General features: G+C 34.9%; 3 protein-coding genes across 5 annotated transcripts; all 3 read left to right on the top strand.

Annotated features, from left to right (window-relative positions):
* The first annotated feature begins 2252 nt into the window (after nucleotides 1-2252).
* LOC131849970 (uncharacterized) lies at nucleotides 2253-5471 on the top strand. Its single transcript, XM_059200108.1, has one exon. It carries the CDS (start codon nucleotides 2253-2255, stop codon nucleotides 5469-5471), a length of 3219 nt encoding a protein of 1072 aa, XP_059056091.1.
* A 437-nt stretch (nucleotides 5472-5908) lies between these two features.
* LOC131849969 (uncharacterized) lies at nucleotides 5909-7294 on the top strand. The gene has a single exon (XM_059200107.1). It carries the CDS (start codon nucleotides 5909-5911, stop codon nucleotides 7292-7294), a length of 1386 nt encoding a protein of 461 aa, XP_059056090.1.
* A 72476-nt stretch (nucleotides 7295-79770) lies between these two features.
* LOC131849944 (insulin gene enhancer protein ISL-1) lies at nucleotides 79771-143767 on the top strand. Of its 3 annotated transcripts, XM_059200075.1 has the most exons (10): nucleotides 79771-79966; nucleotides 80207-80314; nucleotides 126285-126474; nucleotides 132819-132949; nucleotides 134892-134959; nucleotides 135518-135623; nucleotides 140367-140484; nucleotides 140969-141134; nucleotides 141409-141609; nucleotides 143196-143767. In XM_059200075.1, the coding sequence occupies exons 2-10, from the start codon at nucleotides 80209-80211 to the stop codon at nucleotides 143304-143306; spliced, it is 1197 nt and encodes a 398-aa protein (XP_059056058.1). In that variant the 5' UTR covers nucleotides 79771-79966; nucleotides 80207-80208; the 3' UTR covers nucleotides 143307-143767. The 3 variants fall into 3 exon arrangements, with proteins under 3 accessions (XP_059056058.1, XP_059056059.1, XP_059056057.1); XM_059200076.1 differs by having other exon boundaries at nucleotides 79771-80314; nucleotides 140969-141131; XM_059200074.1 differs by having other exon boundaries at nucleotides 79771-80314.
* The last annotated feature ends 412 nt before the right edge of the window (nucleotides 143768-144179 follow it).

Genomic DNA, 144179 nt, shown 5'->3' with positions numbered 1-144179 from the left:
TAGATTTTTGTTTGAGAGCGGGCTCGCGCGCCGTGACGCGCCTTGTTCCATGGAACGGTTTATACAACAATGAACAACATACATATATATCTATGTACCTACATATCTTGTTACATTTTTTAATTTATTAAGGTTTATTTTTAAATTGGTTTGTTATTATCTATACATGTATACATATAAATAAAATTGGAATGTCTCTTTGTTGTATATTGAAATAACCGTTTTTACTACATCCATATGAATATAAATACGGTACATACAACAAAATAAGATTTTTTTAACTTTTGTCTGTCTGTCTGTTTATTTCTTCCGGCTAGTCTCTGAAATAGCTAGACCGATTTTGACCAGACTTTTTTGGCAGGTACCTACCTGATGTAATAATGAGTAACTTAGGCTACTTTTATTTTAGAAAAATAAAATTAAATTAAACGCGGACGAAGTCGCGAGTACAGCTAGTATGTCATAACTATAATGTTCGGTTAGTACCTTAGAACGCCGGCATTTATAAATACATTTTTTAATGGATTATAATGGAATGGTGCACCCACCTGCGCTAACGGTGTCGCGAATCATCGCGATATTTGTCTGTATATGATATCTATTCGTGTAAGATGTGCATTAAATTATGACGGTAGAAAGAAAGTACAATACACTAACGTTTGATGGTTATTAAAAATAGTTGAGGGTAACACATTTTCATTCATTCTGTTAAATGGAGCGAAGAGGTTGGCTGTTCTACGAGTTTGTTCCCGAAAATATTGCGGTAAGTGCTTTGTAACTATTATAATACAACGTAAACTTGTTTATTGTTGAATCTTTAGTGTTATTTATAATAATTATGACGAAATTGTGTGTCTCAGTGTTGTGTCTATACTTCGATCCCAGTAGTTGCCTGTTAAGCAACTTGAACCGTGTCTAAGGTGTTTAAGACCTCAGGATTGTGCTCAGTGTCATGCTTGTTACTCAGTTGTGAGGACAGGGGTCGCTGTAAGGGGTGGTTGGAGGCGACTGCTCAGAATACTCAGATCGAACTCAGCTCCGTATGTTACTCATTGGTGCACGTAGTTTAATAATTTACTATAACAATGTACTGCATCCCGTTGGACATAACCAAGGGACTCAGCCTCCTCAGTATCAAACGTACATATGGTGTGCACTCTCAGTTACTCGTCACACGGCTCAGTGTTATAAACCATTTAGGTTGCATTGGATTCGCATCCAACTCAGTTTCATAAATGAATCTCAGCTCAGATCTCCATTCTGTTATATAAGTTGGTATATGCATATATATATGTGTAATCGTGTGTGTATGCTCACACATATAGTGTTGGTGCATGCATGTGTGTGTGATATATATATATAATTAGTTCATACAGTGTTTCATCGTTATTGCGTAGCGAGTTACGACTTTAACGACATGGTGGAGGTGCTGGGATCGATGTGGACACACGTATATGAAAATATTATACCTACCCTCTTATCTTTTGGAAAGCATAAATTGTAGTTTTGTGTTTAGGGTATTATTTATCGTAGTAATTTGTCGTAGTAATGTACACAGGATCCTCATATTATTTTTTGATTCGATCTAGATACTTACTTGTGTTTATCAAAAATTACACGAGTGAATATCGAACCGTTTCTGACAGCGGCTATTGTAATCACGGACCACAGACAATTTTATTTCGAACAAATACATTACCTACAAAAATTTATAATGAAATAATAGGCACTGTGAACAATTGTATTCTATATTTATTTTATATACAAACTTTTTCGAAAAATTTTTTCATGGAATTTATTATATCATATAAGAATAGTGTTATTTTTGTTGGCGAATAAATTAAGAGAAAGAAAAATGGACCAGTGGTTTTAAAAATTACAATTTATATTAGTAAACAATTAAAATTTGTATATTCGAATTGTTAAGCATGGATAATGTTTACAACAATATGTAAATCGCTATAAACATTATGTTATTTTAATTAATTGTTTTACTACATCTACACATGTTTGAAGTATGGCAGCGATCTCTAAATCAATGATACAAATTGTTTCTTGGCTCATTATCGTTTCACAGTGAATTCAGTTTACATAAGCACATATACCTACTTTAGATGTCTCAGATATCCTAACTCGTTGTTACAGTTGGGACCCACAGTTGTACAATCAGCTACGTTAAAGGGGTGTTCAGTAGCCTGTGCGAATAGTTGGTTTATTTGAGTGAAGCGAGCTGGTCCTTTATTTTTGTAGTGATGGAGGAGTTGATTAAAACTAGAATGAATCTATTCTTAGCGAACGTCGAATCTCTTATAGATACTGGTCAGGACATGTTAATTAAATTAAAATCAGACGGCATTGACTTAGATGAAGCTAAAATTGTTTCAACAAAATTGAAATCTGCCATAGACCGCTTCGTTGCTGAAACGTATAATTATTATAAGTTGGTAGAGGTAACATCGCCTGATGATTTAGCAAAATATACGGATATTCAGATAAAAGGGGAAGAATTGGTAACAGAGCTCAATCATAGGGTGAATAAAAAGGCGAACAGCGAACCATTTTCGACATTTAATACTGTAGAGAAACTCAATGTTGCCAGTAAGTTGCCAAAAATGGAACTAGCCAAGTTCAATGGAGACGTTTTAAAATGGCATCCTTTCTGGGACCAATTCTCATCGAATGTAGACAGTAGAAACATTAGTGAGGTAGACAAACTGTTGTATCTACAATCGGTACTTGAAGGTGAAGCGAAAAGAGCAATTGAAGGTTTAGACATGACAAATAAAAATTATCAGATAGCGGTATCTACCCTTAAAGAAAGGTATGGAAAACCTGGAACAATAATTGATGCTCATTATGCAGCGTTGTATAGAATAAGGACGGCAGATAAATCGGTTGCAGATTGTCGACGGGTCTTAAATGAAATTGAGAGACATCTTAGGGTACTGAGTTCTTTAGGTGAAGACGTTAGCCATAACCATCTCAGAGTGATGATCATGCAAAAATTTTCAGAGGATTTAATTTATGAACTTCGAATGAAAATGGGAACCGAAACAGATTCCATAGAGAATATTAGACGTCATTTGGAACATATTATATCCGCACGAGAAGCGTCAAGTAGGATGAAAGAAGAAACATTTTCGACAGAAGGATCCACTAGTAAAGAGGACGCTGGGAAATTTACACTAGAATCCCTACATGTTCGAACAGAAAATCACCGAAGGGCGCAGTCAACGTTTAAGAAGTTCCCACTAAAAGAAAAAGATAAGGGTAGGAGTTACGGCAGAGGAGGAGTTAGGCGTGACCCTGATAAAAAAGAATATGTAACCGGATACCTTAAGACAAAGTTAAACAATGGTCGAAAGAGAAACCACCTCAGAGATGATAATAATTACCGAGGCTTTGATACCAAACGGAGGAAACCATCGTGTATATTCTGCGGTAATGGTCACTTCAACGATGAATGTGATGTAGTGAAGACTGTTGAAGAGAGAAAACGAAAGTTAGAAGGCCGTTGCTATAATTGTCTATCAAAGGGTCATATCTCAAAGGAATGTAAGTCGCATAAGAAGTGTTGGCATTGTAGTAAATATGGTGAACATAACAGAGCTCTCTGTCCCTCTCGGAATCCTGTCAGAACAGAAAATCTACACGTTGGTGGTTCTAATAACATAAAGGGACTTACCTTCCTGCAAACTGCCGTTGCTCAGGTTCAGAATGTAGAAAAGGAATCCGTCATTGCGCCTTGTAGAGTAATTCTCGATTCTGGTAGTCAGCGCACGTACATAACAAAGGAGCTTGCAAAGAGATTAAACTTACCTGAATTAGAGAAAAATAATCTTTCCGTTTTTACCTTTGGCGCCGACCGTCCAACTGAAATTGATAGTCCAGTAGTAATATTTAGAATTATCACTAGAACAAACGTATACAAAATACTTTATGCCAACGTTGTTCCTCATATAACTAATAGTGTATCCACATTGCCTCGAGAAATGGCTGAGAGTGTTCTTGGGAGCGTTGTCCCATCGAACACTATATTAGCTGATGATAACTCTCTGGGTGACAATATAGATTTATTAATAGGTAACGACTATTATTTCACATTTATTGATGGCGAAAAGAGAAAAGTAACCCAAGATCTTTACTTGATCAATTCAGCTTTCGGATGGATTTTTTCTGGCCGTTATTCTACTTCGGAAAGACACCTCCCAGATAAGCTATCAGTATTAACTTATTTTCAGTCTGGTATTGAATTTAACAGTTTCTACGTCCCTGATCTTCCTTTAAAGAGTGACGATATGAAAAGATTATGGGATTTAGAGTCAATCGGAATTATGGACTCTCCGAAGGTCTCCCGTGAAGATGAAGCTGTTCGGCAATTTAATGAGACGACGCAATATTTAAATAATCGATATTATGTGAAATGGCCGTGGGTCGCATACCCTCCGCTTTTACCATCAAATTATGGGTTGGCTCGTGGTAGATTAACGAGTTTGTTGAAAAGACTTGATGACGATACAATCCAAAGATACAACGATATTATTCAGGATCAATTGGAAAGGGGCATTATAGAGATAGTGCCAGATCCATCTGTACCTGTCGAGCATCCCGTGCATTACTTGCCACATCATTGTGTAGAACAAAATGAAAAGTTACGTTTGGTGTACGACGCATCTTCCAAGACAAAGGGCAATAAAAGTCTGAATGAATGCCTATATCGAGGACCACTCATGCTAGAGGATCTTACAGGTCTTTTGATTCGCTTTAGGGAACATCGAATAGGCATTGTCGCAGATGTCGAAAAGGCATTTTTACAGGTCGGTTTACAGAACGAAGACCGAGATGTAACACGATTTTTATGGACAAAATCTGCAGGAAGGGATCTATCTCCTCAGAATATTCAACATTATAGATTCTGTAGAGTGCCTTTTGGAGTGATATCAAGCCCTTTCCTTTTAAATGCCACCATACGACACCATTTGAAAAGGAGTGACAGTGCAGTCTTCAAGCAAGTCGCGGAAAATATTTACGTTGACAATTTAGTTACTGGCACAGATTCAGTGGAAAATGCTGAGAAGTTGTATAATGGTGTCAAAAGGGCATTTGACGATCTTTCTATGAATATTCGTGAGTGGAATTCCAATTCAGAGCAGTTCAATGAGACTATTCCCTTACAATTTCGATCTAAGACAACAGAACGTATGAAAGTGCTAGGCCTAGAATGGGATCTTCTAAACGACATGCTGAAGCTGAATTTTCGGTTAGATCAAGATAAAGTAAACCAAATTAGGACAAAACGAGAAATCTTGGGACTAGTAGCTTCCATATTTGATCCATGTGGTTTTGTAACACCGATTGTTTTACCTATGAAGTTGTATCTACAAAATCTCTGGAGTCAAAAATATGACTGGGACACTGAGTTAGCTGAAGAAGCTCTCGTAGAATGGCAAACGGCCTGCCGGCAGGCTTGAAACTAATTAGATACATTAGTGTTCCTCGTTTCGCAATCGGAAAGGAAGATTTTAATACCTCCATAAAGCACGAACTTCACGCATTCGCAGACGCATCGCTACAAACTTACGCGGCTGCCGTGTACTTACGTAGCACTCACCAGAATAAAAGCGAAATTTCCTTCATAATAGGGAAATCACGTTTAATAAGCAAAAAGGATCAGACTAACCTTCATATACCGAAGTTGGAATTATTGGGGGCTTTAATCGGAAGCCGGCTCATCAAAACTGTTCTTAAACACTCAAGACTTCCAATCTCTAAAACTTACCTGTGGTCAGATAGTCAGATAGTCGTAAATTGGTGTAACTCAGAAAAACTTTTGCTGCCATTTGTGGCGAAACGCGTTGACGAAATTAAATTAAATTGCAATCCACATATTCGGTACGTACCTTCACATATGAATCCCGCCGATGTAGCAACACGACCCAATATTTCTGCTGAAAGTGCTCAACGTTGGTTGATAGGTCCAGATTTTTTATACAGCGATCCAATGTACTGGCCGAGAAATACACAAAAAGACAACGAGTTAGATACACACATTCAAGTTGTCGCGGGCCGGGAGGATCCTTCGGAAACAGAGCCACAAGAATATACAATAGATAGCTCCGAACAACAAATAGAAACTCACTCTCAAATAAATGAAAACATTCCACAGACAGTTCAGCGTACTGCGGTCATTGAATCAATGGAAGTCGATAAAAACCATTTAACATCAGATTATAGTTTGACAAATATTTCAAATAATCACATTGATCAGATCCGACAAGTTCAGAAGGAATGTTTCTCGAAGGAACTTACGGGTATGAAGACAGATCTTGTGAGAGCTCTTGACGTGTACAAAGACGAGGACGGTATACTCAGATGTCGTGGGAGACTACAGAATACAGATTGGTCGCATAGCCAGAAACACCCGATATTATTACCTAAAGATCACGCTTTCACATCAAAGATAATCGAGGATGCACACCGGAGAAATTATCACGTAGGAGTGTCTCATACTCTTGCTATTATTAGAAAACAGTACTGGATACCCAGAGGTAGAATGCAAGTACAAAAACTTCTCAGACAGTGTCCAGCATGTAAGAAATACTCAGGAGGTCCTTATAGATTGCCACCCATGGCCCCATTACCACCCGAAAGAGTCACTTATAGTGAACCATTCTCTTACGTAGGTCTTGATTATTTTGGGCCCGTGTTGGTGGATAAGAATGGTTGTTTGGAGAAACGTTGGATTTCCTTATACACCTGTTTAGCTGTGAGAGCTATACATATGGAGCTCGTAAAAGATTTGACTGCAGAGGAGTGTTTGTTAGGATTAAGGAGGTTTGTTTCCTCTAGAGGCGTCCCCAAATTAATCATCTCAGATAACGCTCTGCAATTCAAACTTGCAGCCGATGTCCTCACTGGGGATTACTGTGTAACGAATCGAATAAAGTGGAGATTTATTCCGGAACTCGCGCCCTGGTTCGGCGGATTTTACGAAAGATTGATCGGTATTGTCAAGAACTGCTTAAAGAAAACAGTCGACAAACATATGTTAAATCATTCTCAGTTAGGTACGATTATTAAGGAAATTGAGGCGGTTGTAAATTCACGGCCACTTACTGTAGTCGGTGAAGAATTAGAGCACGTTTTAACACCTGCAGATTTCCTACGAACAGGTGGTCCTTCTATACTTGTAACTTCAGATAAGGAGTTCTTAGAATCAGCTACGATCACAAAATCCAATTTGGTCGAGGGCTGGAAAAGAGGTCAACATATTTTGAGGGAATATATTGACTAACGGCATCACTGGCGGGGCACCAGTGAAGTATGATAGTATAAGTTAGATCAGTTAGCACATAGTGACGAATTCACCAGGAATTAACCACGATGGTTTCCAGAGGGGACCGCGTGGAGGTCGACCTAACATAGTACATTTTTAGAAATGGGATTACTATACCCCATTACTAACAATCCCGTCCCCCTTATAAATTTAAAAAGAAAAACGTTTTTAATTTAACACGATAAGGGCCACATCTCCCACCCGTGGAGATGTGGTCACTCCGCAACGAAAGTAAATTTACACGTTGGGACTGAGTGATCACCCGTGGGCACTTTGATTGAAATAAATCTATGGGTTAAATAATATCTACCTCAAATTATTGTACACTAAACACATATTAAAAATACTTAATAATCTTATATATAAAATTCTCGTGTCACAGTTTTCGTTCCCATACTCCTCCGAAACGGCTTGACCGATTCTCATGAAATTTTGTGAGCGTATTGAGAATCGGCCAACATCTATTTTTCATCCTCCTAAATGTTAGGGGTAGTCCACCCCTAATTTTTTTTTTATTTTAGGCAAAACAACGTTTGCCTGGACAGCTAGTTAACAATAAAATGATGCGAGTCCCTTTGCGAGAAATAAGATTTTTCAATGTCCAAGGTGATAAACATAAATATATCATGTGAAATTGGTTTCATAGAAATGCTCCATGTTGCATGACGCCGTCATCACGAGAACGCTAAAAGCTTTCAGTACTGACGTACAGACACGCATATCATATAATATAGTTTATTTTAGTGTGCAACGCCCGAAGCAGACAGACGTAGATCGAAACGAGAAACTCGTAGCTTACCGTTGATGTAACCAATATGGGCTTACAATGCGTTTTGAAATGTTTTTCAATTAGTTTATGAAAATCTTGCTTTTTTTATTAATGGATTGTTTAGGAAATTAATAATAATTTCAGAACAGTTCATACAGCACCATCTGGACCCAACTTAAGCTAGCTTAAGCTTGTGTTATGGGTACTATATAACTGATACAAACGCGTAGATTTTTATTCCTAATACATATATAACATACATAGAAAACACCCAGACCGATATAAACAATGATACTCATGAATACAAATGTTTGTGCCGTGCGAGGAATCGAATCCGCGACCATCGGAAGTAAGACTTACTAATAATATAAATGCGAAACAACCTGTCTATCCGTCTGTCTGACGCGCCCCTTACAACCCTTTTTCGTATTAAAATGTTCCCTATCTTTTCTCAGGTTCTAGATTATCTATAAAAAAATATCATATGTGCTTTATCAGGTTCCTCTTTAACAGTGTGTTTAAATTTCATTTAAATCGCTTCAGTAGTTTTGGCGTGTAAGTCTGACAGACAGACACAGTTACTTCTGCATTTATAATATTAAAGTAAGGATTATATTAAGATCAATAACGTTAGTCTTATTTTATTTATTTATTTACTAGTTAGTTACTAATATGTACGTTATCACTTACCTTCACAGAAAAGAAGAAATAGAAATAACTGTATTAAAATATGATTATTCAAAAATGCTTGTATTGAGTTTATTAGTAAATAAACTCATTACAAGCACTTTTGAATAGTCATATTTTGATTCTACCACTTATTCGGAACGCAGATTCATCACAAGAAGAATGAGCAAGAAACTTGTGATGCTATTTTAAATGAATATTGTTCTAAGTAAATTTACATTAAAAAGGATTAGGCGTGCGACAATCAACATAGAAACCGCTACGGACTTAATCTCCGTTCAATCAGATAACATTGTCAGCGCTATGAATTTTAAGTTAGATATTCTACAAAAACATTATTATTATTTTACAAAGGAAGTATTTTATAAGACATTAGAATCTTTTTTCTGGCAAATTGAGTAAAGACTCTGGCAGTTTGTTGTAAAATCTGACGCAATTTCCATAAAACGAATTACTAACTTTCGTCAAACGGCACTTAGTTAAAACTAGTAGTCTAGAGTGATTCAAGAGAAAGGTTTATATATATAATACATGCGTATTATAATATAGAACAAGCCGAGAAATTTAAAGATTTGTAATTCATCCGCGCAATGTCGGGACGGGACACTAGTATAAAAATAAAGGAATAAAGCATCCACTGACTAAAAAGTCAATACTGGTCGGTGCCCTTTCATCGAGCATGACCACACCTAGTTGGCACCAGAAGTTAATCTCGATATAATTGCGGCGCGCGGCCGCGCCTGGGGTGGGCAGTGACGTCATCGCCAGGTGTCATCCCTCCCGGGTGCAATACGGTCGTGCATTTCATACAACTACATAATAATCCTAACCTCATTTGTTATATCTGGCTAATCAGAAATTTATTTTTTATTCTAAATTTATAGTTCTTTTATAGTAACATTCTTGTATAGTATGCTAGCTACTCGCCCTGGCTTCGCCCGGGTGTACATGTACTATACATATAAACCTTCCTCTTGAATCAATCTATCTATTAAAAAAAAATACTTTAATATCCGTTGCGAAGTTTTAAACATTTAAGCATACATAGGGACAGACAGCGACAGCGACTTTGTTTTGTACTATGTAATGATTAGTATGTGTATTGGTGAAAGGAAAACTATAGAAAAAGACTTAGTGTCCGGAGACTATTAGGAAGATATATTAGGAAACTATTGACAAGACTGAATTGAAGTATCATTATCGTATCATTACATAGTATAAAAGTCGCTGTCGCTGTCTGTCAGTCCCTATGTATGCCTAAATCTTTAAAACTACGCAACGGATTTTGAAGCGGTTTATTTAATAGATAGAGTGATTCAAGAGGTAGGTCACCCGGGCGCAGCCGGGGCGAGTAGCTAGTAATATTATAAATGCGAAAGTTTGTAAGTACGGACCTTTGTTACATCTTCCTCCACAAGCAGCATCTGATCCGTCATACTCGTGAACGGGTGCTGCTTGTAGAGACTGGTCTGTTCGGGTTACGAAAAAGTGTTAATTTCTCTGTGCTTTATTCGCCATCGTACCGGCTCGTGTGTATCGCGCATCGACTATTACGAGCAGATCACACAGGGTGTTCTGTTTGTTGTCGCTGCGTATGACATGCGATATGTCGAGGAATATCGCGTTACCAGCCAGTGTTTGCACAGATGATGTAGTGTTTGGGATTCTGTCGCGGATCTTGAAATGCGTCAATATTTGAACGTTTATACCGACTTTTGCACTTCAGTTACACACATTTTGGGCTGTATACTTGACGTTAACTTCAGACTTGGCTTTAGCCAACGGCGGATCCAGGGGGGTCATGGGGTCATGACCACCCTGAGCTGGTTCCAGGATTTAGGTGGGCCACTAATTGAACATAATGATTTTATTTATATATATTGACACCATAAAGATTTTGTGTAACAAACATACCTTCAATATTTAACTAAGTTAATATAATATAATAACTTTGTACGTTATTCAAATACCTACTTTTTACTTGTATCTATTGTTATCAAAATTAAATTATGAGTTCTTGACTTCACCACGACTATGTGACCCCCTCCTGGCGCCATGACCACGACTATGTGACCCCCTCCTGACGCCAAGACCACGACTATGTGACCCCCTCCTGACGCCATGACCACGACTATGTGACCCCTCCTGGCGCCATGACCACGACTATGTGACCCCCTCCTGACGCCATGACCACGACTATGTGACCCCCTCCTGGCGCCATGACCACGCCTATGTGACCCCCTCCTGACGCCATGACCACGACTATGTGACCCCCTCCTGAAGCCATGACCACGACTATGTGACCCCCTCCTGACGCCTTGACCACGACTATGTGACCCCCTCCTGGCGCCATGAGCACGACTATGTGACCCCCTCCTGACGCCAAAGCTGGATCCGCTATTGCTTTAGCCGCCATGCATTTATTTATTTATTTCAGGCTACTAATATTTATATAGCTCATAATATTATAAATATCTTATAGATTAACATGCTGTCTCTACCTTCATGAAGGAAGTACTGTCATTACCATGGCAGATTGCCGTTGTGAGCGTGGTGACTACAAAGTTTATGTTTTCTAATCCTTCCTATCCTTTCTAATATTATAAATACGAAAGTAACTCTGTCTGTCGGTCTGTCTGTTTGTATCACTTTCACGCCAAAACTACAGAACCGATATAAATGAAATTTGGTACACAGATAGTCTTGATCTTGAGATAGGACATAGGCTACTTCTTGAGGTGAAAAAGGGTAGTAAAGGGTTGAAAGAGGAGATGACTATTTACTATCGGATGGGCCGTATGCTTATTTGACACCTTAGAAATAAAAAATGTGTATTGTAAGGATATTTTTATTATTATATTTGAACTAAGGACATTCGTATCTAAGTTGGAGTAAAACACCACTATGCTGCAGTGCCCTAAATGTGCCAAATGAATGTATTTTTCTTTCTTTCTTTCACTGCTCCCTTTTTGTATCAGCCTGTATATAAAACAATGTGTGTCCATCTAGGTAATTACAGGGGTGTTACAATAAGTGCGTGTGGCGTGTTGTTGCGTTTTGTAATAACCCATTTGACTCCACTGTGTGCATCCCTGTAATTTGGTTTTTGATAAATATATTTCAAATTACTCATTTCTGATCATCTGATGATTATAGATCAATATACTTGTAATCTATACTAATATTATAAAGAAGCTAGTTTTGTGTGTTCGTTTGTCATGTATATATATATATATATATTACATATCCTTTACTAATATTATAAATGTGAAAGTAGGTATGTTTGTTACTTTTTCACGCAAAAACTACTGAACCGATCATCATGAAATTTTGTACACATGTTCTTGGAGGTATTAGGATGCACATAGGATAGGACTTTTTATTAAAAAAAAACAAATATTTTTATAAATCATATAAAACCAAAATGTCAACTTTTTGCTACTTCAGCGCCATCCATCTAGCAGTAATGAATTGAATGCGAGCGAAGCCGCGGATAAAGCTAAAATGTTATTTAAAATAATTAATTATAAAATAATAAGTAAGAGGCATGCGATAATCAATCATATACTCATAGTCATTATTATCCTTTTTGTACATGTATTATACATATAAACCTTCCTCTTGAATCACTCTATCTATTAAAAAAATCCGTTGCGTAGTTTTAAAGATTTAAGCATACATAGGGACGGACAGACAGCGACAGCGACTTTGTTTTATACTATGTAATGATAATGATTATTTCAGGACAATTTACACAGCGCCATTTTGTCACAACCTAATTAAAGCTAGTGTTAGAACTAGTACTAGACAACTGATAAAAACACACAGATACATTTCTTTATAATTACCTAACAGACAAAGAAAACACTCAGACCGATACAAACTATCATACTCATGAATACAAATCCCTGCGAGGAATCGAACCCGCTACCATCCATAGTAAGGCGGTGCGCTAAACCGCTAGACCACCGAGGCCGTCAATGAAACATTAAAAGTAATATTTTTTATTTAAAATCAATATTTGTATAGTATATTTCTATTTTACGACTCATAATAAAATATCCAGTATTCAAGACACCTAATTCGATTACTTGTCTTCACAAACACAGCTCATCCATAATGGTCTTTATATTACCAGTATTACAAGACCTCGTATTTAGAACAAGTAGTTCTATATGAGAGGTAATCTATCATGGTTCTTTTATCTACCCTCAAATCTTGAACCGTGTCATGCCATATGTGTCTGAGATACGAATCTACATTACTCAGTAATTAGATGATACAGTAATAAAATCATTGTGGGCTCGCCAGGGGCTAGTAATCTTTGATCTGGGAATGTATGACTAATTATATTTATTGAGCTACTTTCTGGTTTACAGTTTCTCTACTGCTTGGCAAAATCTGTAAATTGTTGTTAACTATTGTTAGGGTTCACATCGATATTGGAGAAAAAGTCCTGGCGAATTTGTCACGATGGTCTTAACTGACCTGACTTCATGCTCATCTTATCATCCTCCACTGGTGCCCTGCCAGCGTAAACCGCAGGTGCGACATTCCATTATCATCCATAAAAAATGATCTATTGGAGAACTGATTCCAGTAGTCCGTTATTATGCCTTTTGAATGAACTACTAATCCTGACATATTCTGCCAGTGATTCAGTGTTTCCCGTTTGGTTATTTCTCTGAGTTCTTACAGTTTTTTGGGCTGATTTTACCCCTGACTGTTTGTTAGTTGGTCTCCAATGCCCGAGTGCCCCGGGACCCATCTCAATATAAGAGGAGGCTGCTTTTGCAAAAATACTTCACAGTGTTTTTAAGATTTTATATTGGAATTTTAACTACTTTAGAATTTGGGTAGAAAGGGGTTTAGTTATGTGTTGACCTACTTGCGGTTCCCCCTGGAAACCATGACAAATTCCTGGTGAATCTGCCATGATGAGCTAACTGACCTGACTTTATACTCATCATATCATCATCCACTGGTCCTCGACGTGAACTCTCTGAAATGGCTAGAATTGTTTTTGACGGGACTTTCACTTGCAGATAACTAACTTATATTTTAGAAATTTTATTTTATTAAATCCAAGAGAATGAAGTCGCTACTAGTTCATTATAAAATATAATGTACTAGTTGTTACCGCGGTTTCATCCGCAATTTATAGCTAATGTATGAACTATATTATTATAAAGTTTTACTAAAATTTAGTAGTTTTTGAGTGAAAAAGTAACAAAATGGATGGATCATACATCCATCCACGTTGACAAACTTCCGTGTTTATAATATTAGTTATGGTCTACACACATATCTATATATATATATATATCTTCTATACTTCTGTAGAGAGGTCAATTCTGTACATGAAATATATTTCCATACTAACTACCAGGGGGTGATTAGTGATCGATACTGATGTTAAAAATGCAATCAGTAAAATTTTTGTCTGCCTGTCTGTCTGTATGTTCGTTATAGAAACAAAAACTACTCGAAGGATTTTAGCGAAACTTGCTACAATTATTATTCATACTCCTGGGCAGGTTATAGTATACTTTTCATCACGCTACGATCAATAGGAGCAGAGCAGTGAAGGGAAATGTTAGGGAAACACATCAGAACCACTGAACCGTGAGGAAGGACATACGCTACTTTACAAAAAACGACTGAAACGCAGACGAAGTCGCGGGCAACAGCTAGTATTAAATAATCATGTAAATCACACATCCTCTAATCATCACATATAGCAATCTTCCCGCCTCTATAATCCTCACCCTAATCTGTAGAGTCTAAAAATTTCATGCGCCCACATGTCCCGCTGTACTCTACATTTATGTGACTGCACCCCCGACTCTATACATTTGGCTACGGTTGCACCCTCACCCCTGTCACGGGGAGGGGAGAGGTAAAAGCATATTTATGTTAGTTTCTGATTGACGATGGCCCACCCTTAGGTGACTCCGCCGACGGCTTCCTACGCCGAATTTCATATTAATAAAAAAAATTAAGGTTGATATTGAAATGGTGCACCCGTCTGCGTTAACAGTTTACGCTGGCGGGGCACCAGTGGAGGATGATAAGAGCATGAAGTCAGGTCAGTTAGCACATCGCGAATTTATCAAAGATCAGAAAGTTTTCCAGGACCGCGTGGAGGTCGACATAAAAAAATAAAATAAGGGATGAAAATTCATATGGTAATTCATCATTTTTCAAGCTGGAACTGGTCTTGGTGGTTTTCTTAATCAGGGGGTTTGGGCTCTTTTTTAGTGGATGATAATGGAATGGTCTGCCGCCTGTGCTGTCGGTATACGCTGGCGGGGCACCAGTGGAGGATGATAAGATGAACATGAATTCAGATCAGTTAGCCCAACGTGGCAAATTCACCGGGAATTTATCACGATGGTTTCCAGGGGGAACCGCTTGGAGGTCGACCTGATATGGTACATTGATAGCTATGGGATCATTAGTCCACATTACTAACAATCCCCTCCCCCCGGGGGTTTGGGCTATTGACACCTGTAACCTGACATCCATAGAACTTATTGTGCTCACCCTTTTTTTAAGTTGTTACCTAGACCCATCAGGGACAAGAATTGAAGCACATTCTCTGCAGCGATGGTTTTTATAACCTCGGGATAGAGTGTACTTTCCAAAGGAGATATTTCGTTTATGCAAGAGTGGGCTACAACCACATAAGATGTGTAGTATCGTTTCCTCTTTGACTTGGCAATGTATGCAGATTGTTTTTGGTTTAGATTATTAAATATTTATTCTTTATTTGGTCAAGGTGAACGCGGACGAATTCGCGGGCACAGCTAGTAAATAAATAAAAAAAATTACAAGGCTTTAAATATAAAATTCGTCGTTTATGAGCCGTACCGTAGGCACTACGCACTTAGCGTCGTATGCAAGTACAAGTGGAAGATTTTCCGGCGAAGTGCCGCGTTTTACATCTGTACACAACTGTTTATATTCACGGCGCATATGCGTGTAGGGAGCTGGCATGAGAACTAAAATCGTGTAATTATAACTTTTACTGATCGACAATGATGGTTGTCCCATCCGTCATACTCGTGAACGGGTGCTGCTTAGGACTAGTCTGCTTGTATCACGGCCACTGATAAAATGACGATGTATTTATTACTTTTGATGAGTGTGGCATTAAAAATATACGTACAGGCCTAAATTTTCACCCTTCTATCACCAACCCCTATTTTTTAGTGTTACTATAATATTTAACTGTAGGTACTACTTTACAATGAACGGGAAAATAATTGTTTGTACTGAATGATCGTAATGATCATCATATTTCAAATATTGATCGATTGATCTTGATAGTTTTTCAAATATTGATGTTAAACTGACATCAGTGACCATGAAGTGTAAATACTATTATTTAATACTAGCTGAGATCGCGTAATGTCTTCTGCACAAAGACATTCACACATTAGGGGTGGAATTTATCAAAATAATTTCTTAAAGCTACTATGACTTAGGCATCCCGCCTAAGTCATAGTAGCTTTATGCATGCAAAGTCTCAGTCCGATCGGTTTAAAATTGACAAAGTTTCATACAAAATTTCGTCCCCTATTTTAACCCCTTGGGGGTAGAATTAACCAAAATACTTTCTTAGCGGATGTCTACGTTATAACATCAACCTGCATGCCAAATTTCAGCCCGATCCGTCCAGTGGTTTGGGCTGTGCGTTGATAAATCTCTCAGTCACCTTTGAGTTATATATATTTAGATAAATTGTCAAAATAACGGTGCAAAAATATACATACTATATACTACACATATATATATACTACATATTGGAAGTAATAAGAAGATATGAGATACATACAGACAAATTAAGCCTCCAGTTAAATGGTTCATTATTTTAACCCTTTGGCAGAAGACAAAGTACCTACCATATCGTACGGTAAGTTATTGCCCCGAGGCGTAGACTTTTTAATTAATTAATAGATTGCTTTGTCTGTCTCCACTAGGGGTGTGACACTCTGCATAAAAACGATTCTCAATTAATTAATTTTATATACAATCGCAGCCCGGAAGACGTCCACTGCTGGACATAGGCCTCCCCCAAAGATCTCCACGACGATCGGTCCTGCGCTGCTCGCATCCAATGCCTTCCAGCGATCTTGACCAGATCGTCGGTCCACCTTCCTGGAGGCCTTCCCATGCTGCGTCTTCCGGTCCGTGGTCGCCACTCGAGGACTTTACTGCCCCAACGGCCATCTGTCCTACGAGCTATGTGCCCTGCCCATTGCCACTTCAGAGTCGCAATTCTTCGGGCTATGTCGGTCACTCTGGTTCTTCTGCGGATCTCCTCATTTCTGATTCGATCACGCAGAGTAACTCCGAGCATAGCCCTCTCCATTGCCCTCTGAGTGACTCTGAGCTTATTGATGGGGCCCATAGTTAGCGACCACGTCTCTGTTCCGTAAGTCATCACTGGCAACACACATTGGTCGTAAACCTTCGTCTTGAGACACTGCGGAAATTTGAACGAAAAGATATATCGGAGCTTCCCGAACGCTGCCCATCCGAGTTGGATTCGACGATTGACCTCTTTCTCGAAATTGGATCTACCTAGCTGGATAAAATTATAAAAAAAAGCTTATCTAACTAGTTTGTCAAAATAATAACTTCTGTTCTATTCTATTCTATTCTAAGCAATTTCTAGCATTTTGGACTGTGAGTTTTGACGTCACTATTTGGTGAGCGTCATGTTTTAGATCATAACTTGGTAGTGTTTTTTTAAACCGCTAGCGAGTTGTTTTAGGTTAATAGTCGATTTTTATAATCCTGCCCCGTGTTGGAAAAAAATCGACTATTATTTGATTACTTTGAATATCAAAGTCGATATTATTCGACGGATTCAGTGGTCTAGTTGTTTAGTACATCGCCTTAATACAAATGATCGCGGGTTCGATTTCTCGTATGATACAAACATTTGTATTTATGAGTCTGATTGTTTGTATTGATCTGAGCGTTTTCTATGTACATTGTGGATGTAATGTATTTTTTTTAAGTATTTCTACCATTTGTTTAGTAACACAGTAATAATAATTGTCACTTATTATTATTTATTGAATAGTATTTTTTTTTTTTAATTTGATTATTATTTTTAAACAATTGATTATGTTTTCCCATCCCTAGTCTCGACGGATTGTGTAGCAATCAGCTGATTGGTTCAGTATATTTTATTCCCTTTGTAATGAAAGGGTTGTGTGTAGGGTTAGGACTTTTTTGTATTTTATATACTTATGTATGAGTTTTGTATTTTATATACTTATGTATCTATAATAAATATAATAATTATAAATTAACAAATAGTGATAAATATATATTTCTAAGTTACTAACACCATAATTTTGTAATAAGCAACAAATAAAAAAGCTTTTTTATTTATTTATATATGAGTATCTATAATGATTATCAAAATCATTATATAGTATAAAACAAAATCGCTGTTGCCGTCTGTCCGTCCCTATGTATGCTTAAATCTTTAAAACTACGCAACGGATTTTGCAGCGGTTTTTTTTAATAGTATTTCTAGAGGAAGGTTTATATATATATAATACATGTACACCCGAGCGAAGCCGGGGCGAGTAGCTAGTAATATAAATACTCTAAGAACAATTTCACACAGCGCCATCTAGTCCCAAGTTAAGCTAGCTAAAGCTTGTGTTATGAGTACTAGATAACTGATATAAATACATAGATTTTTTTTTCGTAAATACATATTATACGTAGAAAACACCCAGACCGATACCAACAAGTATACTCATGAATACAAATGTTTGCACCGTGCAAGGAATCGAACCCGGGACCATCGGCAGTAAGGCGGTGTGCTAAACCGCTAGACCGCCGAGGTCGTCATGTATACTAGTAACTAAACAGGATTACCAATATTGATCAACGAACCAAATTGGTAACTTTTTTTTTATGAATGATAATGGAATGTTGCACCCGCCTACGCTAACGGTTTACGCTGCCGGGGCACCAGTGGAGGATGATAAGATGAGCATGAGGTCAGGTTAGCCCATCGTGACAAATTCACCAAGAATTTATCAGGATGGTTTCCATCTGTAACCGCGTGGAGGTCAACCTGACATGGTACATTGCTAGCAATAAGATCATCAGTCCACATTACTAACAATCCCCTTTCTCCCTCAATTGGTAACTTTTTTTTATGAATGATAATGGAATGTTGCACCCGCCTACGCTAACGGTTTACGCTGCCGGGGCACCAGTGGAGGATGATAAGATGAGCATGAGGTCAGGTCAGTTAGCCCATCGTGCAAATTCACCAGGAATTTAACACGATGGTTTCCAGGAGGAACCGCGTGGAGGTCAACCTGACATGGTACATTGCTAGCAATAAGATCATCAGTCCCCTTTCCCCCCCAATTGGTAACTATAAAAACCAATTTATCATAACTACTGTCTGTCTGTCAGTAGGTGAGTTATTAATGTGATACGGTAATGCATTATTTGATGGGGTTGAGGGTAGTTTGACCTACAATGTTACAATTCGATTGCTCATCGTAATTATATAGCTTTATTGATAAATTACAAAAAAGGTTGTTTTATTTTTAAGTAGCTGTTACGAAGCGACTTATCTAAAAGTACTTAAATTTAAATAGGTATATTTGAACTAGCTACTCGCCCCGACTTCGTACGGGTAGAGTGATTCAAGAGGAAGGTTTATATGTATAATACATGTACATACATATAAACCTTTCTCTTGAATCATTCTATCTATTAAAAAAGATAGCTTCAAAATCCGTTGCGTAGTTTTAAAGATTTAAGCGTACAGACGGACAGACAGCGACTTTGTTTTATGCTATGTAATGATAAAGAATTTTATATTAAAAAATAATTAAAATAGACAATAATAGAAATATAAATAAAAAAATTAAAAAATCTCTCTACCATCTCAGACTCACTCAGACTCTACCATCATAGATACTAAACGAAAGAACCGATTATGATGAGTTTTTTTTTGTTTCCAAACTGACGCGATCGACATACAAGCGTTTTAATGATCTCGGTTTAATTTTTACTTTTTAGAGTTAGGTTATTCGGTTTAAGTGTGCGTTACGTTACTTTGACTAATGCAAATTCTGGCACAATATGAATTATGATTCGTGTTAGGCGGGAATCGAACTCATAACGATCGCAACGAGAGTCCAACCGCTACACCACCGGGGTTCCAAATCTCCTTCTTGAAGAACCGTGTATAGAGCCCTGTAGTCATCTGGCATATTCCGGGTCACCGGACAGATTGCGCGAGTAATGTCGCCGTGAAAGAGAGATAAGTTTGACTCTAGCATCATAGATACTACACGAAAGAACCGATTATGATGAGTTTTTTTTTGTTTCCAAACTGACGCGATCGACATACAAGCGTTTTAATGATCTCGGTTTAATTTTTACTTTTTAGAGTTAGGTTATTCGGTTTAAGTGTGCGTTACGTTACTTTGACTAATGCAAATTCTGGCACAATATGAATTATGATTCGTATTAGGCGGGAATCGAACCCGTAACGATCGGAACGAGAGTCCAACCGCTACACCACTGGGGTTCCAAATCTCCTTCTTGAAGAACCCTGTATAGAGTCCTGTAGTCATGTGGCATATTCCGGGTCACCGGACAGATTGCGCGAGTAATGTCGCCGTGAGCACGCTCCGCTGCCCACCCCCCGTGCGTTCAGACGTGATGGTGTCAATATATATCTAGTACCGTGGAATTAATATTCCCAATGGGTGCTTATTGCTGGCGTTAATGATTTGAGGGTAGCTGACGATTTTTACCATGCGTTTCGTTGTTTTTTTTTTATTGGTGACTAGCTGCAACCTGCGACTTCGACCGAAAATAAGTTAACTTTTTTATAAATATAGCTTAAATTTGCTGAAATATAAGTAGACAAAGTACTCCTTAGAAAATTAGCATCTGTGTTGAATTATCGTCAAAAACGGACCAGCCTTTTCAGAGATTAGCATGAACAATCCAATAGAAAGACAACATTTTGTGGTCCAGGATTATTATTATTAGTTTTCTTTATTGATGACTAGCTGCAACCCGCGACTTCGTCCGTATAGATTTTACTTTTTTTTATAAAATAAATTTTAAAATAATAGTACAGACAGCTCTATCAGTCTCTAACAGCTATATCTATTGCTACGTTATTCCTTATAACATTAGCTGTCTGCGAATGAATGCCGCCTCAAAATCGGACCAACTGTTTCAGATTAGCAATAGATATACATTCAGAAACCTGTCTCGTCACAAGAAGAACGAGCAAGAAACTTGCGTGTTGCACCTTTGAATAATTGTTACAACTTTATAATTTTAAGTTGAAATGTGTGAGTACAAACAGACAGAGAGTAAATTTTTTTGTTGTCCTGGTAAATTATTATTTTTAAAATACAAAATGTTAATTTACCATCAGGTGGGAATTTTACTTATTTACCATAGCAATACCATGAAAAAAAAATGTCACATTGGATTCACTGAACTGTACCCAGCTTCCGGCATCTTGCACATCGTCAATAAGCGATGCGAGATGACAATCGATATTGTCATGATTACCTCCTATACAGACAAAAGAAAGGAATGATTTGAAGGGCGACGTCCATTTTGAAATTAAAAGGTACAGCGTATTTTAAAACAGTCTATTTTGTCCTTTATTTGTAACTAGCGGCCTAGCGGCCCGTTTCGACGTTTAATAAAGTATCTTCACGCTAGATCCCACATTGGGTAGGCAGCGAGAATTGAGTATCATACTATATCTTATTAATATTATAAATGCGAAAGTTTGTGGGTCTGGATGGATGCTTGTTACTCTATCAGGCAATAAGTACTTTCTGATATTGATGAAACTTTACAGTAATATAGCGTATGCATCAGAATAACACATAAGCCATATTTTATATTGAAATTTAACAAGGGTGAAATCGCGAGCACAGCTAGTAGGTAGTAGTAGTATCTTTTAAAAAGATATTGTGTAAATTGGGTAGAGTAAGGTAAAAGTAAAGTAAGTGTAATGCAGACGAAGAAGCCCACAGTAATAAAACATTACACATACTATCATATATTTGACACAAACACATATACATATATTACTAGCTTTATGCACGCAAAGTCTTAGCCCGATCGGTTCAAAATTGACAAAGTTTCATACAAACTTTGATCCCCTATTTTAACCCCTTGGGGGTAGAATTAATCAATATCCTTTCTTAGCGGATGGCTACGTCATAACGTCTACCTGCATGCCAAATTTCAGCCCGATCCGTCCAGTGGTTTGGGCTATACGTTGATAGATCACTATGTCAGTTAGTCACCTTTGAGTTATATATATTTAGATTTTGTTTAATTCTTATTGCTAGTTAAAAGATATTTTTATTGTTATATTGTCGAATATCACTAGTTAATATTTAAAAAAAAAATAGTGGATAAGCTGCCAGTAAAAAAAATATATCAAAGATCATCATCTGCTTCTTCTTTACCCCATTTATTTGTGGTCGTAATATGTTTTTCTCTTACATTCATCTCTGTTCGCAGTCATCTCGTTATTTACTTCCTTTCTTACCATATCATCTTTCACACAGTCCATCCATACCTTTTTCGGCTTTCCTCTGCCCCTATAACCATCCACATTCATATGTAACACCTTCCTTAAAATATTTTCTTCATTCCTCTTACCTATAATATATCAAAGATATTTTTGTATTTTTTATTGTTGTCGATTTTGCCAGTAATAAATATATTGCTACTAATGTTATTAATTAAGGAAGATAAACCAGGAAAATAACGCTAAGTACCTACACATACGTACAAAAATATAGAAGGGATGCTACCCCGGCAGATGGCTGGTGCGTGAACAAGCTCCATTGCCTCGCAACTGTTGTCTAATTATATGATATTAGTTTATGACTACACCCATGCGTGTTAGAGATTAGTTTTTTATTAAACACTAGCTCTGCCCGTGACTTCGTTCGCGTAACGCACGCAACGGAGCTCTCAAATATTAATTTTTCCCGTTTTTGCAACTTCACTGATGCTTCGCTTCTATTGGTCGTAGCGTAATGTTATATAGCTTAATGCCTTCCACGATAAATGGACTATACAAAACAAAAATAATTTTTCAATTTGAATCAGTAGTTCCTGAGGTTAGCGTGTTCAAACAAAGAAACAAACTCTTCAGCTTTATGATATGTATTAGCAAATATTATAGATTTAGATAGATAGATACATTATTTATCTATAACTACAACGACTCTTCCAGGATTAGCACGGATGCATTATATATTTTTGAATTTCTCGGCTTGTTCTATACTATAACACGCATGTATTATACATATGAACCTTCATCTTGAATTACTCTATCTATTGCTAAAAACTGCATTAAAATCAGTTGCGCAGTTTGAAAGATATAAGCGAACAGACAGAGGCAGTGCAGCGTCAGTCTTGTGGGGACTGATCTATTCGGGTTTTGGTTACTAGCTGTACCCACGACTTTGTCAGCATGTACGTTTCTAAAATAAAAGTAGCCTAAGTTACTCCTTATTACTTACTTAATATGGATACATATCCGAAATAAATGAAATAATAAAAAAAAATTACATCAGCTATCTGCCAAAATAGTCCTGTCAAAATTGGTCCAGCCATTTCAGAGATTTGCCGGAACAAATAGACAGACAGACGAAAATTAAAAAAAAAAAAAATTTTGGTGTATGTACCGCATTTATATTCATATGCTAAATATGTGGTTAAATATTACAAACAGACACTCAAATTTTATTTATATGTATAGATTTAGAACAATTCAATAGCATATGCTAGTGGTCACAACTTTCTCCCTGATTGATTTTAAAAATGAATCTGTTTTTTTTATAATCATGTACAAGCTCATTTTAAAAGAATAAGAGCTGAGTTTCTTAACAGGGTCGTAAGAGACTCGAAAGCACTCCGATCTGATGGTAGTTCAAATTCAATTCAATTCGAAATATCTTTATTCATGTAGGTCTATTACAGACTCTTATGATATATCAAATCTACTGTCAGTTCGGAATGATTTCGAAATGAGAAGAACTGATAAGAAACTCAGCTCGTATTCTTTTCAAATAAATATTGTAAATGTTTACATTAATACAGATTCATTTTTAAATTCAAATTTGGGAGAATAGAGTGACAAGCAGATGTAACATTTTATTCTATTATATAAAAGTCTGTAATAGACCTACATGAATAAAGATATTTTCATTAGATTTTATTATCAAGATTGGTAGGTAAAGGATTGCTATAATGTTGCTGTTGCGTATCTATATATAAATGTAGTTGTAGATATAGTTTGTAGGCGCCTACGGTGCAACTCTCGTGCTTTTAATACTCTTAATGGAATAGGGTCGTCGGACAGCGATGGTACAGAGTTGCCTTATATATATATTTTTCAATCTGTTACTAAATTCAGAATCTTAAGAAAGAATTTTATATGTAAATTATGAATATGGAATATTCATTTATTCATTAATAATTTAAGATCTATGCTCTTGTCGGTAGAGCTCTATATGGAATATAAAAAAACTAATATTCAAATAGATTTGTATATTAACAATTATCCTCACTAAATTTGCTTTAGTAACAGAATTATTAAGTATTATATAAATTATTAATTAGTTATTATATCATTGATATTTTTATATTTTTTTATACGTGTTTATTATATTTATCTTATTGTCTCATGCCCTTTATATTTGATGATGAGTTGCGGGTTTTGATTCCACACACGATATACCTAGACATTTGTGTGTTTTTTATTAATGAGTGTGAATGTGTCTGGGTGTTTTCTCATTATGGTTGTATATAAGAAGTACATAATGTGAAAACACCCAGATATACATATTGTACTGGAGATTGTACATTATGTACATATGTATACGAGGAATACAACCCGCGACCATCGGAAAGTAACTCTGTGTGCTAAACCGCTAGACCACAGAGGTCAATTAGTTATTTACTACCCATAACACAAGCTCTAAGTTTACTAGATGGCGCTGTGTGAATTGTCCAAGGATATTATTATTATTAGTCATTCAGTAAAAAGTAAATATAAAAATAAATTATTACTAGAGTGTCTCCATGGTTTTCCCTGTGATGTTCAAGTGCGTAGCCCTTGTTTTGTTACGGGGCTCAGCCGCAAGACGGGAAGCCTCCGCCTTAGTCTCCTCTCACTCCGAGCTGCAGAGTGACTCTCGATGTTATCTATCTATATCTATCTAATCTAATAGGTATAGGTATAGTTCAAATTTTGTATTGAGATGTGTATACGTAATCATTACATAGTATAAAACAAAGCCGCTGTCGCTGTCTGTCCGTTACAATGTATGCTTAAATCTTCAAAACTACGCAACGGATTTTGAAGCGGTTTTTTAATAGATAGAGTGATTCAAGAGGAACGTTATATGTATGGACACCTTTTTTTTTTTTTCGAGGGGAAATGTTCAAAACAGAACCGTCCGTCTTTATGAGAGGGTACGGACGGATACTGTGGGACTTGACCCACCAAAACCCCCCGGTGTTCCTTCGCACCACGAAAATTCGCCGGACGCACGGGAGCATAATATTCGTCCGCACGCCGGCCGCGTTCTCCATGACAGAGCCGCCTCCGAGTGTGGGTTACGGGGACCACTCCGTACCCACCCTCCACGGACCACTCCTCGCCAATGAGCTTTGGATGATATGTATGGACACCTGAGCGAAGTCGGGGCGAGTAACTAGCTGCTCATGCTGTCTGTACGCTTAGATCTTTGACTACTCAACGGTTTTTATTATAGCTTTCAACAATAGATAGACTGATTCAATAGGAATACTTAAATATATCATAGATGTACACTCGTGCAACGCCGGGGCAAGCATCTAGTAGATTATATAAAAAACTAAAGATTTCGGAGAATATTGTAATTTCCCTGACAGAAATTACAATCTTGTCAATGTCTTTTTTTTGGTTTTTCACGATAAAATAGACGACCTCAGTGGTCTAGCGGTCTAGCACACCGCTTTACGACCGATGGTCGCGGGTTCGATTCCTCGCACAGCACAAACATTTGTATTCATGAGTATGATTGTTTGTATCGGTCTGGGTGTTTTCTATGTATAATATGTATGTATTTACCAAAAAAAAATATCTATGTATATGTACCAGTTATCTAGTATCCATAACTCAAGCTTTAGCTAGCTTAACTTGGGTGTAGATGGCGCTGTGTGAATTGTCTTGAGATTATTATTATTATTATTATTAAATAGATGAATGGATTTTAATGCAATTCAACATGAATCTATCTTCTATCTAAATATATATAACTTAAAGGTGACTGACGTAGTGATCTATCGACACACAGCCCAAACCACTGGACGGATCGGGCTGAAATTTGGCGTGCAGGTAGATGTTATGACATAGGCATCCGCTAAGAAAGGATTTTGATTAATTCTACCCCCAAGGGGATAAAATAGGGGATGATAAGTTTATATAAAACTTTATCAATTTTATACCGATCGGGCTGAGACTTTGCATTCATAAAGCTACTATGACGTAGACATCCCCTAAGGATTTTGATAAATTCCACCTATAAAGGGATAAATTAACGCGAGCGAAGCCGCAGGCCAAAGCTAGTAGAGTATATTTTACTTAAAAATATTTAGATAAAATAGTATCTTAATAGATCTTTTCTTTTCTGCTTGCTAGACTTAATAGGGTCCATAATTGATCTGATGTGAACTTAACTACCTGCCTAACTCACTACCTAAGAATGTCCTTCAATTCTTGTCCCTCACGGGTCTAGGTAGCGAACTTTGAATTAGGGCGAGCACAATAGATCTATACAGGTCGCAGTGCTACAGGTCTGCATCATCTGACAATAGCCCAACAACCCTAATCTAGACATATAAATAAAATTGTAGTGTCTGTTTGTAATATTGAAATAACCGTTTTTTACTACATGCATATGAATATAATACGCCAAAATGACATTTACAATTTCTGTTTGTCTGTCCGTCTGTTTGTTCCGGCTAATCTATGAAAGGGCTGGACCGATTTTAACGGGACTTTTTTTGGCAGGTATCAGATATAAAAGGAGTAACTTAGGATTCTTTTATTTTAGAAAAATAAAGTAAATTCCACGCGGACGAAATCGCGGGCACAGCTAGTAAAAAATAAAAAACCGCTTATTGTAAATTTATGGAATGGAATACTTAAATAAACATATAAAAAACAAATGATTGTGCATACGTTGTCCCTAGTAACAGCTAGTATTATATATGCAAAAGTATGTTTGTCAAATTGCTACTTTTCACTACAATATTATAATAATAGAAATACCTCAGGATAATTCACACAGCGCCATCTAGTTCCAAGCTAAGTTGAGCTTGTGTTTTGGGTACTAGACAACCAACAACTGGATATAAATACCAAAAATTTTTTTTTTAAATACATGCATAATATGCATATGAAACATCCATACTAAAACAACCATACTCATAAATACAATTTTTGTATCGTTCGAGGAATCGAACCCGCGACCATCGGAAGTGAAGCGGCGTGCTAAACCACTGTACCACCAAGGCCATGTAAATACTCGTATATACGGCATTAATCAGAATGAAATAAAATCGTAAGACAAGACATCGTTTGGTAATAAATCAGAGCAGTATACGACATTCATTTATTGCCAGCCGCAAAAAATAGCTAATTAAAAAGTATAAATATCACGAGGTGACCTTCATGCTGATCGCACAAATAATTATATGTTACATACATACACACATGTAAATAAAATTGTAGTGTCTGTTTTGTAATATTGAAATAACCGTTTTTTACTACATGCATATGAATATATACGGTACATATGTACACCTAAATAACATTTTTTACAATTTTGTCTGTTTGTTCCGACTGTTCTATTGTCCGACTAATCTCTGAACTGACTGGACTGATTTTGACGGATTTTTTTGGCAGGTAGTTGATGTAATAAAGAGTAACTTAGGCTTCTTTTAGTTTAGAAAAATCTTTTATTTTAGAAAAATAAAGTTAATACAGTTAAATTCCATGCGGACGAAGTCGTGGGAACAGCTAGTATGCGTATGTGTTTGTATGTCTTATATTTACTAAACCTTGCAAGAATTTATTGTTTTTAGCCCTGACAGACTTGCAGATTGTATTATATACATGATTTTAATATTATAAACGCGAAAGTTTGTGAGTATGCATGGATGTTTGACGATACCGTGTGAGAAATCAAACCTGCGACCATTGGAAGTAAGGCGGTGTACTAAACCGCTAGACCACCGAGGCCGTCAACATTCGATCAATAAATTAAACATTACACACACTATTATTATATTACTGACTAGCTGTACCCGCGACATCTTCCAATTGGAATTTAACTTTATTTTTCTAAAATAAAAGGATCCTTATTACATCAGCTACATGCCAAAAAAGTCCCGTCAAAATCGGTCCACCCATTTCAGAGATTAGCCGGAGCAAACAGACAGACAGACAAAAATTGTAGAAAATGATAATTTGGTGTACATGCGGTACGATTTATATACATATGCATGTAGAAAAAAACAGACACTCCAATTTTATTTATATGTAGGTATAGATGTCTATGTGAATACCTTATTCTTCTGTTAAATTATTTACCGTCCATCAAAAGCCAAAGTTGTATGGAGTTTGGTTATTTCACAGTGTCATTTGTAATTCCTATATTATTCAATAGATACTTTTTGACATTTTTGTTTTTGTAGAACACCCTATATTACTCGTTTTTTTTTTAACTATTACGGCCAACTGATGGTAAACGGTTACCGTAGCCTATGGACGCCTGAAACACCAGGGGTATCACGTGCACGTTGTCGACCCTTAAGAAACCTTAGTATACCCAGTAAATACAGTACAAGACACTTAGACATCTATAAAGATGTCATTATGCAGTTCAAACTGTCACGCCATGGCGATTAAAATATATAATAAATAGCCAAGTGAAATTGTAAATTTATATCGAAATAAATTCAAGAAAGAACTACATAGATGGCTAATCAGCAAATCTTACTACAGTGTTCAGGAGCACTTACTTAATTAAAAACATTGACATGTATAATTTATAAATATTTCATTAATACGAAGTTGACATACTAATATTATAAATAATGTAACGTACTTAATATTGACTAACGAATAATAACCAAAATTGACATCTGTTTTGTCTGTTGCATGTCAGAAATGACAAAATGTGTGAAACTAGTTCTAAAGACCTTAAAAACCACATATGTACCACATTTTAAGCAATAAATATTCATTTCATTTCATAGCATTTCATTTCATTTCATTTCATTTCATACCCTTCTTGAAAAACCTTTAGTTGAGACATCTCCGCCAGTGAACCAGTGAACGCTCTTAACTATAATCACCGCCATTTTAAACTTACGAAATCAATTTTAGGCCGATGCCGTGAAGTGTTTGACACTTGAACGGTACGGTACGGTGGCAGCAATAACATTCAAATGCGGGTTCATATCCGGCGGTGACAGCCGCCCGCGTCACCACTCAATAGCTATTTAGCATTTAAACTCACTCGTTACTATTACCATTCCAGTGGTTTACTTGTTACCTAATTTAGTTTGGTACTATTCTTGTTTTTATTGGGTTGTTTGGGATATTGTCAGATGTTTTTTTTTACGATGATAATACATGTAGAATGGTGCTCTCGCCTGCGCTAACGGTTTACGCTGGCGGGGCACCAGTGGAGGATGATAAGATGAGCATGAGGTCAGGTCAGTTAGCTCATCGTGACAAATGCACCAAGAATTTATCACGATGGTTTCCAGGGGGAACCGCGTGGAGGTCAAACTGACATGGTACATTGCTAGCAATAAGATCATCAGTCCACATTACTAACAATCCACTTTCCCCCCTATTGTCAGATGTTTGTAGCACCTGTAGCACTGCGACCTACATAGATCTATTGTGCTCGCTCTTTTCAAAGTTCGCTGCCTAGACCCGTTAGGGACAAGAATTGAAGGATATTCTTAGGAGCGATGGTTTTTATCTCCTCGGGAAAGAGTGTAAACTTTCCAAAGGAGATATTTCGTTTATGCATAAGTGGGCTACAACCACATAGGATGTGTAGTGGCGTTTCCTCTTCAGTTTGGCAGAATCTGCAGATTCTTGTCGTGCATAGGCCTAGTTTAGCCATATGCTTGTTTAATTTGCAGTGTCCTGTGAGGGCCCTGGTATCATACATATGTTGTTTTTACTCAATAGCAGTAGTCTATTGGAGTATTTGTTCGAGTAGCCCGATATTAGGACTTTTGAATTACCTATTAGTTTGGTACTAGCTGAGCCTGCGATTTTGTTATCCTGTATTTTTTTATGGATGATAATGGAATGGTGCAACTGCCTACGCTAACGGTTGCTGGATGAAAGGATGAGCATGAGGTTAGGTCAGTTAACCCATCGTGGGAAATTCAACAGGAATTTACATGATGGTTTCCAGGAGGAACCGCGTGGAGGTATACCTGACATAGTACATTGGTAGCAATGAGGTTATACACTTGTTATTTATTATTACTATAAATTCACTTCCTCCCTTACTTTTTATGCATAATCTAGCTATGACTGGGCCAACTGGGTCTAGGACTGGGCCCATAACGATTGTTGGGGTTTAATTCACACAATTCACACCGCCTTACTTCCGATGGTCATATTTATGAGTATGATTGTTTATATCGGTCTGGGTGTTTTCTATATATAATATGTATGTATTTATAAAAAAAAATATCTATGTATTTGTATCAGTTATCTAGTACACATAACACAAGTACAATATAGTAATTTTAAATAGCTATGACGTGGTCGAGTGGCATGAGTAGTCATGCTCACTAAAATGTCCAGACATGTGGCGGCGTGGTGGGCCATGTCATTGGGTTCCTTAAAATATGGTCGAGCGCAGTGACGGCTGGCTCATCCGTCATACTCGTGAACGAATGCTGCTTGTAGGGACTACGACTGATTTAATGTTATTATATATTTCTATTTGACTCTAATAAATTAGTGCTCGTTGGTGGGTTGTATTCACACGTTTCGACTTATAAATGTAAACTTACAAAGATTATTTAAAAGAACAACACACAAGTTTCTTGCTCGTTCTTCTTGTGATGAAACAGCTTTCCTAATGAGCGGTAGATTGAAAGAATGATAACTATGACTATTCAAAAGTGCTTAAATTAAGTTTATTTGAATAAATTATTTTCTATTCTGTTCTATACTATTCAAGCTTTAGCTAGCTTAACTTGGGTCTAAATGGGGCTGTGTGAATTGTCCTGAGATGATTATTATTACTTACGGGCCGAAAGCAAGTAAGTGCAGCGTGTGTGTATTCTTATTAATATTATATCTACATATTTTACTTTCGTATTTCACTATATTTATTACCGCTGCGTCTCCAAACCCCTACAGATATACATACATACATCTCAAGATGGAAGATCAAAGAGGCCGGCGGCGCCGCGCATTAACATCGCGGGCACACGTGGGCGGCGCTAGCGGCGGCAGATGAAGATGTTCCGGATAACTTTATCAAGATTAAACATTCATACATACATGTTGTATACCTTGAATTTACACGCGTGAATCGTAAAAGCTTTTTATGTAACTGGCATGGTTAAAAAAACGGACGGCTGTCGTTATGGAAATTGATAAGGAATATAGTTTCATTATTCTTTGATTTATATATTTTTTTATCACTGATAAGGATCATCGTCTTTAATTCTTACAATTAACCAGTATTTTTTCAATTATTACATTTTTCCGGGACTACTCTAATGCTGTTGATCGCCGCTGGCCTTCACAGCTTCACCGGACGAAATTCAATTCAATTATTTGTAAGAATCAGAAACCTGTGTTACAGATTTCCAATCTATTATATTTTCGGTATCTTATAACATTATAATACTTTAAACTAATTCTAGCAAATAAACTGATAGCCTATTCGAAGATAAGTGCTAAACATTGTCTACTAATAACTAGTTGACCAGCGCAACTTCGTCTGCGTTTCATTTCCCCACATGTTGCAATATTTTTCATTGCAGCTCCGCTCCTATTGGTCGTAGCGTAATGTTATGTAGCTTCAAGTTCTTAAAGCTTCCTCGACAAATGGAATATCCAACACAAAATTAATTATTCAATTAGAATCAGTTAGTTCCTGAGATTAACGCGTTCAAACAAACAAACTCTTCAGCTTTATAATATTAGTATAGGTAATAATAACCCTGCATAATACACACTACGCTATCTGGTTCCAAACTAAGCAGCTTGAGGTTAGATGGCGTTGACTGAGCTTGTGTTATGGATACTAGATAACTGATACAAATACATAGATACATTTTTGTAGATACATACATAATATACATAAAAAACAACCAAACCTATACAAAGAATCATACTCATGAATACAAATGTTACCGTGCGAGGAATCGAACCTGCGACCATCGGAAGAAAAACGATGTGTTAATTAATTACTGATTAAAACATCATTTTACTGACTGCCTCGGTGATGTAGCCGTTTAGCACACCGCTTTCCTTCCTATGGTCGCGGGATCGATACTTTGCACGGTGCAAATATTTGTATTAATGAGTATGATTGTTTGTATCGGTCTGGGTGTCTTCTATGCATATTATGTATGTATTTACAAAAAATGAATCTAAGTATTTATGTATATCAATTATCTAGTAGGTACCCATAACACAAGCTCTGCTTACCGTGGGACAAGATGGCGCTGTGTTAATTGTCCAAGGTTATTTATTTATTTATTTATTTTTATTTTAAGGTTAATTTTAATTGCATTATCTTCTAGTTAAAATCATTATAATATATTAAATACCGACTAAACCAGATATCACCCGAGCCAAGATACAGAGTACTACCAACGTATAACTATCTACTAATAAGAGTGCCGTTGTCAATCCGTTCAGTACTCGTATCTCAAGTGCCATACAAATACAAGTGTTTTAGCTTCTGGTTTTAGACGTGGCCTGCGTACTTGTTTGAGAGAGCGGCTTCTTTGTACTGTGACTGGTCTGTATACGATAGGAATAGTAATAAGAGAGCGCGGTTGTGAACTGGTTTGATTTTTACGTAAAACTAGATCTACCTGCGTGAAATAGTGACCTCAGATATAATTTATAAATATTTCGACTAATTATAAGTAGTAAAATAGAAAAGATTCATGTTTCTAGCTTCAAATATGACGAATATCAATGCGTACTTTCATCCCCTATTATTTGAACCCCTTAAGGTTAATTAATTATTTCGACTAATTATAAGTAGTAAATGAGAAAAGATTCAACCTTCTAATTTCAAATATGACGAATATCCATGCGTACTTTCATCCCCTATTATTTGAACACTTTAAGGTAAATTTTTACAAACTTTGAATGTCATATTTGTTTATATTTAATCCGACGACCTCGGTGGTCTAGCGGTCTGGCACACCGCTTTACGTCCGATGGTCGCGAGTTCGATTCGTTTGAATTAGACGGAGAATCGATCGAAGAGAAAGTGAGACTTATTATAAAAATTATATAAAACTCCATATGACACTGAACCGAATTTCAGTCCACCAAGACTTCGACGGCGGTGGCACACTCTAGCAGTAAGCACCATAATGGAGAAGGATTGTAAGTAATGAGTTTCTGTAGGGATGACAATGGAATGGTGCACCCGCCTGCGCTAACGTTGCACGCTGGCGGGGCACCAGTGAAGGATGAGCGAACTCAGATCAGTTTACTCATCGTGGAGAATTTAACATAAATTTACCGCGATGGTTTACAGAGGTACCGCCTGGACGTCGACCTCACATATATTGCTAGCAATGGGGCTACTATGTTCATTATTAACCACCCCCTACCCTCTACAAGTAATGAGTTATGTAGTGGAGTTGTTTACTGCACTCTGTAAGTGATTGCTGACATGCTGATGGTCACTCAATACTAATCTAGACACGCGGTAGCGTGTCAAATCCGAGTTTCAAGTAAGAGAACTGGCGAGCAGCACCGTGTGTACGTTACGTTACGTTACACGAATCTTTTGGAGCCACTTTTGACCCCCTCACAATATGTATTACTGTAAACATGTACAACATATTTGAAAAAATACGAGCTGAGTTTCTTGTCAGTTCTTTTCACCTCGAAATCATTCCGAACTGACGGTAGATTTGACATATTATAAGAGTTTTTCTACCGCATATCACGGGGAGTGTTCTGAGGAATTGTTCGGATTAATACCAGCTGCTGAGTTTCACCACCGTACCACTCGCCAGAAACTGAAATACCATCCTGATCATCTGGATGAATGGCGGTCTTCCACAGTACGATTTTCTAGAAACTTTTTGCCTCGCACAACCACATTGTGGAATCACCTTCCAGCAATGGTATTTCCGAACCGATACGATATTGAAACCTTCAAGAAAAGAGCTTATTCCTTTTTAAAAGGCTGACAACGTACTTTCAATTCCCCTGGTGTTGCGGGTGCTCATGGGCGGCGGTAATCACTTACCATCAGGTGAGGCGCATGCTCGTTTGTCCCCTGTGTTATAAAAAAATAATAAAGTACTACACTAATACATTACACCTACATGAATAAAGATATTTTGAATTTGAATTTGATTCAGGTGAAGGATGAGATACGATAGTGAAATACAGTATACGGACGTATGACTTCCTAGTTTTTTGGCAATGCATGTGTAATAGAAAGAAAGAAAGAAAGAAAGAAAGAAAGAAAGAAAGAAAGAACGAAATAAAGAAAGAAAGAAAAATATTTTATTCAGTGCAAACGAAAAAAAGAGCAAATAAAATGTCCATATAATTAAACTTAATTTACCATGTAGATAATTAAAAATAAACATCAACACAATAACATAATACAATCTAATGACGTGACTAGCTGACCAGCGCAACTTCGTCTGCGTTTCATTTCCACCTTTTGCAATATTTTTCATTACAGCTCCACTCCTATTGGTCTTAACATAATGTTATATAGCTTAAAGCCTTCCTCGACAAATGGACTATCGAACACAAAAAAATTCAATTCAAACCAGTAGTTCCTGATTTGAGCACGTTCAAACAAACAAACATATACTTGAGTTTTATAATATTAGTACAGATATGACGTGATATCCGAGATATATACAGATGACGCTTACAACTTACCATCCGTTTATTTACCATTACAGTTATATTAAAAAAACATATACGGATGCTGTACAAAAACCAATATGCGCCGAATCCGCTTGAGAGGCGCTTAAGAATCGAGTACTAAAAAAAATCATAACTGGGTAATCATTATCGTTGGGTCTACCACAAGTCACACGCTCGTTAGCAGGTCTCAGATAGTATGTAAATAGAGGTATTTATTTGTCATGCCAGAGTGAGACAACACTATTGATACGTTTTCTAAAAGCATAATAATAGTCCCGAGGGTCAATTTACAAAGAAGGCCAATTCCGAATCCATAAAACTAAAAGCCACGTAATAATAGACTGGTAACCGCTAATTTTATCGTATAGAGTAAGATATAACTTTGACAAGTTTGTAATATTAATCCAGAAAATGATAAATGATTAATTTTGAACCTTATTTATGCGGTAATAGAAGTTAATAAGTTATTTGTTAAGTGCATGAGTGTTGATAGAAAAAAAACTAAAAATATTTTGACAAACCATTGTTCTCACAACCGAATGACGTGTATAAAAATGCTACTATCAAATCGCTCATCTTGGTTTCCAAGGGGGCAATTACTTATGAAGGTTCTGTAGCTCGGCTCCGCCTATATTCTTTGATGGAACGCCGTGCCACCTCATTGGCTGACGCGATGCGTCGCGTGCGCACGTTTCCGAGTCAAAAATAAAACCATTTTGGTTCACGGCTATAAATATATCGGCGCGAGTTATTTGATTATCATAATAATTTTTAGAGTAAAATGGATTCTGTCGATGTATACTAAGTAGATCTGTCGTCGGGGTGCCATTAGACTTGTATCGGAATCAAGGTTTTTTCGGACTACTCTAATGCTGTTGGCCGCAGCTGGCCTTTACAGGTTCACCGGACGATAGGGGGCGAATGCAGATGGCACTCCAAACCCGCGGACTTATGGAGCGGCTGAAGGCCAACTCCCGCCTGACGGATACGACTTTAGTCTGAGGGCACACTAGGGGTTCGAACTTCGGCCCAGGCCGTGATTTCGATCCCCGTTTGAATTGGACGGGGATCGATCAAAGGGGGAATGAAGGTATTGGTATTACTATTGAGTAAAAACAATATATGCATGACTAGGGCCCTCACTGGATGCTGCAAACTGAATAAACACATGGCGAAATTAGGTCTTAGCTAAATCAATTTGCAGATTTTGCCAAAAAGAAGAGAAAACGCCACTACGCATCCTATGTGGTTGTAGCCCACTCATGCATAAACGAAATATCTCCTTTAGAAAGTATACACTCTATCCTGAGGAGATAAAAACCATCGCTCTAAAGAATATCTTTCAATTCTTGTCCCTCACGGGTCTACGTAGCGAACTTTGAATAAGGGCGAGCACAATAAGTCGCAGAGTTACAGGTCTTAGCACCAGGTAAAAGTCCAAAGCCCCCAATAAAAAAAAGAAAAGAAAAGACATGGGTTTCTGTGTACGTGAAATTGTATTTTGGATATAATAAAGAAATTAAGAATTAAGAATTAGAAATAATAAAATGAAGCAAATTCGTGAATGGAGATGTACAAAAAATAATATTGAAAGGAAGATAAACAATTGTAAAAGAATAGAACTATAAAAATAGGTTTAAATATAGATTTAGAATAATATTGATTAGTTTCTTATACACTTTTGTGATACGCAACACGTTCGTGAATGTAATTTAAAAAAATTGTGAACTTAAATAAAAACTTAATGTTATTTACATTATTAACCGGGTCTTAACTTAATTAACAACTAATTTTATGGCAAATAAAGGTAATCCAAAAAATTTCAAGCAAAGTTCAGTAGCATCAATAGTCAATAAGTGTGCGGATACCGTGAGTGCTGTGTGTCGCGAACTTTCGTTAAACAATCTAGTGACGGTAGATGAAGAAAAAACTGCTGTCACCTATCTACATTGACATCGCTGTTACTCCAGTCAGCTCGTGACCACGGCTAGTGCGTCCTAGTCGAAACGTCGAAAGAGGTAAATACCTTTATTTGCCATAAAATTATTCGTGTTAGACCCGATTAATAATATAAATAATGTATATCAAACACGAAAGTTTAAATAACTTAATATATCTTTATTCTTAACTAAAATATAATTATTAAAAATAAAATTTTACGTTCATAAGCGACAAAATGATTTTTATATAACTACAAGAATAAATGGTTTTTGATTTGATTAGAAAATTCTAGCACACCGCTTTACTTTGGATGGTCGCGGGTTCGATTCCTCGCACGATTGTTTTTTGTTCTTCTTAGCTCGAAAACACTGCAAACTGACATATCATGAGAGTCTGTAATAGACCTACATATTTTGAATTTTTATTACTAAAAATAAGGAGATTAGTCATCACTCCCAAAAGTAGATCGAGTATTGTATAACACAAAACATCCAATTTTATCTAATAACAATAAAAAGCTTTTAAAACGTTTCTCCACTTATAAATATTTAAACCAATAAATACGCTTACGTTTAATCTAACCTATCTACTTATTGTATGTCATAACAGACGTAATTTATCTATTATTTTAAACGTAATCGAAAAGGAAACCGCCGAAATGCAGCGAAAGTGATTTTTATCAATACATTTGTGTAACCTAAATACATAGGTACGTTTATAGTGCAGTAGTTGTGCCCGCGACTTTGTCTGTTTCAAATAGTAATATAATATAAATATATAAATAGCCTTGATCAAATAAAGATAAAATATTTAATAATGTAACCCACAAAAGCGAAAGAAGTTCCAGCGTTCTAGCTTCGGAAATGACGATTTTCCATAAAAACTTTCATCCCCTATTGTATTTTATCCCCTTTAGGGTCATATTTATTTATATTTAATCAACAGTCTACAAAATATATTTCAAACTTCTGGCTTTAAAAATGACGATACTTTCATACAACCCTTCATCTCCCCTTTCAACCCCTTACAACCCTTTTTCTTTATTTATATTTAATCAATAAAAAATAAGTTTCAACAATATTTCGATACAAATTATCATTTCTCTTTTCAACCTCTTACAACCCTTTCTTGCATTCAAAAATAGCCTATGTCCTTTCTCAGGGTTTAGACTATTTGTGTTCTAAATTTTTTTATCGGTTCAATAGTAAATAGAAATAGAAATAGAAATAATCTTTATTCAAATAAACTCATTACAAGCACTCATTACTAGTCCTATTTTGATTCTACTACTCATTCGGAATGCAGATTCATCACAAAAAAAAATGAGCAAGAAACTTGTGTGTTGCTCTTTTGAATAGATGTTTTTTTTTATATAATAATTACAGTTTTTTTTATAATAATTTACAGTTTTGGAGAAATAGCGCGACACACAGACAGAATTACTTTCGCATTTACAATATTAGTAACAATTAACAAGCTCCACGCGCTCTATACTTCTTAATAATAAAGAATGTATTTTCACGAAATTGGTTTCGTTGAAAGAATTCCTGCTTGTAATCGCTCAAAAAGTATTTTATCAGCTGTCAAATCTGACATGTCTTGGCAGCCATTGTGGTACCCGCCGGCCAATGGCGGCTTCTGCTTTGAATTTCGAATGTTTTATTTTTTCGTGTCGGCCACTATTGTTTTCGGCCAGTATCGTGGTTATCTATTTTTTTTATTATCGAGTTCTTTAATCTGTGCGATATAGCAGAATGTTGCGTCATTGTGTAGAACAATTTGTGAACTTTCGCCATTTTTACGCCATTAAAAGTTATGTAATGATTGTGTGATTTATTTGACTACAACTATTAATTAATTGGCTTTAATTTAAAAGACAAATATAATGAAAATGAACACACCGACAACTTCTAAATATATTCAGGAAGGTAAGGATGTGCATATATTAGTATTTGAGTATGTAACCGTATAGAGTTGCCAACCGTCCAGTTTTCCTAGGACATGTCCTAATTATTGTAGTGTCCTGGGGTGTCCTGGATAGTTTTTAAGCAGCATCCTGGGGTTTTAAAACGACCTGATAAAATCATATATTTTCAAAATTCGCGCGCCATTTTTACAATGCCTGCTCGAATTGTAGAGTTTTTTTAAATACTTTTAAGTATTAAAGACTGATTATTGACATTACATAATAATATAATTATAACAAGTATATCACTGTGTCCTGGTTTTAAACTAAATTGTCCTGGATTTTCAATTTCAAATCCTAGTTTTTTAAATTTGGTGTTGGCAACCCTATAGTAGAATCGGGGAAAGGAATTGTTAGTAATGGGTCTTGTGGCGAAATTGGTAGCAATGTAGGTATTATGTCAGATCGACTTCCACACGGTTATCTCTGAAAATCCAAATTAGTACGTTACGTTCATAAAAATAAGTTTAGGAGGAATACCATGGTAACTAATAGTGAGAATTTTATATAGGTACTAGCTCACCCCGCGAGCTCTGTTCCGCCTCAAAATTAATTATATCAAAGGTTTTTGAAGTTTAGTTACGCAATAAATTTCTGAACGCACCCTGTTTGACAGGTATCAGCAGTTTGTATGAGAAAAAAAATTGTTGTTTTTACTATTTTACATACAATTTCTTAATATTTTATCACCGTTTAAACCTTTCCTGGACTTCCACGAATATTTTAATACTAAAATTAGCCAAATCGGTTCAGCAGTTCTCGAGTTTTAGCGAGAGTAACGATCTGCAATTCATTTTTATATAGATACATAGATAGATAAGATTCATTATAATAATAATAAACTTAAAAAAGGGTTTAGGTAAAATGCCAAAAAAAGTTTGGTAAGATGAAAATCCAAACATTTTGACTAAAATTAGCTATCGAACTAAATTGGTACGATTGTGTTCAGATTGCGTTGTTATTAAAAAGCCGTCGCTCCCCCAAGGAAGTGGTGGCAATTTTGAATTTGAAACATCATCGTTTTTGATATCGCCGACAATATTTTGACGGTTGATGGTCGGGGGCCATTTATGTTAAAAGCTTTTACGGCGACGGCGTGGAATGGGTGGTAATTTATTTTGTGGCGATTAAAAAAGGTTTGCAACTAAAAATTTACTTCACTTAAACCATCTACACATGTACATAAAATCAATAGCTCCCAATCGACTGGGAATTCAATCCCACACCTTGGAATCTTGGCACTTAAGTGGTCTTGGACAGTGCGGTTTCGGAAGATCTTCCTTCCGCGTACACTTAGATTGTAGAAAGAACTGCCTGTTGAAGTTTCCTCATGATATTAAATGTGGGGTTTCTCCATCCTGAAAAACCCCATGCTGTAATCTCTTGAGGTATAATATTGATTCTTAAGTATCGTCAATCTACCTTCAGAGGTTTTGTTTAGAGTCTACAGTATGGGGTTTTCCTCGAGGTAATCTCTTGAGGTATAATATTGATCCTTAAGTATCGGCAATCTACCTTCAGAGGTTTTGTTTAGAGACTACAACATGGGGTTTTTCCTCGAGGTAATCTCTCGAGGTATAATATTGATCCTTAAGTATCGGCAATCTACCTTCAGAGGTTTTGTTTAGAGTCTACAGCATGGGGTTTTTCCTCGAGGTAATCTCTCGAGGTATAATATTGATCCTTAAGTATCGTCAATCTACCTTCAGAGGTTTTGTTTAGAGACTACAGCATGGGGTTTTTCAAGAAGGGAGATGTTACGGTTCCTTAATGACTGGAATTGCGCACGTAACTGTATCTATGTTGTCACAACATAACAACATTCAGGAAATTACGTAAGTCGCAGCCTTAGGACTCAAAAAAACACTAAATTTATTTAAAAATTACAATATATTAAAATTACTTATTTCTAATTATAATAAAAAAGAGGCGACTCTATCGAGGCAAGAATACAAGTGGCGGACGGAAGCCCGTTTCGGTTGCACAATTAGGCAACCGCGAAGTCACGTTGTCGGCGCTGGTGCACGTTCCGCTGCATCAGCGTTGGAGCATTGCGTTTGGTGAACACCAAAGTCCATGTAGAATCTACGTCGCTCTTCATCAGCGATATTAAGGTGTCTATGTATTGTAACATGCATATGTAATAATGTAGTTGTGTACCTAATTTTATAATTTTTTATTTATATATTTAAACCTTCAGCAGTGTACAGTTTGATGTAGTCCTGACTACCAAACAAGCGTGAGCTATATATCAGGAGTCAGTTCCTTCCCAAAACAAGGATAACAGTTTTAATTAATTTACATGTAGACATAAACCTAATTAATATTTTATACAATTTAGCCTGTGTGTGTGTGTGTGTGTGTGTGTGTGTGTGTGTGTGTGTGCGTAGTACAAGTATACACATATACATATATATTATATACTATATATACCCTTACATAAACGTATATTGATTTAGTGTCACTCTACTCTGCATATGAATACTTCAGTCTCACTGTAATTTAAATTCTCAAGCCATATTTTAATTTTTTGTCGACTTTGATAGTTATTAAGCATACTACAATTAAAAATGAATGTTATTAGTTGACAACAAAATTTCTTTCTTTCTTCTTCTACAAAGTCTCGTGTGTGAATCGTGTACGATTATAGATCTACTTTCGATATCGACACCGATTTTAGGAACGTGTGTAGACACTATAGAATATTGGGCATTGGAAGAAATAAATGACATACCTATTAACATTGACTTCGATTCCGTGCGCAAAAGTATACGAAATAAAAGTTTCCGAAAACATAAAAAAATGTCTTTTTATATGAATTATGTATTAGACGGGACGTGTTAATTGTTTAACCAGTTGGTTATATATACGATATTTTTTCTATTTGATAATTGCATAACATTTTACATATAATAAACTGCCAGAATCTGCATTAAATCTGACAGAGGCAATTCAAATCTTATATTAAACAATTTTTATGTAAGAAAGCCTATTACAGGATAGACGAATTCATAGATGACAACATATCAAGTAAATAATTAGTTTATTAGTATACAACGTTATAATTTTATTTTCTCATTGCTTTCTTGATTTAATTGATTGATTTTAGAAATATGAAAGCGTAGCAGTTTTTGTATTGATTGCCGCATGCATTCTTATGTAAAATGTGAATACTATAACTATCAGATGACAATTGTAAGTAGCTTTGACGTGATCTAGTGTTTTAAGTAGTCATGCTCACTAAAATGTCCAGACTTGTGGCGGCGTGTTGGGGCGGGTCATTGGGCTCCCTAAAATATGGTCGAGCGCAGTGATGGCTGGCTCATCCGTCATACTCGTGAACGGGTGATGCTTGTAGGGGCTGGTCTGCTCTAACCACTATGACTGATTTCCTCTTATTAATTGTTTAACCAGTTGGTTATATATTCAATATTTTTTCTATTTGAGTATTTAATTGAATTAGTGCTAATTGGTGGTTTGTATTCACACACTTAGACTTAAAAATGTAAAGTAATAATAAAATTATTTAAAAGAGCAATACGCAAGTTTCTTGCTCGTTCTTCTTGTGGTGAGACAGTTTCCCGAATGAGTAGTAGAGTAAAAAAATGTAATGACTATTCAAAAGTGCTTCAATGTAAGTTTATTTGAATAAATGATTTTCTATTCTGTTCTATATTAATCTTCCGTCATTTGGATAATTTCTTCCCTTTATCTTTGTTTCCGTAAAGTTTCTCATATAAAACATTACTAGCTCTGCCATTTTTAGTGCTGTTTGCAACTAAAAATTTACTTCACTTAAACTTACAGCCTTATAAACAGCAGATTCCAATTGACAGGGAATATAATCCCACACGTTGGAACCTAAGTGGTCTAGTGCAGTGAGGTTTCGGAGCTGTCTGTCGTTTACACTTAGATTGTGGAACTGTTTATCGAAGTTTACTTCAGATATCGCCACTGATTTTAGGAACGTGTGTAGGCGCTTTAAAATTGGTAGATCGTTGTGTATTGGAAGTAATAAATGACATATTAATATTGATATAATTGGAGTTCGATTCCGTGCGCAAAAGTGTACGAAATAAAAGTCTCCGAGAACATAAAAAAGTGGTCTTTTTACATGTATTTTGGGTGACGGGACGCATTAATCTTCTAACATTTGGTTAATTGCTTACTTTAATCTTTGTTTCCGTAAAGTGCCTCATTTAAAACAATAGTAACTGTGCCCGCGGTTTCACTTGCATTAAATTTATGTATCTTTTTACGCCCTGGTCCGGTTCCAGGTTAGGAACGACACTCCAATTCAGGGCCGATCAAATTTTATGTTAATGACATTGTATAAAAAATCATTTCTTACAAGTCGCTAAAAAATACTTAATTTAAAGAATACTTATTTTATATCTACATATAATAGGTAGGATTAAAAAGCTTAAAAAATATAATACAATAACTAAAATATATTATTAAAAGGGATCTCTTTAGGCAAAGTTCCGAAGATACTGGCAGCGTTCCCTCTTTGAATTGCTAGACTAATTCTTTGTCCAAGGTATAAAAAATAAGTTCCCCCTCCTCTCTAGTTCCGGGGCTACCCTTTTTACCCCCTGAACGGGTTCCAGGTTACAAACAATAAGCAGCAGGAAACAATAAGCGGTAGATTTAAAAAAATGTTGACTATTCAAAAGTGCTTAAATTAAGTTTATTTGAATAAATGATTTTCTATTCTATTCTATTCTAAATCGGAGACACTCCAATTCAGGGCCGACAAATATTATGTTAATGACATTGTATGAAAAATAAGTTCCCCCCAGTTCCAGGACTACCCTTTTTACCCCCTGATCGGGTTCCAGGTTACAATCGGAGGCACTCCAATTCAGTGCAGACCAAATTTTATGTTAATGAAATTGTATAAAAAATACATACGTTCTAAAAACCATAGGGTTCCCATAACAATATGCTACGTAATTGAGTTCTCACGAGCAAAGTTCACGGTGCGTTATGGTGCGGGGGCCACCATTATTGTAGGTCATCCCCACACCTTCACGGTTTTTTTCTTTTGATATCAGTGATGATGATTTATTTTTTACTAGCTATGCCCAGGGTTCGACTGAAATGTATGTGTTATTCTGATGTATAAGCTATATTATTGTAAAGTTTTATCAAAATACGTTGTGTAGTTTTTGTATAAAAGAGTAACAAACATCCATTCATACTCACAAGCTTCCGCGGTTTACTAGCTATGCCCGCGGTTACATCCGAAATTTATAACCTGTATTATTCTGGTATACTTATAAGCTATATAACTGTAAAGTTTCATCAAAATCTGTTTAGTAGTTTTTGCGTGAAAGAGTAACAAACATCTATCCATCTCTCTATCTCGTTTATAATATTAGTAAGATTATTATTATTATATTAGAATACTGAAGAATTTGTAGTTATAGCTTATATATCGTAACTATCCTTTGCCCGCGGCTTCGCTCGCGTTAATTTATCCCCTTAGGGGTGAAATTTGTCAAAATACTTTCCTAGGAGATGCCTACGTCATAGTAGCTTTATGCATGCAAAGTCTCAGCCCGATCGTTTTAAAATTGACACAGTTTCATACAAACTTCCATCCCCTATTTTATCCCCTTGGGGGTAGAATTAATCAAAATACTTTCTTATCGGACGCCTACGTCATAACATCTACCTGCATGCCAAATTTCAGCCCGATCCGTCCAGTTGTTTGGGCTGTGCGTTGATAGATCACTATGTCAGTCACCTTTGTATTATATATTATATTAAAAGATAACACAGGACATAAATTTCGGATGTAACCGCGAGCATAGCTAGTAAAACGCGTATGTTTGTTGCTCTTTCACGGAAAAACTTCTTAATGAATTTTTACAATAATATAGCTTTGCCCAGAAGTATGGAGTATTCAAAGAGGCAACGCTGCCAGTATCTTGGGTACGCTGTGTCGATGTGCCGTATTGGATTACAATATTTTCTTGAGATTGTAGTTATAATACGGTATGTAGGTTTAATATAAAATAATAATAATAAATATCTAAACCTGGACAATGAACACAGCGCCATCTAGTCTCACGGTAAGCAGAGCTTGTGTTATGGGTACCAGATAACTGATATAAATAATAAATATTTGTTTTGTAAATACACACATATTATACATAGAAAACACCCAGACCTATACAAATAAATCGTACTCGTGAATACAAATGTTTATGCCGTGCGAGGAATCGAACCCGCGACCATCGGTCGTAAAGCGGTGTGCTAAACAGCTAGACCACTGAGGCCATCGCTAATATAGTATTATATTTTAAGTAAGTCCCAATATATCGCTCCAGGAGTGATGTACTGTACTGTAGTTAAAAAGTGTGTATGGAGTTCATTAACAGTTCATCATAGTTCATCAAGTGAACGCGTGTCTGATTGGTCACGGCCGTTGTTCCCACGCCGTTCACTCCCTAATAACACTTTGTGGGGTATACAGTGATCGGGAAACCGCTTCCATGACTGTGTCTTTAATTAGTGTTATTCTTATCCAGAATCGTTACTGTATATATATACAATTTTCTATAAATGCGAAAGTGACTCTGTCTGTCTGTCTGTCTCGTTTTCCCGCCAAAAGTACTGATATCAATTTTGGTACACAGATAGTGTAGACCCTGAGAAAGGACATAGGTTACTTTTTAATCCAAAAAAAGAATGGTAAGGGGTTGAAAGGGGTGATGAAAGTTTGTATAAAAGTATCGTCATTTCGTGAACCTTAAACTTATTGTTTAACCTGTTCATAAAATATGAATAAAGAAGAAAGGGTTGTAAGGGGTTGAAAGGGGTGATGAAAGTTTGTATAAACGTATCGTCATTTCGTAAACCTTAAACTTATTGTTTAACCTGTTCATAAAATATGAATAAAGAAGAAAGGGTTGTAAGGGGTTGAAAGGGTAGATGAAAGAATATATGGAAGTATTGTCATTTTTAAAACTAGAAACTTGAAACTTATTATTAAGCTATAGATTAAATATATATAAAGGTATAAGGGTTGAAAGGGGATTAAAAGGTTGTACGGAAGTATCGTTATATTGTTATGAAATATATTATTTATTTATTTATTTATTTATTCTTTTGCACACAAAATTGTATACATGGCGGACTTAATGCCTGATGGCATTCTCTACCAGTCAACCGACGCGTTGATCAGAGATAGTATAGCGGTGCAATTTTACAAGTATAGATTAATAATTAAATAGATTAATACAGAAAAAAAAATATGTAGTTTATATATATATATATATATATATATATAAACGTACAAATATACTTCTAAAATTATATAATTACATAAATAAAGCGAAATATATAAGCTTAATAATTATCATACAATTTAAATATAATATTAAACTATAATAAATATACAATATATAAGATTTCATGACATATATCTTGAGACAGTGGTTTGTATGAATATTGCTATAAGAATTTCAAGTAGTGTTCACGCAAGGATCTCTTTAAGGAAAATTTGGTTTGACATCTTCTGAGGTCAACAGGAAGTGCATTCCAAAGATTAATAGCAGAAATAGTGAAGGATTGGGATGAGAAGTTAGAACGATGAGAAGGAGTATACAGCAGGAGATTAGAATATATCTATTACGCGTACTAGATAACTGATACAAATAGATATATAAAATATATCTATTTGTATCAGTTATCTAGTACGCGTAATACAAGCTTTAGCTAACGTAATTTGGGTTTAGATGGCGCTGTGTGAATTGTCCTGAGATTATTATTATTATTTATTTATCTCTATCTAAAGTCACCTACATTTCTTTTATTAATTTCATGTTTTTTTCTATATCTCATGTATGTTATGTGTCTATAATTGTGAATTCAAATTCAAATTCAAATTCAAAAATCATTTATTCATGTAGGACATTTTAGCCGCTTATGAACGTCATTTTTTTCCCTACCGTCCAGTTCGGTATATAGATCTAATTAAGACGAACTGGCAAGAAACTATCTATAGAATAAAGAATATAGTTTCTATTATATTCTGGCAAGATACTATTCTATCTATCTATTGAAATTTAAAGAAACTGTTATCTCGCGATGTTTATTATAAAAAAACCGACGCTGATCGTCGACAGGCTGATAGATCGTCATATCACAAACTTATGCAACATTCATAAGTTTGTTCTGTTGGAAAATTGTGCCCGCCGCACAATGGACGCTGCGGTAGCAAATTATATTTATCCGAGTTTGCGCATTAGCGAAATTGGTTGTAAGTAAACATTGTTTGGAGACAGGGCCGGACTTGTTTGTTCGAATATTTTTTTTTTTATTATATTATTCTATTAAATATTGAGGGTTAATTCCGGAGAATACGCCACCCCCATTGGTGCAACAATACATAATATCTAAATTATTATACATTTCGTTAATTGGAAATTTAACAATATTGATAATTTTGATGGCCTCTTCTGTTAATGGGTTATTGAGAATACTATTGCAGATGCCGATTTCGAATAGAAGGTAACAATTCGCGTCTTTTGCTCTCATTCCGTGTACGTTCCATAATAATAAGATAGACAATTTTTCCACATACCGTACAATTTGGAGTTATAGATTAGAGTTATAGATCTCATTAAAAATGCAAAACTATTTAAAGGAAAGTGTCCAGAACTAAGTCTTAGTGCTACAACAATATATTGTCTATTCATATTAGAATGTTCAGATCAGGGAATGCGAAGGAGATTGGGCTGGATTGTTTTATACTAGATACCTTTGGATAGAGATCTTTCATCAAAGTACTCCGATCACAGTTTCCAACAGTCTTGTCTTATACATTATTTAAATTATTAACCGGGTCTTAACACGAATAAGTTTATGGCAAATAAAGGAATTTACCTCTCTCGACGTTTCGACTAGGTTGCACTGGCCGTGGTCATGAGCTGACTGGAGCAACAGCGATGTCAATGTAGGTGACAGCAGTTTTTTCTTCATCTACCGTCACTAGACTGTTTAACGAAAGTTCGCGACACTCAGCACTCACGGTATCCGTACACTTATTGACTATTGATGCTACTGAACTTTGCTTGAATTTATTTATGACTGGATTCTACGCAGATGATAATTTGAAGCCATCCTCTCTGTTGAAATTGGGATGTTTTTTAAGTCTTGTCTTATAATTGGTATTAAAATAATGTTTTATGTAGGTATAGAGGCTGGATTTTTTTTCTAATTTTAAATGTATTCGCTCTAAAACTACGTGTATATAGTGATTTAGTGTATTGTAATAACTAATAAACGAATTAACGTAAAATGTCTGTTGTTAATTTGTATGCCGTTGAAGTGGGATCGAGAGGTATACCAGCGAAATCTTCTAAAAGCCTTTCCAATACTGCAGTGAGTTACAAAATGTGTCTGAGTATTTATATTAGTTACTAGCTACTCGCCCCGGCTTCGCCCGGGTGTACATGTATTATACATATAAATCTTCCTCTTGAATCAGTCTATCAATTAAAAAAAACCGCTTAAAAATCTGTTGCGTAGTTTTAAAGATTTAAGCATACATAGAGACGCACAGACAGCGACAGCGACTTTGTTTTATACTATGTAATGATCTAGTACACAACACAAGCTCTGAGTAGCTTAGGACTAGATGGCGCTGTGTGAATTGTCCTGAGATATTATTGTACATTATTATTTATATCAATTGTCTAGTACCCATAACACAAGTTCTACTTAACTTGGCACTAGATGGCGCTGTGTAAATTGTCCTGAGTTATTATTATTATAGTTACTCTCGGATGAATCTACATTCTGAATATGATCTTGTTGAATAAAATATATCAGTCATTTTTATAGGATTGTTAAAATTTTTATGGTCTAAATGCGATCCTGTGGGTCGACCACGCATCACCCACAGATTATAAATGCACCGCGAATAAGAACCATCGGATTATAACCGCGACCCCTACATAATCCCACTATCCTGTTTTCTTTGGGCTTTCGTACAGATTGGCAATATTTACAAGAATAAATAATGCGATGTTCACGCTTGTCAGATGTGGGGGTAGGCAGAATTAGAAATTAGAATTAACAGACTATATATATATAACATTATATAAAATTTGTAACACATATTCAATCAATGTATTTATAAGTGCAATAAAATATATATATACTATAACCGGAAGACGCAGCGTGGGAAGGCCTCCAGCAAGGTGGACCGACGATCTGGTCAAGACCGCTGGAAGGCATTGGATGCTAGCAGCGCAGGACCGATCGTCGTGGAGATCTTTGGGGGAGACCTGTGTCCAGCAGTGGACGTCTTTCGGGCTGTGATGATGATGATGATGATGATGATGATATATATTTTATTGCACTTTTAAATACATTGATTGAATATGAGTTACAAATTTTGTTTGCAAAGGAGGACTTATCTCTAAAAGAGATCTCTTCCAGTCAACACAAACAGCGTGACACTGGAAGTGGTGTGTGAGTCACAGGAGTGCAAATAATAAATGTAAGAAAAGATAAAATAAGAATTAAAACTAAAGAATTAAAGTCAAATATGATGAACTATGAATACACTGTAGATATAAATGCATTGTAGGATGTAAATGTTGGAATTTTACCGAAACCTTCTAGGACCAAAATGTGGGTGATAAAATGAGTGGACTGTATGTGTGATGTAAATCAAACAATGGATAGAAAATGGTAAATACTTATAATGAAGATAGGTATGCGTACAAACGGTTGTAGGCAAAAAGTGACAATAAAAATATATGACAATTCTAAAAGAAAATACATTTAAAATTGGTAGAAAAATAATTATATAAAAATGTGCAAAGAGTTTGCAACATACATATATAAAAATTATAAAAGAAACCGAATAATCAGATATATATATATATGAATAAAATTAATACTTACAATTCTACAAATATTACCTCTCTCGACGTTTCGACTAGGTTGCAACGTCGAGGGGTTAAGAGAGGTAAATAAAGGTATATATTACCATAAAAATATTCGTGTTTATTGCTCTATTCCCTAGACGTCTCGACTAGGTTGCAAATTGTAGGTAAATACTTATATTTACCATAAAATTATTAGTGTTTTTTGCTCTATTCCCTAGACGTTTCGACTAGGTTGCTAGTTGTAGGTAACCTTTATTTACCATTAAATTATTACTAGTGTTTATTGCCCTATTCCCTAGGCATTTCGACTGGGTTGCAAGTTTTAGGTAAATACCTTTATTTACCATAAAATTATTAGTATCTACTGCTCTATTCTCTATGGCACTCTCAGGCACAGTGAACACAATGGCCGGTAGTACTACCATTAGTACATGTGGTACATGCAAACTGTTTTAAAGTAATGTCTTTAACATCAATAGTGGTATGTCAAAATGCCCGGAAGTATGGACACATTGGCCGCGGCCGGATGGAGAAAGTTCGGCTTTTAAATGTATCCACATTCAGTTTAATATATTTTTAACTAATTGTATCCCGCTGTGCTGCCTGTATGGAATATAGTATGGTAATTAGTAATAATAATATCCAGCACAATTTACACAACACCATCTAGTTCTTTTTTTTTCGGACTACTCAAATGCTGTTGGCTGCAGCTGGCCTTTACAGCTTCAACGGACGGAAGGGGGTGAGAGTGCAGATGGCACCACATACCTACGGAAGGACTTATGGAGCGGCTGAAGGCCAACTCACAGATACAACTTTAGTCTGAGGACACCGGGGTTCGAACCTCGGCTCAGACCGTCGTAATTTCGATCCCCGTTTGAATTGGACGGGGGATCGATCGGAGGTAGCTAAGCAGAGCTTATATTATTATAACAATTGATATAAATATTTAAACACAAATAATAATATGCATAGGAAACCTCCAGACAAACAATCATAATAATGAAAAGAAATGTTTGTACCATGCGAAGAATCGAACCTGCTACTATCCGACAGTAAGGCGGCGTGTATAACCACTAGGCCACTGAGGTCGTTTAACTAAATCAAAGAATAGATCCAGAATCTGTAGTAGTTATAGTTGATGACACTGAAAGTATTGTAATTTAATTTTTAATGTATTTATCAACTTCAAATATACAATTTTTTTCTTTAAATATAATCTCCAAACTGCATCTTTCTTCAGAGTTTCTTCGCGTACAGTACAGTATATTATATGCAAGCAATACAGTATATGCAGTGTGTATTGTATTTTGAACAATTTTAATTTCTAAACTATGTTTTTTTTCAATCAATCAATCAAATCATTTTTCCTTAATATTGGGTATATCATTTATATTATATAGAATATTTTTTTAATGTTTATTTTAAATATGTTTACATTATTATAGTCCAGCTAATTTTATTATATATTCTTTCCTACTTAAACTTATACGTTATATATTATTGTTTATTTTCCGCGTAGAAATTGCAAGTTTTTTTTTTATTGATAGGTTCTTTATATATATTTCTGTTTATTATTATTTCTTCAAATAATGTTCCATATAGTATCTATTTTGTATTTCGATTGATTGTTTCACTGTAATTAAATATTTTTTTTACAAAATTATTATACTTAGTTCTTTTTTTCTGAAACAAGCAGTCGTATTGCAAAATTCAAATTCAAATTCAAAAATCATTTATTCATGTGGGACATTTTAGCCGCTTATGAACGTCAAATTTTTACATTCTAATTTTATTTTTTTCCCTACCGTCCAGTTGAACTCAATTGAATTACTTTTTTTTAAAAGCCAGTTTATTTACAATGTATATTTATATAGGTGTCTACGTCTAACATTAAATGAAAATTCAGTGCACGAACAACTATTGCCATGCACACTCGTCATTCAAGTAATCGTTTAGTGAGTAATAGGCTTTGCTCAGTAAATATGATTTAACAGATGTTTTGAATTTATTTAAGGGTAATTCCAATATATCCTTTGGTATTTTATTGTACATTTTTATACCTATTCCCATAAAAGACCTATTAACTTTTTCTAAACGATACTTGGGGACAGCAAGTTTGTCTTTAAATCTACTATTAATATTATGAATATTGCTGTTTTTTGGAATTATTTTTGTATTTGATACCTCAAATCTTGAGAAATATTGCTATTTATATATAATATAATTACTCTACATTTATTAGGATCTGGGAAACACGAAACAAAATCAACATAAAAACACAAATTGGGTACAAATACAGTGCGACTAGATTTCTTTTAAACCAAACGAGTGAAACCACGGTACACCATTAGCACCTGGGAAAAATTAAAAAGTCAGAATTAATACTAAGCGGAAGTGAAGTAAAAAAATAAATTAGATACAATCAAAGTGCGACTCCATTCCTCTTAAACTTAAGAGAAGCCACGGTGCACAGTTAGTGTCACATAAATATAAAAATAGAAATGGGTCTCCTAAATGGAGTGCGCACAAAACAATGTATCCATTTGCCGGCACGCGCGCCACGTGACGCGCACGCGTCAAAATGGCGCCCACTTTTGACAGTCATTAGAATGTTTTGTGTTGATTAGATTAATGTTTCGCGATATCTAGGAAGCTGTTGGGTGTGGTCGGAAATTACCACGTTTTTACCGACAATTTGACACACTTCGGTTAATATTTCCGTTTGCGTTGCGACTAATTGTTAGAGACATATTGCTTCCAACCGATTCTAAAAAGGATGCAGGTTTTATATGAAACATGAATACTACGCTCTCTTTTGTGTATATCAGGAAGTATGTTTTTTTAATAAGAAATAAAAATTATTTATATTATTAACCTGGTCTTTACACGAATAATTTTATGGGATTTCGACTAGGTTGCACTAGCCGTGGTCACGAGCTAACTCTCTGTTAAGACCCGGTAAATAATATAAATAATGTATATTAAAGACGAAAGTTTAAAATTAACTAAGAAATAAAAATTAGTCAGGTTTAAAATAATACATGTATAAAATCTAACATATATGTACGTAAATCTTTAAATTAAAAGTATTTAGTTATTTAATTTAAAGATGATACCTTGTCAATATTATTTTAAACTACATGTTATATTATTATTACACTTAGTGTCTGCTGATTTTAATGTAGAAAATGGAAACGACTATATATATTAAACAATGAAACTCTTATCGTATCCGTAAATCAACAATTACTCAGATTTTTACCATCGAAAACACATCACTAAATTAGAAATGAGAAACAATAGGAAGGAAGTGACCTAGGATGCACCCTTGCGGCACACCCTACCGCGTTACCGGAGTTTTAATCAAAAAATAGTGGGTGTGAAACCCAAACAACTAGGGGAACTGACTTTCCCATATCGATAATGATGCAACAGCAGAAATTAAACAAAAACTGTGCATTTTTGTGTGTTCAATGCGCGCGCGACTCAATCAAACGCCAATCACGGAAATTATTTATGTCAACAACAAAACCTGCGCTGATTATGGGGAAGCGGTGATTTTTACGACTGATACGTGTGCCCGATGACTTAGTTTGATTATTTTTTATTATAATTCTGGAAAATTACAGAGGGTTCTAATTGTGAATTGTGTTTTATTTCTTTATTATTTACAGAATAATGTTGACAGATGTTAGTGATATGTTAAAATAAATATATTGTGTATACATTGTTGTATACATTTATGATTCTGGCTGGCCTAAATAAAAATGGTAAAACTCTACTAACATGAATGACATAAAGTTTTGTTTATGTTTTAGACCCCTAAACGAAATTGATGAAAGTCTATTAATGACATAAATTACGTCGAAGTCCTAAATTTTGCTTGATGTATTCAATTTTAACTGAACCTTTATGTGTGTACTTACTGAAGATACAAATAAAATTGTTATCTATCTAGATAGATAATAATTTTATATTATTAGACTCGTCGCCGCAGCTGTCTATACACTGAGATCTTCTAAAGTAAGTTTTAAAATCTTTTAAACTACACATTTTAATGCAGTTTCAGCAATAGGTAGAGTCATTCAAGAGCAAGGATTTATATATATCTAATACACGTCACCCATACAAAGCCAGAGTTGGTAATGAGTTACATTATATCTAAAGAAAGATTTATTAGTATACTATCTACTTGCCCCGGCTTCGCACGGGTGTACATGTATTATATATACATAAACCTTCCTCTAGAATCACTCTATCTATTTAAAAAAACCGCTTCAAAATCGGTTGCATAGTTTTAAAGATTTAAGCATACATAGGGACGGACAGACAGCGACAGCGATTTTATTTTATACTATAATGATTTAATCTGTTTAGATTAATGCTTGACGAGTACGAAAGCAGGCTCAGCCAGTAAAGCATAATATTGCCACTTTTTGCTGGTAATAAGTGACCTAATGGCCCATCTACATTGTCGACATATGTGCAGAGTGGAGCAGCGCGACGCTTACATCGGCCCATTGAACACATTGTTGAACAGCCACCGTCCCCTTTTTGCAATCATTTTAGCAAATTACAATTGATTACGTGTTTATAGCATTGGAATCATTATTTTAATGATATCCGGAGTAATGAATCGGATTGGATTCTAAACCCTCTACTACCCTTACCTAACTACCCTAACTAGGGGTAGGGGATTGTTAGTAATGTGGACTAATGATCGCATTGCTAGCAATGTACCATGTCAGATCGACCTCCACGCGGTTCCCCCTGGAAACCATCGTGATACATTCATTACAATTTGTACATTTGGGCTAACTGATTTGACTTCATGTTCATCTTATCATCCTCTACCGGTGCCCCGCCAGCGTAAACCGTTAGCGCAGGCGGGTGCACCATTCCATTATCTTCCTTTAAAAAAAACTACCCCAACTACCCTTCAGATCGGGACCTATTATTATAAACGCGAAAGTTTGTGAGTATGGATGGATGGATGTTTGTTACACTTTCATTTCACACATTATTTAGGTCATTGGACTCCCTAAAATATGGTCAAGCGCAGTGATGGCTGGCTCATCCGTCATACTCGTGAACGAGTGCTGCTTGTAGGGACTGGTCTGCTCTTATCACTACGACTGATTTAATCTTATTGTATATTTATATTTGACCCAAAAAGATTAGTGCTGGTTGGTTGTTTGTATTCACACGTTTCGACTTGTAAATGTAAACTTTCAAGGATTATTTAAAAGAGCAATACACAGGTTTCTTGCTCGTTCTTCTTGTGATGAGACAGCTTTCTTTATTTTTCTAAAATAAAAGTAGCCTAAGTTACTCCTTATGACTTCAGCTACGTGTCAATAAGTCCCATCAAAATCGGCCATTTCAGAGATTAGCCAGAACAAACAGACAGACAGACAAAAAATTGTAAAAAATGTTGTTTTGGTGTATGCACCGTATTTATATTCATATGCATGTATTAAAAAAAGGGTTATTTCAATATTACAAACAGACAGTCCAATTTTATTTATATGTATAGATTAGTGTAGAGCAAGTATATCAGTTAACCCCCTCGCGGCGTGTTGTACAAAAGCGCCCACACGTAGGGTAAATTGACTGACACATAAATAGAAATTATTCTCAATGCATTATGAATATTAATTATAAAATAATTCACTCACAGTATTATAATATTATAATTTGTGAAATATGCGCGCCGGCCGTACAATGGTGGGTCGGTGGGTCGGGTTGTGCATTTTTGAATTTATTTTGTTTCTGCATTAACAAACGGGCTTGAAGGGTTAACAGTTAAGGGTGCTATTATATTGTTGTATTATTAATTATTATATTTATGAATAATGTAAGTTAAAAATAATAGTAGGTAATTGTGTTATCGAGAGTTAATTTTATAAGATTTTTTTAAACTATTAAAAAGGACTCGAGCAAAACCAGGGCCGGGTTCTAGTTAAGAATTATTGTATGAAGTTACAAATATTTTTTTATAGTTTTTTAAAATTTATAAAATATCTAATTAAAAAAATGTGATGCGATATGTGAAAACTATATATATGTAATATAAAATTCTCGTGTCACAGTTTTCGTTCCCATACTCCTCCGAAACGGCTTGACCCATTCTCATGATATTTTGTGAGCGTATTGAGTAGGTCTGAGAATCGGCGAACATCTATTTTTCATCCCCCTAAATGTTAGGGGTAGTCCACCCCTAACATTTAGGGGGATTTTATTTATCACCTAGAAATTACTTGAAAGTTATTTATATGGCAAAACAACGTTTGCTGGGTCAGCTAGTTTATATATATATATATATATATATATATATATATATATATATATATATATATATATATATATATATATATATATATATATATATATATATATATATATATATATAATATTATGAATATATTATAATATTATTATTATATTATTATATTGTCCAATGTGATTTCAATATCCACAGCTCATAAGACAGAACTATGAATATTGAATTCACATTGTATAATTAAAAAAAAAAAGATTTTAGTCTATTTATAAATTTATCATTTTTGAATGTGTCTTTTAAACGAGAGGAAATGGAAATTTATATGGATTTTCAAAATAATTTAAAGTGATTTCCACGCGGAGTCGCGGGCAGAGCTAGTTGTATCTAAATACGTTTGCCTCTGTTGGTAGTAAAAATCGACCACAACTCTATAATGCTATAACTTATAACTACTCTGTGTATATATATCTGTCACTTCTTCTCTCTCTGTATCTCAATGGTGAATGTAATAAAACGTGTTATAATTACTTCTACATATTTTTAATTAATGTGTGTTGCCAGTGATGACTTCGGAACAGAGACGTGGTCGCTAACTGTGGGCTCCATCAACAAGCTCAGAGTCACTCAGAGGGCAATGGAGAGGGCTATGCTCGGAGTTACTCTGCGTGATCGAATCAAAAATGAGGAGATCCGCAGAAGAACCAGAGTGACAGACATAGCCCGAAGAATTGCGATTCTGAAGTGGCAATGGGCAGAGCACATAGCTCGTAGGACAGATGGCCGTTGGGGCAGTAAAGTCCTCGAGTGGCGACCACAAACCGGAAGACGCAGCGTGGGAAGGCCTCCAGCAAGGTGGACCGACGATCTGGTCAAGATCGCTGGAAGGCATTGGATGCGAGCAACGCAGAACCGATCGTCGTGGAGATCTTTGGGGGAGACCTATGTCCAGCAGTGGACGTCTTCGGGGCTGCGATGATGATGATTTTTAATTAATAACCAAAACTTAAAAGTAAATCGATCCAACAGCATCTATACAAAACGTTGCACCGACCTTTCAAGTTATATGTCACTATATATCTTTATTTCCAATAGCGTACCGTGACTTTTTTGTTCAATAATAACGAAGGACAGACGGACGGATAGCCGACATTCCAACTGGCGACGCGGTTATCGCGGAAATAAATTTAGTAGGGTTTACCGGCTCGGTCTCTCGTCACCGGCCTCGGGGGACATGTAAAACAAACAGACAAACAAGGTAAATTACGTGATACGTCATATCATAAAAAAAAAACAAAACAAAAAAAACTATCTGTACTAATATTATGAACTATGAAATCACTGGCAAGAAATGCCAGGATTGACATATTCAAAAGTCCTAATATCGGGCTACTCGAACAAATACTCCAATAGACTACTGCTATTGAGTAAAAACAACATATGCATGATGACTAGGGCTCTCACAGGACACTGCAAATTAAACAAGCATATGGCTAAACTAGCTCTATGCACGACAAAAATCTGCAGATTCTGCCAAACTGAAGAGGAAACGCCACTACACATCCTATATGGTTGTAGCCCACTCACGCATAAACAAGATATCTCCTTTGGAAAGTTTACACTCTTTCCCGAGGAGATAAAAACCATCGCTTCTAAGAATATCCTTCAATTCTTGTCACTGACGGGTCTAGGTAGCGAACTTTGAAAAATTGCGAGCACAATAGATCTATGTAGGTCACAGTGCTACAGGTATCTGACAATAGCTCAAATAACCCAATAAAAAAAAATATTATGAACGTGAAAGTTGTGAGTATGGATGGATGAATGTTTGTTACTCTTTCACGCAAAAACTACTGAACGGATTTTGATGAAAATTTATAGTAATATAGCTTATAGATCGGAATAATACATTTATACTAATATTGCGCGCTGCGCTCCTTGCATCCGCCTTCCAGCAATCTTGACCAGATCGTCGGTCTACCTTGCTGGAGGCCTTCCCACGCTGCGTCGTCAGTGGTCACCATTCGAGGACTTTAGGAATGAGTAGTCATGCTCACTAAAACGTCCAGACATGTGGCGGCGTGGTGGGTCGGGTCATTGGGCTCCCTAAAATATGGTCGAACGCAGTGATGGCTGGATCATCCGTCATACTCGTGAACGGGTGCTGCTTGTAGGGACTGATCTGCTCTTATTACTACGAATGATTTAATCTTATTGTGTTTTTATATTTGACACTAATAAATTAGTGCTGGTTGGTAGTTTGTATTCACACGTTTCGATTTTTAAAATGTGAACTTACAAGGATTATTTAAAAGAGCAACACACAAGTTTCTTGCTCGTTCTTCTTGTGATGAGACAGCTTTCCTAATGAGCGGTAGATTAAAAATAAATGTCCTAACTATTCAAAAGTGCTTAAATTAAGTTTATTAAGAAGAAATAATTTTCTATTCTATTGTATTAGAAATTTTCCAAAATACGTCAGCCTTGGAAATGCGCAAATCTATGGAGAACTAGTAGCATTGTATCTAAGTATTTCCATATCATACTCGTAAATCCATGAGTTGTAGATTAAAAAAAAAATTTGTGACTATTCAAAAGTGCTTAAATTAAGTTTAAGTTTATTTGAATAAAGGATTTTCTATTCTAATTTACTGCCCCAACAGCCATCTGTCCTACGAGCTATGTGCCCAGTATTTATTTATTAAAATAAAAAACTGCCGATACGTAATGACTATCGCCCGATGACTATAAGCTTTCACAACTAGATCAGACATCATTTATATTAATTTCCAACTGGTAGGTACCTCGCCTTTTTACCAATCCGCACATATGCCGTGACCGAGCATGATTTGATGATCATTTGTATTCATTTTGATGAAATATTGCTTCTTTTTAGCCGACACAAAAAAGTACAGTGTAATATTTGTATATTAATGCGTGAAGCAAAAACATTTCTATACCTTTATATGAATCTAGCTTTTTCTCGCAACTTCGCTCGCGTTAACTTATCCCCTTAGGGGTAGAATTTATCAAAATCCTTTCTTAGGGGATGCCTACGTCATAGTAGCTTTATGCATACAAAATTTCAGCTGGATCGGTTTGAAATTGATAAAGTTTCATATAAACTTTCATCCCCTATTTTATCCCCTTGGGGGTAGAATTAATCAAATCCTTTCTTAGCGGATGCCTACGTCATAACATCTACCTGCATGCCAAATTTCAGCCCGATCCGTCCAGTGGTTTGGGCTGTGCGTTGATAGATCACTATGTCAGTCAGTCACCTTTGAGTTATATATATTTAGATGCGCAAACGGAGGCGTATGAAATTTCGCACACTTAAACCTAGTCCAGCCATCCACACCATCTTATTTCCGACGGTCGCGGGTTCAATTTCTCGCATGGCACAAACATTTGTATTCATGAGTATGATTGTTTGTATCGGTCTGGATATTTTCTATGTATAATAATAAAAATACCTGGTTCTACAGTAATGTGTTTATGTGAATAAATGTGTGTGTATATATAGATTAGAAATAAGTATTAAGTTAAGCGCTTTTGCTGCCGACAAACTGCTGAGCAGTTTTGCGGCTTAATGTTTATATTTTATTCTGTGTCTAAATAAATAAAAAAAAAATAATCTCAGGACAATTCACACAGCGCCATCTAGACCCAAGTTAAGCTAGCTAAAGCTTGTATTATGGGTACTAGACAACTGATACAAATACATAGATATTTTTTGTAAATACTATAATGTGATTTGAATACGTTTTTCTCCTTATTGGGCAGTACAGCAAACCCAATATATATAATAATAGTAGATATTGAATTATAATTAGGTTCGTAGATAGGGCATCAATAAAAGAGGAAAGTAAAATATTATATCACAATTATATTTCTCGATGAAGTCTACATATACAGTCTTTATTTTCTATTGTTCTAACGATGACAAGGAATGTACAATTTTCAAATTTTATTTTCTTTATACAAACTAAAGAGTTATTAACACTCCTATCAATTTTTCAACTTTTCAAGTCCTTGGTGGTTTTTTAATTCAATTTGGGTCACAAATAAAAGAGCAATAAGCGTGATTTGCTTATTTTATTCGTATACTGAAATGTAACTATAAAAAATATTAGTTTATAGGAAGATAATATCCGTTGTACACAAAAATTAATACTCACCTCTAAACTTTTAAGTATGCAAGTATTTATATCCGATTTTAATAGCTTTGGGGTTCCGTCACAGACATCTAGTAATGTTCATCACTAATATTATAAACACGAAAGTAACTCTGTCTGTCTATCTCGTTTTCACGACAAAACTACACAGATAGTCTAGACCAGGGTAGAGGCGAATCTTTATGCATCAACGTGCCATGTTTTCCAAAAAATGTTTAATGGAGTCATTGACGTGCCATCAAATAATTTTGACTTTCAGATTATTTGGAAAATAATAATAATAAATACTCTCTATGGAATAAAGTAAACAAAAGAGGTACATTTTGGATTGTTTTCATTACACGCATAAATTAAATTACTGTAAAATTTGTGTGACTTCTGTTGCTGCAGGTTAGATGACAAATAATTTATGTCAGGCTTGTACGATGTTACTTTTAGCAAAATGCATGCTGAACTGGATTCATCTGTCGAAGTGTTTCTAACCGAGTTTTTAATGTTATTCATCTCTGAAAATAATGACTCGCAGGTATAGGTAGGTGAAAATATTGTTAAAATAGCATGAGCCAGCTTCTTCAAATAGTTTTATGATCGCCGAGGGCCATTGGTTCGCCTACTCTGAAAAATTATCACTAATATTATAAACACGACCTAACTCTAGGAAAGCAACTCTGTCTGTCTGTTTCGTTTTCACGCCAAAACTACACAGATAGTCTAGACCAGTTTCTTCAACGTTTGACAAATCAAGGGCCAAAAAAATTTTTTTCTACATTGCGGGTCGCATCGTGTGTATTTTTATAAGGAATTTTTAATTTTACATTAAAGGTACTATTTATTACTTAATTGTTGTCGTTATAGAGAGTGGACCTATGCTTTTGGCGGGCCGCAGAAAACACATCCGCGGGCCGCAAGCAGCTCGCGGGCCGCGGGTTGAAGGGTTATATCTTTTCTCATGGTCTAGACAAAGGGTTTGTCTAGACCATGAGAAAAGATATAGGCTACTTTCTAACGCGAAAAAAGGGTTGTAAGGGGTTGAATAACATCGTCAGTTTTAAAACTAGAAACGTGAAATTTATTTTTTAAACTGTTGATTAAATAGAAATATATAAATATGACATTCAAAGTGTATACAAAAATAATTTTAAGGCGGTAAAATAAAATAGGGGATGAATGTTTTTCTAGAATTTATTATTCACACATATTTACTTAAAAATATAAACTTACAACAAAATTATTAAAAGAGCAACATGCAAGTTTCTTGCTCGTTCTTTTTGTGATGAGAAAGCTTTCCAAATGAGCGGTAGATTAAAAAAAATATTGTGACTATTCAAAAGTGCTTAAATTAAGTTTATTTGAATAAATGATTTACTATTCCATTCTATTTTACTGCCCCAACGGCCATCTGTCCTACGAGCTATGTGCACAGATTTAATTATAAAAAAACAAAATTACTTCATTCAAAAGTGCTTCAATGTAAGTTTATTTGAATAAATGATTTTCTATTCTACTCTATTCTACGGAACTCTATCTTGTTCTTTTTTCACGCTTATCCATTTTTTCATGTCTATTCCGAGACGAGAGCCACAGACAAAAACGTTTGGGTGCGTCGCGTGTCGTGAAGATTTATGAGTCTGTGGCAAAGTGGTTTGGACGTAAAAAAATTCCATCTGGTGTCCATGCAGCATGTGATCCATTCATATTTCACGGCATTTTGTGTACTGAACTATGCATAGATAAAACGTAAAAACATTTTTTTTTATATCATAATTTGAGCGCCTTTGACCGCAATCTCACCTGATGTTAAGTGATGATGTGATGTGGTCTAAGCTGTTACACGCAAGCTCAAGTAATACCTGTTCACTCTTGACTTAAAAGACCCAATGTTGTAAGAGGCAGGAAAATAATAAATAAAAATGACACATAATAAATCTCTATGAAGATAGCCCAGTCTATAGTAGGTACAGTTCCTGCATAAGTAAGTAATAATAATAATCTCAGGACAATTCACACAGCGCCATCTAGACCCAAGTTAAGCTAGCTGAAGCTTGTGTTATGGGTACTAGATAACTGATACAAATACATAGATATATATTTTTTCGTAAAACATACATATTATACATAGAAAATACCCAGACTGATACAAACAATCATCATCTGCTTCTTCCTTATCCCATTTATTCGTGGTAGTCGTAATATGTTTTTCTCTTCCATTCATCCCTGTTCGCAGTCATCGCGTTATTTACTTCCTTTCTTACCATATCATCTCACAGTCCATCCATCTCTTTTTCGGCCTTCCTCTGCCCTTATAACCATCCACATACATTTGTAACATCTTTCTTAAAATATTATCCTCGTTCCTACGCATTACATGTCCATACCATGATAGACGATTACTCTTCAACCTCTCTGACACCGGTGCCACTTTCATACTTCCTGATACAAATACATAGATATTTTTTTTCGTAAATACATACATAGATATTATACATAGAAAACAGCCAGACCGACACAAACAATCATACTGATGAATACAAATGTTTGTGCCGTGCGAGGTATCGAACCTGCGACCATCGAAAGCAAGGCGAGGCATTATATATATATACGACCCTAAAATTTCACGCTTCTTCCACCAAACCCTATTCTTTAATAGCGATATTAGCATTTAAAATATGGCAAAACAACGTTTTCTGGGTCAGCTAGTATAAGTATATGTGAGGGAATCATCGCTAGTAATGTACCAAGTCAGGTTGACCTCCACGCGGTTCCCCTTGGAAACCATCGTTATAAATTCTTATTGAATCTGTCACAATGAGCTAACTGATCTGACTAAATGTTCACCTCATCATCCTCCACTGGTGCCCCGCCAGAGTACACCGTTAGCGCAGGCGTGTGCACTATAATGATCCATTAAAAAAATACATGTATATTGTAGGTAACTATATATAAAATTAACTTAATGGCCTGATGTATGTTTACTTAACATATGGCGTGTGGTAGCTCCACGATAATATACTGAATGCTTTTAACGAAGTTTGTTTGCAGAGAGACAAGCGAATTATGATATTAATGATAACGTATCAGTATTGAGGGGTACCTGATGGACTGTTCTGTAGTATAGAGCACGTCAGTATAGTACACGTACTGATCATGAGGGTTCCGTAGTTTTTTTTATAGCACAGGGGACAAACGTGCTTTCGTCTCACCTGATGGTAAGTGATTACCGCCGCCCATGAGCACCCGCAACACCAGGGGAATTGCAAGTACGTTGTCGGCCTTTTAAAAAGGAATAAGCTCTTTTCTTGAAGGTTTCAATATCGTATCGGTTCGGAAATACCATTGCTGGAAGGTGATTTCACAATGTGGTTGTGCGAGGCAAAAAGTTTCTAGAAAACCGCACTGTGGAAGACCGCCATTCATCCAGATGATTAGGATGGTATTTCAGTTTCTGGCGGGTGGTACGGTGGTGAAACTCAGCAGCTGGTATTAATCCGAACAATTCAATCAATATATTGCAATATTAAATAATTGCTGCCCCCAGTGTGGCGGGTGCGTTGCTGGCTTTTTAAGAATGGAAATAAAGTCTTTCTTTTTTCTTTATATAATACAATATCATATCGGTTCGGAAATACCATTGCTGGAAGATGATTCCTGAATAGCAGGGGAATTGCAAGTGCATTGCCGGCGTTTTAAGAAGGAATAACCTCTTTTCTTGAAGGTTTTGATATCGCATCGGTTCGGAAATACCATTGCTGGAAGGTGATTCCACAATGTGGTTGTGCGTGGCCAAAAGTTTCTAGAAAACCGTACTGTGGAGGATCGCCATTTGTCCAGACGATCAGGGTGGTATACCAATTTCTGGCCGGTGATATGTACTCAATAACGAATATAAATATATATATATATAAATAAAAAATATAAGATTTGGCACTTCTATCTATACATCTATACATATAAATAAAATTGGAGTGTCTTTTTGTAATATTGAATCAGGTAACCGTTTTTTACTACATGCATATGAATATAAATACGGTACATACACCAAAATAACATTTTTTACAATTTTTGTCTGTCTGTTTGTTCCGGCTAATCTCTGAAATGGCTGGACCGATTTTGACGGGACTTTTATTGGCAGGTAATGTAATAAGGAATAACTTAGGGTACTTTTATTTTAGAAAAATGAAGTAATGTTGCATAATCCACGCGGACGAGTTCTCGGGTACAGCTAGTATAAATAGAAGTATGCGAAATGTCATACTCCTTCGTCCGAAAAATAACGTTAAATTTCAAGCGAACGAAGTCGCGGGTAGAGCTAATATAGTATAACTAAGGAGCCAACAGAATATCAGCGCTGCAGAGTTATCTGTATAACTTTTCTGTTGGCATTATGCTGAGTTGGCTGCCTTTTCACTTTTGCGGCATATAAAGTCACTTACATTTCTTTAAGCACTTTAAAATTTCCCGCTCCTTCTTATCCTTTGGCCTTGACCGGCCTATCACAAGATAGCCAAAAGATAAAGATAACAAGATAGTCAAAAATAAAGGTCGTAGCACTACAGGTCCATGCACCTGACAATAACCCAAACAACCCAATAAAAAAAAGAAGACTCCAGCAAACCATTCCGTAAGTCCATTTACCTATTATAATAAATTTAGTCTGTAATAATAATAATAATATCTCAGGATAATTCACACAGCGCCATCTAGTCCCAAGCTAAGCAGTGCTTGTGTTATGGGTACTAGACAACTGATATAAATACATGGATACATTTTTTTGTAAATAAATACATATTATAAATAGAAAACACCCAGACTAATACAAACAATCATGAATACAAATGTTTGTACCGTACGAGGAATCGAACCCACGACCATCGGATAGTAAAGCGGTGTGCTAAACCACTAGACCACCGAGGCTGTCTGTGCTTGAGAAATATTAATTTAAATACATTCAACTAATATTTATCAACACATATTTCAAAATTATTAACTTTGCCTACATTAAGTTAATTTTCCAGTAACATCAAAAACAAACACCACATGTATATCAGCGCGATAAGGCGGAGCGCACACTGACTCTTGATAGATGATAATGCCCCGTGCACACTGAGATAATAGGATGGAGCGTTTTGTAAACACAGCCTTATCTTCACGCTTCAAGTGCTTTCGATACGTTCCCGATTTATCGATGAACGGTTAACATAAAAGGTAATGTAACTGAAGATATATAAATTTGAAGTAGTGAATAATTTGTTGCAATTTTTTTTTTGCTTAATAGCTTAAAAAAGCTATTAAATGTAAGAGTTCGTTAAATTTGAGAATCTGTAAAGAATATAATGTTTTTTGTAGATGCTGGTAATCACTCTATTCTCCCTAATTTGAATTTAAAATGAATCTGTATTATTGTAATCATGTACAACATTTATTTGAAAAGAATACGAGCTGAGTTTCTTGTCAGTTCTTCTCATCTCGATATCATTCCGAACTGTCGGTAGATTTGACATATCATAAGAGTCTGTAATAGACCTACATGAATAAAGATATTTTGAATTTTAATTTGTAGAAATAAACTTAAAATTCACAACGAATGAGTGCGTAGCGGTTTCTATGTTGTTTATCGCAGGTTATTATATGTTATTCTGATACAAAAGCTATATTACTGTAAAGTTTCAATAAAATCCGTTCAGTAGTTTTTGTGTGAAAGAGTAACAAACATTAAGAATAATTGAATGTTGCGGGTAAATGATACGAGGTTCTTGGTAGTGACGATGTATATTATAGATGATAATAGACTGACAATATGTACATAAAATATTGATCTTATATACTAATTGACAATAGGAAAATGTACGGTTAGTCAGTTTAGATACGGCAGTGCTTAGACAATATTGAATTTGTCTTACTAGACATTATTAAATGCAATTATTATTTTGATGTATCTAGGTGACTGTGTCCCATATTGAATAAATAAATAAATTAAAAGAAAGAAAGAAAATGGTACATAACAATAATAAAAATAATTTTTAAATTTTAAATTTCATACTGGTTTATATCAATTAGATAGTACCAAATAGGTCTGAGCTCAGCATATGTCGTGACGGGGTGCCACGACGCTGGAATTCTGCGGATTATATATACCTCAAGAACTAATAGAAATAATCTTTATTCAAATAAACTCATTACAAGCACTTTTCAATAGTCATATTTTGATTCTACCACTCCTTCGGAATGCAGATTCATCACAAGGAGAATGAGCAAGAAACTTGTGTGTTGCTCTTTTTAATAGATGTTTTTTTATATAAATAATTACAGTGTAACAAGTAAGAGGCATGCGATAATCAACATAGAAATCGCTACGCACTCATTATTAGTGTAATCAGATAATATTGTCAGTGCTATGTATTTAAAATTTTTCTATTAAAACATTATTATCGTTAACGAATTCTTCAATTTTATAGTAAGCTTTTTTGCAAAGGAAGTGTTTTATTTGACATTTAAATCTTTTTTCTGGCAGATTTATAACAGACTCTGGTACTGGACTCTGGTATACAATATACATATATATATGTACTTAAACGATGTAAGACATACTTAATCGACCATATGACCATGTAAAGTACAGTACAGAGATAACGAGCTCCCTGAATCGAACAGACGACCCGATAGGACAAACAGGTCTTTGTTCATAATCACTAGACATATATACACGGGCGGTCGAACGGCTCTCAGATATTGAACTGGTCGTGGGAAAGAAATTGGTGGATTGGAATGGAATGGTATGGAAAATGGAATGGTACTCCACTGCTGCTCTAACGGTATACTCTGATAGGATACCAGTTGATGATGAGCGTGAAAGTAATCTATACATATAAATAAAATTGGAGTGTCTGTTTGTAATATTGATACAGCCGTTTTTTACGACATGCATGTGAATATAAATACAGTATATACACATAAATAACATTTTTTACAATTTTTGCCTGCCTGTCTGTTTGCTCCGGCTAATCTCTGAAATGGCTGGACCGATTTTGACGGGACTTTTTTTAGAACAGCAAAGTTAAATTCCACGCGGACGAAGTCGCGGGGACAGCCAGTAATATAATAATAATTCGACGGCCTGGGGGGTCTAGTGGTTGAGCACATCTAGTGGTTCGATCCTCGCAATATTGGTTATTGAGATGATGTTGAACTGGTGCTCTACTACGCTAACGGTATACTCTGGTATGATGCCAGTTGACGATGGCAGAATGAACATGAAAGTAATAATAATAGCATAATTTGACGACCTGGGTGGTCTAGTGGATACTGAACCGCTATACTTCTGAAGGTCGCAGGTTTGATACTCGCGATATTGTTTGTAGAGATGATGATGGAAAGGTACTCCAAGGGTACTGCGTATATTAATAGCATAATGGGACGGTCTCAATGGTCTAGCGGTTGAGCACACCGCTTTAGTTCCGAAGGTCGCTGGTTCGATCCTCGCACGGCACAAACATTTGTATTCATGAGTATGATTGTTTGTATCGGTCTGGGAGTTTTCTATATATAATATATATATATTTTACAAAAAAAATATATGTACTTGTATCAGTTGTCTAGTAATCATAACACAAGCTCTGCTTAGTTTGGAACTAGATGGCGCTGTGTGAATTGTCCTGAAATATTATTATTATTATTATATAAATCAATATTAACTTTTTTTAATAATTTATCAGTAAGTAAAAAAACTACGCAATGGATTTTGAAGCGGTGTTTTTTAATAGATAGAGTGATTCGAGAGGAAGGAATATATAATACATGTACACCCTGGTAAAGCCGGGGCAAGTAGATACTATGTTATAGAATAATCAGCAAATCAGCATGTTTATAACGGACCTAGAAGACTCTGTGTTATTTACAAAAAATATATTTTATAATCCTTAATATACGGTTTACACAACAACAAGTCCCAAGTAAAATGCCTTTGCCTTACGCGTTTCGGCTATAAATAAAAAAAAACTAAAAGAGCAGCTACGAGCTGTCATTACCGCCGCGCCGCCACAATAGCGCCCCTGTTGGATAATATGGGATTAGAGTTGATATTACGCACTGTATACGTTTTTTTAAGGGAAGACTTTGGATGCTTTTTGTGGGTATTTGTACCCGATTGCAGAAGAAAGTAGGGTAATGTAATGTAAGTTGGACTCCACTCTCCTCAATTAACCTCTCATGTGGACCGTTGTGCGTGTAGAGCCAGGCTACTAGAGTATTTTTTTTTATAACACAGGGGACAAACGAATATGCGGCTCACCTGATAGTAAGTGATTATCGCCTCCCATGAGCACCCGCAACACCAAGGGAATTGTCACGTTGTCGGCCTTTTAAAAAGGAATAAGCTCTTTTCTTGAAGGTTTCAGTATCGTATCGTGAAGGTGATTTCACAATGTGGTTGTGCGAGGCAAAAAGTTTCTAGAAAACCGCACTGAGGAAGACCGCCATTCATCCAGATGATCAGGATGGTATTTCAGTTTCTGGCGGGTGATACGATAGTGAAACTCAGCAGCTGGTATTAATCCGAACAATTCCTCAGAACACTCCCCGTGATATATGCGGTAGAAAATGCACAGAGATGCAATATCACGCCGCAAAGCCAATGGGTCGAGTCTGTCACATACACGTTGATTACCAATGATTCTGGCTGCTCGGTTCTGAATGCGGTCAACTGGAAGTAGCTGGTATTGTGGTGCTCCCGCCTAGAGATGAGAACAGTATTCCATGTGCGGCCGGATCTGCGCATTGTGTAATTGCAAGCAATGGGCCGCCATGAAATACCGTCTCACTCTACTGAGCACACCAAGCTTTTATGAGGCTATTTTAGCCTTGTCCTCCAAATGACCGCAAAACTGAACGTCTACTAGAGTAGCCAGCCAAGTTTCTCTCAAAAGCGCGGAAGTCTCCTAGTTTCTTCACAGGCTTCACGGAGCGACCTCACCGTTCCGAGGATTTATGTTCGTTGTGTGGCCACTGCAAGCACTTCAGGATTACCTGAGCAGTTTCTTCAGCTTCAAACCAGCCCTGACAAAGGGGACTGTCTGTAGCGCCTATTGTGTGTTTGTTTAAGGGACAGTGGCCCGTTAGTGTCCCTATCCCTATCCAGATTCAGTGAGAAAGGATGGTAATATTACATGCCTGCGTTTTTAACATGTTGTACACTTGTATCTTTAGGCGTCACAGCAAAGTCCACTAAATGGCAATAGCCATATGAAAACGGTAGTTTTTGTCTAATGTTAGACATAGACACCTATATAAATATACATTGTAAATAAACTGGCTTTAAAAAAAGTAATACAATTCAGTTTCTTGCCAGTTCTTCTCGAATGCTTGTAGAGACTGCACTGCTCTAATCACTACGACAGTTTTAATCCTATTGTGTATTTAATATCTAACCGTAATAAATTCGTGCTAGTTGATGGTTTTTATTCGCACGTTTCTAATTGGAAATGTAAAGTTACAATGATTATTTAAAAGAGCAATACGCAAGTTTCTTGCTCGTTCTTCTTGTGATGAAACAGCTTTCCGAATGAGCGGTAGATTAAAAGAATGATAACTAACATAGTTAATTTAAGCACTTTTGAATAGTCATCTATTCAAAAGTGCTTAAATTAAGTTTATTTGAATATATGATTTTGTTTTGTATTTTATTCTATTGGATCTATATACTGAACTGGACGGTAGGGAAAAAAATATAATGTAAAAAAATTTTACGTTTATAAACGGCTAAAATGTAAAATGTGAATTTGTGGATGGCCTTAAGATTAGTTTCAAATATTTGTTAGTATTTGAAAAGGATTTTAGTAAACAAACGAATTTTTTTCGACGTGGCAACACTGAGCCGGCCGAGTGAGAGACAGAATCCGGCCGTAAGATGGGATTTACGTAATCGCATGATCTGCGCGACTAGCGTGAAATCCGAAGGATTGTGTCCGCACTCTTATAGTGTCAGACGGTTTTTGTATCATTTCTAGAGGTGTAAATAACAGATTTTTTTTATTATTATTATATTTTAGGGCTCTAGATACATGTCTTTTTGAGACGAACTTTAACAAGGAGACTCTACATATAAGTATAGATTATATATATCTTGCCATCAAACTGTTCTGCAATTTGGGGAACAATGGAATAAACATAAATGTTCTTACATAAATCTTTATTAAATACTATACTACTTCGATGACCTCGGTGGTCTAGCGGTCTAGCACACGCCCGATGGTCGCGGGTTCGATTCCTCGCACGGCACAAACATTTGTATTCATGAGTATGATTGTTTGTATCGGTCTGGGTGATTTCTATATATAATATGTATGTATTTACGAAAAAAAAATGTATCAATGTATTTGTATCAGTTATCTAGTACCCGTAACACAAGCTTTGCTAGCTTAACTTGGGACTAGATGGCGCTGTGTGAATTGTCCTGAAATTATTATCATTATTATTATATATATATGTGCATAATAATAATATCTTGCTTGTGTTATGGGTACCCACCTACAATATAACTGATAAAAATACAGGTTTTATGGAAAGATATACATAATCTACACAGAATTTAAGTTCAGCAACGTGCACGTGGCGCCCCTGGTGTTTCAGGCGTCCATAGGCTACGGTAACCGTTTAACATAAGATAGGCCGTATGCTTTTTTGCCACCATTATTACATAGTATAAAACAAAGTCGCTGTCGCTGTCTGTCCCTATGTATGCTTAAATCTTTAAAAATACGCAATGGATTTTGAAATATTTTTTTTAATACATAGAGTAATTCAAGAGGAAGTTTTATATATATAATACACATATATATAGTACACCCAAAGCCGGAGCCAGTACTAGTACTAGCTTAGTAGTAGTATAAAACACAATGAGGTCCTGCCTCAGAATCTGAGTAGCCAAAAAAATTTAAGTGACTCTCCATATATATTTAGCTCATTTAAAAAAAATGTAAGTGGGAATCACTTCCATTTTTTTTTAAACGAGCTAAATGTATATGGAGAGTCACTTAAATTTTTTTAAAGTGAGTTTACTTTAATTTGTTTTATTTAAATGCACATAAATATCAATTTCAGTCCAAAATATTCAATTATACCTTAAGAAGTTCTAACCTCGAATGCAATCCATAAGATATTTCCTAATAAAATCGATTTCGCCCCTAATGCTCTCGCCCCTTGGCTGGGGCATGTTTTTTTTCAATTTTTTTCACCATTTCAATATCTCAACATCTAAATACAGATACAAAATGACATCCAATGGCGCCAATCTATGTGTTAAATGCACCCCATATTTTGACAAAGGAGGTTCTAATATAATCTTCTTAACTTTTTTTTTAATGACAAAGACAATCTACCAGACTGCTATAGGTACTGCTCTTTTGTCGGCTTGTGCAACAAGTTTTTTGGGTTTTAGAGTGCAGAAAAAAATCTATTAAAGAATGTGAGATGTCTTTTTGTGGACTATGAATAGTTGACATAATGTTTTCTACTTAATCCACGGTAGCTAATATGTTGTTTTTTGTCAAATTGTGGTAGTTTGTGTGACGACGTCGGTGGTTTAGCGGTCAAGCACACCGCTTTACGACCGATGGTCGCGGGTTCGATTCCTCGCACGGCACAAACATTTGTATACATGAGTATGATTGTTTGTATCGGTCTGGGTGTTTTCTATGTATAATATGTATGTATTTACAAAAAAAAAATATCTATGTATATGTATCAGTTATCTAGTACCCATAACACAAGCTCTAGCTAGCTTAACTTGGGTCTTTAAAAAAAAAGAAAAAAAAAAAAGAAAGTTTTAATATATTTTTAATTCTTTATTTATAAAGTTATATCATTACATAGTGTAAAACAAAGTCGCTGTCACTGTCTGTCCCTATGTATGCTTAAATCTTTAAAACTACGCAACGGATTTTGAAGCGGTTAAATAGAGTGATTCAAGATGAAAGTTTATGTATACCTATAGGTAATACATGTACACTTGGGACACGGTTACTTAGAAATAATAATTGCATTTAATAATGTCTAGTAAGACAAATTTAATATTGTGTACTAAGCACTGCTGTGTCTAAACTGTGTCACCCTACCTTACATTTTCCTATTGTCATACTTCGTCCGTGTGGAGTTTAACTTTAGTTTTCTAAAATAAAAGTAGCCTAAGTTACTCCTTATTACATCAGCTACCTGCCAATAAAAGTTCCGTCAAATTCGGCTCAGCGATTTCAAAGATTAGCCGGAACAAACAGACAGACAAAAATTGTAAAAATTGTTATTTTAGTGTATGTACCGTATTTATATTCATATGCATGTAGTAAAAAACGGTTATTTCAATATTACAAACAGACACTCCAATATTATTTATATGTATAGATTATAAATTAGTTTAAAAAATATTCTCAGATATGGTTCTCAGAGGAGGAATGTCAGGAAGCTGACATATTTGACTCCTCATAAAACAGTGGTGGTTGCCCAAGCTATTATCAAGTGGTATTCACAGTCTCCATAGCGCTCTAATTCAATTAGATGCTGCTCCGTACAATTAACAGACAGACAGACAGAATGCAGTTCTATATTAGTAAGTGCGGGAAATGTCTTTGTTAGTTTCAATATTTCGGTTTCTCGTTTGTTTTTCGTGACTTTTTTGTTGGTATTATTATTTTGATGCATTGCATACATACATGTATGCAATGCATGTACATGACATAATAAGAATGTCTGTCTGTGTTTATGTCCATTTACGTTTCTTGTATATTTTACTTGTTGGAACCGCGTCTAATTTTGCTTTTTAAAAAATGTAGCTGATGTAATGGTATGGAAAATGGAATGGTACTCCACTGCTGCTCTAACGGTATACTTTGATAGGATACCAGTTGATTATGAGTGTGAAAGTAATCTATACATATAAATAAAATTGGAGTGTCTGTTTGTAATATTGAAATACGGTACACCAAAATAACATTTACAATTTTTGTCTGTCTGTCTGTTTGCTCCGGCTAATCTCTGAAATGGCTGGACCGATTTTGATGGGACTTTTTTTGGCAGGTAGCTGATGGAATAACTTAGGCTACTTTTATTTTAGAACAGTAAAGTTAAATTCCACGGGGATAGCTAGTAATATAATAATAATTCGAATTATTTTCGAATCGATTTTAGAAAAAATCTTTTATTGGAAAAAAATAAAGGCAAATTCCACGCAGATGAAGTTGCAGGAACAGCTAGTATCTAATAAAGATAAGATAATGAGGGACTTAGCATAACCCGTCCTCGGTACTAAGGTGGTACCAGCTTCAAAAATTGTGACAAAATTGTGACATCCCTCATGTCACAATTTTTGAAGCTAATGACTAGATTTGTTTCCAGTATTCTGTATCACATCCCCGCTGATCGATCCCATCCAATTCAAACGGGGAACGAAATTACGACCGCCTGAGCCGAGGTTCGAACCCCTACCCGTGCCTTCAGACTAAAGTCGTATCCGTCAGGCGGGAGTTGGCCTTCAGCCGCTCCGTAAATCCTTCCTTTGCTGTGGAGTGCCATCTGCACTCGCCCCCTATCGTCTGGTGAAGCTGTCCAAAAGAGCAATACATAAGTTTCTTGCTCATTCTTCTTGTAATTCAGATTCGTATATAATATGGAAATAGTTAGTGACATCACGACACGACACGACGACCTCGGTGGTCTAGCGGTCTAGTACACCGCTTTACGACCGATGGTCGCGGGTTCGATTCCTCGCACGGCACAAACATTTGTATTCATGAGTATAATTGTTTGCATCGGTCCGGGTGTTTTCTATGTATAATATGTAAGTATTTACAAAAAAATATCTATGTATATGTATCAGTTATCTAGTACCCATAACACAAGCTTTAGCTAGCTTAACTTGGGTCTAGATGGCGCTGTGTGAATTGTCCTAAAATGATTATTATTATTATAAGACCGAAGAGCTGGCAGCTACCTTGCACAAAGAATTAGTCTAGCAATTCAAAGAGGGAACGCTGCCAGTATCTTCGGAACTTTGCCTAAAGGGACCCCTTTTAATAATATATTTTAGTTATCTCATATAGAATAGCCAGTAATAGAAAGCAAACAAACACCAGGATGGTGTGTATAATCTTATAATATAATAAACCTATAATAAACTTATAATATAAGAAACCGCGACCTCATTATATTTTTTAAGCTTTTTAATTTTAGGTTCTTAGTTGTACAATTAATATATGTAAATATTCTAAATATATATCTATATAGAAAAATTGGTTATAAAGGCAGAGGAAGGCCGAAAAAGAGATGGATGGACTGTGTGAAAGATGATATGGTAAGAAAGGAAGTAAATAACGAGATGACTGCGAACAGAGATGATGGAAGAGAAAAACATATTACGACGACCACAAATAAATGGGATGGGACCTCAAACAGATGATGATGATCTATATTGAAAAATATGACGTATATAATATGTAATGTATGTAAATATCGTATATAGGATAATATGGAAAAATATGACTATTCAAAATTAGTTTTTTTTTTATTTATATATTTAACTTTAATGCACACAATACAATATATATGTACATAGTACAGTACATTTGGCGAACTTAACACCATGCGACATGTGTATATATGAAATAATGGATAAGTATGTATATATGACTATTAAGAAATGCTAATTTATATGAATAACGATTATTTCTATCCTGTTCTTGTATTTATACCATTTCATAGCTTAACTAGCTTTTGTCCGCGGCTTCGCTCGCGTTATATTATCCCCTTAGGGATGGAATTTATCTAAATCCTTTCTTATGGGATGCTTACCTCATAGTAGCTTTATGTATGCAAAGTCTCAGCCCGATCGGTTTAAAATTGACAAAGTTCCATACAAACTTTCATCTCCTATTTTATCCCCTTGGAGGTAGAATTAATCAAAATCCTTTAAAAAGTAAAGTTTATTTGAATAAAGATTATTTCTATTTCTATTTCTATTTCTATTGGGTCGCTTGATAGTGGTAACCGTTGCCTAGATACGTTCAAATATTGGGCCCGTGCGAAGTCACGGTTTGCTAGCTAGCTCAGAAGACGCAGTATCATAAATCAAGCATATTTCTGTATTTAAAACAAGACAAAGGAATTAATTCCCCTCTGCCAAGTAGCTTGTAGGAAGACCGGAACCGGAAACGGGAAGCGGCTGACCGCCGGAAATGGCCGGACGATTATTGATTGGCGACTATTCATTCGCTCTGTGTAGGGTAGTTTATGAGAGCAATGGATTTATCCATTAACTGGGGAATTTGACGACCTCGGTGGTATAGCGGTCTAGCACACCGCTTTACGTCCGATGGTCGCGGGTTCGATTCCTCGCACGGCACAAACATTTGTATTCATGAGTATGATTGTTTGTATCAGTCTGGGTGTTTTCCATGTATAATATGTATGTATTTACGAAAAAATAAATATCTATGTACTTGTATCAGTTATCTAGTACCCATAACACAAGCTTTAGGTAGCTTAACGTGGGTCTAGATGGCGCTGTGTGAATTGTCCTGAGATAAAAATAAAAATTTTTACGGCTCTGAGTACCTGGATCACATACAGCTATAGCTTAGGGGTCATTTACTCTTAATTTTATCATTCATCTCATTATTCATCTTTTAATTTACGTCATTTATCTTTTAATTTACGGCATACGGAGGGTTGGCAACTCGCAGGTGATAACCCTGGTGTTTCAGGCGTCTATAGGCTACGGTAACCGTTTACCATCAGATGGGCCGTATGATTGTTTACCACCATCGTTGTATAAATTGTTGGGCTTAGGCCTGTAATAATAGTTATATAAGTAAATAAATAAATAAATAAAAAAAAATTGGTTTTGACGGCCGCGGTGGTCTAGTGTTTAGCTTAGCACTCTACCTTACTTCCGATGGTCGTGCGTTCGATTCATCGCACAGTACACAGATTTGTATTAATGAGTATGATTGTTTGTATCGGTCTGTATGTTTTCTAGGTATAATATGTATGTATTTACGAAAAACAAATATATCTATGTATTTGTATCAGTTATCTAGTACCCATAACACAAGCTTTAGCTAGCTTAACTTGGGACCAGATGGCGCTGTGTGAATTGTCCTCAGTTATTATTATTATGTTATATTATTAATTTCGTTATTTTTGACTTGTCATTATAACAGTAACAATTGTTAGACTCCCCTTGTGTGATAAATATTTTGAAATTTGGTTTCTGAATTTTTTTATTAAATAAAATTTCATGTTTTAATTATTAGATAAGTAATTATTGAGCACCTCTATTAAGTGGATGGAATCTTCAGCTAGGTAAAGGGTTTTTTTCTTGTTTTCCTAATGTGCAGATAAAAAAATATAACTTTATTGTGATGTAATATTTATTTTTATTTTAATTTTCTTTTTCTTTTTTTTGTAGTTGTGACGTGGTCGAGTGGAATGAGTAGTCATGCTCACTAAAATGTCCAGACATGTGGCGGCGTGGTAGGCCGGGTCATTGGGCTTCCTAAAATATGGTCGAACGCAGTGATGGCTGGCTCATCCGTCATACTCGTGAACGAGTGCTGCTTGTAGGGACTGGGCTGCTGTTATCACTACGACTGATTTAATCTTATTGTGTTTTTATATTTGAGACTAAATAAATTAGTGCTGGTTGGTAGTTTGTATTCACACGTTACGACTTGTAAAATGTGAACTTACAAGGATTGTTTAAAAGAGCAACACACAAGTTTCTTGCTTATTCTTCTTGTGATGAGAAAGCTTTCCGAATAAGCGGTAGATTTAAAAAAATGTTGCGTATTCAAAAGTGCTTAAATTAAGTTTATTTGAATAAATGATTTTCTATTCTATTCTATTCAAGTTTTTTTTATTCTACCGCTTATTCGGAATGCAGATTCATCACAAGAAGAATAAGCAAGAAACTTGTGTGTTGCTCTTTTAAATAAGTTGTATACCTGTCGCCAAACTTTTTTTAATTTCCTTCCGTTGTATACCTAAATAGGTACCTACTGATATATTCTACTATCTAAGTAAGGTATCTCTCATTATTTTTGCGTAACTCTTATCATGGTGACCATAGAGATGGTTTTGCTTTTTAAAATCTCAATCAACACATCTGCCAAATTCCGCAGATAACTTTATCGTCTGTGGCCATCTTTTATCTATGGCTCGCAGTCCTAATGACAGTTGGCGCGAACATTTGGCGCCAAAGGGGATTTTTGTTATCTATTTTTTACAAGACACCTCACACGTAGACATACTTATTAGTGGAAAATTGACAAGAGTTTTAATGAGGTACCTATATGAGGTGCTAGCTGTGCTCGCGATTTCACTTGCGTGAAATTTATAGCCTATATATTATTCTAATGTATGAGATGCATTACTGTACAGTTTCATAAAAATCCGTTCAGTAGTTTTTGCGTGATAGAGTATCTGACAAACCCACAAAGTTTCGCGTTTATAATATTAATTAATAAGATTAGTTCAATAAAATATTAATTTAAACCATATTGTGACCAGTTTTGGCGAAATATTAAAAAATAAGTCCAGTAATTTGTGAAATTAAAAAAGGGGTTTTTTCAAAATAACTCGATAACGGTAAGAAACATGACAAGACGTTTTAAATAAAAGTTGTAGAGAAAATAACTCCGCATAAAAAAAGGTGTTATAATTATTTCATTATCTTATTTCAAGTTAAACAGAGCTTGTGTTATGGGTACTAGACAACTGATAAGAATTAAATACATAGATACATTTTTGTCTCTTTGTCATATCGAAATAACCGTTTTTTACTACATTAGGTAATATGAATATAAATACGACGCATACACCAAAACAACATTTTTTACAATTTTTCTCTGTCTGTCTGTCGGTCTGTCTGTTCCGGCTAATCTCTGAAATGGCTGGACCTTTTTTTGGCAGGTAGCTGATGTAATGAAGAGTGAAGAGTAACTTAGGCTACTTTTATTTTAGAAATATTCTTTTACTTTAGAAAAATAAAGTTAAATTCTACGCGAACGAAGTCGCGGGAACAGCTAGTATAAAATATAACATAGAAAACACTCAGACCGATCGTTCGGATCGTTCCTACTCTTGAATACAAACGTTGGCACCGTGCGAGAAATCGAACCCGCGACCATCGGAAGTTTGGCGGTGTGCTAAACCGCTAGACCATGAGGCCGTCTACATATATCTACCTTTATAATAAAAACACAATTGATCGTTGTCTGTAGGTACAGAGAGTAATATTGAAGATATATGTATACCTACCTATGAGAAAATCTATTAGTAAGTAGTAATCTAGTAATCTAGTCTAGTAGTAAACCTATTGGAACACCCAATAAACGTAATAGATCAATAATTATTGTTAGAATTTTTGTCTGTTTGTCAGTTTATTTGTGCGGGTTAATCTCAGTAAGGGCTTAACTTATTTGAGTACGATTTTCATTAATGTATTGTAGTAGGCTTCAGAAAAAAAAATCTGTTTATTTTATTCCAATCGGTTTACTAACAAAGAATTTATAAACTATCATTATTTCAAGATGTAGGTACGAAGTCATGGGATCAACTAGTCAATAACTATAGGGCAGTACCTATATACCTATTATATAAAAACCACAATATCTAAACATCTTATAAAAACATATCTATAGGCATCAGGTATACCAATATAAAAATAATAAAATTGTCTTTGCCCGTATAATAACTAAGATCATAAATTAAAAAAAAAACAATTGCCTATAAACAATAAACATTTACATAGATATCATCGGTTGAAACTTAATTAGACAGTAATTAAAGTACAAAATCGATCGGCACGCGCTATAACACTGCGCAACGTTAACTCGCAAATGTCCTATGATGTCCAAATTGCGTATTTTAATATATAATTATTTATTTTGTTTTAATTTCAATTGTAGGTAGAGTGTTACCCTGTAGTCGAGTTGAAGATGTACTAAGAGGTATAACAACACTAACATTTACAACGCTAAATCGATATTTGTCATAACAACGAAAAGAAATATTCGACTCGCTAAAGATTAAACAAAAATCAAGTCGCGATTAATCAAAAACAAACCACCTAAAACACGAAAGATTAACATGGCCAGATTAAAAAATAAAGTCAGAAAAAGGAGCTCACGGATCAAAACCATAAATCATGCTCATTATATTCGAACCGGATTATTTTTTACCGAAGAAAATGTTCAAAAAAGCATCAAAAGGCTATAGGGGGGCGCCATTTTGTGAGGGTACAGTCGATTAGGGCGGGAAAATGGGAAGCTGCCGGCCAATCAGCGACGCTGTTTTGAAAAGGCGTTCTGTTATTCCACCAATGGTGTTGCAGATTGGTTCGCTCATGCGCTTTCGCGTCGATCCATAGAGTTATAGATATACACGGCAGTGTGGGCTTGACCGCCGACGCGAGAGGACCTAATGTTATTCTCTATAATACATTCTTTTTGTATAAAATGTCGAAGTGCCTCCGGACAAAAATTAGTGAAATATTAGTCTAAATGAAAATTTTGGTGTATTCCTTTTGTGACAAAACAATAGTGTTATTGAAACATACTCTTTTTAAGTGTTTTCATAGATAATAGACAAATTATAGGTACCAATATGTTGATGTGATATATAACCTGTAAATAATATTGCGTTTATAAATAATAAAATAAAATTTTAAAGCAATCTTAGTAAACGATAACACCATATTAAAGTAAATCTAAAGTTATATATATTTTAAATTAAAAAGAAAGGTAACACAAACTACAAATCTAGGGACCAGACGTTTGGTTTGTAAAGGCGTTAATATAACGTGATCATCGGTGAAGATCTTCTTCATCATCTTCAGTGATGGTGATGGCCAGCGGTGGTGGTGGTGGGCTGGTGCAGTCCCCACCCGATATGATGCATCATCACAACATCATGGACACTTCATCACATGTCGAGATGATGCCCAGTGAGTACTCAGGACTATGTACTTATTATATATCAGAGAATTAGAAGTCATTTATAGGTAGCTACCTAAACTAGAAATAACCCTAGTTACTATAGAAAGTAAGAAAAAAGTCTGTTAATTTGTTATCATTATCTAAATACCTATATATAACTCAAAGGTGACTGACATAGTGATCTATCAACGCACAGCCCAAACCACTGGACGGATCGGGCTGAAATTTGGCATGCAGGTAGATGTTATGACGTAGGCATCCGCTAAGAAAGGATTTTGATTAATTCTACCCCTAAGGGGATAAAATAGAGGATGAAAGTTTGTATGAAACTTTGTCAATTTTAAGCCGATCGGGCTGAGACTTTGCATGCATAAAGCTACTATGACGTAGGCATCCCCTAAGAAAGGATTTTGATAAATTCCACTCCTAAGGGGGATATATTAACGCGAGCAAAGCCGCGGGCAAAATCTAGTAGTAGCTAGCTACATAGTATAAAGCAAAGTCGCTGTCGCTGTCTGTCCGTCACTATGTATGCTAAAATCTGTAAAATTACGCAACGGATTTTGAAGCGGGTTTTTGTAATAGATAGAGTGATTCTAGAGGAAGGTTTGTATATATACATATATACACATAATACATGTACACTCATGCAAAGCCGGGGTGGGTAGCTGGTGATATATAAATGTTACAATAAATTTACATATTATTACATTTATTCTCAACATAACCTGTTTTTTTTTATATATGTATAAATAATTAGCTACTAAATATAATATAAATAGGAAGGCAGGATATAAATAATATATATCAAACTACATTGTTGTGGTTTTATATTAGGTATACAATGACATGCGTCATCTATACATATAAATAAAATTGGAGTGTCTGTTTGTAATATTGAAATAACCGTTTTTTACTACATGCATATGAATATAAATACAGTACATACACCAAAATAACATTTTTTACAATTTTTGTCTGTACTAAATAAATATATATAAAAAGTTACATTGTCTAAAAATGTAAACATATAAAATGCTCGTTTACTATGTTCGGTGTAATTCCTTCTCAATTCATTGTACCTATTATTATATACAGACTAGCTGTTCGCGACTTCGTCCGCGTGAAACAATATAACATATTGAAATACATTTGCGAACTATCTAAAAACAAAGAGTGAATAATAAATAGAAATAGAAATAATCTTTATTCAAATAAACTCATCACAAGCACTTTTGAATAGTCATATTTTGATTCTACCACTCATTCGGAACGTAGATTCATCACAAGAAGAATGAGCAAGAAACTTGTGTGTTGCTCTTTTGAATAGATGTTTTTTTTATATAAATAATTACAATATAATAAGTACGAGGCGTGAATAAAGTGAAGTATATCCAATAATATGATATACAAAAAAGAACTGTTCTAAAAATATTTATATAAATATAAAAATAATATAATATATATATAATAGGAGTTCGGCGCTCGGTCGCCAACAACAGCGCAGTAAAAAATTTAATAATAGCTAATAAGAAAGTGTTCTTGCAAGTGTATTATTTGTTATGACTATTCAAAACTTTTATACACTCCTTCTATGTATATGTATGTATATTTATATTTATGTATTATTGTAATTGTAATAGTATAAATATTATTATATCACTTTTTATGCCTTGTCTTTTAGTTTTGTTTTGTTATGATTATTTTTACACCGCCAACAATTTTTCTCTGTACTGCCTATGGTTGACTGGTAGAAAATACCGCATGGTGTTAAGTCCGCCAAATGTACTGTTACTTTTGTACTGTGTGCATTAAAGTTATATAAATAAATAAATAAAAATAAAAGTGCTTAAATTGAGTTTATTTGAATAAATGTTTTTTCTTGTCTATTCTATTCTGTATTTGGTAGTTTACTGTAACTTTTAGTATACCTATGGTATATTTAATATACCTATATAATAATATATACCTACATATAATGTATAAGTAGATAGCATTTTTGTAATTAAATATTTTAACTTCAACTTAAACGTTTTAATAAAATAAATGATTTCATTATAAAGTTATGTCAGTGCTTAAACTTTTTAATATATTATCTAACAACTTAAATAATTACATAGTATAAAACAAAGTCGCTGTCGCTGTCTGTCCCCATGTATGCTTAAATCTTTAAAACTACGCAACGGATTTTGAAGCGGTTTTTTAATAGATAGAGTGATTCAAGAGGAAGGTTTATATATATAATACATGTACCCCCCTGCCATACATTAGAACTAGCTACGGCGAGTAGCTAGTTCTAATGTATGGCATGAAAAATGTTAATCACTGTTTTCAATATCATAATGATTATATTATTGTAGGCAATAAAATAGAAGAAATATCATACATCACAGTAAAAAAAATATTAATAAGTAATAAGGAATTGTTCTTGCAAGTGTATTTGTAAGTTTGCGGTAACTTTTAATGTAGTGACTTACAATTAAATAAATCTATATATATATAACTCAAAGGTGACTGACATAGTGATCTATCAACGCACAGCCCAAACCACTGGACGGATCGGGCTGAAATTTAGCATGCAGGTAGATGTTATGACGTATGCATCCGCTAAGAAAGGATTTTGATTAATTCTATCCCCAAAAGGATAAAATAGGGGATGAAAGTTTATCAATTTTAAACCAATCGGGCTGAGAATTTGCATGCATAAGCATAGCTACTATGACGTAGGCATCCCACTAAGAAAGGATGATAAATTCCACCCCTAAGGGGATAAATTCACACAAGCGAAGTCGCGGGCAAAAGCTAGTAAAATAAATAATCTGAGTAATATTTTATCATAATGATGTGATAGTAAAATTTACATCTAATCCGATACAACTGTAACTAATAAATACAAAGCAGCAGAAAGGGGAGTGGTTGATTGATTTATAAATCGTAGGGGTAGAAACTACCCATGGGCATTATTTTTACTAATGCAACCATTAGAGGGTTAGATTCAAGATTTATTTACACTGGATTTCTTCGTTGTTACAATACTTACTTAACTAAGATTTTAACTATAAGGTTATAACACATTGGTTCTGTAATAAAAATAGATATAATCCGTCACATTAAATTCAATTGTAAGGATTGTAGGTACTGGTCTGCTCTAATCACTATGACTGATTTCCTCTTATTAATTGTTTAACCAGTTGGTTATATATTCAATAAATTTTCTATTTGAGTATTTAATTGAATTAGTACTAATTGGTGGTTTGTATTCACACTTAAACTTAAAAATGTAAAGTAATAATAAAATCATTTAAAAGAGCAACACGCAAGTTTCTTTCTTGTTCTTCTTGTGATGAGACAGCTTTCCGAATGAGCGGTAGATTAAAAAAATGTAATGACTATTCAAAAGTGCTTCAATGTAAGTTTATTTGAATAATTGATTTTCTATTCTATTCTATTTAAGTTCAAAATATACGTATATAGGAGTAACAAGTAATATATAGAAAACACCCAGACCGATACAAAAAAATCATACTCATGAATACAAATGTTTGTATCGTGCAAGGAATCGAACCCGCTACCATAGCAAATAAGGCGATATGCTAAACCGAACCACCAAGGCAGTCAATTAAAGTTATTAATGTACTTAAAGTCATCTATCTATCTATCTATACAAGTAACATATATGTTTACGATTTGGTCGTCGTGTTTACAATGATAGGAACAACTCGTCTTACTATTAAATTAAGAACAGTGTAAAAAAAACAATGTAAAGTGAGTAAAAATCACGTATAGGTATACCAGTTCATAATAGTAAAAACACACACGGGCCCGAGACAAACATGCGTCCAATATTTCCAATATTTTAGCGGCGAGAAGCCAGTTATTTGCCATTTAGCAGTCTCGGCGAGGATACATTTTATTGCGGCCCGAACGAGCCGTGCGGTACGCTAAGTGTGTACGCAAACATGGCAGTTTAGGGTTAAACTGGTAAATCGTAAGAATTCAACAGATTAACTGTAGCTATTGTTTAATTGGCCGGTCAGTTTGACCCTGTTCGGTCTGTTTAGGGTTAGAATGGAATAAAAAATTGATTGAAATAAGGGTCATTTCCTTTCCTCTCGGTATCGTTTATTATTTTTTATTTTATAATTTTGTTACAATGGTACAAACTATGATGTTGTGTTTTTTAAATTGTGTCCAAGAGCCGTTTGTTGCCAACATCACGCCGTTAGTTTTATTTGCGCCCAGTCGTCAATAGATGGCGCGAACAAAAATCAATTATTCAAATAAACTTAATTTAAGCAGCTTTGAATAGTCATAATTATCAGATTATCAGATTGCCTTTTATATATATATATTATTATTTCTTATGTATGTTCGTTTATAAGGCATTTATCATATGGGGCATGTAGCCGGAATTAAATGAAACAAATAAAAAAACAATTGTGATATTTTTTAAGATTAAAAAATAAAACATTATAAAACCGATCCAACAAAACCAACATCAATTAGTACAAGTTGGTGGTTTGTATTTTTGTTTTGAATTGGAAATGTAAAATTACAAGGATTATTTAAAAGAGCAACACACAAGTCTTGCTAGTTCTTCTTGTGATGAGACAGCTTTCCGAATGAGCGGTAGTTTAAAAAAATTGTTATGACTATTCAAAAGTGTTTAAATTAAGTTTATTTCAATAAAGGATGATTCTATTTTTATTAGTAACCTGTATACGCGACTTCGTCCGCGTGGAATTTAACTTTATTTTTCTAAAATAAAAGTAGCCTAAGTTACTCCTTATTACTTGAGTTACTGGTCAAAGGAAGTCCCATCAGAATCGGTCTAGCCATTTCAGAGATTCACCGGAACAAACAGACAGACAGACAGAAAAAATTGTAAAAAATGTTATTTTGGTGTATGTACCGTATTTGTATTCATATGCATATAGTAAAATCCGGTTATTTCAATATTACAAACAGACACTTCAAATTTATTTATATGTATAGACAGAAACATGTGAGCCCATTGCTATGTCAGATAGACTTCCATACGGTTTCCCTTGAAAACCATCGTAGTTATTTCCTGGTGTCTAGTACATATTGTGATACTAGATTGTTTGCTGTGTTGCGGCAATATTCTGTCGCTGTCTAGTAGGTATATGATAGTGTTAGTTCAAAATGAAAGTCTGCGAGTGTGGACATGCACAAAAATAGCAAACAACATTAGCACAGACGTACAAAAAACAATATTAATAGAGCCACAGAATAATGACGACCTCGGTGGTCTAGCGGTCCAGTCTACCGCTTTACGACCGATGGTCGCGGGTTCGATTCCTCGCACGGCACAAACATTTGTATTCATGAGTATGATTGTTTGTATCGGTCTGGGTATTTTCTATGTATAATATGTATGTATTTACGAATAAAAAAATATATCTATGTATTTGTATCAGTTGTTCTGGACCCATAACACAAGCTTTAGCTAGCTTAACTTGGGTCTAGATGGCGCTGTGTGAATTGTCCTGGGATTATTATTATTATATTATTATAATGGAAAGTGTTTAAAATCATATCTCATAAAGATTTCTTTTGATTTATATTATGATTAAAGAGTTTGTTTGTTTGTTTGTTTGAATGCACTAATCTCAGGAACTACTGCTTCGAATTGAAATATTATTTTTATGTTGGATACTCTATTTATCGAAGGTTTTAAGCTATATAACATTACGCTACGACCAATAGTAGCATACAATATTAGCACAGATGTACAAAAAACAATACGAATGTAGCCATAGAAGTGAAAGTGTTTAAAATCATATCTCATAAAGATTTCTTTTGATTTATATTAGATACTTATTGTTAACAATGAAATATTATTGTGGTTGAAGAGTTTGTTTGTTTGTTTGAACGCAATAATCTTAGGAACTACTGCTTAGAATTGAAATATTATTTTTATGTCGGATACTCCATTTATTGAAGGTTTTAAGTTATAAAAATAGAAACTAAAAATTTTGTCTAAAAAATAAAAAAAAATTAGGGGGATGAAAAATAGATGTTGGCCGATTCTCAAACCTACTCAATACGCTCACAAAATTTCATGAGAATCGGTCCAGCCGTTTCGGAGGAGTATGGGAACGAAAACTGTGACACGAGAATTTTATATATGAGATTGTTAACAATGAAATATTATTATGATTGAAGCTTCTTTGTTTGTTTGAATGCACTAATCTCAGGAACTACTGAAATGAAAAATTATTTATGTATTGGATAGTCCATTTATCGAAGGCTTTAAGCTATATAACATTACACTACGACCAATAGAAGCGAAGCATGAGTGAATAATGTTGCAAAAACAGAGGAAATTACTCATATAGTATAAGTAACATGTAAAATTACACTGTTATTTTTCCTAAAATAAATAAAATAAATAAAAAAAGAAAATATTTGAAACTTCCTTATGCGATTCAAGTTACCAAAAAAATATGTATGAAATGATTTTGATAACCACTCGAACGAAGTCGCGGAGCTATATATACTATACATTAATACACATTTAAAATCCCGCCAAAAAATAATGGAATTGAAAATTGTTTATTAAAATAAACTTATATTTAAACACTTTTAGTCATAGTTTTTATTGTGGAAGTTATTCTGAATACAGATTCAGTATAAGAAGAACAATAATTCCAACAGAATAAGAATGATGACGAACTAGTATTTTCTTTTTCTAAACAAATGTAAATAATCTTAGGATTAAATAATTAGGGATGTTATGGATATTTCGGATACGGATAGGTTTCGGATACAGGAATGATTATTATACCGGATACGGATAGGTACTGGATGTGGAAATGAAATTATTTCGGACTAGCTTTTGCAACATACAACAAAGCAGAACGTAAACGGCTAAAAAAAATTGTTCAGTAGATCTATATAGAAGCTTATCCTGAGTAATTAATACTGAAAACAATTTATTACTGTTCTTAGAATTAATTTATTAATGTACAGACTAAATGACTGAAACCACAGAGTAATTACTACGTTTTATAAGAGTTGGCGCGAATGTATGTAACAAACTGTACTTAATGGTTGTAAAGAAAGAAAAACTGGACAATTAAACACAAAGGACTTACACATGTCAGCTGTCAACAGTTTCTTGTAAAATTCTGCTAAAAAAATTGGTGTCACAGATACAACAAAATTTTTTGTCTCAGGCCAGATTTGAATTACAACTATTAGTGTAAACGCAAAGAGCATAACACCATACAGCCTAGTCTATGCAATACTGGTTTAGTAGAAAATTTGAGTCCATATATTTAGGTTTCAATAAGTCGACGACCTCCATGGTCTAGCGGTTTAACTTTCCGATGGTAGCTAGTTCTATTCCTTGCACGGCACAAATATTTGTATTCATGAGTATGGTTCTTTGTGTCGGTCTGAGTTTTTTCTATGTATAATATGTATGTAATTAGGAAAAAAATATATATCTATGTATTTGTATCAGTCATCTAGTACTCAGATCACAAGCTTTAGCTAACTTAACTTGGGTCTAGATGGCGCTGTGTGAATTGTCCTGAGATAATTATTATCATAAGTAGGTATTAATTTCCAGAAATTTCTGTGGTGACAATAAATAAAGATAAGTCACTAAACGGTTAATTAATCTATGCTCAAACCAAATATTGCCTTCTAAACAGTGAGGTTAAAGGTGGGTCTTTAATTTGGCGTTTAACAGTACGTGAGAATACGTAGGTTTATTTTTTTAGTGAGTACCACAGATTACTTAATTTGTCATTCCGCCATGATCAAATGTCACATTTCCCGCGCTTTATAATGTTATCAACCGCCCACGTTCGGAAATATTTGTACTAATAGACAGACACCACAAATATTTATACTAGACAAATTGGACTTAGATATTTGACCCGTGAGATTATGGGCTCTGTAACCCAGTTTCCATGGTTATCCATGACAATGATGAATACGACTAACATTTGACATTAGGTACCAATTTTTTTATAACTGGAATTGCAAAGAGGTTTAAGACGTTAATCACCACGACAATATATGAAAAAAAAAATCACATAGACCCAGGTAATTTCATTAGATAATTTAGTTCAAAATGTATGAAGGAAACTTAATGTATCACAGATTTTTTTTTTGCTAAAATTCCCGGAATAACACTATTTTTTATGTCACATATCTGACTGACATGGCCCTGTATTAATTTTTTTTTCTCACAATCCGTATCATCTGTCTGACGTTCATTTATTTCATTTATTGTTTTATTTCATTGGCTAAGAAATTTTCAGGTTTTGGAAACTTAATGAAAATGTATCGTTTGCGTCGGACATCTGTGATAAATATATATCTTATATATAAAATTCTCGTGTCACAGTTTTCGTTTCCATACTCCTCCGAAACGGCTTGACCGATTCTCATGAAATTTTGTGAGCGTATTGAGTAGGTCTGAGAATCGGTCAACATCATTTTACATCTCCCTAAATGTTTTTTTTTATATTTTGTAGACAAAATTTTTAGTTTCTATTTTTTTATGATACAACATACAAAAATATATACAATCCTAAAATTTCACCCTTCTATCATCAACCCCTATATTTTTATAGTGTTATTAATTTATATGGCAAAACAACGTTTGCCGGGACAGTTAGTATATATATCATATTGATATTGAAGAATATTTGTTGTCTGTCAGAGATTGCTTTGAGCGATAAGACCGCCCTTTGTTTGCATATTTTTATATTGTTCTTTTTTTATGCACAATGAAGAGTTTTATTATTATTAAATACTCGTAGTTATACAACTTCCATTACATAAATCGCTAGTCGGCATTTTAATATTGAGAATGGAAAATAGCACTCAATAAGAGTCCACATGAAGTCGCCCAAACTGGACAAACAGACGTCCGAGCGTGTCAGGTAGTGGACCACCATCGTTTTATGGGGGTGCGAGCCCGGTAGCCGCAGTTCGCACCTACCATCTGAACTAGCATTTACCTCCGGTTGCCACTGATGTCGACACAAGAAATTTCGAAAAAAAAAATTGTCTTAATTATTACATAGTATAAAACAAAGTCGCTGTCGCTGTCTGTCCCTATGTATGCTTAAATCTTTAAAACTACGCAACGGATTTTGAAGCAATTTTTGTAATAGATAGAGCGATTCAAGAGGAAGGTTTATATGTATAATACATGTACATCCGTGCGAAGCCGGGGCGAGTAGTTAGTACAGAATAAAATAAGAAAAAAAATTAAATATTACAATCCATAACAGTGTTGATGATATCATGATGATTATGCTATCATCATATGTCATTTGAAAAGAATAAGAGCTGAATTTATTTTCAGTTCTTCTCATCTCGAAATCATTCCGAGCTGACAGTAGATTTGACATATCATAAGAGTCTGTAATACACCTACATGAATAAAGATATTTTGATTTGGTTTGAAAAATACATATAACCCTAAACTTTCACCCTTCAATCACCAAGCACTATTTTTTAATAGCGATTTTAATTTATATGGCAAGACAACGTTTGCGGGATCAGCTAGTATAATATAAAAACGATATTCTCCTGTCAATCCAATAGAGCGTGGATAGGAAGTGTTGAGTGGGTCAATTTGCGCAATTAATAATTAAATGCAAATGTCATAAATCAAAAATTTGAATTCCAAATTCAAATTCAAAATATCTCTATTCATATAGGTCTATTACAGACTTATGATATGTCAAATCTACTGTCAGTTCGGAGTGATTTCGAGATGAGAAGAACTGACAAGAAACTGCTCGTATTATTTTCAAATAATTGTTATACATGTTTATAATAATACAGATTCATTATAAATTAAAATTTGGGAGAATAGAGTGACCATCAGGATATGCTATTGCAGAAGCAGAAAGTCTAAATTGTTATTGAATTATCGTCATAGGCTAACTGACGTATCGTATCGTAGGTATAAAAAAACATCATGTAGGTCTATTACAGACTCTTATGATATGTCAAATCTACCGTCAGTTCGGACTGATTTCGAGATGAGAAGAACTGACAAGAAACAGCTCGTATTCTTTTCAAATAATTGTTATACATGTTTATAATGATACAGATTCATTATAAATTAAAATTTGGGAGAATAGAGTGACCATCAGGATATGCTATTGCAGAAGCAGAAAGTCTAAATTGTTATTGAATTATCGTCATAGGCTAACTGACGTATCGTATCGTAGGTATAAAAAAACATCATGTAGGTCTATTACAGACTCTTATGATATGTCAAATCTACCGTGAGTTCGGAATGATTTCGAGATGAGAAGAACTGACAAGAAACAGCTCGTATTCTTTTCAAATAATTGTTATACATGTTTATAATAATACAGATTCATTATAAATTAAAATTTGGGAGAATAGAGTGACCATCAGGATATGCTATTGCAGAAGCAGAAAGTCTAAATTGTTATTGAATTATCATCATAGGCTAACTGACCTATCGTATCGTAGGTATAAAAAAACATCCACATCCGTGTCGGACACAATGGAGCAGCGCACGCACGTGTCGGTTCCTATGATGATCGTATTACCAATTTACAGATATTTACAGCGGCATATAAATTTTTTCACTCCCCACCCACTCCGGTACGTGGGTTCGGTTTATTGCTCAATTGCTTTTTGTGTTGACTTTTTTGTAGAATACTAGGAGATATAATATCTTTGTACGGGTTAGTTAGTTGATAGTAGTAGAAGTTTAGTTAATACTAGCTGTAGACGCGACTTCGTCCGCGTGGAAATTAACTTTATTTTTCGAAAATAAAAGTAGCCTATGTTACTCCGTATCACATCAGCTACCTGATAAAAAAAGTCCCGTTAAAATCGGTCCAGCCATTACAGAGATTAGCCGAAACAAACAGACAGATAGACAGACAGACAAAAATTGTAAACAGTGTTATTTTGGTGTATGTATCATATTTATATTCATATGCATGTAGTAAAAAACGGTTATTTCAATATTACAACTAGACACTACAATTTTATTAATATAAAGGGTAGTTATAAAGGGTTTTATTAAAATCCGTTCAGTAGTTTTTGCTTGAAAGAGTAACAAACATCCACACTCACAAACTTTCGCAGTTATAAGATTATTAATATTAAGATAAGATATGTGCTAGCTTATCTGGCAAATGTTGTTTTGTCATTGAAATTATTTCTAAATATCACTATAAGAACATAGGGGTTGATGGTAGAAGGTTATATGAATACTAGCGGTTATATGTAACTTTTTTATTGGGGTACTAGCTGTCCCGGCAAACGTTGTTTTGCCTTAACATAATAAAAAAAAATTAAGGGTTGACTACCCCTAACATTTAGAGGGATGAAAAATAGATGTTGGCCGATTCTCAGACCTATTCAATACGCTCACAAAATTTCATGAGAATCGGTCAAGCCGTTTCGGAGGAGTATGAGAACGAAAACTGTGACACGAGAATTTTATATATAAGATGTATTTCTTAATTAATCTTAAAATAAAAAAAAAAGGCAAAAAGTTAAAAAAATATAGGAGTAATCCAATCTTAACACTTCACTTAACAGTTCATAAGCAGCTGACCTATCGTACATGAACAAATGATTCCTGATTTGATTTGATTTAGTAAAGATTTTTATATGTATGTATATTAGGAAATGAATTGTTTCTAATAATACTTCATTTCCAAACAAATTCAACTAATAAATGAACATATGTTTAGGAGATTACGTTATCTACGACAAACATACAACACACTTCGGTAGTAAAATTTAAGACCTAATACAAATTCTGTTATCACTACACTGTATTTACCAACACCTGCACCAATGGATACCAGTTTATGTGCGATTCCCGACCTTATCACTCACGACATAGAATCGTAGAATTATTTTATACAATGTTTAAATAATATTTAACATAAATAATCAATTATTTGAATGACGTAGTGATTATATGGGTGGTTGCCAAATGGTTACAAGTTCTATTCTGTTGCCGAGTTAAATGTTACTGAATAATCTTATCCACGGATCCCCAAGGGTGTACTTTGATTAGGGTAGTTAAATAAATTAAACTACGGAAACCTTTCCACAGTGGTTGTTATATTATATAATTAATAATTATTAAAAGACTATATATGTTCCAAAAAAAATCTAAATAGCGTGATGTAGAAAAAAGTATAAAAACTAAACAACGCCATCTAGTGGCACACTTGGGAACTAAAACAAACATGTAATCTCGTTCGATTGTACAGTTACTGTTTTAAGGGGGAGGGGATGGTTAGGAATGAGGAATACTGGCCCTTTTGCTTACTATGTCCATTAGCATTTTTGTAGTTATATATTTGCCATATAGAATGGATAAGATAAAGAATGAATACATTAGAGGAAGTATGAAAGTGGCACCGGTGTCAGAGAGGTTGAAGAGTAATCGTCTATCATGGTATGGACATGTAATGCGTAGGAACGAGGATAATATTTTAAGAAAGATGTTACAAATGAATGTGGATGGTTATAAGGGCAGAGGAAGGCCGAAAAAGAGATGGATGGACTGTGTGAAAGATGATATGGTAAGAAAGGAAGTAAATAACGCGATGACTGCGAACAGGGATGAATGGAAGAGAAAAACATATTACGCCGACCACAAATAAATGGGATAAGGAAGAAGCAGATGATGATGATGATGATGATATTTGCTATATAGAAACTGTGGTTGGTACAGTTTATGCTGTAAATAATATAAATGACGTAGTGGTGTAACTTGAAACAGTCATGCTCGCTATAAAGTTCGAACTTGTGGCGGCGTGGTGGGCCGGGTCGATGTGCTCCCTCTAATATAGTTGAGTCTAATGATGTCTGGCTCAACCGTCATACTCGTGAACGGGTGCTGCTTGTATTGGTCTATTTAGGTTACGAACACTGATTATACTTTTTGCTTTTGCAGTAGCATATGTAGGTTCTCTATTTTCCCAAATATGAATTTAAAAATGTATCTGTATTATTGTAAACATGTGCAACCGTACAACACACATGTAGAAATGGATTGAGTTGTAATTTATAAGCATGATTTTGGTAGTGGCATTTATGCTCATAATATATTTCCCATACATATATAGTTATAGTATATTTTAGTTAGCAGTTATACCTCGGTATATCTTATATATAAAATTCTCGTGACACAATTTTCGTGCCCATACTCCTCCGAAATGGCTTGGCCGATTCTCATGAAATTTTGTGAGCATATTGAGTAGGTCTGAGAATTGGCCAACATCTATTTTTCATCCCCCTAAATGCCCTAACATTTAGGGTAGTCCACCCCTACATTTTTTTATTTTATTTTAAGGCAAAACAACGTTTGGCGACAGCTAGTCTTATATATAAAATTCTCGTGTCACAATGTTAGTTACCACACTCCTTCGTAATGGCTTGACAGATTTCTATATGGATGAGAAATGTTTAGTCGCATTCATGAAGCTCCAGTTACCACGCAGGAAAATCAGCGGCGAACAGCCAGTATTTTAATATATTTAAAACTGAATGTCATATGTATATATTATAAATATGTATGTATAAAAAGGTGTATTCGCTTAACCTTTAGCATGCCGTCTCTATCTAGCTCATGAATATTGATGAGACAGATTGTCAACGAGATGAATACTAGATGTTGCTTGTTTATCTGCAGAACAAAAGTAATAAATAATCATATTATTGTTAGTTTTAGTATGGGCATTTATTGCGTAGGAATGAAGAGAATTTTCTATAGAAACTATATGATTGTAGAGGATTATAAGGGAAGAAGGAAGCCGAAAAATGCATGGATGATGATAATAATAAACCTAAGACAATCCTCACAGAGTCATCAGTCCCAAGCTGAGCTGAGCTAGAGTTATAGGTACTAGAAATAGAATTTAGAAATAGGGTGAGCACAATAGATCTATATAGGTCATAGTAGGCTTATATATTAATTTCTCGTGTCACAGTTTTCGTTCTCATACTCCTCCGAAACGGCTTGACCGATTCTCATGAAATTTTGTGAGCGTATTGAGTAGGTCTGAGATTCGGTCAACATCATTTTTCATCTCCCTAAATGTTAGGAGTAGTCCAACCCTAAATTTTTTTTATTTTAAGGCAAAACATTGTTTGCCGGGACAGCTAGTATCCCAATAAAAAAGTTACACGTAACTCTAGAATGTAATATTAAATTAGTTCTAGAACAGGTACCATTTTCCATCGCACCACTCGCCAGCGACAGGGAATTCATCCCCACACTTGATATAAATAATTAGTTACATATTTTTTTGTAAATGCATTCATAATATACATATAAAACAAGACAAACATAAACACTAATGTTCATGAATACAAAATATTTGTGCCGTGCGAGGAATCGAACCCAAAAGTACCATGATGTACTAGGTTAAATAGAAATAGAAAATAATCTTTATTCAAATAAACTCATTACAAGCCTTTTGAATAGTCTAATTTTGATTCTACCACTCATTCGGAATGCAGATTCATCACAAGAATGAGCAAGAAACTTGTGTGTTGCTCTTTTTAATAGATGTTTTTTTTATATAAAAAGAAGAATAAATAAATATAAAGAGTCAAATTGAGAATGTATGGCGAAATAAAACTCTCAAATTGAAATTCAAAAATCTTTTAGCACATTTTAGTCGCTTATGAGCGTCAAATTTTTATATTACAATATTTTCCCTACCTTTTGAGAAGTTAAGACAAATAGTCTTGTACGTAGACGATTTTCTAAGATATTTTATTTCTTTTCCTTTCATTTTATCGGTATCTAAGTACAGAACTAATTGTCTTAAGGTTATCAACCCTGGTAAGATGGAAAACGGTTTAATAATCCTGAATAGCAACGCATGATTTAACGATCACTTAACGTAACGTTGGCAATAGAAATTGTCTACCGTTGCCAATTTCCATCAACTGTGCCATTAGCTTTGCCATTCTAAGTACAAAAAAAACCATTTATATCAACTCTGCAAGAATTCTAATTCGATACTGATGTTATTTCTATTATCTATAATGATTTGCCTATGAAAGGAATCGGATATTATTGTAGATAAGTAAATCGTCAGTAGAGTGGAGGTAAAAGCTTCACATCATGAAGTTAATAGTAAATATCCATAAACAACGATTTGCAGATAAAATTATGCAATCTAAATATATTTTGATGACTATGGCAACCGTTTATTCCATTGATTGGTCTTGATGTATATAAATATAATATGCATATTCATAATCTGCATATCGATACATTATTTCTAATTGAAGTCATTATGCATAATATTTTTAATCGCCTATTAGTCTAGATGGGTGAAGGAGGAAGTTGTTAGAAAGAAAAAATGTAGTTAGACTAATGTAAACCTTTTAGAAAATACCATTGTTAAGTCATGGTGAATTGACCAAGATACATTTAATAACTCTCTACTCGATCTCTACTCTCCATTCGATCCGCTCAATCTCATGCAATATTTAAAAATCGTCTAAGGTCTCATTATCTGTCCCTATAGCTCATTTTTTCCTATTTAACTCTGAAATCTTCCAATATGTTGTATATATGTATGTGTATTTATTTATATATATGTATGTCTATTAATTCGTTTGATAATTATAGTGTCTTGTGTGTGCCATCTACCTCTTCTGTGTATGTTAGTCCTATCTTGCAGGTTGTCTGTAAGAAATTGCTTATAGCGATAAGACCGCCTTTTGTTCATGATTTTCTATTTATTGTTTTTTTCTTATTGTATTTCTTCTATGTGCACAATAAAGAGTTTATTATTATTATTAATAATAATAATAAAACCAGCAATAGCTGAGAAAATGCGACAATAGTGCAAATAATACTGGACAGTAGGGAAAAAAATAAAATTATAGTGAAAAATTTGACGTTCATAAGCGGCTAAAGTATCCTACATGAATAAATGATTTTTGAATTTGAATTTAAATTCGAATAATAATAATATTATAGCATCAAAATTCAGTAAAAACAATAACAAAAATAATAAATAAATAAATAACCCTGGACAATTAACACAATGCCATCTGGTCCCAAGTTAAGCAGAACTTGTGACAACTAATATATATTTATAATCTGCATTTCATGGTGAATTCATCAAGATAGATTTATAATAATAATAATAATAATCTCAGGACACTTCACACAGCGCCATCTAGACCCAAGTTAAGCTAGTTAAAGCTTGTGTTATGGGTACTAGACAACTGATATAAATACATAGATTTTTTTTTCGTAAATACATAGGTACAGAATATACATAGAAAACACCCAGACCGATACAAGCAATCATACTCATGAATAAAAATATTTGTGCTGTACACTAAAATTCAGTAAAAACAATACCAATTATAATAAATTAATAAATAACCCTGAACAATTAACACAACGCCATCTAGTCCCAAGTTAAGTAGAACTTGTGACAACTAATATGCATTGCATAATCTGCATATCGATACATTATTTCTAATTGAACTCATTATGCGTTATAGTTTTAATGGCCTATTACCCTAGATGAGTAGGGGAGGAAGTTGTTAGTAAGAAAAAAGTGTAGTTAAACTAATATAGTAATATAAAGTGTATTAAACTAATGTTAATGTAAACCCGTTTGAAGATACCATAGTTAAGTCATGGCGAACTCACCAAGATGGGTTTAATAATGATCATCATCATCATCGCAGCCCGGAAGACGTCCACTGCTGGACATAGGCCTCCCCCAAAGATCTCCACGACGATCGGTCCTGCGCTGCTCGCATCCAATGCCTTCCCGCGATCTTGACCAGATCGTCGGTCCACCTTGCTGGAGGCCTTCCCACGCTGCGTCTTCCGGTCCGTGGTCGCCACTCGAGGACTTTACTGCCCCAACGGCCATCTGTCCTTAATAATGATATGGCGCCAAAATTTAGTAAAAAAATTCCAATAATTATAAATCTATACTAATATTATAAAGCTGAAGAGTTTGTTTGTTTGTTTGAACGCGCTAATCTCAGGAACTACTGATTCAAATTAGCTGGTATTTTTTTATATATTATTAATAATATATTTTATTGACACCATTTTAAGTATAGTTAGTTATTCTTCTTATAAATTATTACATTTTTGACACAAATTGAATAATTCTTTTTGTCTTGGATAGTCCATTTATCGAGGAAGACTTTAAGCTATATAACATTACACGTAATTTGCATGCCTGTATGGTAAATATTGCTGATCAATCAATTTCATGTAACATCATATTAATTACAATACTGTACCAATATTTCGCAAATAAATTATTTCATACTTCATTTCATTTTTCATATTTCATATTTCACTACGACCAATAGGAGCGAAGCAACAGTGATAAATGTTGCAAAAACGGTGAAAATTTTTAATATCTGTGGGCTTCCGTTGGGTGCGCTGCGCGAACGAATCGCGGTCAGAGCTAGTAAATAAATAATCCTGGACAATAAACACAATGCCATCCATCCAGTCCCAAGTTAATCAGAACTTGTGTTTTAGGTACTAGATATCTAAATATATATATAACTCAAAGGTGACTGACATAGACATCTATCAACGCACAGCCCAAACAACTGGACGGATCGGGCTGAAATTTGGCATGCAGGTAGATGTTATGACGTAGGCATCCGCTAAGAAAGGATTTTGATTAATTCCACCCCCAAGGGGATAAATTAGGGGATGAAAGTTTGTATGAAACTTTATCAATTTTAAATCGATCGGGCTGAGACTTTGTATGCATAAAGCTACTATGACGTAGGCATCCCCTAAGAAAGGATTTTAATAAATTCCAACCCTAAGGGGATAAGTTAACGCGAGCGAAAAGCTAGTCTGATATAAATACTTAGATATATAATTTTTGTAAATACATAATATACATAGAAAACACCCAGACTGATACAAACAATCATACTCATCAATACAAAATTACAAACATTTTGTACCTTGCGAGGAATCGAAACAGCGACCATCGGAATTAAAGCAATGTGCTCAACCGCGAGACGTTAAGCCGTCCTGATTGTATGTTCATCGTATCATCTTCACTTGATGCCCCGTTAGTGTATACCGTTAGCGGATACTGGTGCACCATTATCATACAAAAAGCCTAGCCTAGTTGTGTGTGTAAAGATAGTGACAGAAAAAATAGGAATGACAGACTCTTTGTGGATGATAACACAAATAACAAACCAATTTGATACGAGAGACAGTGACAGTAGTTTTATTTTAAGAGACACACAAGTTTCTTGCTCGTTCTTCTTGTGATGAGACAGCTTTCCGAACGAGTGGTAGATAAAAAACAAATTGCTTAAATTAATTTTAAACTATTCAAAAGTGCTTAAATTAATTTTATTTGAATAAATTATTTTCTATTCTATTCTATTCTATTTATACTAGCTGTACCCCGCGGTTTCACCCGCGTGAAATTTACAGCCTATATGTTATTCTGATATATAAGATATATTACTGTACAGTTTCATCAAAATCCCTTGAGTATTTTTTGCGTGAAAGAGTAACAAACATCTATAGGTACTCACAAACTTCTGCGTTTATGTTCATTAATGTTTCAAATCAAATTATTTATTTTTCTAAAATAAAAGTAGCTTACGTTACTCCTTATTACACAGCTACCTGCCAATAAAAGTCTCGTCAAAATCGGTCCAGCCATTTCAGAGATTATCCGGAACAAACAGACAGCAGCCAAAAATTGTTAAAAATGTTATTTTGGTGTATGTACCGTATTTATATTCATATGCATGTAGTAAAAAACGGTTATTTCGATATTACAAACAGACACTCCAATTTTATTTATATGTGTAGATAATACGTACTTAACATCTAGTGGCGTTATTTACCTGTCGACCGTGAGCAGCTCAGAGAGTGGTTGTTCTTGGTGCAAATTAAAAACTATAAAACTGACCATTTATATTACGATTTCTTGCGATATATATTATACTAGCTGTCCCGCGTAACTCTGTCTGCATCACTGCGATATATACACATACTCGATTTACATTATATCTTTTTTAAATTATAGCTTATGTTATTCTGATGTATAAGCTATATTACTGTAAAGTTCCAAGAAAATCTGTTCAGTAGTGTTTGCGTGAAAGAGTAACAAACATCCATCTTTCGCGTTTATAATATTACTAGCTGTTCCCGCGGATACACTCGCGTCTAAATTTAATATATAAAATTCAATAAAAGATATAGCCTAGGTATATGTTATTTTGATGCATAAACTATATTACTGTAAAGTTTCAACAAAATCCGTTCAGTAGATTTTGCGTGAAAGAGTAACAAACATACATACGCATACTTTTGCGTTTATAATATTACTAGCTGTGCCCCCGGTTTCTTTCGCGTGAAATCCTACCATTTTCAACTACTGCCAGTGTACCGTTACCGTTAGTGCAAACGGGTTTACTATTCCGTCATCGACCTAATAAAATAAACAACTAAATAAAATAAAATAAACTAAACAACAGCTTCAAAAAAAAAAAAAACACGATAAACCCAACTTGAAGTCCCTTAAAATTTTTGTTGCCAGTAAAATATTTAAATTAACTGAATCTCGACACCATCAGTGTACAAGTGACCACTTTGATTACGCCGCTATCGGGCGATCTCGACTTCCGCGGGCCCGGGTTCGAATGGGCGCCCCATCTAATTGATCACCCACGGAAATGTTTGTGTAATTAAAAAATTTAAAGCGGAAAATTAAGGTTTATCGGATTATGTTTACTGTTTACTTTATAGTTTTTGATTTTTATGACAAGAATCAGTAATACCCACTACAAAAGGATAAGGAAAACTACAAATTGTCTCTAATAAGAAAAATGTTTGACAAATCTAAAACGAATTTTGATAATTTGATAAATTTTATAAGGTATAACATGTTACAAATTTTATTAAATTATAAAAAAAATGTACTTTTATCACCTGCGCGCGCAACTTCGTCTGTGTTTCATTTCCACCTTTTGCAATATTTTTCATTGCAGCTCCGCTCCTATTGGTCGTAGCGTAATGTTATATAGCTTGAAGCTTTCCTCGACAAATGGACTATCTAACAAAAATATATTTCAATTCGAACCATTAGTTCCTGAGATTATCTCGTCCAAACAAACAAACTCTTCAGCTTTATATTAGAGTAGATGTTATATGCATTATTTCTATTTTACTATTCATTGCAAATGAGTATACCTAAGTATAAGTATAGTTTATAAGTTGTTTACTAAAATAATAATGATATCCGAAATAAATGAAATAAAAAATAAAAAAATGTATTATTCTAAGGAATTTCGATTTAATCCCAATTCAAAAGTGTATATAAAACAAAGAGTATATAAATAAATAACAGTATAAATTTATTTATAAACTGTTTATAACATATTAGTATTACAGGAATTATAATTATCAGAATAAGAGGGTACTTTTTTTTGTGGATGATAATGGAATGGTGCACCAGCTTGCGCTAACGGTTTACGCTGGCGGGGCACCAGTGGAGGATGATAAGATGAGCATGAGGTCAGGTCAGTTAGTCCATCGTGACAAATTCACCAGGAATTTAACACGTTGGTTTCCAGGGGGAACCGCGTGGAGTTCGACCTGACATGGTACATTGCTAGCTAAGGGGTCAACAATCCACATTACAAAATTCTCGTGTCACAGTTTTCGTTCCCATACTTCGAAACGGCTTGACCGATTCTCATGAAATTTTGTGAGCGTATTGAGTAGGTCTGAGAATCGGCCAACATCAATTTTTCATCCCCCTAAATGTTATGGGTAGTCCACCCCTAATTTTTTTTTTAAGGCAAAACAACGTTTGCCAGGACAGCTAGTCTATACTATAATAGTATACTTACACAAATATTGAATCCAAATTGAAAAATGTTACCCATATCAAATCTACATTGGTATAGAAAATATCACAGTATTTAATGTTTTGATATATTATCAAAAGGTACAAATTGTAATTCAAATTAAAAAAAAAATATTCTCTGTAACCGTACGACCCTTGAATATTGAATACAAGACTGAAACAAAACTTGTATTATTGTAATATAAAACTTCTCTTATCGAGTGCGTAAATTCTGTCAATTACCAAGTCGGAACGCGCCGGGATTTTTGCTTCGAGGCAGAGAAAAAATAAAAAAATCCACCACACCGGCTCGCTACCACTGGCGCCGGTCACAGATAAGGCAGTATTTTTTTTAAACATTTCTTTTGTTTTTTTTCATCTGTGGACGTTATTGGTCTTTTATGGGGGACAGTCGATAACGCGGGACACAGATTAGGACGTTTTTAATGATAGCCACGTAAACCCGTTCTTTGGTATTTACTTTAATCTGAAGAATTAGTTTTTTCTTATGGCAACCCAATTATTGTAGATATTAATTCAATTTGATGCAGTCAAGTATAAAAAATCATTATCTTTAGGAATTAATTTAATACCAGTTGACTATAATAATAATAATCTCAGGACAATTCACACAGCGCCATCTAGACCCAAGTTGAGCTAGCTAAAGCTTGTGTTATGGGTACTAGATAACTGATACAAATACATAGATATGTATTTTTTCGTAAATACATACATATTATACATAGAAAATACCCAGACTGATACAAACAATCATACTCATGAATACAAATGTTTGTATTATATTTGTATATAGCTAAAAGCAAAAATTTTGGTATACTGAGATATATATATATCTATATATATATATATATATTCGGTAAGTATTGTCATAAGAGAATGAACGAAGTATCGAAATAAGAATGTACAATAAAAGGAACTATAAATTAAAACACAAATTTAGAATACAAATTCTTATTAGCCAGTTAGAACAGTTTGTGCCGTGAGAGGAATCGAATCCGCGACCATCGGAAGTAAGACAGTGTAGTAACGATATCTATCTAACGTTATATATCTATGAGATCTATTGAAGAAAGCAAAATATTAAATATAGGTATTGATTCTTAAATATATAAACAAAACAAAATACTCAAAACATTGTAACAATTACAAAAAAAAGTACATAATTATTAATTAATTACCTAATAAATACATACTAGTCCCCTCCGATCGATCCGAACCCCTAGCGGTGCCCTCAGACTAAAGTCGTATCCGTCAGGCGGGAGTTGGCCTTCAGTTGCTCCATAAGTCCTTCCACGGGTTTGGAGTGCCATCTACACTCGCCCCCTATCGCCCTGTGAAACTGTAAAGGCCAGCTGCGGCCAACAGCATTAGAGTAGTCCGAAAAATCTCTAATTTACCGATGTTAAAATATTAGTTTTTAAAAAGTTAGTCTGCGCGATTTTAATTGATCTCAGAAAAGTCTATACCGATTTTAATGTATTTCTAACTGACGTATTCTAACAAGCTTAGTAATATTTTGTGTCGGTTTTATACCAATTCGTAAATTAATATTTTTTTTCGGCCTACTGTAATGTTGTTGGCCTAAGCAGCTGGCCTTTACAGAGTCACCGAACGATAGGAGGCGAGTGCAGATGGCACTCCAAACCAAAGGAAGGACTTATTGATCGGCTGAAGGCCAACTAAAAAAGGTGAAAATTTTGGGTCAAATCAAATTTAATAGAAATTGGTCAAGACGTTTCAGAGGCGTCTGGTAACTAACATTGTGACACGAGAAATTTATATATAACATATACATATACAAATATTATTTCTCTGACATCGAATGTTACAATTACGTATTAGAAATGGATCTCCATCATTGAAATAATTTTCATCGACAATAATAGAATAGAATAGAATAGAAAATTATTTATTCATATAAACTTATTTAAGCACTTCTGAATTTTTTTTATCTACCGCTCGTTCGGAAAGCTGTCTCATCACAAGAAGAACGAGCAAGAAACTTGTGTGTTGCACTTTTAAACAATCCTAAGTTTACATTTACAAGTCGAAACGTGTGAATACAAACTACCAACCAGCACATTTTTTTTGGGTCAAATATAAATATACAATATGATTAAATCAGTCGTAGTGATAAGAGCAGACCAGTCCCTACAAGCAGCACTCGTTCACGAGTATGACTGATAGACATCATAATGAGCGTTCAAAATATTTTAAAATCATAATCTCATAGTCAATCACAATTTGCCACAAACAACGCCCACTTTGACAGCTGTCAAATTAACGTGACAGCTCTATTGCCGCCATTTTTTGTGCCACGTCTATTTTGACCAGTGACAATGCGTTCGTTTTTTTGTGGAGCAAAAATTTTTGTGACGAATCGGCAAAATATTTTGTGAGTGTTTCGAATGGATTGATAAGCTTGGCGCCTTTGACTTTGTTACTCAGAGGTACGTATGGATCACGTCACTTACCCAAAAATAAGTTTTATAGGAAAATATATAAATATATATATAATTACATTAACATATTATATACATATATAATTGTATATCATATATATTGTAATTATAGTATCTAATATATAAAAATTCGCGTGTCACAGTGTTGGTGACCAAACTCCTCCGAAACTATCCGAAATTTGCCGATTTTTATGAATTTTTGTGTGCATATCGAGTAGGTTTAAAGCAAATATTTTTCATACTTCTCAATGATAAATGAAAGGTTAAACCTAACTATATTTTTTTAATTTTTTAACATGGTTTTTTATTACTATGCATTAGATAAGATTCCTAAATATATTTATTTTGCTTTTTTGACACATTTTTTATTATTCGGCATTAAAAAATACACACAAGCCTAATTTTTCAATATTCTGCCATCAGCCTCTATTTTTTTAAAAGCGATTTTAATTTGTATGGCAAAACAAAGTTTGCGGGCTCAGCTAGTACATTTATATATTTAGAAAGCTACTTAATAAAAAGGTAATATTGCTGTATCTGAATAAAAAGATATGTTTTTAATAAAAATATAACTATACAGTAGATTTATTTTTAAGTAATTACATAGTGTTTACTTGCTCATATGGTTTTTACCTCTAATTCTCTTCCTTAACTTACCATACTTACATCATTATATTAAATAATGACTGTATAAAAAATATATGTTTAATCTACAAACAATGACTGTTTATTTTTAAGTTATGACAGCAAAGGAAAACGTATTACGTGTACAGATACTGCCTTATTTTGTTTACCATTTATTAGTTTTGTTTTAATTTGAAATAATCTACTCTTAGAGTACGTATATACATAGATACAGACTTATTTAATATAGCATTTTTTTATTTGAATTAGTCCATTAAATACTGGCAGTCCTCTCACTTACGGTATGTTAGGTTTTCGAAATACGCGACGTAAATCGAAACGACGTAAGTCGAGACATATTTTTTCATATGTTTATATGTAAAAACTCAACGGTTAAGATCCACACGGACACAAAATTAAAAAAAAAACTGCATTTATAACAATGTATATACATACTTTATTATCAAAAGTAAGTTTGACGGCGTAAGTCGAGGACTGTCTGTATATTCAAATATCTACTTTCTTTACAAGACAAATATTGAAACTATATGATAATTTTATTTTGTTTTCTAGTAAAAATAGATTTTGTTAAATTAATAGTATGATTTAAATGAATTTATAAAATATTTATTTAATTTATGTCTGTATTTTTATTGTCGACTAATTAAATATTGGCCTGTCGTTTCGTTTGTTTATCGTTTAATTGTATATTCTTTCTGAAGTAATATTAAACAATTAAATATTATTATTTAGTGATAAGGCCGCTTAATTCTACTTCCATTCTTAATATTAATAACTATATTTTGATATATATTAATTTCTTAATTTAAGAGCCACGTTCTTATTGGTGGAGCCCTTGCCTCTTTCCACTATTTTCTATCAGGCTCTTTATATAGTACCTATGTTGATACGACATGACTCCAATTTTGTCTTTAATTTGCTTGATATTGTAGCTATGCCATTTATCTTCCTCGCTTTTATTCTCTTATCTCTTTCCTTATATTTTTCCCTCAATAATAATTTTCATAAATTCATGGTACCTTATCAAGTATATATTTAGTATATTATTTCAATTTTGATTTATGTAATTGTATTTTTTGTTGTAGAAATTATATACATTTGTTTGTTTTTTCCATTAATGTCAAAGTTAATTTTACCGTCTAGTTAGTTTTAACTGCTTAATTTCATTTAACCCTACTTTTTGCCAACAAAACCCTAAAATTGGGCGTAAAATCCAAAACAATAGTCGAAAGTGATGTCCGTGTCACACGAAATTTGACTCTACAATTCTGTAAGATTTATGTTTATTGTCAACAAATAAAATAGCTCTTACCGTTTTTATATTAGGGTGAGTTTTCGCTTGATTCCCAATAGAAAAAATTAGGCGCCGCCGTTTTGTCGCCGACGCAAGTGTCGCGCCGACGATATCCGGTGCTCCGAGATGAGAAAAAAAGAAAAAAAATGTTTTTGTTTTTTTCGGACCCCTGTGGGTCAGTGACCATGGCGTTAAAATATTGTTCGTCTGTACGTATTGTAATGATTTATAACATACTTGCCTATGCGCTGACGTTTCGTTTTTTGTTTTTCGGAAGTCGACACTGTGTCGTTAGCATGGGTTATATTTTTTATGTCAGCTTTGTTCCTGGCGCCAATGAAATATTAAGAAAATACAGTGTTTTGTTTCAATCGCGAAACGGTCATATGATTATCATTCTAAATTTGTTCCAAATTCAAAATACAAGAAACCAAGGAAATATTTCCAATTTATTCAAAAAAAGTTCGCGCAAATTACGCAGGTCAGTGCGATGAATCAAACTTACGACCAAGACTAATTAAAGCGGTATGCTAAACCACTATACCAACGACGCCATCAATTATATATCGATAAATGAACTATACAACACTAGGAGAATTTTCCAATTGGAACCAGTAAGTTCCTGAGATTAGTGCGTTCACCCAAACAAACAGCACATATATAATAATATTGGTATAGATACAGACCCCACACAGATTTCATCTCGTAATGGTGTCAGAACAGTTCCAGCAAAGTCATGAAAACTTATACCTTGATCGATCAATACAAGTGAATTTGTTCACAAACACAAAACCATTAATCCGATACGAAAACAATGTTTGTGTTTGTTTTTGGACAAATGCCTTCACACGCCACGTTTGGACGTGACGGACGCACGCCATTCACACGATTAGAAATTGATATCTACTGTAGTAGTAAATTTTCTTTCGGACTACTCTAATGCAGATCGCAGATAGCAACTTTACAGCTTCACCGGACGATAGTGGTAGGGGTAGGTGCAGATGGCACCGCAACCCAAAGGAAGGACTTGTGGAGCGACTGAAGGCCAAGTCCTACCTGACGGATACGACTTTAGTCTGAGGGCAACGCATTACAGCTTTACCGAACTATAAGGGGCAAGTGCGGATTGTACTCTAAACCAAAGGAAGGACTTGTAGAGCGGCTGAAGGCCAAGTCCTACCTGACGGATACGACTTTAGTCTGAGGGCACTGCAATACAGCTTCACCGAACGATAGGGGGCAAGTGCGATTGCACTCCAAACCAAAGGAAGGACTTGTGGAGCGGCTGAAGGCCAAGTCCTACCTGACGGACACGACTTTAGTCTGAGGGCACTGCAATACAGCTTCACCAAACGATAGGGGGCAAGTGCGGATTGCACTCCAAACCAAAGGAAGGACTTGTGGAGCGGCTGAAGGCCAAGTCCTACCTGACGGATACGACTTTAGTCTGAGGGCACAGCTAGGGGTTTGAACCTTACCTACGTAATTTCGATCCCCGTTTGAATTGGACGGGATCAATCGGAGGACAGTATATCTTCAATGATTGTTGTTGAGTACTGGTATTTCTCTCAATCTACGTCTAAGACCGGTATATCTATTCAAATGACTTATTTTTTGTCCGTCTGTCCATACCAAAGGATTATTCACATCACCATAAACCTTACGGTAGCCGGTTGTGTCAAAACTTTTTCTTTTAAACTTTTTTTTAATAAACCTAGAGTCACACTCAGTTGCGTTGGAATTTATTTTGAGTTCATATTTTATCTGTATTTGCTAACATTCCAAACCGTTTATTCTTTATTCAATATAAGAAAAGGTTGTTTGTTTGTTTACATTAGTTGTATTATTAGGTATGCGTCATTTTTGTCAATTTTTTCTGTTATTTTTTATGGATTGCTAACTGACCCGCGCGAGTTAAGCTGCATCACACTTATAACTGTATATAGCCCAGTTTACATATCTTTTTAAATTATAGCCTATGTGTTATTCTAATGTATAATCTATATTACTGTAAAGTTTCATCAAAATCCGTTCAGTAGTTTTTTGCGTGAAAGAGTAACTACGTTGTAATGAAACTTTACAGTAATATAGCTTGTATACCAGACGAACAGATCTTAATAATATTATAACCACGGAAGTTTGTGAAATGTGAAATAGAAATAGAAATAGAAATAATCTTTATTCAAATAAACTCATTACAAGTACTTTTGAATAGTCATATTTTGATTTTACCACTCATTCGGAATGCAGATTCATCACAAGAAGAATGAGCAAGATAGTATGAACGTTTGTTACTCTTTCACACAAAAACTACTAAACTGATTGTAATGAAACTTTACAGTAATATAGCTTATACATCAGAATAACATATAGGCTATAAATTTCACGCGATTAAAACCTCGAGCACAGCTAGTCAACATACCCTATAGGGTCTTGGCCATTTTTTATATTACATTGTAAACTTACGAACAATCAACTTATAGTAGGTACGTAAATATCACAATGTCAATTTGTTTGTTGAGAAACGTGGGTGGAATCTATAGTTTGAATATCTAAAAAGCTTCTATAATACGTTTTCACCTTATATATATGTTTTTATTGATTTAGTTTTGATACGAGCTCATTTTAATATTCAAACACTACCGTTATTTGAATTTAATTGTGTAAATAGTACTTATTCTGTTTATTTGAACTGGACGGTAGGAAAAAAAGTAATAATGTAAAAACTTGACGTTAATAAGCGGCTAAAATGTCCTACATGAATAAATAATAATAATAAACTCAGGACAATTCACACAGCGCCATCTAGACCCAAGTTAAGCTAGCTAGAGCTTGTGTTATGGGTACTAGATAACTGATACATATACATAGATATTTTTTTTTGTAAATACATACATATTATACATAGAAAACACCCAGACCGATACAAACAATCATACTCATGAATACAAATGTTTGTGGCGTGCGAGGAATCGAACCCGCGACCATCGGTCGTAAAGCGGTGTGCTTGACCGCTAGACCACCGAGGTCGTCAATGATTTTTGAATTTGAATTTGAATTTATTACTAGCTATGCCCGCGACCTCGTCCGCGTGGAATTTAACTTTATTTTTATAAAATAAAAGTAGCCTATATTACTCCTTATTACATCAGCTACCTGCCAAAGAAAATCCCTTCGGTCCAGCCATTTCAGAGATTAGCCAGAACAAACAGACGAACAGAAAAACAAAAATTGTAAATAATGTTATTCTGGTGTATGTATCGTATTGATATTCATATGCATGTAGTAACACGGTTATTTCAATATTACAAACACTCCAATTTTAATTATATGTATAGATAATGTGGCACTAAGACTTAAATTTTCACCCCTCTACCACCAACCCTTATTTTTTAATAGCGATTTTAATTAATATGGCAAAACGTTTGCGGGATCAGATAGTAAAAGATATAAAACTCTCAGTGTGCTCCTGAGTCTGTAATCCTACTTATACATAATCTGACGTGTGACGAGACTTCGATACTGACTACTGTTCATGATAATAGCCAGACTACTGTATATACACGCGGACAAGCGAGCAATATATATACTAGCTGTGACCGCGACTTCGTCCGCGTGAAAGTGGCCTTCGACAGCATTTTAATTATAAAAAACAAAGAAGAAAGCTTAAAAATACTATACTTTCATCCCCTATTTTATTTTACCCCTTTAAGGGTAATTTTTTTACAAACTTTGAATGTCATATTTATTTATATTTAATCAACAGCCTAAAAAATTAACATTAAGCTTCTAGCTTTAAAAATGATGACACTTCCATACCTTTCGACTCCTTACAGCCCTTTTTTCGTATTAAAACTGTGTACCAAATTTCTTGTAAATCGTTTCAGTAGTTTTGGCGTGAAAGTGAGACAACGTTATTTTTTAACTTTAACTTTAACTAAGCAAGTACGGATATTTATATTATACATATAAATGCATTTTATACTTCAGGCAGTTATGTACTCTGATTGTATTCAGGCTCAGTGGTCCAGCAGTTTAGCACCTCACCTTGCTTCCGATGGTCGCGGGTTCGATTCCTTACACGGTACAAACATTTTGTACTCATGAGTATAATTGTTTGTATCGGTCTGGGTGTTTTCTATGTATATTATATATGCATTTTTATTTATTTATTTAACTTCAATGCACAAAAATAATGTGTACATATGGCGAACTTAATACCATGCAGCGTTATCTACCGGTAACTGTAAGCGATATAAATACTTCATAATTAAAAAAAAATCAAGTATTTAGATCAGTTGTAACCAAGTATGTTCCTATAACACAAACACTGCTTACCGTGATACTAGACGGCGCTGTGTTTATTGTCCAGGGTTATTTATTTATTTATTAAATGTATATATATTTTATTTTTATTGATACCAAAAACCGTAAAATTACTCATCATTTACGCCGTGTTCTCTTATAATCTCCAATCGACTGACAGTGATTAAGGCGCCATATTTTTTACTTTTTTAAAATTTCAAGATGGCGTCCGATACAAGGATATAGACGTCAAATCACGACCGAATGTGCGTTTATCTTGATCTCTAAGTGTGGCTACTAAGTAAGCGATCTTATAGGCTGTAGCGGAGCGATTTATATTCTCAAAAAGCAATAAACAACATTGAAGTAATAATAATCTCACTAATATTATAAAAGCCAAAGTTTGTGAGTATGGATGGATGTTTGTTACTCTTTCACGGAAAAACTACTGAACGGATTTTGATGAAACTTTACAGTAATATAGCTTATGGATCAATATAACTTATAGGGTATAATTTAATGCGATATTATATAAGTTGGGCGATATATAATGATAAGTGTCATGAAAGTGTGATGCACGAGAAGTTTCGCGAGTTAATAATACATAACAATTGTGACTATTTAAAAGTGTTTATATTAAGTTTATTTGAATAAAGATTATTTCTATTTCTATAACTCTTTATTGTGTGTTTCTTTGTTTGACTTTTTCTGTATCAAAATTGTTTACTTTTATAGAACACTAACTGTATACGTAACTTCGTTTGCGTGGAATTTAACTTTATTTTTCTAAAATAAAAGTAGCCTAAGTTACTCCTTATTACATCAGCCGCCTGCCACAAGAACTCCCGTCAAAATCGGTCGGCTGGACCGATTTCAAAGATTAGCCGGAACAAACAGACATACAAAAATTGAAAAAAATGTTATTTTGGTATATACTGGTACCGTATTTATATTCATATGCATGTAGTATAAAACGGTTTCGATATTACAAACAGACACTCCAATTTTATTTATATGTATAGATAATTGTCCAGAAATATTGTTATTAAATTAGTGTATTTAAATTCCGCTATACTGTCATTCGGAAAGTCCGCCATTTTCGTGGCTCACCGTTACGGTAGCCATCTTACCGCTTTATTGATGGACTGATAAAATATTTTAATGATTCATTACATTTTATTCTCACGCAAGTTGTCTCAGCTTTATACTTGTATCATTGCATTGAAAATTCAAGACTTAATACCCACAAAGGAGCAGACAGGGACTTTTTTTTTCTCAGGACAATTCACACAGCGCCATCTAGACTCAATTTAATTCAAAATTCAAATTCTAAATAACTTTATTCGTGTAGGTCTATTACAGACTCTTATGATATGTCAAATCTACCGTCAGTTCGGAATGATTTCCAGATGAGAAGAAGCAAAAAGCTTGTGTTATCTGTACTAAATAACTGATACTAATACATAGAATTTTTTTTTCGTATTATATATAAAAAGCACCTAGAGCGATACAAACAATCATACTCATGAATACAAATGTTTGTGCCGTGCGAGGAATCGAACCCGCGACCATTGAAAGTAAGGGGTGTGCTAAACCGCTAGACCACCGAGGCTGTCAATATATAACTATATATAGACAAGGACGAATAAGAATGGATATTTTATCTTAAAAAAAGACAGACGAATTCGCAGGTAATGGCTAGTGTTATTATTTATTTATGTATTCCTTTATACGTCCTAATATCGTAATATATATATGTATATGTGTATACGAGTATGTATCTTACAGACATAGTAATGTAAACATCATCCAGATTTTCTTTACATCATACAGTATAAAACAAAGTCGCTGTCGCTGCCTGTCCGTCCCTATGTATGTTTAAATCTTTAAAACTACGCAACGGATTTTGAAGCGGTTTTTTTAATAGATAGAGTGATTCAAGAGGAATGTTTATATGTATAATATATGTACACCCATTCAAATCCGGGGTCAGTTGCTAGTAGTATATAAAGATGTCGCTTCCGTTGACTGTTCGCTTACATCTTTTAAACTACGCAACGGATTTTAATGCAATTTTTAGCAATGGATAGAGTGATTCAAGAGGAATGTTTATATGTATAATGTACACCAGTGCGAAGTCAGGGCAGGTAGCTACATAGTTAATTATAAAAACAGATGTTCAGAGACGGCAATAAATAGACATCTAAACCTCTACCACCGAGCACTTGAACCGAGGAAACCATCCAGCCACTTACTCCACTCAACCAACAGTGTTCCCAGTCGAAAAAATATTAAAACAAAAAAAAATCGGAACGGGTTTTTGTGCTCTCGAGGTGATGGGCAAACAGTGCTAGCTATGTTTTACCCGCGGTGTCTTTTGGCGGCGCGGCGCAAAGGTTCGGTAAAAAATAAGTGGGGTGACTTCGGAACAGGTTTCACTGAAGTGGTGCGTAGTGAAATCAGCTTTATAAGACTAGTAGTTATTTGTAAGTACACTGTTGTTATTAGCTGCTGGTAGACTTCGCGCCTAAGTAATTAGGGTTCAATTCTCAATAACCATCTAAACATACATATGAATAAAATTTGAGTGTCTGTTTGTAATATTGAATTGTCTTGTAGATATTGTAGATAGAGTACAAGATACAATTATATAAAATAATTTTACCCTTTATATTTTTTATTTCCCCTCCGATCGATCCCCCGTCCAATTCAAACGGTGATCAAAATTATAACGGCCTGAGCCGAGATTCGTACCCCATCGGTGCCCTCAATCTAAAGTCGTATCCATCAGGCGGGAGATGGCCTTCAGCCGCTCCATAAGTCCTTCCTTTGGTTTGGATTGCCATCAGCACTCGCCTCCTATAGTCCGGTGAAGCTGTAAAGGCCAGCTGCGGAAAAACAGTAGAGTAGTCCGAAAATAAAAAAAAAGTTTGTTTTTATAAACAAGGATCGAAGTAATGAACTAAATGACTTGAAGTTACTTCAAGTTATATTCCCAACCGGCGCCTACAGCCACAACTAGCGATACATAACCAAATAACCGACAATAAGCTATTTTCGTCTAAGGAGTATTAATATTTGTGCGCGATATTTGTTCTACCTATTACCCTCAGAAGGGTAAAGAGTCCCTCTTTACCTTATACCGCGGTAGGACCTGCTAATTTTAAACCTCCGTCCTTTACAAACATCATACAAAACCAACAAGACACCCAATACGGGTACAATTCCCTTGTACCTATAAATACATTTCGATTTAACAATGATACCGTGTAGCACGAAGCTGTCACGGGATTGTCGACCTTAAATACTGTGTAAAGTAAGGGTAATATGTTTATACAGATATTAGAGTTCAAATTTCAATGTTATATTTCTTTAAAATGGTGGATTGAGACAGTTGATGTTATTTTTTGTTCTGTTTTGTCAAATCTATTTGTCGGATTCAGAACCGAGCAGCCAGAATCATTGGTAATCAACGTCTATGTGACAGACTCGACCCATTGGCTTTGCGGCGAGATATTGCATCTCTGTGCATTTTCTACCGCATATATCGCGGGGAGTGTTCTGAGGAATTGTTCGGATTAATAGCAGCTGCTGAGTTTCACCACCGTACCACCCGACAGAAACTGAAATACCATCCTGATCATCTGGATGAATGGCGGTCTTCCACAGTGCGGTTTTCTAGAAACTGTTTGCCACGCACAACCACATTGTGGAATCACCTTCCCGCAATGGTATTTCCGAACCGATACGATATTGAAACCTTCAAGAAAAGAGCTTATTCCTTTTTAAAAGGCCGACAACGCACTGGCAATTCCCCTGGTGTTGTGGGTGCTCATGGGAGGCGGTAATCACTTACCATCAGGTGAGCCGCATGCTCGTTTATCCCGTGTTATAAAAAAAAAACCATACATCAGTTACCTGATCTACGGTACAAGAGGTATGAGAGAGAATGGAATATAATGCTATGTCACCTACTTCATCATTACTTTGTTAATTAATACTAGCAATTTCCCGCGACCTTGTGTGAACCCCTTGTGACCTTGTGTGACCTTGCGTTCTGGTTGGTTCATCATATGTACCTCTTTTTTTTTGAAGGTTGATAAAGGAATGGTGCACCCGCCCGCGCTAACGGTTTACGCTGGCGGGGCACCAGTGGAGGATGATAAGATGAACATGAGGTCAGGTCAGTTAGCCCATCGTGCAAATTCACCAGGAATTTAACACGATGGTTTCCAGGGAACCGCGTGGAGGTCGACCTGACATGGTACATTGCTAGCGATGGGGTTATCAATCCACATTACTAATAATCCCCTTCCTCCTTCTATGTGCCTCTTCTTCTGTGCCATGATGAAACCGTCGTCGCCATGGTCATCAGTGTTAGCACCCGTAGGAGCACGCTCGGTGCCATCTTTGGCACACGCCGCTGTGATGTTGGTTTACTAGCGGTCGCAGTCTCGACGTTGTGGATGCATCGAAGATTTTGTTGGTGCATATACATAGGTGTCTATTTCTAACATTAAATGAAAATCCCATCCATGAACAACTATTGCCATGCGCGCTCGTCATTCAAGTAATCGTTTAGTGATTGGCTTTGCTCAGTAAATATGATTTAACAGGTATTTTGAATTCCAGTAGAGAACTAGCTTTTGCCCGCGGCTTCGCTCGCGTAGTAGTAAGTATTATTATTAATTAGGTGTAGTGTTTGCGGCTTTACTTTTGTTTAGCGTGTGTAAAACATTAGGGCCTACAGAATCTAGATGGGTTTAAAATTGACAAAGTTTCATAGAAACTTTCATCCCCTGTTTATCCTCTTAGGGATGGAATTAATCAACATCCTTTCTAAGCGGATGCCTACGCCATAACATCTACCTGAATGCCAAATGTCAGCCCAGCAGTTTCAGTCCAGTGGTTTGGGCTGTGCGTTGTCAGATCACTACGTCAGTCAGTCACCTTTGAGTTATATATACTTAGATAGAATAACTAAACTCGATTAATTATTAGTACATATTATAGTAAACATGTTGAGTGAAGTTTATTACGGTTAGGGTACAATACCTCGGCCTGGCCGGCTACCCGACGCGCGGTCGTGAAGATAAGCCCAGATACGTGTAGCGGTGTCTTTGTACGCATCTCTTTGCATCGCCGCCGATTTCATTATTAGCTCTAGGGTTGTCATCAAACAATTTTATATTTCAAAAATTTTTTTTTAAATAGTGTTTTTTTTTTATTTTCAAACCGTTTTTATTAAAAATAGTGATGACCACGTCTTTAAAAATATGTGTAAATTTAATTGTTTTTTGAATAAAGGATTTTCTAAGCGGTTTCATCCGCCTGAAATTTATAGGCTATATGATGTATAAGCTATATCGCTGTAAAATTTCATCAAAATCCGTTCAGTGGTTTTTGCTTGAAAGAGTAACAAATATCCATACTTACAAACTTTCGCAGTTATAATATTAATGAGATTAATATATAACCCTGGACCATTAATACAGTGATATTTAGTTTCAAGCTAATCAGAGCTTGTGTTACGAGTACTAGACAACTGATATAAATACTTAGACGTTGTTTTGTAATACATACATAATGTACATAGCAAACTCCCAGACCGATACAAATAATCATACTCATGAATACAAAAATTTGCACCATGCGGGAATCGAACCCGAGCACCGGAAGTAAAGCAGTCTGCTAAACCGCTAGAATAGCGAAATGGTCGAACTCGACCATGATTAGTTTAAATTAGAAGTTTGAACATTACTAAAATTATATTTACTGTTTATGCGTGTGTGCATCAAATACTTACATGGTAGTGTAATGGTTTTTTTAATTTATTTAATGTATTTATTATGCGTTACTTAAAAGATCTATCATTCTGCACTCCTCTATATAAATTATAAGTGTGCGAAATTATACACGGCTCCGTCGAAATTTTCATAAAAAAAATCGTCGACGACTTTATACAAAGTCTACTTTGGTAAATGAGTTATTATTCTTCGAATTTTACAAAGGGAAAATATTAATAATAAACAGTTTCCCTATATGTTAGGTATTTTTAGAATATTATTAATATAATACATATTAATACTGTTATTATACCAGCATATTATTATTCAAAATATATTTCCTCATATTATTAAGTTAATCCGAGAGACGGTGGTATATCCATGATTAAGTTAAATGTGAAACCTCTCTCAGTTTAATTTTATTTGTTATCGATGTTTCATCACCAGAGAGTTAATCTGATATATTAATATATTGACATACAAAGTTTCTTTCGGTGTGGGTCAGATTTGAGCTGATGACCGCTTGAAGTCAGGTATGTAATCACTAAGCCACAGTACTCTCATTAATGATATTGAAATCGACAGGTTAACAAATTTGAACTGAGTCGTTGATAAATCTGGACTTGAATGACGAGCGTGCATGGCAATAGTTGTTCATGCACGGGATTTTCATTTAATGTTACACATAGCCAACTACATAAATGAACAGCGTAAATAAACTAAGTTTAAAAGAAAAATGAAATTTAAGTTTTAGACACATATATAAATAAATATTGTAAAAACCTTGCTCTTTACAAAAAAAAAGAAATTCAATCGAGTTTCTGGCCAGTTCTTCTCAATTGAATTTGTATACTGAACTGGACGGTAGGTAAAAAATCTTTATATATAAAAATTCCGTGTATAAAAATTCCTAAACTGAACCGATTGCAAATTTGATTTGCACATTGCGTGCAATTTGATCCAACTTGAAAGATAGGATACCTTACATCTCAATTTATAGTCGCAATATTATTTTATTGCAAATGATTTGTCCATTATTAACCACAGCAACGCGTGGCCGGATCTGCTAGTTATAATATAAAAAAAAAAAATTAAAAGATCATGGATAAATGATTTTTTAATTTAAATTTTAAAAAATGTGACAACCCTATTTACGGAGGCGGTCGCGGCGGTCACTCGTTATTGACACTATAAATTCTAACTCACGCGTTTTTAAAACCAACTAACTCACACTCACACACACACACACACACACAAGGTGATCAGGTGTGTTCAACACACACATATATTAATAGTACAAGAGACGATGGCATGAATCACTGCATTACGTAATTAATTCGATATTTGAACAAAAACATATTCGATTTTTCATCATCATCCTACTGCAGTCCACTGCTGGACAATAAACAGTTCTATATTTGAATGAAACAAATGAAAATACTTTTATTTTGACTCTGTATTAAACATCAGCAGAATTGGCTGGGCACGGAGAGAAACTTATGGACATTATGGACTTATGGACTTGTGACTCGGGTGTAGGTACCCGAGTCACAAGTCCCGGGAACTGCTCGGAGTTTTCCCCCCTCTACGATAGACAAGATAAATGGTAAACAGTTACCGTGGTCTATGGGCCTGAAACACAGATTTCACGTGTGCGTTGCTGACCTTACCATAATTTCTTTTTCGACCTTTCAAGTTTGTTCTATATATAGACAAAATGTATACAAATTCGCGTGTAAAAGCAAGTGTTCATATAATAATAAACTATTCACTATAGCAAAAAATGTAGAAATAAAATTTTTTATCTATACATATAAATAAAATTGGAGTGTCTGTTTGTAATATTGAAATAACCGTTTTTACTACATCCATATGAATATAAATACGGTACATACAACAAAATAACATTTTTTACAATTTTCGTCTGTCAGTCTGTTTGTTCCGGCTAATCTCTGAAATGGCTGAACCAATTTTGACGAAACTTTTATTGGCAGATAGCTGATGTAATAAGGAGTAACTTAGGCTACTTTTATTTTAGAAAATTAAAGTTTAAATTCCACGCGGACGAAGTCGCGTGTACAGCTAGTAATGAATTAAAATACTATCATGATCATGCTTGTTCAAATTATTAATTTATTATTAATAAATGATTAATCTATATTTACCAATGTGTCATGTTAATGATGATTATTTATATGTCATTTGAAAGTCATATCGTCAAACCTAAATCTACATATATAAAAATAAATAAAAATACCTATTTCACTTAGTCACAGCATGACGCGTGAACGGCTGGACCGATTTCGCTAATTCTTTTTTGTTATTGCCAGGAGGTTATGAAAGAAACAAATTGAGAAAGTTGCGTGGAACATTAGATAAGTTAGTAGAGTGTTTGCTGGAAGAATATTGCAATATTTAAGTTGTTGTACTATTGAAATTAATGTTTAGAATGTATTGTACACTGGATTATATAGTTTTTTTTCGGACTACTCTAATGCTGTTGGCCGCAGCTGGCCTGTACAGCTTCACCGGATGTTAGGGCAGAGTGCAGATGGCACTCCAAATCCGCATAAGGACTTATGGTGCTGCTCAAGGCCAACTCCTGTCTGACGGATACGACTTTAGTCTGAGCTCACTAGGGGTTCGAACTGCGGCTCAGGCCGTCGTAATATCGATCCCCGTTTGAATTGGACGGGGGATCGATCGGAGGGGAATTTGATAGTGACGCCACGGAATGTTCGAGAAGTCAAAAAATGTAGGTACTATAGATAAACAAAACAACATCGGTGTTCATGCGTGACGTTCCAAATTTGAATTTTATAATTTTATTTCTAAATACGTTACGTTACTTTCGTTACAAATTACGTTCCAAATTTGAATTTTATAATTTTGTTTCTAAATACGTAACGTTACTTTCGTTACAAATTACGTTCCAACTTTGAATTTTATAATTTTATTTCTAAATACGTTACGTTACGTTCGTTACAAATTACGTTCCAACTTTGAATTTTATAATTTTATTTCTAAATACGTTACGTTACGTTCGTTACAAATTACGTTCCAACTTTGAATTTTATAATTTTATTTCTAAATACGTTACGTTACGTTCGTTACAAATTACGTTCCAACTTTGAATTTTATAATTTTATTTCTAAATATATTATATGGCTATATCTATTTTGGATCGCAAATATGGAGCAATCTTCATACATATATTAATAGTACAAGAGAGAGCTATATTCATAATTTGGACAGGAATTGTCATGTCAACTAGTTTATAATCTTACAAACATTATAAGTTTGTGAGTATGGATGGATATTAACTACTGATCGGATTTTGATGAAACTTTGCAGTAGTCTAGTTTATATATTAGAATACCACATAATCTATAAATTTCGAGCTAGTGAAACCGCGGGCACAGTATTTGATATATTTAATCGAATTAGATACTATTTGCGGAAATTCATTTTCGTACTAAATGGATATAAATATATTTTTAATTCCGCTACAATTAGCGTGTGTCTCACACATCACACCACACACATCCGCACCGAATATTTGTGATCTTGTGAATTAAACAAAATAATATAAATCCATTAAGTAGTAATATTTATAATAATAATAATAATAATTTTTGGAAGTTAGGAATAATAATAATAATAACACAGATCTAGGAATAGAATTAAAAAAACAATGGAAAGCACACACCATCCACATAGTACCCATAGTTTTGTCATCTACAGGAATTATACCAAAAAGTCTGAACAAACACCTAGACACGTTGCATATCCCCTCCTCTACAATAGACCTATTACAAAAAGCCGTCATACTAAACACATGCCGAATAGTCAGAAAATTTCTATCTTCATCACATAACTCATCCATGCTTGGTTAAGGCCCGCGTGTTTGAATATATTACCCCCGTAAAAAGGGAGATATAATAAATATATATATAATAATAATAATGATCTCAGGACAATTCACACAGCGCCATCTAGACCCAAGTTAAGCTAGCTAAAACTTGTGTTATGGGTACTAGATAACTGATATAAATACATAGATGTTTTTTTTCGTAAATACATACATATTATACATAGAAAACACCCAGACCGATACAAACAATCATACTCGTGAATACAAATGTTTGTGCCGTGCGAGGAATCGAACCCGTGGTGTGCTAGACCGCTAGACCACCGAGGTCGTCATAATATTTGAATCATATATTTTCTTGACGTCAGACCTTAGACTACTCTATAAAGATTAAACACACACAATAACATTACTTTGTATGAGTATATATTATTTTAGGATACAACAAATACAATGTTGATCATAGAACTCACACGCGCGAAGCATGTGTGATGTTAGGTTCCGGGTTCAATCCTAGTGATGATCCAATCGCAATTGTCACTAAACCGATTACGCAGATAAGTTGCGTGATACCTTTAACGTGTAATTTTTTTATATATAATAAATCAAGACAATTTATACAGCGCCATCTAGTCCCAAGCTTAGCAGAGCTTGTATTATGGGTACTGGACAACTGATATAAATACATAGATCTTTTTTTATATACATACATAATATACCTATACATTATCTACAAACAATCATACTCATAAATACAAATATTGATATTTTACCATTAGAGGAATCGACCCACAACCATATGCACAGAAAACGCCCAGACCAATACAAATGTTTGCACCGTGCAAGGAATCGAACCAGCAACCATATTAAGTAAAGCACTGTACTAAACTGCTAGACCATCGAGGTAGATAAAATATTGCAATTCGATGACGATATTTCATTAGCAAGTCTGTGTTTAAATATAGCATTTCGCGATGTATTGCCACATGTTAATTTTTTTATTTTTAAAAATATCATAGTACTCGAACGGTAACCAGGCAATAAGTAGAGAATGATTGGGTAATTAAAGAGTAATTGGCATGTAATGCATAGAAATGAAGATCAGATCCTAAGGACGGTGTTACATATGAATGTGGATGGTTATAAGGGTAGAGGAAGACCGAAAAAGAGATGGATGGACTGTGTGAAAGATGATATGGTGAGAAAGGGAGTAAATAACGAGATGACTGCGAACAGGGATGAATGGAGAAAAACATATTACGACGACCACAAATAAATGGGAAAAGGAAGAAGCAGATGACGATTATTGGGTAAGCATGAAATCAGCTCAGTTAGCTTTTAGTGGCCAATTTACCAGAAATTAACCAGGCTGGGGGGGGGGTACACTGAAGTCCCCCTTTCTAGCATTGGGGAGATCAGTCCAAACTCGTTCATCATAGTTCATCATAATCATGACAAATACCTGATCATTATGCGCTAACTAACCTGATATATTCATCCCCTTATCCTTTCCATCCCTTTTATCCCAGCCACTTGAAGAAGCCTTAAGCTCTGTCGATACCCACTTTTAAGTAAAAAATATAGCTTATTAAAGCTACTTGTAGAATCCTTAAGCTCTGTCGATACCCACTTTTAAGTTAAAAATATAGCTTATTAAAGCTACTTGAAGAATCCTTAAGCTCTGGGCATCGACCCACTTTTAAGTTAAGAAATGTAAGCTACATTTGTTAACTTAAAAGTGGGTCTAAAATCCTTAAGTTAAGATTATTTGAAGATTCCGTAAGCTCTATCCATACCCACGGAACCCTGTAGCGGCATAGCATTTTAATGAATCATAAACCGCATCATTAACTTAACCATAAACTGTTGCTCGCTCGTGTTAACTCGTCTGATAAAAACTATATACATAGTTGTTAATATTTGCAGTTCAATTAATAACAAACTATTGAAGTTAATGATTCCACTGTATTGTATATGTTTTATACGATTTTTTTATGTAAATTGAATAGTTATAATGTTGATAGTCAACCAGATGTGAAGTCGCTGACTACATTGTTTTCCCGCCCGCGGTTTCACTCGTATTAAATTTCAATAAAAAATATAGCCTATATGATATTCTAATGCACAAGCTATATTACTGCAAAGTTTCATCAAAATACATTCAGGAGTTTTTGCGTGAAAAAGTAACAACAAACATAAAAACTATCGCGTTTATAATATTACGATTTGGTGAGAGTTGGACGTTCACACAAATATACAACACTAATTTTTTTCATATAGGTAAACATTATAAAGATTCAGTAGGTAATAAAAAAAATGCATAATAATAAAATAATACCGTTACAGGATTCAAACCCGATGCGAACGGAAGTAATTCGTCACGACACAAAGATCGGGTGCTCTTAAAAATGACATTAAGAAATTGTGCAAAATAAAATTAAAATTTTTGCAATAATATAGTTACGCCACTTTGCATTATGACGAGATCGGACTGTGAGAATTAAAACAATAAATTTTGTATTACTTGCAGTAAAGCCTTTTTTTTATGATAATGGAATGGTGCACCCGCCTGCGCTAACGGTTTACGCTGGCGGGGCACCAGTGGTGGATGATAAGATGAGCATGAGGTCAGGTCAGTTAGCCCATCGTGACAAATTCACCAGGAATTTATCACGATGGTTTCCAGGGGGAACCGCGTGTAGGTCAACCTGACGTGGTAGGTACATTGCTAATAATGGGGTCATTAGTGCCACATTAATAACAATCCCCTCCCCCCGGCAGTAATACAATACTGATAATACAAACAGCCGGAGCCAAAAGAAGAAAAATAAACCTTGTGTTATAATTATTAGTGGTCAAATTAAAGTGGTATTATATACAAGTATGTTAGATTGAAGATAATATTATAAGGAAGGAACATATGAATGTGGATGGTTATAAGGGCAGAGGAACGAAAAAGAGATGGATGGACTGTGTGAAAGATGATATGGTAAGAAAGGAAGTAAATAACGAGATGACTGCGAACAGGGATGAATGGAAGCGAAAAACATATTACGACGACCACGAATAAATGGGATAAGGAAGAAGCAGTAGTATGTTGGAAGATTGTGTAAATTTAAAACCATTCAAAATCTTTATGAATAAATGATAGTTGTCTGTAATAATAATAATAATTTCTAAAATAATAATAATAATCTAGACACAAGTTAAGCTAGCTAAAGCTTGTGTTATGGGTACTAGAGAACTGATACAAATATCTCTATAGATATTTTTTTCGTAAATACATACATATGGTGAAGCTGTAAAGGCCAGCTGCGGCCAACAGCATTAGAGAAGGCCGAAAAAAGAAATCACTTTGACTACAGACTTCATTAGATACATAGCATAAAACAAAGTCGCTGTCGCTGTCTGTCCCTATGTATGCTTAAATCTTTAAAACTACGCAATGGATTTGAAAGCAGTTTTTTTAATAGATAGAGTGATTCAAGAGGAAGGTTTATATATATAATACATTTACACTCGGGCGAAGCCTGAGCAAGTAGCTAGTACCCAAGCTATACCTAATTGTGCGTAATTTCTTAAAAAAGGGGTACAAAGTTTTTGTTTCACGTATTAATTTAGGTATAGATAATGAAGTATAATTTTTTTTATCTTATTTTGTTTATTGTCTTTGTCATGTAAAATTGTAAAGATTGTAATTTAGATTTGTTTCATGAATGTATTACATTTTTACATTAAGATATATTATATTATCATATATATGTATATATATATCACAGATTAGATTTATCATAAATGTACATCGGTATGTAATAGACCTACATGAATAAAGATATTTTAATTAATAAAAGTTATAGATTTGGATTGCGAACACTGATTAGAATATTTGCTTTTGCAATAGCAATGCTTCATATAGCTTTGCTTGAAGCTAGAAGCTTGAAACTTATCTTTAGGTGGTTGATTAAATATAAAAATGTAAATATGACATTAAAAAATATTGCCCTTAAGGAGGTAAAATAAAATAGGAAATGAAAGTTTGTATGAAAATTCGTCATTTTTGAAGCTAGAACGATTAAACTTTTGGCTTTTTTTGGTAAGAATCTTATCTATATATATATAACTCAAAGGTGACTGACATAGTGATCTATCAACGCACAGCCCAAGCCACTGGACGGATCGGGCTGAAATTTGGCATGCAGGTAGATGTTATGACGTAGGCATCCGCTAAGAAAGGATTTTGATTAATTCTACCCCCAAGGGGATAAAATAGGGGATAAAAGTTTGTATGAAACTTTGTCAATTTTAAACCGATCGGGCTGAGACTTTGCATGCATAAAGCTACCATGACGTAGGCATCCCCTAAGAAAGGATTTTGATATATTCCACCCCTAAGGGGATAAGTGAGATAGTGAGTATGGATGGATGTATGTTACACTTTCACGCAAAAACTTCTGAACGGATTCTGACGAAACTTTACAGTAGGTAATGTATCTTATACATCATATTAACATATAGGCTATAAATTTCACGCGAGTGAAGTCGCTGACACAGCTAGTATTAAATATTTTTTTCCTTGTTTCATCAAGGTCAGTAGGTATTCCATGCAAACGAAGTCACGGGCTAGTATATAAGTATATCTATAAAGGACAAAGATTTTATTCTTTCCTCTTTCCATCAAGTGGGTCATTATCGTGAACATTATAATTATATAAAAAAAACAGCGTTTATAATTAAATAATAATTATTATAAAGTGGTTTTGTAAAGTGCATATAATAAAGTTAATTTAACTTAAATGCAATGAACAAATTAATTGTAAATTATAGTTGGTATTATAATATTAGGTATTACATAATTATCTCGAAGGTGATAAATTTAATATTTTATGTTGTTAATTATAATCTTATAATTAACAACATAAAATAGTAACTGTATAGATATACAGTCATATAAATAAAATTGGAGTGTCTGTTTGTAATATTGAAATAACCGTTTTTAACTACATGCATATGGATATAAATACGATACATACACCAAAATATCACTTTTTATAATTTTTGATTGTCTGTCTGTCGGTCTGTTTGTTCCGGCAAATCTCTGAAATGGCTGGACCGATTTTGACGGGACTCTCTTTGGCAGGTAGCTGATATAAAGAGTAAATTAGGCTACATTTATTTTAGAACAATTATTTGATTTTAGAAAAATAAAGTTAAATTCCACGCAGACGAAGTCGCGGGAACAGCTAGTCTATCTATATAGGCGTACCCCGGTGGTGTAGTGGTTGAATAGGTACAACGCCTCATCTTGCGATGGTCGCAGGTTCGGTTCTCGCACCTTTGTTATTTTTATTAATTTCGCTATTTCTTTTGGTCTAGCTATATATACCTATAAGTAAATATATATTCACGACTTCATCATATGGGGTAGTAGAAGGTGTTCTAAACGCATCTGTTGACATGCTCAATTTGACTGAGAAGTGGACAAAACAAACCTATTGTCTCTTGTAATATTAGTTTGTTTTGGCAGTTTGTATTAACAGACAGTAATTAAGAATGCAACTCTGAACAACGTTTATTTAAAAGATCAACACGTAAGTTTCTTGCTCATTCTTCTTGTGACGGGTCATCTTTACGAATGAGTGGTAGATTAAAAAACATATGATTTCAAAAATGCTTATATTAAGTTTATTTGAATAAAGATTATTTCTACTCTATTCTATTCAATAGAGAACTTGTGTATTTATTTTTATTTCTACATCTTACACATATAATATAGCTACAATATTAGCTAATAACATTGAGTATATTTCACGCAAGCAACACCGCGGGTTTCAACTAGTTAAGTATATCTAAGTAGGATTCTTCTACAGTACATACAAAGATAATTCGTTTAAACCTATAAACACTATAAAGCTGGTCCTTGTTAAATGTTATCATCAACAGTAGATTAATCTTATCCGAAATCTAATAGTTACCGATTCGGTGCCAAGGCGATCGATTAAAAAGAAATCACGTGTATTTACCTCGCATTATGATCACGCGAGTTGTCTTGAGTGCAAGAGAGATAGGCGCGAGCAAGTGAGATGTATAGTTGCTGTCGACACCGCAGCGAAAGGGCGGCAAGGTGCCACGCCCATTTCAATTATATTGATTTTGGACAAGACATTATAATTTATTCATAATTTCTTTATATCCATTCATATTCTGTATTAGTTATGGGGATTTATCTATACAGATATACATATAAATAAAATTGGAGTGTCTGTTTGTAATATTGAAATAACCGTTTTTTACTACATGCATATGAATATAAATACGGTACATACACCAAAATAACATTTTTTTACAATTTCTGTCTGTCTGTTTGTTCCGGCTAATCTCTGAAATGGTCCGTCCGAAGATCCGATTTTAACGGGACTTTTATTGGCAGGTAGCTGATACAATAAGCAGTAACTTAGGCTACTTTTTTTTTTTAGAAATATAAAATTAAAGTCCACGCGGACGAAGTCGAGGGAACAGCTAGTCTAATATAAAAATATGTATATAATTTCGAACAGACTCTGAAAGTTTGTTACAAAATACACAATTAACATAAAACGTGTATTTTTAAAGTTAATTAGTTAAGTATTTGAATAAATAACTTTCTATTCTATTCTGTTCTCATTCTAACTTCTTCCAACAGAAAAGCTCCGGCTGTCGCTGTGCGTGGGCTGCGGCGGTCAGATCCACGACCAGTACATCCTGAGGGTGGCTCCGGACCTGGAGTGGCACGCCGCCTGCCTCAAGTGCCAGGAATGCCGGCAGTTCCTCGACGAGAGCTGCACATGCTTCGTGAGGGATGGGAAGACGTATTGTAAAAGAGATTATACTAGGTAAGGTTCTTTGTATTGATTCGTTGTTTTCTATATCTAAGTGTAATAATAGATAGAAGAAAGTGACCAAATATGAAATATAATTTTGATTTTTAGGCATAATGTGCACAAATGTTATAAGTAAAAAACTTTTCTTTATATTATTAACCGGATCTTAACACGAATAATTTTATACTCGACGTTTATAATATAAATAATGTACCTTGTATAAAGTCGAGGTTCTGGAGATCAGGAGCGTTGTACTTATTGAATGAAATACAGTTATGAGGTTACAACCGTATATATTGATCTAAGTGCCTAAATAAAAAATTACACATCTATATAAGGAACAACAAAAATATCTTATTAGCGTGTTTTAGAAATATGTATGCAAAAATACAGCGCCATCTAGTTGTACTAGTATAAAACTATTTTGACTCGAACATACCTATATTAAACACGAAAGTTTAAGAATTACAATCACATATTTAATAATAGTTTATATTGATAGATGATTATTTTGAGGTAATAAAACTTTTCAAAGACTAAATAACAGTAAAGATTATATATATATGTAATAGATATATATTATTAGAATATTTTATACATATCTTATATATAAAATTCTCGTGTCACAGTTTTCGTTCCCATACTCCTCCGAAACGGCTTGACCGATTCTCATGAAATTTTGTGAGCGTATGGAACCTAATAGGTACCTAAACACTATCAAAAATTAACCTTAACTTCTAAGTGACTCTTTGAAAACTTTGATATAATATAGTATTTGATATAATACCTATAGAAAAGAAAGAAAACAAATTATTTACAAAAATCGCAAATCCAGATAAAGTCTGGGCTAGCGCAATCATTGTGTGCCCACACGTGAGGCACTTGATCCATGTTTCCTTCAGTATCATTAGAAATCAGCATACCATAGAAATTATACTCCGAGTCTTCAGAATCTGGAGCTGTATATCCTATCAAGGAATCAGGTTCACTGTCTGTATCAAACAGCATCACCTCATCATCATCATCATCATCTGAAACTGTCTTCTACTAAGGCTAAATCAGCTTTTGGTTTTTTCCTTTTGATTTCTTCTCACCCTGTTTTTTATTATTGTTTATTTGCCAATTTATTAATATTAAAAAAAATATAATTAACAAAATCATTAAGTCAGCATCAATTTCATTAGCTTCAGAGAACCAATCCAGTTATGGAACAGTACTTAATTCTTATTTTCTTTCTTGAACATATTTCTTTCTTTCTTGTTATGTATACTGGACGACTGCTATAAGTACCTACATACAAATTCAAAATATCTTTATTCATGTAAGTCTATTACAGACTCTTATGATATGTCAAATCTACCGTCAGTTCGGAATGATTTCGAGATGAGAAGAACAGACAACCTTACATAGTCAGTTATTCCTCGTTAATCGTCGAAATAATTCAATTTCAAATCGTACTTCCAAATGTTAATGTTACAAATGTAGAACAAATTCGTTTCAATAAAACATTCCCATATTAGCTCAGCAGTTTATAACAAAATCGAATAAGAAATGGAATTCATAACCGACGTCAATCACCATCACGTCGTGGCGCCACTTTTTATATACACAGACCAAAGATGAATTCACTAAAATAACTTGCATCTGTTTACATTTTCACCCTTCTATCTCTCCCAGCCAAAATATAGAATTACGCTCCAACACACAACGTTATACTGTCTTCAAACCGTGCTGCCTAAACGAATAACTTCTATTCTATTGACATAAAATATAAAATCGCGTGTTCGATCACGGAAATTCGTGTTTCGAACGGCAAAATTGTTTTTGTCACTACACTCTGATGTGCCGTAGAGAAAACAAACGGAGTTTGACTGAGCATTATGTATTTCGGCGCCAAAACAAACGTCACTTTGACAGCGCGGCGGGCGGCGGGAACTCGATATGTCTATGGTATGTTTGTTCCCGTTTACACCGGTCCGGATAAGCGGGTTTTCGATTACACTTTTTTGTGTGTAATGCAATTCAAAATGTTCGGTCAATATTTTTTTAGCGATGTTTTAAAGTAAATAAAACAGGAACATTAACTACTTAGGTACATTAGAGGCCTAAGTTTGCGAAAATATTTAAGTAGTCATCTAAAATGTTATTTTATTTGAATAGTCTTTACTTAACACACAAATTAACAAATACTACTAAGTGCTACACAAGAACTTAACCTCACTGAAGTTTCTGCAGTTTTGTCGACGTAACTTAAAAGATAGTTATTACATACATACCTTCAACCTCTTTGACGACAACCTTTTTTCCTAATAGGTTTTAGAAGCTAAAGAAGTTTAAAACTGGACTAGTCTGTACGGCATAAGGTTCTTTGCCTGTTTATTAATTAAAAAAAAAATTGGATGTATAAGGGACAACAATAAACCTCTATGTTTATATACTGTTGCTATATCTATATATACTTAAAATAAAAAGAAAGGTGCGTGGTGCATAATTTTGCGCAAGACTATTTGCTTTTTTACCCCACGTGTACCTATTTCTACTATAAACCGGTTCACTACTAAATATGAATTTAAATGGAAATACAACGACCGAAAGGTCGAACACACTACGAGCTGAGTTTCTAGTCAGTTCTTCTCATCTCAAAATCATTCCGAACTGACGGTAGATTTGACATGTCATAAGAGTCTGTAATAGACCTACATGAATAGAGATATTTTGAATTTGAATTTGAAACAGTTCTCTATTCCATTTGTTTGCGATCGCAAATAGCCCTTTAATATATTTATAAATATCGTTATAAAAATCGTTTCTTTAGTAAATTAGTACACATGTTTTCTGTATTAAGTAAATAAATAAATAAAAATAAAAAAAATATACAATTTAGCACTCCTTCTAGAACATTCCGTGGCGTCATTATCAAAATCCGTGTACAATATATTCTATATATTTTATGATTAAAACAAATTAAACATTGCAATATTTCTCCAGCAAACACCATTCTTCTTTTATTCTATTAAATCGATTACAATGAATCGATACAAAATGATAATCTCTTAGGTGTAGGCAATATTTATAAATATTAACCCTTTGTAAGGAAATACGGCGGAAATGTAATGTTTATTTACCGCCCGCGGCTATCGAGTGACGATTTTATATAAACATCCGAAATTTACCCACAGACAAACACACAAATAAGTTTCTAAATTTGTATTGAATGTGTGAAATATGGCAATTTGGTATTTTATTAAAATAATCAATTTTAAAATGTAGTTTCTAGTAGAATGACAGACACACTAACGGTCTACCTGTAGATAAGTGGTAGCCGTCGTTTTTTTTATATATATATATACATGAACAGCACCGATATCGCGTTTTTATATGATGCCTATAATCTGTGGCGTAGTGGGGTAACCAAGGGCCCTGGGGCCTTTGGTTACAAAGTGTTACAAAGTTTAAAAAGTGGGTTTTAATTTGCGATATTACAGTTTTATTAAAACGCACATATCGCTATCCGTCAAATTGACAACACTGCCAACCAACAGAAAGAATTTAGAGGAATTCCGAAGGTATAACTTTCGAATTTCACTCAACTGAGTTGCCATGATTAAAGTCGTGTTGCAACCTGTCATCTTTATTTTAAAAATTGGAGAAATTTTGAAAATTTCCGTGTGGTCGATATTTTCTGGTAAGAGTTCGAAGGTCCCCTGTGTTTGAGGGCCCTGGGGCATTGCCCTTAGGTAGCCCACTGCCTATAATATCACGTTTCTACTAAAACTAACCTGTAATTTGTCATAATCAAAATAGATCTAAGTATTTATATCAGTTATCTAGTACCCAACTCGTCTGTGTAAGGACCAAAGCCTATAAAAATAGTAATAAAAAAAAAATAGGAAAATATTAAAAATAAAAATCTGTACCGCAATTGATATCGCGAAATCTGTATTGATAAGTGCATATACCATAAGCAATTGAAAATAGATTCTCTGCTTTTCAAATTTCGATTCAAAATTACATATATCGTAATATACATATGACATTAATAAATGATCTCTTGCTGCATTTGAAAATAGATCTCCTGCTTTTAAGAATTAGATCGAAATTTCCTAATTATGTTGTTTACATATGAATCTCTCGATAAGTGCTCTCTTCATACATTTGAAAATAGATCTACTGTAGTTCGAAATTGGGTAGAAAATTCCTAATTTCTTTATTTACATACGACGTTAATAAATGTGTAAAGTTATATCGTGTTCCACGAACATCTGTACAGGAGCTGGTAATCTGAGCTCGACTCATGATATCGAATATCGCTAATTGCCTCATTGGATACGCCTAGACAGATAGGTAGCATGTAGAAAAAGGTAAATTTTTAAAATAATATAATATCAGTAATAAATATAAAGAACTAAGTATATTCTACGACTTTGTCTACATAAAGGGGTGAAATATAATGTTACTATTTGCTTTCTAATCTAAGGACAATTCACACAGCGCCATCTAGACCCAAGTTGAGCTAGCTAAAGCTTGTGTTATGGGTACTAGATAACTGATACCAATACAATAGATATATATTTTTTCTCTTATTATTAATACATACATGTTATACATATATCTATCTGGGTGTTTTCTATGTATAATATGTATGTATTTAGGAAAAAAAAATCTATGTATTTGTATCAGTTATCTAGTACCCATAACACAAGCTTTAGCTAGCTTAACTTGGGACTAGATGGCGTTGTGTGAATTGTCCTGAGATTATTATTAATTGTAGGTACCTATATTTTGTTTTCTCAGCTTTTTTTACAGGGTCTTTACGCTTTGCGGTATATATCACTATTATTATTATTATAGAACAGCTTTTTTTTGCATGGTTTTTACGTTATGCGGTATATATCACTATTATTATTATTATTATTATAGAAAACACCCAGACCGATACAAACAATCATGCTCATAAATACAAATGTCTACCGTCCCAGGAATTGAACCCTCGACCATCGTAAAGCGCTGCGTTAAACCCCTACACCACCAAGACCTTCATATAATAACACCTACAGAAAACACACACTGACCCGTTTCCATCACAAACTCATTCAATTCCATTCGAACCGTTCCGTATCTGCGCAGGTACATACAAACATACAACCCTATACAATGTATATGCGATGCTTTTAGCAAGATTGCTGGGGGTGGGGCTCATTCTGCTAAGTGGCGGTCAATAACCCGGGCTGGGGGTGTTTTTAAATGTGCTTAGAGGTTTGGTATAGCGCTTTATAGATTTTTGGGAGAGCTTTAAAGCTGTAAGTTTTATTGTTTATAGGAATAACTAGCTACGCGCCCCGGCTTTACCCGGGTGTACATGTATCTATACATATAAATAAAATTGGAGTGTCTGTTTGTAATATTGAAATAACCGTTTTTTACTACATGCATATGAATATAAATACGGTACGTACACCAAAATAACATTTTTTACAATTTTTGTCTGTCTGTCGGTCTGTTTGTTCCGGGTAATCTCTGAAATGGCTGGACCGATTTTGATGAGACTTTTTTTGGCAGGTAGCTGATGTAGTAAGACTTTAATTTTCTAAAATAAAAGTAGCCTAAGTTACGGCTACTTTTATTTTAGAAAATTAAAGTTAAATTCCACGCTAAATTCGACGAAGTAGCGGGAACAGCTAGTTATACATATAAACCTTCCTCTTGAATCACTCTATTACAAGAAAACCTAGAAGTCTAATGTTATAGAGACAAATAGGTCGACAATTGACAATAATAATAATAACCCTGGTCAACCATACAACGCCATCTAGTCTTAAGCTAAGCAGAACTTGTTTTACGGATTCTAGACAGGACTCGATGAATGTAATTTACTCTTTCACGCAAAAACTTCTGAACAGATTTTGATAAAACTTTACACTATTATATCTTATACATTACATAGTATAAATATATAGGGACAGTCAGCGACAACGACTTTGTTTTTCGTCCCTATGTATGCTTAAATCTTTAAAACTACGCAACGGATTTTGAAGCGATGTTTTTAATAGATAGAGTGATTCAAGAGAATGGTTTAAATATATAATACATGTACACCCGGGCGAAGTTACATAGTATAAAACAAAGTCGCTGTCGCTGTCTGTCCCTATGTATGCTTAAATCTTTAAAACAATGCAACGGATTTTGAAGCGGCTTTTTTAAATAGATAAGTGATTCAAGAGGATGTTTTGTATTTATAATACATGTACACACGTGCGAAGCCGTGTCGAGTAGCTAGTATCTAAGAATTAATGATTGGCAAGTTATGGTAGTAATAAAAAATATACCTAATACGATAATTTTTGTATTGCCCACAGGTTATTTGGTACAAAATGCGACAAATGCGGTGCATCGTTCAGCAAAAACGACTTCGTGATGCGCGCCAAGACGAAAATCTACCACATCGACTGCTTCCGGTGCTGCGCGTGCGCCAGACAACTCATACCCGGTAATATTAGCAATAATTCCGGCCTTATTGTAATTATACTAATCTTATTATATAATATAATATTGTAAACGCGGAAGTTTGTAAGTGTGAATTGATATATGTTACTCTTTCAGGTAGAAACTACTGGACGGATTCTGATGAAACTTTACAGTGATATAGCGTATACATCAGAATAACACATCTATACTATACATATAAATAAAATTAGAGTGTCTGTTTGTAATATTGATATAACCGTTTTCTACTACATGCATATGAATATAAATACGGTGCATACACCAAAATAACATTTTTTACCAATTTTGTCTGTTTGTTCCGGCTGATCTCTGAAATGGCTGGACCGATTTTGACGGGACTTTTTTTGGCAGATAGCTGTTGTAATAAGGGGTAACTTAGGCTAATTTTATTTTAGAAAAAATATTTTATTTTAGAAAAATAAAGTTTATTTCAACGCGAACGAAGTCGCGGGTACAGTTAGTATGCTATAAGTTTCACGGGTGTGAAACCACAGTTAATCGTCAATATTATAATGGACTACATATGCCCGCGGTTTCACGAGCACGAACTTTGTATCCCATGTCTTCATCATCATCTGCTTCTTCCTTATCCTATTTATTTGGGGTCGGCGTAATATGCTTGTATCCCATGTCTTATTCCAATGATAAACTATATTACTGTAAACCTTCATCAAAATCCGTTTAGTATTTATTCCGTGAAAGAGTAACAAACATCCATCCATCCATACTCACAAACTTTCCCGTTTATAATAATAGTAAGTTAATTGATTAAAGTTGCAAAATTTCAAAACTTCCTTCCAATTACATATCTCGTCGGCTTCCGCTTCCGCTGACAGCTCACATCTGTCTGATATTGATTTTATTAATGCACTTAACATAAACTAATTATGTTTTAAAGCTGCTGTCATTGTAAGGAAACGATTGTTTACACGGCAAAGGATCAGAGTCCACACGTGCCATCCTATGATAGTTTATATTGAAAGAAATGTCCGATAATTTACGAGTATAACAAGCCTACCAAACTTAAAACAACTCCAGCTAGTCCGATAGATTACAATAACCGGTTTAGTGAAAGATATGTACCAGTGTAACCAGGCGACAAAGCTGATAGAACTCCTATTTGCTTTATTAAAAGGTTTGGGGCTCTAAGGGATGCGCAAACCTGGTCGTCGGCTGGTCCTTACAGACCGCAGGATACGGGCCTCGAGCCTCGGCTCTTTGCCCGGGCGTACTGCTGGGGTGAACCACCCCAGCGTCGTTCTTTTACCGGCCGACCTGCTGGCCACACGGCCCACAGGCGGCTGCTTTTCAGCCGCCTGTGGGCGTCGTGTGGCGGGAATCATATGTTGCTCGCCGAGCCGCCACGTCACGCAAGTGACGCGATCACTCAGTGCAGAACACATGGTCTTAGGGATGATAATGGAATGCACCTGCCTGCGCTAACGGTTTACGCTGACAGGGCACCAATGGAGGATGATAGGATGAGCATGAGATCAGGTCAGTTAGCCCACCGTGTTAAAATTACAATAACAAGCCTAGAGATCCTATTAGCTTTATTAAAGGGTTTGGTATTCTTAGGTATGATAATGGAAAGCACCCGCCTGCACTAACAGTTTACGCTGGCAGGGCACCAGTGGAGGATGATAAGATGAGCATGAGGTCAGATCAGTTAGCCCATCGTGGTAAATTCACAGTGAATTTATCATGATGGTTTCCTGGGGAAACCGCGGCGAGGTTTAAACTATTCGACGGTGTTAAACAGAGCCTGATCTGCATAGATCTTGCAAACAGCAGAGTTTCTTGCCAGTTCTCAATTGAATCTGTATACTGAACTGGACGGTAGGGAAAAAATTACATTACGTTTGAAATTCATAAGCGGCTAAAATGTCCTACACGAATAAATGAATTTGGATTTGATTCCACAGGTGATGAATTCGCGTTAAGAGAAGGTGGAGCATTATATTGCAGAGAAGATCACGACGTATTAGAAAAGGTAAATACATCATATTTGTGATAACATATAATGTAGTTATTAACATTATCAGCTGTCGAACACGCGCAATCGTGACTGATTGTTTTTGCCTATTTCTTTGCGTTCACTCATTCGCATGATTGCACGTACGTTGCATGCATATAGGTACCTACTTTCCTTTAGAATTTTATTTTGATATTCATTATATTGTCCAAAGACACAATTATGTTTTATAAATTATAAACAACTCTGTAACTTTTTTACTGATTGACTTAAGGCTAAAATTCCAAATTCATATCTTATACATGTAGGTCTATTACAGACTTATGATGTGTTAAATCTACTGTCAGTTCGGAGTGCTTTCGAGCCAAGAAGAACTGACAAGAAACTTTACTCTTATTCTTTTCAAATTAAATGAAGGTGGAAATTCATTTTAAAAATCAAATTAGGGATTACAAAACTGTATTATCCTCCCTTAACATATTATTTTTAATAACTACATGTCGTCTGTTGATAGCGACAATCCTTATCTGCAATGGCTATTTGTTGATTCAATACTAACACGAGGTGCAATTTCAGAGCACAAACTCAAGTGGAGGCAGCACCACCAACGCGGAAAGTAACAACAATACAACATTAAGCAACAACAACTCCCACCACCCCCACGAACTAGGATCCATGTCAGGTGAGTCTACCTTCTGTTTCTTTTAAAAGAAAAGAAGCGTTTTCAGAAGATAAACAGTCAACAATAAAGGAGGCCGGATATTTGCAGCACCTAGAGAATACCAGAGACTTAAAGATCCTAAGTTGAGTCACGCATCCCAGAATTTTACTGTTACATCCCATCTCATCTCATCTTCTCATATCTCCTTAAACTGGACAAAGGAATGTAAGCAATTTGCTTGCTGGGCGAAATGTTATGAATACTAGAAATTTCTAAAGACCGTTTTTAAAGTCATCGTCATAGAGTTGAAGAGACAGACTTGCTTTAAAATCATATGTTTCAATAAACTTTCGCCAGCGTGTCTAACAGACATGAAAACTCAAAAGATATAACAGTGGTTGTCTGTGGTCTATATTATCCCAATATCGTGCAATATCCAAAAACTTTTTGCCACACAAAACCACATTGCGGGATCACCTTCCAGCCATTGCCGTATTGGTCCTGAAGCCATTGCTTCACAACCGATGCGATGTTAAAACAAAAAAAAGAGGTTATTCCTTCTTAAGAGGCTGGTAACACAAGAGCGTTGCAAGAGCAATTCTCCTGTTGATAATAGTGCTCATGGGTGGCGGTAATCACTTACCATCAGATGAGCCGTATGGGACACAGTCACCTAGATACATCAAAATAATAATTGCATTTAATAATGTATAGTAAGACAAATTCAATATTGTCTACTAAGCACTGTTGTGTCTAAACTGTGTTACCCCACCTTACATTTTCCTATTGTTATTTAGTATATAAGATCATTATTTCTACGTACATATTGTCAGTTTATCATCATCTGTAATATACATCGTCTCGACCAACAACATCGTATCATTTACACGCAACGAGCCGCAAACTCGATTGTCCCCTATAAAATGTAACTGTATTAACTGAATGTAGGTAATGTACAAGCTGCCCCTAAAGAAATGCCAAGCTTCGCCTAAATAACTGACAGCACCAGACATCATGTGGCGTTAATGATTTCCCTTATTCTGAATCATTTCTGAATTTTGAAATTCAAATATCCAGGACTAACTAATTAAACTAACTATTCAGGTCGTCCCAGGACACTAGAAAATTCTAATCCTAAATCAAAAATAAATAAAACATGATAAGATCCCATCATTTTTTCCTAATTGTATGTATTAATGATTTTGTACTTGTTAGGGAAACTACTCTCTGCTACCAAAATGTTAGGGAAAATACTATGTATATATATAGGGAAAAATATGTGTGGAAACGTCTGTCACGTACCTGTATGGTTCTGCGGATTTCTTGGGCTTCAGGGTCTCGAAGATATCTTCGCTAGCTTTCCAGTTTCACAATAGGTTTCACAGTAGGTTTAACAGAAATCGCGGGAACACAAACTAACGGACTCTAATATAATAATCTGTGCTTACGATGGTACAGGGTATATTTTGAACAGTACTCTATCTTTAATATAAGTATCATAAACGTATATATACATAATAATACGTATATATGTCTGTACATATATATGAATTCCCTATCCTGCTATAAATATAAGTTGTTGTATGTTAAATGGCTTCAAAGCTTGTTTTATGAAAAAAAGATCTTTTAAAACTTTCTTGACTCGACTTGTATTCTAAATATTATAGCTTCAAAAATAATCTTATTTATATAGACATCATAGACCACCCACTTTCTCTCTCTCTCTCTCTTCGCAACACAATTTTATATCTAAAAATTGGCCAAAAGGATGTCGCCACAAAGGAAGCAGCAGATATTACTATAAAAATATAAATAAAAAAAAACACAGTTCTATACTTCTGTGAGTGTTATCGTTTCTTCAGTGAATTGGTATAGATGTTTCTGTTTTAAATAAATAACTAAAAATATTGAATTGTAAATTATATAAACTACGAGTATGTCTGTATATAGTCTGCAATGTTTTGGAGAACTTCTAGAAAGTACTGCACAAAAGGTCATAATCTCACGGCCGGTCGAAATCAACCTTAATATATTAGTGGAACGTATCAGTTGACATCCGTAATTAGGTATCATATCTCAAGTGGTATTTCAAGTGGCGATAACGTTTCGCGATCTGGCACTGATTGACCGATAAACTCTTTGAAGTTAGCCGACAAAGTTGCCGCGCACTTTGATGTCGCCGCGCCCAACAACTGGACTCCTTTATCAATATATCAGTGGTGATTGGAAAATTAAAATGTCTTTTGTTTTCCGATAAATTGGTTGCGTCAGTCGTGGGAGGTTTTTTAGAATTCGAAATTTTAAAAAGTTATTTGGGAAGCAAAGACCAACATTGCATAGAGGCGTAACCATAGAGGATCATCGCGGGAAGTTTCGTAAAATTCGAAATTTTAAAAAGTTATTTGGGACGCAAAGACCAACATTGCATAGAGGCGTAACCATAGAGGATCATCGCGGGAAGTTTCGTAAAATTCGAAATTTTAAAAAGTTATTTGGGACGCAAAGACCAACATTGCATAGAGGCGTAACCATAGAGGATCATCGCGGGAAGTTTCGTAAAATTCGGAAATTTCAAAAGTTATTTGGGAAGCAAAGACTGCCTTTGCAAATCTGCGTAATCGTACAGGATCATCGCGAGAACTTTTATAAATATCGAACATTTAAAAAGTTATTGGGGAATCAAATACTATCTTTGCATAGAAGCGTAACCGTAGAAGATTATTTCGAGAAGTTTTGTAAAATTCGATATTTTAAAAAGTTATCTGGAAAGCAAAGACTATCCTTGAATAGAGGCTTAACAGTAGAGGATAATCGCGGGAAGTTTTGTAAAGTTCGAAATTTTAAAAAGTTATTTGGGAAGCAAAGACTATCTTGCAAAGATAGAGGCGTAACCATAGAAAATCATCGTTGGAAGTTTTATAAAAATTGAAATTTTAAAACGTTTTTTGGGAAGCAAAGACCAACATTGCATAGAGGCGTAACCGTAGAAGATCATTACGGGAAGTTTTATAAATATCGCAATTTTAAAAAGTTATCTGGGAAGCAAAGACCAACATTGCGTACAGACGTAACCTAGAGGACAACTGCAAAAAGTTTTATAAAATTCGATATTTTAAAATGTAATTTGGGAAACAAAGACCTTCTACCTATGCATAGAGGCGTAACCGTAGAATTAATTAAAAAATAATTGCGGGAAGTTTTGTAAGATCCGAAATTTTAAAAAGTTCAATCAAAGGGAATCAAAGATCTTTATTGTGATGAGGCGTAACTGTAGAGTTGCAAGTTATCATTGCGTCATTGAAAGTTGTGGAAAGTTTTTTAAGGTAGATTTACTACTAAGGTAGTTTTTTACTACATGTATGAAATTGGCACCGATGTCAGAGAGGTTGTAGAGTAATAGTCTATCATGGTATGGACATGTAATGCGTAGGAACGAGGATAATATTTTAAGAAAGGTGTTACATATGAATGTGGATGGTTATAAGGGCAGAGGAAGGCCGAAAAAGAGATGGATGGACTGTGTGAAAGATGATATGGTAAGAAAGGAGGTAAATAACGCGATGACTGCGAACAGGGATGAATGGAAACGAAAAACATATTACGCCGACCCCAAATAAATGGGATAAGGAAGAAGCAGATAATGATAGTTTTTTACTACACGCATATGAATATAACAAATACATACAACAAAATATAATTTTTTCCAATTTTTGTCTGTCTGTCTGTCTGTCTGTCTGTTCCGGCTAATCTCTGAAATGGCTAGCCCGATTTTGACGGTCCTTTTATTGGCAGGTAGCTGATGTAATAAGGAGTAATTTAGGCTATTTTTATTTTAGAAAATACTTTAAATTTCACGCAGACGAAGTCGCTTGTACAGCTAGTTACAATATGAAAAAAATAAAAAAACTTACTTATAATATTTTTTAATTACAACCCCTATTGGACACACATACAAATTATTAATTTGTATTACATGTTAACCCCTCAAAAGCTAGCTTATCACGATTACGAGGTCCAAATGACCATGTCCAGTTGATCCACATTTCACACCTCGGTAAGCTCGGCTCGGATACTCCTTTGTAAATATCTAATCGGGTTTCGGCCGGTGTTTTAGGGTTGACATTGTAATGTTTGTCGAGTGATTAGAAGGATTGCACTCCTTGATAATTATATCGGGTTTAATGTTTGTATTATTTAATTACTCAGGGGTGACAACCCTTGAGTAATTAATATAAAATAATTAGAAAATTATAGAATCCTTTATATCTCTAATATAAAATTTAGAGTGTTTGTAGTAGCCATAGTCCTCCAAAACGGCTTGACTGATTTTGATGAAATTTTATGTTTATATTCGATAGGTCTGAGAATAGGTTATTTATGTTTTATACCAGTAAGTGTTAAGGGTGGCCTGCCTTAACACTTACTGGTATAAAACATAAATAACCTAATAATACTTGATTTTTTTTAATGAATGATTATGGAACTATTTAATGTAGGGGAAGAAATAAAAAAATTAAATGTTTAAATAAAAAAAAAATGTGGCGTGGGACTTAGGCGTGATACTTAGAGGTATAAAATATAGACAACAATACAGACTTTGATGAAATTTTAAATTTTAAATGTATCTATTTAAAATTTCATCAAAGTCGGTCAAGCCGTTACGGAGAGGTAGCGCAACTAAAACTGTGACAGGAGATTTTTTATATATTAAACTAGAAGATATAACTATATCTACTATCTACTCTATTATATGTAAAATTACAGACTCGGGAAGTGAATCCGGGTCCCACAAGAGCGGGCGCGCGCGCACCGCGGCCGCAGCGGATGGGAAACCTACCAGAGTCCGGACAGTCCTCAATGAGAAGCAGCTCCACACACTCAGGTCAGTCATTGTATAATTACTAGTTGTTACCTCCGACTCTGTCCGGGAAAAAGTTACATACATAAATGATGCCGTAAATTAAGTAATCCAAAAATGATAGGTAAATGTCATTTCCATCTCTCTGTATTGCAATTATATTATAAACTAGCTATTCCCGCTACTTCGTCCGCGTGGAATTTAACTTTATTCTTCTAAAATAAAAGTAGCCTAAGTTACTCCTTATTACATCAGCTATCTGCCAAAGAAATCACGTCAAAATCGGTCCGGCCATTTCGAGATTAGCCGGAACAAACAGACAGACAGACAGACAAAAATTGTAAAAAATGTTATTTTGGTGTATGTACCGTATTTATATTCATATGCATGTAGTAAAAACGGTTATTTAAATATTACAAACAGACACTCCAATTTTATTTATATGTATAGATTATAAATATAGAGTCATGATAAATTGTTACAACGTCAAATACATTTCTTCTTTCAGGACATGCTACGCGGCGAATCCACGTCCAGATGCGCTAATGAAGGAGCAACTCGTAGAAATGACGGGCTTAAGCCCCAGGGTTATCAGGGTCTGGTTTCAGAACAAACGTTGCAAGGACAAGAAGAAAACAATGCAGCTCAAAATGCAAATGCAGCAGGAGAAGGTGGTAATTTGACTTTTGGTATATTTTTATTACTACTAGTTTATAAATATTACGGCAGATAGAGATCAGTGGAAGAGAATGACATACTGCGCCGATCCCAAATGAATGGGAAAAAGGCAAGGAAATGATAGAATATAATATATTAATATATATTGATATCTATCACACGGTACATCCATCTTTTTCGGTCTTCCTCAGAAGAATTTTTCCCTACCGTCTAGTTCAGTATACAAATTGGGAGCGAGTCGCCTGACCCGTGCGTCGGTTTCTCCCGCAGGAAGGTCGCCGCATGGGGTACATGTCGATGGGAGTGCCGCTAGTGGCGGGGTCCCCGGTGCGGCACGAGCCGGGCGGCTCGCTGGCGCTGGAGGTGACGGCCTACCAGCCGCCCTGGAAGGCGCTCTCCGACTTCGCGCTGCACGCAGACCTGGACCGCGCCCCGCACCACAGCGCCGCCTTCCAGCAGCTCGTCAACCAGGTCGGGCTCCTCGATTTTATCAACTCCAAAATTTAACTTCCAGCAGGAAAATAATTTGGCCATTAGGCCACTTAGCAACTTCCAGTAGTTGGTCAACCAGGTGACTCTCCTTAATTGTACCAATTCCAAAACTTAGCTCCTTGCAGTAGTTGGATAACCAGGTGACTCTCCTTAATTGTACCAATTCCAAAACTTAGCTCCTTGCAGTAGTTGGATAACCAGGTGACTCTCCTTAATTGTACCAATTCCAAAACTTAGCTCCTTGCAGTAGTTGGATAACCAGGTGACTCTCCTTAATTGTACCAATTCCAAAACCTAGCTCCTTGCAGTAGTTGGATAACCAGATCACTCTCCTCAATTGTATCGATTCCAAAACTTAACTTCTTCCAGTAATTGGACAACCAGGTCACTCTCCTCAATTATACCAACACCAAAACTTAGCTCCTTCCAGTAGTTGGTCAACCAGGTCACTCTCCTCAATTATACCAACACCAAAACTTAGCTCCTTCCAGTAGTTGGCCAACCAGGTCACTCTCCTCAATTATACCAACACCAAAACTTAGCTCCTTCCAGTAGTTGGTCAACCAGGTCACTCTCCTCAATTATACCAACATCAAAACTTAGCTCCTTCCAGTAGTTGGTCAACCAGGTCACTCTCCTCAATTATACCAACATCAAAACTTAGCTCCTTCCAGTAGTTGGTCAACCAGGTCACTCTCCTCAATTACACCAACATCAAAACTTAGCTCCTTCCAGTAGTTGGTCAACCAGGTCACTCTCCTCAATTACACCAACATCAAAACTTAGCTCCTTCCAGTAGTTGGTCAACCAGGTCATTCTCCTCAATTGTACCAACTCTAAAACTTAGCTCCTTCCAGTAGTTGGTCAACCAGGTCATTCTCCTCAATTGTACCAACTCTAAAACTTAGCTCCTTCCAGTAGTTGGTCAACCAGGTCACTCTCCTCAATTGTACCAACACCAAAACTTAGCTCCTTCCAGTAGTTGGTCAACCAGGTCACTCTCCACAAGTGTACCAACACCAAAACATAGCTCCTTTCAATAATTGGTTAACCAGGTCACTCTCCACAATTGTACCGACACCAAAACTTCTAACCGAACCACCATCAAAATCTATTCTATAACATTTGCGTGAAAGAGTAACAAAATCCATTCACTATACTCACAAAATATTGCGTTTTGAAAGTTTGTGAGTGTGAATGATTGTTCGCTCACACTCGCAAACTTTGAATCGCTCCGCCATTATATTGTTTACTAAATTGTTGATATATATGTTATTTGGAGGAATATTGCATGTTGAAATTATGATAAAAAAAAATATTTTTACCCTTACTGGTATACAAAATGATTTATAGTTATTTTTTTATTTAAGTATGTACTTATTTGGCGTGTCCAAACACAGACTACGAAATATACGAGCGGAATGTGTATAAAAATACCAAACACTTTCCACTCTATGTTCGACCAATCATTCATTTTCGAAATGTGTGATTTTATTTTTAAAAAACATTAAAGGCGTAGCTGTAATAGAAAATTGCTTTTCTTATAAATTTTTTGTTTATTATAGATGCATGGGTACGACGTCCCTTCGCTGCCACCCCCTCGACCTCCTCACAGCACTGAAGACAACTACGTGACGTACCTCGAGAGCGACGACAGTCTACCACCATCGCCCTAGTGTCGCCTCACATAATGCTCACCAGAGCTAGGGTTGCCAACTTTTGACAAAAATAACGTATAAACTGGTTTGAAAAAAAAAATATTTTTCAAACTTTATTTTTTTTTTATACTACGATGGTGTCAAACAAGCATACAGCCCATCTGATGGTAAATGGCTACCGTAGCCTATGAATGCCTGAAACACCAGGGGTGTCACATGCGCGTTGCCGACCCTTAAGAAACCTACTCTTCTTGAAAAACCCCATGCTGTAATCTCGTGAGAAAACCTCGGCAGGTAATTCATTCCATAATCTAAGTGTACGCGGGAGGAAGCTCCTCTGAAACCACGCTGTCCGAGACCATTTATGTTTAGGTTATGTTTTCATTGCTTTAAAAACGTATTTTTGTGTCCTTTTAGCATATGCTAACATTTTTTTGTTATCATTAAATGTTGCAACAGCTTGTTTGACAATCAACATTTAAATGAAATGAAATGAAATGAAATGAAATGTATTTCCGTATTATACAGTATTAAATTTAAATAAATCAAAATCGTTTTTAATCTTTCAATTATAAACAAAACCAGGGGATCATTTTTGTACAATTTCGTCGATAGTGAGTGACAACTGTGATCTGTGACAAATGTCACAACTCACAACTGACATCTAACATTTCGTTCAGTAATTATAAATCGTTAAGTACCCATAAAGAGTATTTTGTTTTACGCATCACAGTGAAGGTTGAAAATAAAGTATTTTCGCATACTTTATTTGTATGTAAAAGTGTAAAGTATAATTACCAAAATTAAAGTAGGATACGTTATTACAAAGTATGGTTGGCAACCCTAACCAGAGCAGAATTAAACGTAACTAATAAATAAAGTTTATACCAA

Source organism: Achroia grisella, unplaced genomic scaffold (assembly GCF_030625045.1).
Source record: "Achroia grisella isolate CSIRO2021 unplaced genomic scaffold, CSIRO_AGI_Agris_v1 utg669, whole genome shotgun sequence".
Classification (NCBI taxonomy): Eukaryota; Metazoa; Arthropoda; class Insecta; order Lepidoptera; family Pyralidae; genus Achroia; species Achroia grisella.
Note: the sequence above shows the minus strand (reverse complement) of the source record. Positions and strands in the feature narration are given on the sequence as shown.

What these genes read in the sequence shown, in the direction of transcription:
- LOC131849970 (XM_059200108.1), top strand. Translation starts at nt 2,253, where the DNA reads ATGGAGGAGTTGATTAAAACTAGAATGAATCTATTCTTAGCGAACGTC.
- LOC131849969 (XM_059200107.1), top strand. Translation starts at nt 5,909, where the DNA reads ATGAATCCCGCCGATGTAGCAACACGACCCAATATTTCTGCTGAAAGT.
- LOC131849944 (XM_059200075.1), top strand. Translation starts at nt 80,209, where the DNA reads ATGGTGATGGCCAGCGGTGGTGGTGGTGGGCTGGTGCAGTCCCCACCC. An exon ending in CGAACTAGGATCCATGTCAG is followed by an intron (nt 135,624 to 140,366) that starts GTGAGTCTACCT and finishes GTAAAATTACAG; the next exon opens with ACTCGGGAAGTGAATCCGGG. An exon ending in AAATGCAGCAGGAGAAGGTG is followed by an intron (nt 141,135 to 141,408) that starts GTAATTTGACTT and finishes TTTCTCCCGCAG; the next exon opens with GAAGGTCGCCGCATGGGGTA.